This window comes from Musca autumnalis, unplaced genomic scaffold, assembly GCF_047663935.1.
Source record: "Musca autumnalis isolate F117 unplaced genomic scaffold, ASM4766393v1 scaffold_2, whole genome shotgun sequence".
Taxonomy (NCBI): domain Eukaryota; kingdom Metazoa; phylum Arthropoda; class Insecta; order Diptera; family Muscidae; genus Musca; species Musca autumnalis.
In genome coordinates, this window is record NW_027411755.1 from 199,970,856 (window position 1) to 200,083,746 (window position 112,891).

Below are 112,891 nucleotides of genomic sequence, written 5' to 3' on the forward strand. Positions count from 1 at the left end.
TGATAATATAATAACTGTTCCACAAACATTCCGGAAGGGACAAGGGATGAGTGCACCTCGATTCATATTAGCTACAGTTTATCGCCGAGTCCGAACGGCGTGTCCTAAGACACCAGTTGTATAGAAGTTTTACATGGCTGAAATACTCAGAAAATGTTACTGAGGGGTATTATGCTACCATTGCTACGTTCTTCAGCTTGCAAGTCGGGTGTACATACCATCGCACCACGGTGGCACCCAACGTTGATAGCTCATCTAATTCTCCACCAGTTTGTATCAGTTCGTGGGCCCCATTTTCCTTTGCTTTTGTGGATAAGGCCTCGCCACCGTAGCTTTGTTTGTTATGGAAAAACAGTTCTTTTGAACAGATCGAAGTTCTTATTCCTCCACTACCAGCAGACTACAGACTGAAGTATGGTTAAACTCGTCCACTGTCAGAATCCAAAAGCGAAGCGTTTCCCAATGTCTGAAAGTTTTGAAAAAAAAAACTTTACTGGCTTTTTGATCTGTGGTTTAAATTTTTTACTGCCTTTCGATTTGACACAATCGCCTTACATCCAACGTTGGATGCCGGCTTGTCATTCCACAATTGCGTTCTTTATAACCGGCTTGTAACATCTCTTAAGAAAAGGTCGAAGTGGTAATGGGGTAACCAGCAGTAGCGTTCAAATGAAGTACGATTGGTTTCAAGGCTTAGAGTAGAAGTAGATAATACATCAGATCGTCTAAGTCGTTTGCTTTATTTGTGAATCGTGGAATCCAAGTCCCAAATACTAAGAGTTTTCGGAACAAATGTGGTTTATACTTCCACTAAGTGATTATAACAGCGGATTTGGATTCGTTTCTATAGGTCCCTAACAAGTTTGACATAAGGCTTTATCTCCCGGAACTGTTAATTTCTAAGTTTTTTTTTTCAAATCTTTCCTGACTGTGTCCGTTCATGTGGTTCTTCTTTGGACACATTTATTCCGGCAACATCAACATCAATTGGGTCGAACTCTATGTAAAATGCTCCCTTTAAAACTCTAGAAACGAAGGAGCCACTACATTGTTAACTATATCCGCCCTGCACATAGTAGGCTAGTGATTCGAAGCCTGAAAAAAGCATTATTTTTTTGGCGCTGCAAAAACCGCCCAGTAAAATGCTAGCTTCCTTTTGCGGCTTTTTCCCACATGCTGTGGTTTCTTTCAATTTTGACGTTGTACGAACGCCCTATTCTGTTCTTTGCCTCACAGAGGACTATCTGGTGACTAGGTTATTTCCAATTAAAAATGATCGAATTTCTTCCTTCCATATGTATGCCGTCCATAGAACGGCTTCACTGGAGTAGGTTATTTTGGAGGTTTAAGGCTAAATCCATTTCAGACAATTAAGTCCATTTAGTCCATATCCATCCATCGGTCCTGCTGGCTGGCTGTAACCCAAGGAAACTCTTAAACAGTGTAAACGATTTAGTCCAAACTTTGTACATCGTAATATTTCTTCCATACTTAGATCGGTGATAGACTACACCTTTTTTAGATGTAATTCGAATCATTTTAGTTGTAACTCGAGAATTCCATTTGTAATTCGTAAAATTTTATTTGTAATTCGAGAATTCCTTTTGTAATTCGAAACATTTCAATTGTAATTCGAATTATTCCAGTTGTAATTCAAATTATTCTATTTGTTATTCGAATTATTCCATTTGTAATTCGAATTATTCCATTTGAAATTCGAATTATTCTATTTGTAATTCGAATGATTCTATTTGTAATTCGTATTATTTTATTTGTAATTCGAATTGTTTTAGTTGTAATTCGAATTATTCGATTTGAAATTCGAATTATTCCATTTGTAATTCGAATTATTCTATTTGTAATTTCAATTGGAATAATTCGAATTACAAGTGGAATAATTCGAATTACAAATAAAAAAATTCGAATTACAAATAAAATAATTCAAATTACAAATAGAATAATTCGAATTACAAATAGAATAATTCGAATTTCAAATGGAATAATTCTAATTACAAATGGAATAATTCGAATTTCAAGTGGAATAATTCGAATTACAAATGGAATAATTCGAATTACAAATGGAATTCTCGAATTACAAATAAAATGTTACGAATTACAAATAGAATAATCGAATTACAAATGAAATGTTACAAATTACAACTGAAATGTTTCGAATTACATGTGAAAAAGGTGTATATCGAACAATTAAAGATATTTTATTAACAGCAGATTAATGGAATCAAGAGTTGTTTTGAATTTTTTTTTTTCGAAGGTAGCCGGAGATGACTTTTCCAATACAAAAGTTTAACGGATATGACTTTTCCTATACAAAAGTTCACCGGAGATGACTTTTCCTATACAAAAGATCACCGGAGATGACTTTTCCTATACAAAAAATCAACGGAGATGATTTTTCCTATAAAAAAGTTCACCGGAGATGACTTTTCCAATACAAAAGTTTAACGGAGATAACTTTTCCTATAAAAAAGTTCACCGGAGAAGACTTTTCCTATACAAAAGATCACCGGAGATGACTTTTCCTATACAAAAAATCAACGGAGATGATTTTTCCTATACAAAAGTTCACCGGAGATGACTTTTCCAATACAAAAGTCACCGGAGATGATTTTTACTCCCCAAAGTTCACCGGAAATTACTTTTCCTATACAAAAGTTCACCGGAGATGACTTTTCCTATACAAAAGTTCACCGGAGATGACTTTTCCTATACAAAAGTTCACCGGATATGACTTTTCCTATACAAAACATCACCGGAGATGATTTTTCCAATACAAAAGTTCCCCGGAGATGGCTTTTCCTATACAAAAGTTCACCGGAGATGACTTTTCCTATACAAAAGTTCACCGTAGATGACTTTTCCTATTCAAAAGTTCACCGGATATGACTTTTCCTATACAAAACATCACCGGAGATGATTTTTCCTACACAAAAGTTCACCGGAGATGACTTTTCCAATACAAAAGTCACCGGAGATGACTTTTCCTACACAAAAGTCACCGGAGATGACTTTTCCTACACAAAAGTTCACCGGAGATGACTTTCCTACACAAAAGTTCACCGGAAATGACTTTTCCTATACAAAAGATCACCGGAGATTACTTTTCCTACACAAAAGTTCACCGGAGATGACTTTTCCTACACAAAAGTTCACCGGAAATGACTTTTCCTATACAAAAGATCACCGGAGATTACTTTTCCTACACAAAAGTTCACCGGAGATGACTTTTCCTACACAAAAGTTCACCGGAGATGACTTTTCCTATACAAAAGTTCAACGGAGATGACTTTTCCTATACAAAAGTTCACCGGAGATTACTTTTCCTATACAAAAGTTTACCGGAGATTACTTTTCCTATACAAAAGTTCACCGGAGATGACTTTTCCTATACAAAAGTTCACCGGAGATGACTTTTCCTATACAAAAGTTCACCGGAAATGACTTTTCCTATACAAAAGTTCACCGGAGATGACTTTTCCTACACAAAAGTTCACCGGAAATGACTTTTCCTATACAAAAGATCACCGGAGATGACTTTTCCTATACAAAAGTTCACCGGAGATGACTTTTCCTATACAAAATTCACCGGAGATGACTTTTTCTATACAAAAGTTCATCGGAGATGACTTTTCCTATACAAAAGTGCACCGGAGAGGACTTTTCCTATACAAAAGTTCACCGGATATGACTTTTCCTATACAAAACATCACCGGAGATGATTTTTCCAATACAAAAGTTCACCGGATATGACTTTTCCTATTCAAAAGCTCACCGGATATGACTTTTCCTATACAAAACATCACCGGAGATGATTTTTCCTACACAAAAGTTCACCGGAGATGACTTTTCCAATACAAAAGTCACCGGAGATGACTTTTCCTACACAAAAGTCACCGGAGATGACTTTTCCTACACAAAAGTTCACCGGAGATGACTTTTCCTACACAAAAGTTCACCGGAAATGACTTTTCATATACAAAAGTGCACCGGATATGACTTTTCCTATACAAAAGTTCACCGGATATGACTTTTCCTATACAAAAGTTCACCGTAGATGACTTTTCCTATACAAAAGTTCACCGGATATGACTTTTCCTATACAAAACATCACCGGAGATGATTTTTCCAATACAAAAGTTCCCCGGAGATGGCTTTTCCTATACAAAAGTTCACCGGAGATGACTTTTCCTATACAAAAGTTCACCGTAGATGACTTTTCCTATTCAAAAGTTCACCGGATATGACTTTTCCTATACAAAACATCACCGGAGATGATTTTTCCTACACAAAAGTTCACCGGAGATGACTTTTCCAATACAAAAGTCACCGGAGATGACTTTTCCTACACAAAAGTCACCGGAGATGACTTTTCCTACACAAAAGTTCACCGGAGATGACTTTCCTACACAAAAGTTCACCGGAAATGACTTTTCCTATACAAAAGATCACCGGAGATTACTTTTCCTACACAAAAGTTCACCGGAGATGACTTTTCCTACACAAAAGTTCACCGGAAATGACTTTTCCTATACAAAAGATCACCGGAGATTACTTTTCCTACACAAAAGTTCCCCGGAGATGGCTTTTCCTATACAAAAGTTCACCGGAGATGACTTTTCCTATACAAAAGTTCACCGTAGATGACTTTTCCTATTCAAAAGTTCACCGGATATGACTTTTCCTATACAAAACATCACCGGAGATGATTTTTCCTACACAAAAGTTCACCGGAGATGACTTTTCCAATACAAAAGTCACCGGAGATGACTTTTCCTACACAAAAGTCACCGGAGATGACTTTTCCTACACAAAAGTTCACCGGAGATGACTTTCCTACACAAAAGTTCACCGTAAATGACTTTTCCTATACAAAAGATCACCGGAGATTACTTTTCCTACACAAAAGTTCACCGGAGATGACTTTTCCTACACAAAAGTTCACCGGAAATGACTTTTCCTATACAAAAGATCACCGGAGATTACTTTTCCTACACAAAAGTTCACCGGAGATGACTTTTCCTACACAAAAGTTCACCGGAGATGACTTTTCCTATACAAAAGTTCAACGGAGATGACTTTTCCTATACAAAAGTTCACCGGAGATTACTTTTCCTATACAAAAGTTTACCGGAGATTACTTTTCCTATACAAAAGTTCACCGGAGATGACTTTTCCTATACAAAAGTTCACCGGAGATGACTTTTCCTATACAAAAGTTCACCGGAAATGACTTTTCCTATACAAAAGTTCACCGGAGATGACTTTTCCTACACAAAAGTTCACCGGAAATGACTTTTCCTATACAAAAGATCACCGGAGATGACTTTTCCTATACAAAAGTTCACCGGAGATGACTTTTCCTATACAAAATTCACCGGAGATGACTTTTTCTATACAAAAGTTCATCGGAGATGACTTTTCCTATACAAAAGTGCACCGGAGAGGACTTTTCCTATACAAAAGTTCACCGGATATGACTTTTCCTATACAAAACATCACCGGAGATGATTTTTCCAATACAAAAGTTCACCGGATATGACTTTTCCTATTCAAAAGCTCACCGGATATGACTTTTCCTATACAAAACATCACCGGAGATGATTTTTCCTACACAAAAGTTCACCGGAGATGACTTTTCCAATACAAAAGTCACCGGAGATGACTTTTCCTACACAAAAGTCACCGGAGATGACTTTTCCTACACAAAAGTTCACCGGAGATGACTTTTCCTACACAAAAGTTCACCGGAAATGACTTTTCATATACAAAAGTGCACCGGATATGACTTTTCCTATACAAAAGTTCACCGGATATGACTTTTCCTATACAAAAGTTCACCGTAGATGACTTTTCCTATACAAAAGTTCACCGGATATGACTTTTCCTATACAAAACATCACCGGAGATGATTTTTCCAATACAAAAGTTCCCCGGAGATGGCTTTTCCTATACAAAAGTTCACCGGAGATGACTTTTCCTATACAAAAGTTCACCGTAGATGACTTTTCCTATTCAAAAGTTCACCGGATATGACTTTTCCTATACAAAACATCACCGGAGATGATTTTTCCTACACAAAAGTTCACCGGAGATGACTTTTCCAATACAAAAGTCACCGGAGATGACTTTTCCTACACAAAAGTCACCGGAGATGACTTTTCCTACACAAAAGTTCACCGGAGATGACTTTCCTACACAAAAGTTCACCGGAAATGACTTTTCCTATACAAAAGATCACCGGAGATTACTTTTCCTACACAAAAGTTCACCGGAGATGACTTTTCCTACACAAAAGTTCACCGGAAATGACTTTTCCTATACAAAAGATCACCGGAGATTACTTTTCCTACACAAAAGTTCACCGGAGATGACTTTTCCTACACAAAAGTTCACCGGAGATGACTTTTCCTATACAAAAGTTCAACGGAGATGACTTTTCCTATACAAAAGTTCACCGGAGATTACTTTTCCTATACAAAAGTTTACCGGAGATTACTTTTCCTATACAAAAGTTCACCGGAGATGACTTTTCCTATACAAAAGTTCACCGGAGATGACTTTTCCTATACAAAAGTTCACCGGAAATGACTTTTCCTATACAAAAGTTCACCGGAGATGACTTTTCCTACACAAAAGTTCACCGGAAATGACTTTTCCTATACAAAAGATCACCGGAGATGACTTTTCCTATACAAAAGTTCACCGGAGATGACTTTTCCTATACAAAATTCACCGGAGATGACTATACAGTTCATCGGAGATGACTTTTCCTATACAAAAGTGCACCGGAGAGGACTTTTCCTATACAAAAGTTCACCGGATATGACTTTTCCTATACAAAACATCACCGGAGATGATTTTTCCAATACAAAAGTTCACCGGATATGACTTTTCCTATTCAAAAGCTCACCGGATATGACTTTTCCTATACAAAACATCACCGGAGATGATTTTTCCTACACAAAAGTTCACCGGAGATGACTTTTCCAATACAAAAGTCACCGGAGATGACTTTTCCTACACAAAAGTCACCGGAGATGACTTTTCCTACACAAAAGTTCACCGGAGATGACTTTTCCTACACAAAAGTTCACCGGAAATGACTTTTCATATACAAAAGTGCACCGGAGAGGACTTTTCCTATACAAAAGTTCACCGGATATGACTTTTCCTATACAAAACATCACCGGAGATGATTTTTCCAATACAAAAGTTCACCGGATATGACTTTTCCTATTCAAAAGTTCACCGGATATGACTTTTCCTATACAAAACATCACCGGAGATGATTTTTCCTACACAAAAGTTCACCGGAGATGACTTTTCCAATACAAAAGTTCATCGGAGATGACTTTTCCTATACACAAGTGCACCGGAGAGGACTTTTCCTATACAAAAGTTCACCGGATATGACTTTTCCTATACAAAACATCACCGGAGATGATTTTTCCAATACAAAAGTGCACCGGAGAGGACTTTTCCTATACAAAAGTTCACCGGAGATGACTTTTCCTATACAAAAGTTCATCGGAGATTACTTTTCCTATACAAAAGTTCATCGGAGATTACTTTTCCTATACAAAAGTTCACCGGAGATGACTTTTCCTACACAAAAGTTCACCGGAGATGACTTTTCCTATACAAAAGTTCACCGTAGATGACTTTTCCTATACAAAAGTTCACCGGATATGACTTTTCCTATACAAAACATCACCGGAGATGATTTTTCCAATACAAAAGTTCACCGGAGATGACTTTTCCTATACAAAAGTTCACCGGAGATGACTTTTCCTATACAAAAGTTCACCGTAGATGACTTTTCCTATTCAAAACATCACCGGAGATGATTTTTCCTACACAAAAGTTCACCGGAGATGACTTTTCCAATACAAAAGTTCACCGGAGATGACTTTTCCAATACAAAAGTCACCGGAGATGACTTTTCCTACACAAAAGTCACCGGAGATGACTTTTCCTACACAAAAGTTCACCGGAGATGATTTTTCCAATACAAAAGTTCACCGGATATGACTTTTCCTATACAAAACATCACCGTAGATGACCTTTCCAATACAAAAGATCACCGGAGATGACTTTTCCTATACAAAAGTTCACCGGAGATGACTTTTCCTATACAAAAGATCACCAGAGATGACTTTTCCTATACAAAAGATCACCAGAGATGACTTTTCCTATACAAAAAATCAACGGAGATGACTTTTCCTATACAAAAGTTCACCGGAGATGATTTTTCCAATACAAAAGTTCACCGGATATGACTTTTCCTATACAAAACATCACCGGAGATGACCTTTCCAATACAAAAGATCACCGGAGATGACTTTTTCTACACAAAAGTTCACCGGAGATGACTTTTCCTACACAAAAGTTCACCGGAGATGACTTTTCCTACACAAAAGTTCACCGGAGATGACTTTTCCTACACAAAAGTTCACCGGAGATGACTTTTCCTATACAAAAGTTCACCGGAAATGACTTTTCGTATACAAAAGATCACCGGAGATGTCTTTGCCTATACAAAAGTTCAACGGAGATGACTTTTCCTATAGAAAAGTTCACCGGAGATGACTTTTCCTATAGAAAAGTTCACCGGAGATGACTTTTCCTATACAAAAGTTCACCGGAGATGACTTTTCCTATACAAAAGTTCACCGGATATGACTTTTCCTATACAAAAGTTCGCCGGAGATGACTTTTCCTACACAAAAGTTCACCGGAGATGACTTTTCCTACACAAAAGTTCACCGGAAATTACTTTTCCTATACAAAAGATCACCGGAGATGATTTTTCCTACACAAAAGTTCACCGGAAATTACTTTTCCTATACAAAAGATCACCGGAGATGATTTTTCCTATACAAAAGTTCAACGGAGATGACTTTTCCAATACAAAAGTTTAACGGAGATAACTTTTCCTATACAAAAGTTCACCGGAGATGACTTTTTCTATACAAAAGTTCACCGGAGATAACTTTTCCTATACAAAAGTTCACCGGAGATGACTTTTCCTATACAAAAGTTCACCGGAGATGACTTTTCCTATACAAAAGATCACCGGAGATGACTTTTCCAATACAAAAGTTCACCGGAGATGACTTTTCCTATACAAAAGTTCACCGGAGATGACTTGATGGTCTTGATTAAAATTATACATTGTTTTGTCATGTACATACCTACTTCCTGAAATTGTCCAAAAGCACGATAAGTATCCCATTTGGCGGAAAATTTGGAAAAAAAATATCAAACGTACATCAAGTTCCAAAATGGTCTTCGGATACCCATCTAAGAAAAGTTTAAAATGTTGGCATGCGTGCAGATTAATGCCTGTTCTAGAATCATTTTGAAAATCTCGCCGATGATAGTCCTTGCGGTCCTGATTACAACGATATTATTTATTTCGTGTGCAACTCCACCCTAGCTGATGGAAGGATAATGGGTTTTCAGTTTAAGAACAATAATAGTGCAGTTTTTAAAATATTTTTCAAGGATTATTAGAATAATAAACGTATTTTGAAACTATATTAAAACTAAATGTCTACATATGTTTATATGTATATTCGCTATTAACTGTGGTGTTGGGTATATCAAGGTTGACTATATCCTCTTTTTATTTTATGTGTTTCCCTTATTTTTTATTATGTATGAATGAATTTGTGCCCTAAAATTATTTTTATTATTTCAGTTATGTTTGTTGTCGTGTCGTCCACAAAATGTTAATTACGTATTTTTGTTTGTTTTTGCACATCAGCACAATTGTATTTGTTTTTGTTACCCATCATTCCAGCGTGTTTCCATCATGAAACGTATTCATCTTCTTCTTCTTCTCCCAAAACAACACAAATTCCCATGAGCACAAAACCAACCAAACGCTTATTTTGTTTGTCTAATTTAATTTTCAATTTTAGTTTTTTTTCTTCCTCTCACGTCTCTCAAATGATGAACCGCCAGTTAAATGAAATGATTAGAATAATTGAATATTATCCCGATAGCTATAATTAAAAATAAACAATATTTAACATTAGAATGGTGTCAGCGGGGTATGTATAAATGTGTGTGGTGTGAATTGTCAGAGGCAATTAATTGTGATCAGCTAATTTTAACAAAAACTCTATTTTATAAAGTGTTTTTATGGGATGTTTAAATTTCGGATTTTTTGCTGCCATATCTTATTGATTTAATTGCCTTATGGTTGAGTAATTTTCATTGCATACTTTTAGGATGCGACATTAAACAAAACAGTTAATTAAAGGTTAAAATGATGTTTTCAATAACTATGTTTCTTTATTAACAATAATCTTGCAATTTTTGCTACAGAAACGTTCCTTTACAACAAAAAGCAGCATTATTTGGTCTGTTCCTTTACTTCTGAAAATGGCAAAAGTAGTAAAAGTTGAAAACTCCTGCCATATGAACTGTATGGTGTCTAAAGTAAAGGAACGCTTTTCGAGTAAAAAGTGGTAAAACTTGAAGATTCTTGAACGTAAAGGAACAGATCTATTATTATGAGGGTAGTTCAACACAAAGGAACGCACCAAACGTTAGGTTATGTTGTAACTTATTGCTCTCCTTTACATAAAGTAATCCCCAAAAGACAAAGTATAAACAGATCTTTAATCCCATAGAAAAAAATAAACTTTCAACCTGTTCCTCTTTGACGCTAGAAAATATAAATGAAAGTTAAACACGTACAACTTTGTTTTCTTTACATTATTTACATTTTTTATTTCATAACAATTGATAATTTAAAAAGGAAACAAAGGGGTTTGATTTTGCTTTTTTAGGTTTCATTTTCGAATTGTGTTGGAGGAACATTTTACATATATGCTCTGTTCCAGAACCTGCAAGAATCTACTAATTTTTACTACGATAACAATTTTCCCTTTATGTTATCGAAGAAAATAGTAAATATTAGTAGATTCTTGCAGTTCTGGAACAGACCAATAGTCTACTCAGTAATAATAATGAGGTAGTCTTTTAGATCTTCTTCCTTTTAATTGATGTCAGAATAATGTATTTATTGGCTTAAATAAAGAAGACACCTTATCATCACACAACTATTTAAAAAGCCCTCGGTTTTGAATTAAAATATACGATTTCTGAGTTATTCAATTATTTTAAATTCAATTCAAACTGCTGGTTGTTTCATCATTATAAAACATAACCTCAAATACATATGTGATTGTCCAGCGTTTTTTGTGTAATCCCCATGTAATCTATAAATATGCGTATGTATATGTAAATACAACGAAAAAAATAAATGCACACAAAATTAAAAACAAACAAAAAATTTAAATTGCACTAACCCCCAACCAAAGTAACAAAAATCACACTAACCAAAATCTAACCTCAAATTTATATAAAATTTTTAATAACATATTCTTTCTCTATATTTCTTCATCTTGAAAAACCAAACACAAATACAGGTGCTCGCAAAGCATCCGCTGGTGATGTAAGTGAACGCAGAGCTATGCGTGAACGTCTGAAGTGTAAGTCATTCCGTTGGTATTTGGAAAATATCTATCCAGAAAGTTTAATGCCTTTGGATTATTACTATTTGGGTGAGGTATGTATTCAGTTGTACTTTCTGTGTATTCCCTTATCTAATTGTTGTTTTATTTTTTTGTTTAAGATCCGCAATGCCGAATTGGAAACCTGTTTGGATACAATGGGTCGTAAATATGGTGAAAAGATTGGCATGAGCTATTGCCATGGCCTGGGTGGCAATCAAGTATTTGCCTACACCAAACGCCATCAAATTATGTCCGATGATTTGTGTTTGGATGCAGCTCAATCACTGGGTCCAGTCAATATGGTGCGCTGCCATAATATGGGCGGCAATCAGGAGTGGGTGTATGATGCAGAGGTATGTAACAGAATGAAAAAATTAATACGCCTTAAAACAAGTAAAAAAGTATCAGTCGGCTTTGCCGACAGAGATATACCCTCAGCCTGTGTATATTGAAAAAAAAAATTCCCAAAAAAATGCATGTATTTAGGGGGTTTTAAAAATTTTGGGCGTTTGAACCGACAAAAATGTTGATTAGGATTAAAGATCAAAAGTTTTGCAGAGGAGATACTAAAAAGAATGGATCTCCAGCCACTACATATGGTACCAGGGGGGGTTTTTACACCATTCGGGCAGTTTTCTCAAAAAGTATGGACTCGCCCCTGAAAAAACTTTCACCATCGCAATTGAGGCAGTGAATACAAGTTGCTTCAACAAAAATGAAAGTGATCCGATAGCAGGTCTTAAAGTAAACATATCCGAAATTTTGTGTGGGAGGTACCGGATGGAGTGGACAAATATAGTCCATATTCGAGCCTGATCTATATCTGGTAGATATATTAGGATGTGAAAAGTATGGACCAAATCGGCCACTCCCTTCAAGAGTTATCGTGCGCACAATTTTTCCCAACATTTTTGAACTTTTGTGGGGAATGCACCTGAAGGCGTGGTCCGATATGACTTATCTTCTAACTTAAACTATGTTTGGACAAAATATTACTAAGGCCAAATTTTGGACCGAATCGGCAGACCCGTTCGAGAGTTATCTTGCGCTCCAACCACCTCACACGGTGTCATAGGGGTATTTTTACAACTTTCAGGCTATTTTCTCAGGAAGTATGGACTTGCCCCCGATGAAACTTATACCGTCGTATGGGGGGCAGTGAATACAAGTTGCTAAAGCAAAAATCAAAGCGATTCGAAAGGTGGCCCTAAACTGAACTTTTCCGAAATTTTGTGTGGGAAGTACCCGAAGGAGTGGACCAATTGAGTCCATATTGTAACCTTATTTAAGTCTGGTACACATATCACGATGGGCAAAGTATGGACCAAATCGGTTACTCCCTTCAAGAGTTATCGTGCGCACAAATTTTCCGAACATTTTCGAACTTTTGTGGGGGAGGTACCGGAAGGAGTGGACCGATATAGCCCATCTTCAAACTTAAACTAAGTTTGGGCAAAATATTACGAAAGCCAAATTTTGGACCAAATAGCTTCATTCATTCGAGAGTTATCGTGCGCTCCAGCCAGACAGACAGACGGACGGACATTGCTCAATCGACTCCAAATTGTCTGAAACACATTTCGTCCAAACATACTTGGGGTCTAAACCCATTATTTCGATGAGGCACATTTTGCCCATATGAAAGTGTATATACCCACGTTAGCATAAATACTGAGGGGGTATAAAAAGAATCTAAGATGACATTTAAAAGACAAGACCATTAGTGATTCGATACCCGAAAGGAGCTATAACTATATGGCGGTGGAAAACATGTGTGGGTTCCAAAACCATTGTTTGGATAAGACACATTTTTCATGTATCCAAAAGTAAAAGAATCCTCTAGTTGGTCCAAGGCACAATTACCAAGGTAGTGGTATCACACCAGCTGTTCGAAAATGAAATGTCAAATCGCTTTATAAAAAAATTATTTTTGTTGTAATCTCCCCAACAACATAAAGAAAATGTTGACATTTCATATTCAAAATTTTACGATACCACTACATGGGTAATTGAGCCATGAGTTGGTCCTAAAAATCTTCAATGTCCTCATTTTTCTGCCTCTAAGCTTGTTGTTGTTGTAACAGTGTTTGTTATTATGTTTGTTTGTTCGTTCTTCTGTTCAATCTGGCTCTGGGTCTATCTCCAGTTCCAGGAAAGTGTCTGTTTCGATGGGATGTAACCACAGATCCACTGGAGTTAGATATGAGTAGGTTTGGCTGGGCAGTTGAAAAGGTGTTTTGTGTCGTGCGGGCCCATGCCGCATACTGGGCAGATGTCTTGCACGACACGATCGATTTCCGCCCAATAAGAATTTAGGTGATTGCAATATTCCGAGCGTAGTAGAGCCAAAACTACTCTGGTTTGTCGTGGCAGCTGACGCTCCTCAGCTGCGATAGATGGGGGATGTACTCCGAGTTCTTTATTCACACTATAATTGCTTAAGGCCTTGGTAACTGCGTCCGTGTGAATGCTATTCAAACCTCCTTGATATGCTTGTTGATCTAGGGATTCTCTCCTGTATCGTTGGACCTCTCCCTCTAGAGCATGGATATCCTTCCTGATCTGCCTGAATGTGTCAGGCCTACCCACAAGATGGTGATTTTGGGATGGCTCACACGGTAACATCCAAGCAGGTACTGCAACGAAAGCATCTCATTGTGTTGCTGGAAGAACCTTTGCCTCCTCATGTAGATGGTCCACTGAAGATTTGAGGAGGCACCCTGTTGCTGTTCTCAGGGCGGCATTCTGGCAAGTTTGAATCTTTTTCCAATTCGTATCACATAATCTCGGGGACCAGACTGGCGCCGCATAGCTTACCACAGACCGACCTATCGCGTTATATGTGGTCAACAAGGTTTCTTTATCTGCACCCCCAAGTCCTGCCGGCTAGGGACTTGAGGACCTTGTTCCTACTTTTCAGTTTGTCGCAGATAGGTGTGGCGTGCGCGCACGACGTGAATGTAGTGTCGAATGTGACCCCTAAGATTTTGGGGCAGTTTGTGGTCGGAATTCTGCTACCGTCGACCACGACATTCAATTCTCTTCCAAACTGCGCTGCCCATTTGGTGAACAGAGTGGCTGTTGATGTTGTGGAATGGAAAAAGGTGGTAAGATCGGTTAAATAGTTGTTCAGTCTCTCACAGATGTCATCAGGTTAGGTACCCGACGCCAGGATTGTGCAATCATCCGCATACGTTACGATCTCGATGACGTCTGCAGGGGGCGGAATACAGGAGAGGTAGAGGTTAAACAGTTCCGGAGATATCACACCACCTTGGGGAACTCCTTGTTTCACTCTACGTGCTTTGGACTTCTTGTTCCTGAATTCCACGTACGACTGGCGTCCACACATATAATTGGCTATCCAACGTTTCAAGCTTGGCCGGAGGGTTATCTGCTCAATGTCCTCAAACAGCGTGGAATGTCTGACTGTATCAAAGGCTTTTAATAAGTCAAGCGCCACCATCACTGTTCTATCGCATGGCCGCTCTTGGTTGAGTCCTCGACAAATATGTGTGGAGATGGCGTGCAGCGCTGTTGTCGTGTTGTGCTGCTTACGGAATCCATGCTGATGATCGGCAACTTGATAGCTTTTTCTAATACTGGGTAGGACTAAGGCCTCAAGGGTCTTTGCTACGGGCGACAAAAGCGAAATCGGCCTGTACGTTTTACTTTTGCTATCATCCTTGCCGGGCTTCCGTAGTGGGACCATCCTGGAGTGGACAGCGACAAGTTGAGAACTTTAGTGAGATACTCCACTCCCGGCTCATCCAGCTAATTGAGCATTACCATGGAGATTCCATCAGGGCCCAACGCTTTGGATGATTTAGCGTTCCTGATGGCATTGGCAACATCATCCATTGTAAATTGTGGTGGTCCCTCCTCGGCAGGAAGAGATCTGATGCTACGTAATACTCTTCTCTTCGCCCTGTCACTCTCGGGGTGCTCGACAAACTGTCGATTAAAATATCTTGCGCACCTCTTCGGGTCAATCAACGTAACGTCGCCAAACGTGACTGAGGTCCTATCTTCCCTTCTTCCAGGGTTTGAGAGTGACTTGACCGTTGCCCACAATTCACCTATACCGGCTCCAATGTAGCAACTCTTCAGATGATTTAACCACTTGTTCCGCTTGGTCGGCGAGCCAGCCTGTTAACTTCCAATGTCAGCTCCCTGACTCTGGGGTCATTGGGGTTGGTTCGGCGAAGCTCATCACGCTAATTTGCTAATCTCGTCGCCTCTGCTGGGAAGTTTGGTCTTATGATGTGATGATGTCTCGGAACGTCCTTTCCGCTACCCGAACATCAGAAGGATTGGACAGTTCTCTGAAGCGGTGATTGGTGAACTCTCTGAAACCCGGCCAATCAGCCTTATGAGTGACGAATGTGCGGCGTTCACAGGTAATGAAATCGGGTGGTCTGCTAATGAAGACAATTATGGGGAGATGGTCTTATCCAAGGGAAATGACGGGTTGCCAGGTAACGTCATTTGTCAGACCAGGTGACACGATGGTTATGTCAGGCGAACTGTGACACTCTCCTCTAATTCTGGTAGGGGCGTCCTCATTGACCGTGCAAAACGTAGAGCTGTCAATCTGCTCAGCCAGCGCTGTACCTCTCTGATCGTTTCCGAGGGCCGAATGCCACATCTCATGATGCGCATTTAAGTCCCCCAGGACCAGACGATTGTGACCTTCCATAAGCGGGCTAATGTTAGGCACGTAATCTGAGATACAGCTATTTCTCGGCGGGATGTATACGTTCAGCAACTCTATCTCGGAAGTTCCACACCTGACTGCTACCCCCATACATTCCATGTACGGGTCATTAGAGACAGGCTCAAGCGAGATAGGTCTGTATTGGACAGACTGGTGCAATAGGAAAGCTAATCTCCCACCTCCACTTCTGGTGCGATCCTTCCTTAGCACGTTGTAACCATCGCAACGTTGTAAGCTACAGTTGTTGTTGAGCTTGGTTTCTTGCACCGCAGCGGCCTTGATATTCCTACGACTCATGACTATTTCGACTATTTCCTCGATCTTACCTCGAAGTCCATTGCAATTAAATTGCAAAAAGGATGCATTTTCCGGGATTGGGACAACAACGGCTGATGTTAAAGGCTGCATGTGCGGTTGTTGTCGAGGGGACTGTGGGGAGTCTCATAATCAGATGACGAGGGAGTTTCGTAATCCGATGACGACTCACTGGGGACTGTATTCACACAGCATGCAGCAACATAGTCCCTGTCGTAGTCCCTCACGTGGACAAGTCCAGTGCAACCCCTTAGATGCACCCACTCCTGACATCTATTGCATCTCACCGAAGGCTGGATGTGGGTGAAGATGCGGGTGTGACAAACCGAGCACAAATATATTGGTCCTGGGTTTTCCTCCGTCCCGGCACGGACCAAAAGGATTCAGAGCAGGCATTTCGGGATATGCTGCTCCCAACACAGAAAAACGAAACAAATACAAACATATGTACATGGAGGTGGCAGCCGCTGGCCGGAACGCTGATGTTGTGTGGTCCCGGGTCAATCCGGTACAGAGAACACGCTGCCGTGGGAAGATGGGTTTATCGGTTCCCTCCTTCCGGTACCTCCCACACAAAAGTTCGAAAATGTTCGGAGAATTTGTGCACACGATAACTCTTGAAGGAAGTAACCGATTTGGTCCATACTTTGGACATCCTAAAATGTGTACCAGACTTAGATAAGGTTTCAATATGGACTCAATTGGTTCACTTCTTCGGGTACCTCCCACACAAAATTTCGGAAAAGTTCGGTTTAGGGCCATCTCTCGAATCGCTTTGATTTTTGTTTTAGCAACTTGTATTCACTGTCCCCAATACGACGTTACAAGTTTCATTAGGGGCAAGTCCATACTTCCTGAGAAAATAGCATGAAAGTTGCAAAAAAAAAAACCCCCCTATGACACCGTGTGAGGTGGTTGGAGCGCAAGATTACTCTCGAACGGATCTGCATATTCGGTTCAAAATTTGGCCTTCGTAATATTTTGTCCAAACATAGTTTAAATTCGAAGATAAGCCATATCGGTCCACTCCTTCAGGTACCTCCCACACAAAAGTTCGAAAATGTTCGGAAAATTTGTGCGCACGATAACTTTTGAACAGAGTTATCGATGTAATCCACACTTTGCACATCCTAATATATCTACCAGATATAGATCAGATTCGGATATGGACTATATTTGTCTACTCCTTCTGGTACCTCTCACACAAAATTTCGGATAAGTTCACTTTAAGACCTGCTCTCGAATCACTTTGATTTTTGTTGAAGCGACTTGCATTCGCTACCTCCATTACGACGGTAAAAGTTTTTTCAGGGGCAAGTCCATATTTCTTAGGAGAACAGCCCGAAAGGTGTAAAAAATCCTTTGTCACCATATGTGGCTGTCGGAGAGCACGATAACTCTCGAACTGTTTTATTACCGATTTGGTCCAACATTTGGTCTTCGTCATATTATATCCAAACATAGTTTCATGGGGCAATACCGGTCCACAACTTCTATGATGGCCCATATCGGTCCTCCCTAAAGGTACCTCCCCCACAAAGGTTCAACATTTGTGTCTTAGTGCAGTTAATTACTAATCCACATTTTTGTCGGCAAGTTCAAATGTCGAAAAAGGGCCACAAAATTCTGAGAAGACCTTAAATACATTCGATCTGTCCGTAGGTGAAAGTTTCAATTCACATTGGCTGAGGGTATATATCTGCCGACTGACTCTTTCTCACTTGTTCATGTATCCAAAAGTAAAGGAATCCTCTAGTTGGTCCATGGTACAATTACCACAGTAGTGGTATCACGCCAGCTGTTTGGATATGAAATGTCAAATCCCTTTATAAAACAAGTAAAAGAAAATCGTTAAGTTCGGTCGGGCCGAACTTTTTATACCCTCCACGACAAATTTCAGCCATTTCGGTGGATTAATATGGCCACAACCTTCAAAATACCGAAATTCGGAAAGTACCGTTCTATGGGGGCTATATGATGGCGTGGACCTATACCTACAAAATTCTGGGGGAAAGTTTTATACGCCTAAAGAAGACTAAATACCAAATTTCAGCCATCTCGGTGTGATAATGAGGCTATTGTATTATGGGGGCTATATAAACACGTGGACCTATATAAACATTTTATGGTAGAAATGTTTCTTTGCTTCTGGAAACACAAAATACAAAGTTACAACCGATTCTTTGGTCAAATGGGTCTAATACATTCAAAATATATTAAAATGACGCGTACTTTATAAGGGGCCTTATGTGGGGGCTATACCAAAACGTGGACCTATATAACCCAACTTTGGTAGGAATGTTTTCTGGCCTCTGAAGACACAAAATACCAAATTACAACCAATTCTGTGGTCAAATCGGTCTAATACATTCAAAATATATTAAAATGACGCGTACTTTATATGGGGCCTTATATGGGGGCTATACCAAAACGTGGACCTATATAACCCAACTTTGGTAGGAATATTTTTTGGCCTCTGGAGACACAAAGTACCAAATTACAACCAATTCGGTGGTAAAATGGGCCAAATATCTTAAAAATTCCTTAAAATGACGACGCGCCACGCGTCATTTTGTATGGGGGCTATACCAAAACGTGGACCTACATAGCCCGCTTTCAATACCAAAAGTCCTACGTACATATAATATATTTTCCCAAAATTTCATCAACCTACGTCAATCCGTTCGGACGCTAGAGTGATTTCCACAGACGGAAAGACGAACGGACATGGCTATATCGATGTAGAATTGCACGCTGATCAAGAATATATATACTTTCTGGGGTCTACAATGATTATTTCGAGTAGTTACAAACGTAGTGACAAACTTAATATACCCCCATCCTATGGTGGAGGGTATAACAATTATTTTTGTTGTAATATCCCCAACAGCATAAAGAAAATATTGACATTTCTTATTCAAAATTTTACTATATCACTACCTGGGTCCTAAAAATCTCCTCATTTTTCTGCCTCTAAGCTTCGGATTGGTTTGCTTTGGTTGCTCTTAAAAATCTTTAAGAAATCCATGTTTTGGCCCTTTTGCCTCCTAAGAATTGAATTGCTACCTAAAATCCATAATTATTTATTTCCCACATTTATTCTCGTTTCAGGACAAATCAATACGGCACACAAACACCGGCAATTGTCTACAACGGCCATCAAGAGAAGATCCTACGACGCCTTTACTGCGTCCCTGCAACTATTCACGGGGGCAACAGTGGCTGATGGAGTCGAAATTTAAGTGGCAAGCTCATTAGTTGTAAACTTATTTGTTGTTGGCTTATGTTTTTTTTTTATTAATTGTGTTTTAGTTAGTACATTCAATTACATACATTTATACATAATGAGAAAAAAATACTATTTTTAAATGTAACTGATAATCATTTTATTTTTAAATTTTTATTTTATTGAAATTATTATTCTTAAAAACAACAAGAATAGAAATTTTTAATTTTTAGATATTTATTTAAAAAATATAATATACATAATTATTTTGTTTATAAAAAACATTTTTTTTTAATTTTTATTTAAAATGAAATTAAAAAAGAAAATACAAACACATTCAAGAAATAAACATATCCTAATTTTTAAAACTATAAACAAGAAAGAAAAAAATCATAGATTTTGTATCATTTATTTAACAAAAAAAAACAAAAAATCATAATTATTTTAGCTTTATTTTGTAGAAGAATTTAGTTAAAACAAAACGAAAAAAAAACAGAAATCATAAAAAAACCCTCCTCCCAAAATTAAAAACAAAACAAAAAAATATCACAATTTTTTATACTTGTATTGTATTTATATAACTAAGGATAAAAACTAAACTAAACAAAAACAAATCCACGTAAATATGAAACACAAATAAGTCATTGACAGACATTCTGATTTTTAAGCATTCTCTTTTTACATTTATAAATAATTAATATAATTATAATTAAATAAATAAATAACTAACTAAATAATAGAATATACATACATAACAACATACCGAAACAACAATACTAACAACCAACATACAACTTGCATACAAACATACAACAAACAACTACATACAAAATATAAAACAAATGTGTCTTCCCTTGTATTAATTTAATTTTTAATTTTACAACAATGTGAAAAACGAAAAGAAAACAAGAACTAAGTGCAGTGAAGTTTAGCAGAAAATATAACTGAGAAAAGTGTAAGAAATCAATTCAAAAAAACGAAGAAAAAAAAACAACTAAGAAACTCATCTTTCTTTTTTAGTCTCTATACGTATACATACGATATTTTTAAATGAAATTAAAAAAAATAAATAAAAACCTTTGTATAAATCTTATTATTATGTATTATTAATTGAATAATATCAATAATTATTATGATAATTATAAAAGTACATAGAAAAAATAAATATTTTTTTCCTAAAGACAAAATAATAATAAAACAAAATAAGTATGAAGCATAAAAAATTAATTGAAATTGAAAATTGTCATTTGTAATAATCAATGGAGAGAGGGAAAGTATTTTGTTTATAAAAGGGTAAGTAAAATTTTAATATTTCAATCCATACCTCCTTATTGGTATTATACGAGGACTTTTATTACACTGTGCAACACGAAAAAAAATCAATCACATCCGCACTCCACTTGCACTTTTGCGAACCCCGAAGGTTTGAGGCCTTGATGTCAAAAGGGATCAATTTGCCAAAGTCATATCTATATATATAAAAGAGCTTAGTGAGTGAGTGACTGACATATCATCGCCCAGACGAAACCGCTGAAGCTAAAAGGCTGAAATTTTGACTGTGGGTTGTTGTCGGTGTGTAGGGGTGAGATAAGGCTGGGTTTTTGGAAATCCGACCTATAAGGGTACGAAAAGTACTAAAAGGTACTAAATATGGTACCCTTTGTATTAGGCAAACGGGAAGAGCTAGAATTCTGAAATTTGGAATGAGGGTAACTGATGGAGAGTTAGAAAGATGTACCAGAGGGTTTTGGGAAATTCGACCTGTAAGTGTACGAAAAGTACTAAATTTAGTACCAATTGTATATTTTAAACGGATTTAGCTGGAAACTTGGAATTTGGTATGGAAATGAAGGTTGGGAAGTGGTGTCTATAAAAGGAAATGGTTTGTGAAATTCGTACTCATGTGTACGAAAAGTACTAAATGGTACTAAATTTAGTACAATTTGGATTTGGGTGAAAGGATAGAGCTGGAAATCTGAAATTTGGATTTAAGATTACTGACGGAGTATAGGATTGAGATATAGGGGTAGTTTTGGAAATTCGTACTTATGTGTACGAAAAGTACTAAATTTAGTACAACTTGGTTTTGGATGAACGGATAGAGCTAAAAACCTGAAATTTGGAATTAAGGATACTGACGGAGTATAGGATTGCGATATGGGGGTAGTTTTCGAAATTTGTACTTATATGTACGACAAGTTCTAAATGGTACTAAATTTTGTACAACTTTGATTTGGGTGAACGGATAGAGCTGGAAACTTGAAATTTCGAATTAAGAAAACTGTTGAAGTGTACGATGGATAGACATATGGGGTAGTTTTAGTACTAAATTTGGTACAATTTTGATTTGGTTGAATGAAGAGAGCTGGAACCCAGCAATTTCGTAGACGGGAAGAGCTAGAATTTGAAATTTGGAACGAGGGTCACTGATGGAGAGTTATAGAGAGAACCCTTTGGTATGGTTTTTGGAAATTCCACCTATAAGTGTGCGCAAAGTACTGAATGTTACCAAATTTGGTACCAATTGTATATTTTTAACGGATATAGCTACAATCTTCAAATTTGGTATGTGAATCAAGGTCGGGAAGTGGTGTTGATATAAGGAAATGATTTTGGAAATTCATACTTATGTGTACGAAAAGTACTTAATGGTACTAAGTTTGGATTTGGATAGACCTGGAAAACTGAAATTTGGAATTAAGATTACTGATGGAGTGAAAGACTGAGGTAGTTTTGGAAATTCGTACTTATGGGTACGAAAAGTACTAAACGGTACTAAATTTGGTGCAAATTGGATTTGGGTGAACGGATAGAGCTGGAATCCTGAAATGTTGAATTTATTTACTTTTGGATTGTAGGATTGAGGTAGTTTTGGAAATTCGTACTTATGTGTACGAAAAGTTGTATACGGTACTAAATTTGGTACAATTTGGATTTGGGTGAACGGATAGATCTGGAATGCTGAAATTTGGAATTAAGAATAATGTTTTGGAAATTCGTACTTATGGGTACGGAAAGTACTAAATGGTACTAAATTTGGTAAAATTTGGATTTGGATAGACCTGGAAACCTGAAATTTGGAATTAAGAGTGAAGGACTGAGGTAGATTTGGAAATTCATACTAATGGGTACGGAAAGTGTTACATGGTACTAAATTTGGTACAATTTAGATTTGAGTGAACGGATAGAGCTGGAATCCTGAAATTTGGAATTGAGATTACTGTTGGACTGTAGGATTGGGTTAGTCTTGGAAATTCGTACCTATTGGTACGAAAAGTACTAAATTTGGTACTACATTTGGTACAATTTAAATTTAGGTGAACGGACAGAGCTGGAATCCTGAAATTTTGAATTAAGATTTCTATTGGGGTGCAGGATTGAGCAAGTTTTGGAAATTCGTACTTAGGGGGTACGAAAAGTACTAAATGGTACTCAATTTGGATTTGGATGCACGGAAAGAGCTGGAATCCTGAAATCTGCAATTAAGGTTACTGATGGAGTGAGGGATTGAGGTAGTTTTGGAAATTCATACTTATGGGTACGGAAAGTACTAAATGTACTAAATTTGGTACAATTTGGATTTGGGTGAACAGATAGAGATGGAATCCTGAAATTTATAATTAAAGTTACTTATGGGGTGTAAGATTGAAGTAGTTTTGGAAATTCGTACTTATGGGTACGGAAAGTACTAAATGGTACTAACGTTGGTATAATTAAGATTTGAGTGAGCGAATATAGCTGGAATCATGACATTTGGAAGTAAGATTACTGTTGGGCTGTAGGATTGAGTTAGTCTTGGAAATTCGTACTTATGGGTACGGAAAGTACTAAATGGTACTAAATTTGGTACAATTTAAATTTAGGTGGACCGATAGAGCTGGAATCCAGAAATTTCGAGTTAATGTTATTGTTGGGGTGTAGGGTTAAGGAAGTTTTGGAAATTCGTACTAATGGGTACGAAAAGTACTAAATTGTACTAAATTTGGTTCAATTTGGATTTGGGTGAACGGAGAGAGCTGGGATCCTGAAATTTAGATTACTGTTGGAGTTTAGGACTGAGATAGTTTTGGAAGTTCGTACTTATGGTTACGAAAAGTACTAAATGGTACTAAATTTGGTACAATTTAGTTTTGGATGGACGGATAGGGTAGAATCCTAAAAATTTGGAATTACTGTTGGAGATAGTTATTGAAATTCGTACTTTTATACGAAAAGTATTAATGGTATTATGAATAGAGATGCAATTCGGAAATTTGGTATTATGGACCCTCTTGATGTGTAGGGTTGAGATATGAATGTGGTTGTGGATATACGTACAATAAGTGTACGAAAATTACAAAATGGCACAGAATTTGGTTCAAATTTTTATTGTGTAAATTAGTAGAGCTGGAAATGTGAAATTCGGTATTATGTATACGTACTTATGTGTACGAAAAATACTAAATTGCGGTTGGGATTTAATTTTGGATAAAAGTACTGAATTTGGTACCAGTTTGGCGTTGCTTGAAGGGATAAAGGTGGAATTTCGAATTGTTGTATGAGGGATGGTGTTGGTGTTTGGATATTTTGAAATGCATACAAATCCTGAAAGTAGGCTGACGGCTGGCTGACTTATTGAGAAATACGAAATGTACTAAATGGTATTAAATTTGACGTTAGTGTAGCAATGAAGCAGGGATTATATAATTAGTGTGTGCAAAGTACAAAATTGCAATAAATTTGGTATTGGGCTAAGGAATAGAAGTGGAATTCTGGTATATTATTTATTTGTCAGGTTCATTTTTAGAAGTGGTCGTGCAATAAATGTACTAGAAGTATTAAGTAATACTTAATATTGAAGCACTGGTATTGAGTGAATCGATAAATGAAATTTGTTGTGAGGATCACTGTTGAGATTGGATCAGAATGTTTATTAAAATCCATCTTTAAATGTATGAAAGGTTTCTACATGTAATACCATTGGCATTGGGTGAACAAGTAAAGCTAAAACTGTATTAAATATTGTTTATTTGAATATTATTCCTTTTCCGCATACAAAGTAGCGGGCATTTTGCTAGTCTTCTATAAATTCATATATCGGTATCTGTTTCATGACATTTTTTCAATAAAATCACTCTAATGTGGACCGGCACAAGCCCGAGAAAAACACATAGAAAACTTTAGAGATGGACTGGATAAAAGCGCAACAGTTTTGAACTTTTGCGGAGGAGGTATCTGAAGGAATGTACCAACAGAATCTATCTTCGATTTGGATCTAATATTGGGAGTCATTTCATTGATAACTGTCGCTTTTCAAGTTTTTGGACCATAATATCAGGATTTGTGGACTTACCCACGAAGAACATTTGAATTGTTGTTGTTGTAGCAAGGGAAATAGTTCGTTTTTCCAAATGTAGATCAAGTTCGAAGATGGACTATTGTTTTCAAATTGTTACCAATTCTTCCCTGCGGTCACCAACTGAAATGCCTATTATGTTCAACTTTTCAGAACGTACACATCCTGAGTACTTCATTCCAGTATAAAGTCATTTCTAAGATTGTGTTTAGATTAATAACGCGAATAATGCTGATTGCAGTACTATTATTTTTCAAAAAAAATTAAATTATATTTTTTCACGTGGCCGCTGTTGCATATTTCAAGCAAATATTAGTTCATATCTACATTAGGCAATTTTCCTTGTCAGTTTGATGGAAAGAGAGGTTAGGTATATGATAACCCTTTGCCTTTCAACAACCTCTCTCTCTCTCTCTGGCAAACTGAGTTTTATACATATTAGCTAAGCTCCTCCTTTTTATCTCCGATTCCAAACAGAGAGGTTTAACATGGCTGAAATATTCAGAAAATGTTGCCTATATTACGCTGAGGGGTACTTGCCACCACTGAAAAATGTGTGCAAGGCGGCCGTGCTTGCACCACGAAGGCACCCACTTAGTGCCAATTGTTCCTGTCTTTCCCGCACACAAGTACCTAAATTATAGCCCTTATGTTCTATTGCGACGTAGGGGATGAAAGATACCAAGGAACGGTCCTGACCGGCTTTAACATGGCAAAGCCCAGGGGCCTAATTATGTGAGTCGATTCGATCGTGAATTTACTCGTGAATAAGTTTTCGACACGAGAAAAAAACGGCATGATAAGACTCGATCGAAATCGTTGATCGAATGTTTCGAGAGTAACCGGTAATCGAACTATGTGTTCCTCAGGGAATGTTATGAAGGTAGATGTCAAAAAAATGTGTTTATTTCAAAGCAAAAACTAAAAAACAAAATTATGGATGAAAAATGTAAATATTTGTGGAATTTTTTGAACAATACATTGAATAATAATTTCGGAATGAAGTTGTGCTAAGAAAATATGAAAATTAGTAATGTTTGCAAAATTGTTTTGACATTCTTGTTACAGTTTGCTAATACATCTACCTTAATAATTCTCTCTCAAAATAAATGAGAGAATTTGGTGGGTGTTTTGACTTAGCCTCTCTGAGAGAGTATTTCCTTTGGTAAACAACGGGGGATGAACTGTTTAAAATGCACTTTATTAAAAGTTGCTCACTTATAAAGTGAAGGCTATTAATATTAAATAATTTTTTGTTTTGCAGAAATTCATATTTTTTCAACTTGTATTTTAACGACTGCAAACACTAATTTTTGGTTAATGATAGCATGCATATGTATTTATTTTAATTCTAATTTTATCACAATTTCTCAAAACGACTGAAAAGGACTTTTCCCAATTTCTCTTGTTATTTTGTGTAAAGAATGCTCACAATTATTTACTAATATCATTTTTCCTCTATAAACCGCCAATAAACAAAATTTTTTACATTTTAAACAAAAATACAATAAGAAATCTTTCATTTCGTTTGTTTACGATAGGCCATTTGGCTGCGAGAAATTACTCGCAAATTTATGCTCAATTTCTCGATAATTTTACTCGATAACGAATGTTGTCATCCCAACTTTGAGTACTCGGGTCGAAACAACTCGATATCGAATCACGTAATTAGGCCCCAGGATTTATCTTGGTCCCTGCCTCATCTCAAGCGGACACTGACCTCCCCGTGGTGTCACCTGGGGAGCTGCCTTTAACACTCGTGCTAATATGTACCTTGCGTTCACCCATAAGAACATTAAAAACTTGGGTTTGGGCAACGGTTTAGTAACCCTCCCCTAGAAAAATGCAGCCTACTATAAAAAAACGAAAGAAAAGAAAAACAAACCCCTTTAAAATTGACGACCACCGCAAACGTTTTGAGGACCATGATCTGTGAATCTGTTCCTGGAATGTTCGCACTCTTTACAGAGAAGGTGCAGTTTACGGATTGGCTGATGTACTTGAAAAGTACAAGGCCGATATTACTGCCATACAGGAAATACGATGTATTGGGAAAGGCGTCACAACAACACCTAAAGGTGACGCACTGTATTATAGCTGCCATGACACAAAGCATGAGTGGTGGGAGACACATTTATAGAAGTTAAATGTGACAATCAGCTGTATTTTTACTTTTTTTGGTAAATTTGTTTTTCAAAATGTAACCCAACCTTTACACATGCCAGTGACAGTTCGAAGAATTCAATACATACACAATTGCTCTGTTCCAGAACCTGCAAGAATCTACTATTTTTTACTACGATAACATTTTTTCCTTTATGTTATCGGAAAAAATATTAAAAATTAGTAGATTCTTGCAGTACTGGAACAAACCAAATATTTTACTACCACAATTACATTTTTTGAATTGTCGACTCCACTGGCACTAGATTTTTCATGCCAGCAAAATTTTGAGCTGGCTGCCAGTGATATGTCGAAAATGAAAAAAGAGTTGCCGAGACTATTTTTTAATCCATGTACATTTTTGTTTCTTTCAAGAATACAAAGATTTAATGCATATTTTCAAAAAGATTAGGAAACACAAATAATACGTCTTGGAAGCTGCAATATATTAGTGGTTAGTAAAGACATAATTTTAATGTTTTTCATGCAAATATAGGTTGATAAATAATTTCCCTTCTGGGATTATACAATATTGAAAAGGCGGCAATACCAGATTCATTATGTTTATGATTGAAAACAATCTTTTTAAAACGAAATAAAATAAAAAGTAATAAAATATGTTGTGAATTGTGTTTTAAATCTGAAATATAATGCACTTTTGTGTGTTAATGCGGCTTAAAATGATTTTGAAATTGAACTTGCACTGGCATGTGTAAACACACAAGAAAACTGCATGCCAGTCGAACACTTTTTCGGCATTTTCGAGTATAATACATGTACTCAATTGGCACCAATTTACTGGCATGTGTAACTGCAGCGTAATAGGGTCTACTCATGAAAATTGTAACTTCGAAATTTGTAATAAAAATGACCTACGACACAAGGCAAATTTATATAAGGTATATGCATGAATTACAACAACTAACAAAATTACGAAAACAACAGATCTGTTCCAGAACTGCAAGAATCTACTAAATTTTGCTATTTTCTTCGATAACATAAAGGAAAAAATGTTATCGTAGTAAAAAGTAGTAGCTTCTTGCAGGTTCTGGAACAGAGCAAACATTTACTCTGTTCCAGAACCTGCAAGAAGCTACTATTTTTTACTACGATAGCATTTTTTCCTTTATGTTATCGGAAAAAATAGTAAAAATTAGTAGATTCTTGCAGTTCTGAACAGACCAATTGTTGTTATTGAAAATTAATTGTCAAAGAAAGTATTGAATAATAGGGTCGTTCCAAAATTTTTTTGGGAAAAACATAAATACATATTGAAAATCCTCTAAAATAGAACAAATATGAACCAAAATGTAAAGCATTCAGAACTATAGTAGGTAATTTTTATTACACGTTTAGGATGAAAAGCAGTATTTTATGGTAGCAAATTTCGAAGTTTCAAATTTCATTTTGAAAACTAAATTTACAAAAAAGTAAGAACACAGCTGATTGTCACTTCTACCTTGTATAAATATGCCTTGGTACCCATATTATCATTATCCGTTGGGAACATCAGGCTTCAGGGGCCCATTTCTCGATAGAATAAATCAGTGTTATATACATATATATGTGATCAGGGATAAGTGACCTAACTGTGGAAAAAAATTGGACCCTAGCCGAGCTTAATAATTAGGGATCGATTATCCATTGCCATTAAACTTGAGTTGGGTTGTCAATTGTCAGCACAACTGAGATGAAATGTTGTATTATTGATGTCAACCGAACTGGGTTGTCGATAAACGTGTTATCGAGCAGTGTTTTATCAAACTTGTGAACTCTACATTAATACAAAAGGCACAATTCGCCAAAAAATCTATTTTAAAATGATAAGTTCAGTGGAATTATTTTTTGATGATGAAGAAAATGTACAGGACATGACATCTATTAGAAGAAATATCAGGGACAAGTCGAATCCATTTGAATTGCCATTTGCACTGTAAGTTGAAGCTCATGTTGGAAAGATTTGTATAATCACTAAATTATTTTAGGTTTAAGGAGTATTTTCGACTGAAAAGGATGCCGTAGTTTACATTGTGGATACGTTAAAGGAAAACTTCAAAGTAAGTTACAGATCAACAGCAATACCCCCACTTTTAAAAGTGTGCGCTGCATTGGGATTTTTGGATTGCAATTGTAGCAATTGCATTGCTCAATCTATGTTGTCGATCGTATTGAAGGAAGTTGTCCACTTGATAGCGGACAAATTGTGCCAAAATTTCGAAATTGTCGGAGGAGGAAAAAAGACAAAATAAAAATCGTTTTTATTCAAAAACGAAATTCCCTGGTGTTGTCGGCTGTATAGATGGATTTGCACTCAATTTATCAATTAATATTTCAAACTGTTGTTTTATTTTTTTTACCATATTTTTGATACACAAAATTAATCATGTAAATAATCAACAAATGTTAAAAAATGTTTTTTTTTTTCCTTTCAATTTTACTTCTTGTTCCTTCGAAAATATTCACTGCAACTGAAAAAAACTGGTTGCTGAAAGTAGCCGATTCGTCAACTGAGATTCGCAACTTCAGTTGAAGGTTGCCATACATAAAGCAATTTTGACAGCTGACAAATCCACTCAACGATAATTGCTGTCGATAATCGACCCCTTAATTTTTGAAAACCTATTGTGGAAAAAGTTTCAAATCCAGCCACTACATTCAACTTGCTCTCTTCAAAGTTCGTAAGTATCCACGAAAACTTATTTTTTTCTTAATTTTATCGCGTACCCGGTGTTGGACTCTGCCCATAGTTCAAAGTGGCTTATTCCTAGTTTAGCTATAACTGTCGGATAAATCTGAAATTTTTACCATAGATAGATTTTGATGCCCTGATTACGAAAATATGAAATTTAACCGGCGGTCATAACCGGTTGTCTGATTGTTTGAACCGAAAGCACGGGTAAAAACCCGGATATATAACCGGGTTTTCTGAAATGGGTATCAAATGAAGGCTTAAAATAACACCTTTTTAATGATTTATTTTCTGTTGGGATGCTAAACCCGGTTAGGGAGTTAAACTGTTGTCCGAGTAGCTTAAATTTGAACCCGTCCATAGGAGAAAGCCTTAAATCCACGGCCGAAGGCCGCCTACTAAAGGAAACTTACAATTTTAACGAAACTTTTGCCCGCGTACCCAAAATTTGCTCTAAAATTGTAACCGGTTTATGTACAGCTGGAAATATTACATTTCTGGATAGGTGTTTTCCTAAGCTTTCTTTTGATACCATATCGGTCCAGAAAACCCGGTTATATATCCGGTTTTATGCCCGTAATTTCGGTTCAAATAATCGGGTGACCGGTTACGAGCGCCGGCATAATTTTATATTTTCATAATCTATCTATGGTGAAAATTTCAAATCGATCGGACGATTATAGTCAAACTAGGAATGTTCCTTCAAAGTTTTTAAATCACGACCAAATGCCGGCCACCAACACTCATAATTTTTAAAGAAATTTTATCGCGTAGCCAGTGTTGGGCTCTGTCCATAATTGAAAGGCTTTAAATTCCGGCCGAATCTCGGCCAACAAGGAAAATGCATGGTTTTTATTTTTATAAAGTCTTCACAAGCTTGAAAATGATACCTATATTTTCGCTTTCAAAAGAAAACAAAAATAAATTAGGAGTTTTTCTGGGACTGGCTTATATCTTGGGAAGTATGGACTTCAATACAAATTTCATATCGTGTATCGCTATCAGACCACAAACCTGATTTGTTCCCAAGTATATTTTGTTGTATAGTTTATCATTTTAAATTCAGGCGTCGGGTGGTACCACTATCAAACCAATGCAACGAGTACCCTTTTCCATTGACTTTTATTGAATTTGACCCCAGAAAATACCGCCGTAGAACCGAATTACTTGATATGGGTATTATATAAAAGTTTATGAAAATACCTATCGAATGGTAACGGGTTTATAACCATCATATAACCAGTTCGACAGATAAATCCAAAAAACCGGCATTTTATAAAAAAATGTCTAAACATATAAAGTTGCATAAAGTTTTTCTAGACTGCCGGCCTTTGGCCGGGGCTTAAGATTTTCACCTCTGGGGTATGTCCAAAAACCGGCTCGGCGATCCAATGTTTTTCCTATACTTTAAAGTTTTTCTAGACTGCCGGCCTTTGGCCGGGCCTTAAGATTTTCACCTCTAGGGTATGTCCAAAAACCAAAGTTTTCCTACATCCAAGTTTTTCATATACTTTAAAATTTTCTAGACTGCCAGCCTTCGGCCGAAGCTTAAGGTTTTCACCTCTGGGGTATGTCCAAAAACCGGCTACGCAATCCAAAGTTTTACTGAATTCATTTTTTTATTGCACTATTATGGCATTATATTGCAAAAATTTCAATTTTTATAGAAATGTGTAAATAGCTGAAGACCAATATCTCCGGCTCCATATGAGGTACCGCTGCGAATAGGATCGCGTTGGAAAGGTAACGGTGGTGTTTGGATGTACTTCATGATCGGTTATTTTTAATGTTTTATCGGTATGAACCCCTTGTGCCATTCGAGGGTATTTTCATATGATGCCCATGTCAATTAAATCGGTTCATAATTAACGGTTGGAGCAGGTTGAATGTTTGGGCTGGATTCAGATCGATCTTACCACAGATAGGGTTTGCAGTGCTGATCACGTCAATATATATATTATGGGCAGGAAGTCCATACTTCCCGAGATATAGACTCCGAACGTTCAAAAAATCACTTGGTTTTGACGATATGTTTAGTTTAAATCGAAATTTTTTCATATATAGCCGGTTTTCGGCCGGGGATTAAAGACTTTCTCCTATGGACAGGAACAAATCTCGGCTAACGCGAACAACATTTTCCTTCAGACCGAATTTTTTATCATCGATCCGAATTCGGTCCGTATATTCAACTTATGCCAAAAAAACATATATATTGCCGTAATCAGGAAGACAAGATCTATCTATGACAAAAATTTTAGCGTCATCCGAGACTTAAGCGTAAAGTTAAGACACTATTCATTCCAAGATTTGTTTAGGATTTTGCTAGTCTGAAATCACAATAATAACACTTCACTCAAATTTTTTTTATAAAAAAAAACTTAATTTTCTTTTTTTTTATTCACACATTTTTATTTTGTTTTGGTCCACTGACGCCAGTACGAAAACATTCGTAAAAACGCATAAACCAAAACTGCACAGATCGTGGCTACGCACACAGAAAATTAGACAAAAACTAATTTTGTTATTTTGTTTTAGTGTAAATATAACGCCTACATAACTAAGAAACACTAAACCGAGATCAACAGTTTATTGTTCCTTGGTTTCACGGAGACGACGGACAGCAGAACGTACGGAAGCAGCAGCAGTGGTAGAGTATACCCAGGCACCACCGGCAACAACACGCTTGCAGCGCTTGCAGGACCAGATGCCAACGCAGGCACGCTTCATGGAATCCTAGATGGCAAAAAGAAAACAACAGAAATTAGTTATTTTATCTTTAAAAGGTAGAAAACAAACATTTCCAAACTTACCTTGCCGCAGAACGAGCAGGTATATTTGCTGTGCTGGGTGATTTCCATTTTCTTGACCATTTTACGTAGGGAAGCACCATAACGGGTACCATATTTACCTACGATTCCAACCTTCTTGGTGCGTTTGGCCTATAAAGGTAAAGGATGAAGAGGTAATCAGTTTTAGAGCCGCACAAAACTCCACAGTATAACATATTTTCACAATTTTTAATTCTTTCAATTAATTATTTCTTTATTCAAAAATTAGCTTTCATTCTGATTTAAACATAAATTCTTTGGACCGTTCTCACATTTTTATTTTATTCTATGCCGAGATTTTCACAATTTTTTAAGATTTTTTATTTCGTACCATTTTTTAGTTGTTGATCTGTCAAAAATTCAACCGGAAAGAAAAGGTTATTGGTGTGAAGTTGGTTGTGTTTTATTACTGTTGTCAATGTTTAGTGCGTACTATTGCTCCATAGATGGCGTACACAGTATCAAGTAATTGGTAACCTTATTTTTCACATATAAATGAATTTGTAAATTGTATTATTTATTGTTATTATAACTAAATATGAGATAATTAAACAAAATATATCAAGCATTTCTCAGTTTCCATTATTTATTTCATTTTGTGCTATATAAACCTATCCCTGCGTTTACACATGACAGGACAGTTAAGTTCATGCATGGTATAAGTAAAGAGGTAGATTTAAATGAAAAAAATCTATAGAACCCTTGTTTTTCTTCAATTCCTAAAACTTCAAAATAAAAGCAAAAAGTGGGTTTGTTTACAATGTATTTTTTGAGCATTTTATAAAAAAAGCGAAAAATGAATGAAGAGTTAAGTTTTTTCCACATAATCGAGTTGTGAATATGATAAACTGATTGTTTCAATGCAAATCTCACCAATTTCTTCCATACAAATGGTCTAAAAACAATTTTAAAAATCATTGAATTCGATTGTTTTTAAAATTGTTTGGCATATTATTCAAACACCACACACACATACACAGTTTGGTTATATTGTTTTGAAGTTTTAGGCATACTCGAATGAAAAAATTTAAATTGACATAAAGCTTTGGCTAACCTTTCTTATTAAACCATGAGTTCATGTCATGGTACAAATACACAGGTAGCCGCATCGGCAATTGTTGGTAACATAAGATGTCAAAATTTGACATCAATTCAATGCAATTGACACATTATGTTACCATCAGCTGGCTTGATAATGCTACCTGTATTATTGTACCATGGTTCATGTATAATACTACAGCTCTGTTCCTTTACGTTCAAGAATCTTATACCCCGTTTATATATAACCGGATTTAACAAACCGACTGGGTTTTAAATGTCAATTCCTTTGATTATATTTCAAATAAATCTTCATGAAGAAGGTTAACCCTGCAAAAAGCTCTAATATAAACAGCACATTAAAGTTTTACCACTTTTTACTCGAAAAGCGTTCCTTTACTTCAGACACCATACAATTCATATGGGAGCAGTTTGCAACTTTTGCTACTTTTGCCGGTTTTACCATTTTCAAAAGTAAAGGAACAGACCATACGTTTATATATTACCGGATTTTACAAGCCCGCCGGGTTTCAAATGTCAATTTCTTTGCGTATACGTCAAATAAATGCTCATTAAGAAGATTAACCCTGCAAAAGGCTATAATACAAACATGGCCTTAATTGTCAAAATCCCAAAACTTGCCTGTGTGACGTAGGCGTCCAGACAACTGCAAAAACAGTTCTAAAATTATGAATAAAACTCGTCGATTTCTTTTTGTTTTCCCTTCACATATTTTGTTTTTGTTCGTGTTCCTTTGTTTTCAACACATTTGAATTACTATCCCACACATTTTTACAAAAAATGTCAAAAAGTTCTTAACCCTACTGTCTGTGAAAAACTGATGGACAGCTGGGAGACAGCCGACAAATCTTGGTATAAGTAAAGAGGTAGATTTAAATGAAAATAATCTTTAGAACCCTTGTTTTTTCCTGAATTCCTAAAACGTCAAAATAAGTAAACAAAAAAACAACAAGTGGGTTTGTTTACAATACCATTTTTGAGCATTTTTATAAAAAACGCGAAAAATGAATGTGTCAAGGTTTTGTGGATATGATAAAATGTTTGTTTCAATGCAAAGCTGACAAATTTCTTCCATGCAAATGTTCTAAAATCAATTTTAAAAATCATTGAGTTCGATTCTTTTTAAAATTGTTTGGCATATTATTCAAACAGCACACACGTACCCAGATTGTGTATATTGTTTTGACGTTTTAGGAACAGTCGAAAGAAAAAATTTAAATTGACAGAGAGCTTTAGCTAACCTTTCTTATTAAACCATGCGACAAATGTATGTATGTGTTAGTAAATCAGAGTTGTATTTGAAGGCAAATTGCTTGGTGTAAACGCCTATGAACCAAATAAAAATTCAATTTTCTTCTTTTGTCCCGGTCCACACTAGAGTGAATTCATTAAAAAAATTTAATGAAATTATGCGTCACTAGACGAGTTTCATAGAAGAGTAATATCATGATTTCAGAAAGCCTAATTTCATGAAATTTTTTCAATGAAATCACGCTAGTATGTACCGTTTTTAACTGTTTTTAATTTTGTTTTGTCTGCGTTAGATTTTTTCTTTTGTTCTTATTAATTGTTTTCTTCATTGCCAAAAAATCGTCAAACAAATGTCGAAAAATCAGTCCTACAATTTTTTGCCCGAAGAAATTTGTCTGGTATCCTGTGGTCCCGGGTCACACTAGAGCAATTTCATTGAAATTTTGACATGAAATTATGCGTCTATAAATCGAGTTCCATAGTCCCGGTCCACACTAGCGTGAATTTCATTAAAAAATTTCATGAAATTAGGTGTTCTTAAATCGAATTCCCCATGGTTTAATAAGAAAGGTTAGCCAAAGCTTTATGTCAATTTAAATTTTTTCATTCGAGTATGCCTAAAACTTCAAAACAATATAACCAAACTGTGTATGTGTGTGTGGTGTTTGAATAATATGCCAAACAATTTTAAAAACAATCGAATTCAATGATTTTTAAAATTGTTTTTAGACCATTTGTATGGAAGAAATTGGTGAGATTTGCATTGAAACAATCAGTTTATCATATTCACAACTCGATTATGTGGAGAAAACTTAACTCTTCATTCATTTTTCGCTTTTTTTATAAAATGCTCAAAAAATACATTGTAAACAAACCCACTTGTTGCTTTTATTTTGAAGTTTTAGGAATTGAAGAAAAACAAGGGTTCTATAGATTTTTTTCATTTAAATCTACCTCTTTACTTATACCATGGAATTCCCCACTACAGCAATTTTATGATTTTACTCTACTATGGACGTCGATCTAGAGACTCATAATTTCATGCAATTTTTTCAATGAAATCACTCTAGTGTGGACCGGGACATAGAAGAGTAAAATCATGAAATTGGAAAGGGCATGGTTTAATAAGAAAGGTTAGCTAAAGCTTCCAGTCAATTTAAATTTTTTCTTTCGACTGTTCCTAAAACTTCGAAACAATATACCCAATCTGTGTATGTGTCTGTGCTGTTTGAATAATATGCCAAACAATTTTAAAAACAATCGAATTCAATGTTTTTTGAAACTGTTTTTAGAACATTTGTTTGGAAGAAATTCGTGAGCTTTGCATTGAAACAAACATTTCATCATATCCACAACTCGATTATGTGGAAAAATCTTGACACTTCATTCATTTTTCGCGTTTTTATAAAATGCTCAAAAATGGTATTGAAAACAAACCCACTTGTTGCTTTTGTGTTTAAGTCAAGTAGCCGGACGAGTATTGGCCTTTAAGGGGTGAGTACATAAGCTGCCTTGCCTGCTTATGGGTACTTTACACGATATGTTTTCTAGATATCCGTTGTCACTTTGCATATACATTTTGTATGGGAGAAGTGACAACTCATATGTAAAAAACATACCGTGTAAAGTACCCATTACCTTGCTTGCTTCTGATAAAAGAATAGAAAAGAAAAGTGCAACACAGTTCGAAATTTGCTCGGCCTTCTTTATTCTTTTATTTTTATTATGTCAGAAATGAAGCAGGAAAGCAAGACAATCAGGCAAGGCAGCTTATGTACGCAGGCCTTTAGGCCATGTTTATATCATAGCCTTTTGCAGGGTTAACCTTCTTTATGAGGATTTATTTGACGTACACACAAAGGAATCGACATTTGAAACCCAGTGGATTTGTTAAATCCGGTTATATATAAACGTACTATAAGGATACTTATAAAATGCTTCCTTTAAGTTGTTAATTCCATAGAATATCTATCAAATAAATGACGTAAATACCCAAAACTCCTGTTTTAAATGAAAGTGTAAAGTGCGTTTTATACAAAATAGTGTCATTACTTATCACATTAGTTCACATTAGTTAAATTTTTCTTTGTAATATATCAACTGTGACCACAACAGTCTATATAGATAACCTCATATACAATTTGATATCATAAAGTGGTGTTGTGAACCCACCCAAAACCACAATATCCAATCTAGTGAAACCTATTTGTGAATCAGCTGTTGTCGCAAAACTTCTAATTACCACTACAAACACAAAAACATTTGTTTTGCTGTGTTTGGCATAAAGTTATTGACATTTTATATTTTTTGTTAATGGTTTTGTTTTGTTTTATCGCAGAACAGAACTAGCCACAAAAACAACGTATACGGCGACGAAAAGACAGACTTCACCACAACAGAAAAACCAAACATACCACAACAATTGTCATCATCACTGCCTTCTTCGGTCGTGTTGAGGAAAGAGAGCCACAACAAAGGAGTAACAGCCGTAATTTATGATTTAAATAATTATTTTTGGCAACTGATAACGAAAAAGCAACAACAAGTACAAAACAGTAGCAATCATTATGCTAGCGAGATTTGAAATTCTATAAAAAAGCGATTGGAAAAGGCATTTCTACAAACAAAATAGACTTACAAGGTTGCGGAGGAAGGCGTCAACAAAGCCAGGAAATTTAAAAGTGAAAAAAAAAATAAATATTAACTTGAAAGGAATTCGAAAGCAAAAGGGAAAAAATTAAAGGTCAGTATAATTTTTTTTGTCTTTGATTCTAATTAAATTAGCACTTGTGTTGTTGATAAATTTATTCGTTGCAAAAACAAAATCCAAATTTATCACATGCACAAACAAACACTAGTAAAGTACGTAAACCATATGTTTGTTTTTGTGCTATTTTTCAGAGCCAATATGTGTGAATGGCGTTGCAATATAATAGACAACTCCAAATACAATCCCGATACTTTGGATCTCAATAGCGATGAGGAAGCTGCCCGGTACTGGTTTCCATGTTTCCAGGACATGATAAAGAAGTTTTCACGCCAAGCTGAAAATTCACAAAAACAAGATGACACAGCTGTGGAGAGAGCGCAACAATTCCGTGAAACTTATTTACGCAAATTGGAAGAATATCGCAGCCATACCAAAGAAAATGCAGAAAATAATAAAACTCTTGGTATTAGGGAGTTGTTGGAGCTAATAGATAAACATTTACGTCTGTATGGGTTTCCGGACCCTTGGTTGGAACAAAAGAAGTCAGAAAACGAGGTCGCCTTAGGTTTGTTTGCTGAGCGTATACACGAAATTGATAGTATTACGGACAGCCGTAAGCGATGGATTGAATTGGTGAAAGGTGTGTTAGCTGGTAACATGTTTGACTGGGGCGCCGCGGCTGTAACGAATATCATTTCGAATGACAACACCTTTGGATTACATGCTGCCCTCGAGCGTATACAAAAGAGACCATGGCTTATGGATGATTTGGATAACTGGCTGGAGAGATTACACAATGGCGGAGAGGTTCACAAATGTGCCGCTATATTTGTTGATAATTGTGGTGTAGATGTGGTTCTTGGAATTTTACCTTTCGCCCGTGAATTGTTAAAGAGAGGTACAAAAGTAATACTCTGTGCAAATAATGAACCCTCACTAAATGATGTTACAATTTCCGAAATGTCGAGTATATTGGATTACTGCAATTGTACGTGTCCCATTATGAAAGAGGCACGAACCAATAAACGTTTAACAATACAAGGAAATGGCCAGAAAGGACCATGCCTTGATATGCGTACATTACCCCAAGAATTGTGTAATGCCTTAAATGAGACTGATCTCCTTGTCATTGAGGGTATGGGAAGGGCCCTGCACACAAATCTATATGCCCGCTTTAATTGTGAAACTCTGAAATTGGCTGTTGTTAAGAATAAGTGGTTGGCTCAGCGTCTGGGTGGTGACACATTCTCTGTTATATGTCGTTATGAACCGTTGGTGAGCTGAGATTTTAGCTCTCCGCAAAATAATAACAATATTGTCACGCAGTTATTGGTTGTCTTCTTATATATAATGGGCTTATACCCTAGACAGACGGCAGCGTTAATTTGCATTAACTGTCTTAATTCAAATTAATTCGTGCATTATCCACATTCTTAATGCACAAAATCAAAGGAAATTTAAACTGAATTTAGCAATTTCAATATGGCAATGCTGTTGAAAATCAATTGTCTTTTGTCAAATTTCCATGTTTAAGAAAATAAAAAGGGAAAGCAAATCAGCAATTTTCGCGTTTCTTCAAAATAAGTAGTGGTCTTTCGCGAGTAGAATAGCAGCTAATCGTTTTTCACGCCTTCTAACAAATCTCTTTTTCAAATTTTTATTTTCACAAAAAAATTCATTACCCACCATACCAATTCTATCGAATGTTATATCTTCCTCAAATGTTTTTTTAAAGTTTTGCAATATTTTTATAATATTAAAAAGACTCAAAAATATCGCGAATAAATTAAAGTTATTTTTGCTTCATCGTGGTGAAAAGATCAAAGGTAGAAAGTGTATTTGTTTCGCATATTTTGACGAACTTTTGTAAAGCTTCATGAAATGGTCTGCTGGGTACAAACAAACAACACAAACAGCTGTTTCATAAATGCAGATACTATCGTCTGTCAGGGTGAAAAATTAATTCAAATTAGGACATTTTTAATGCAAATTAACTCTGCCGTCTGTCTAGGGTATTAAATTGTGTTGTTCTGTAGCTTTTGTAGGGCGTTTATATTTTCATTCTTTATTATTTAAACATTTCTTTGTTAAGCTTTTTTTTATTGATCTACGATGACATTGTTATTGATTTTCTGTATTTATTTGTTTTAAAGGACAACATAATTTATGATTTGCGAACGCGAAACTACTATGAGGTATTCTCTCCAACTTTCACAAACATTAAAATTATTGTGGTATTACTTGTGTATTTGTCTTGAAATTGACTCTTTAGTTATTTTTTTTTTATCATCTAACATAATGAAAATCATGCAATAGAAACAACAACAATAAAACGAACTATTTAAATGCAAAAATGCCACAAACGACGTTTTATTTCTTAAATGCAATAAAAGACAAATTGCTATTTGTCTGAGGTGCTTTTTTTGTTTTTTATTTGAAACAAATGGTGTCTATTCATTTTGAAATTAGCTCCCCTACTGCTAGTTTAATAACCTCTTAATGTGAACTATTCAATGACAGCGACTATGCTGTTCTTTTTTGTTTTCAAGGAAACACAAACTTGTTCTATTTTTTGTCCCCTTCAAATGTAGGAAATTTTATTAAAAATGTTTTAAACTACAAACTTGTTTTGATTTGCTAATTTTATTTAAATTGAGTATCAATGACTTTCAAGATTGAAGAAATAAACCAAAATTGCATTGCACAAACTCTTGACAAAATAAATGTAAATGCGCTGGGCTTAATCTTTACAATTGCCGTAATAAAACAATATTAGGCACAGTATACATATGTATATAACTGAAGTCATATGTATTCACTTTTCTATGCGGGTTTGTATCATTATCAACCACTTCTGTTTATACTTCTCGGTGTTATATATATTCACGCTTTTCTTCTTATCAGTCATTGTCAACATTTACTTACAACAATAACTTAACTATCGTAAATTCCATTTGCATGTTTACCGCTAATTAATATGCAAGAACGTTTAAAAAAGTGTTAAACAAAAGTATGTATCTTTAATGTGAGTGTGTGTGTGTACGTTTTTGTTCGATGCGATACTGAACGTTAAAATTATACAGTTATAAAAATAATATTCACATTTGAACTAATCTATCAAAAAGATTAACAAAGCCCATTTCATTAACAACACAAACGACAACAAAGAAGGGAGTCATTCTATAAGCTATAATGGGATGAATAATATTCATTCAGTGATTTGGAAATGAAAAGAAATGAAAAGTCAATTGTTTTCTGCAACTAAAAACTCCTTACCTACACAGTTTTTAAATATACATACATACATACAATTATTATTATTTGGTAACTCCTTAGGGTCTATCTTTGCTATCTGCTATGGACAATATTGCCCTTGTCAAATCCTCCAAAGGCCAAATATGTACTGTACCAGACTGGGAGGGAGGTACGCATACACTTTTTGAACATATTGTTTTTTGGTCTAGTAGGCCCGTTATATTAATTTATGCGCACGTTAGGCCAGAGGTTATCAAAACAGTGTTCTAGCGCACAAACAATTTACTTTCAGTTTTTTTTTTTTTCAAACCAGAAATAACTGAACATTTTTAATATTTTTATTGTTTTTGTAATAGGTTATTTTGGTGAATCATCTTAGACGACATTCATGTTTTATTCATTTGAAATAAATAATGAAACATCAAATACTATTCTGATAACATCTGCACTGTGCACAACAAATCGAATCGAACAAATCAAATTTGATCGTGCCTAAAGGTATTTCATTATCTAATTTTAGGCTGGTCTCCAGAGAAGTTTAAGTTAGTGTTGTATTATGTAACTACTTATGGCCTATAGGCTTTGTTACGATGAAAGAAATAAATTAAAATGTTACTGAGTTTTTTTCGACTTAAATGGTAGTCCTTGTTATCCTAATCACAACGATATACACGGCGTTTTTGAACCAACTTTAAATGATGAGAAAAAACAAAAAAAATCGCTGAAACGCTTTTTAAAAGAATCGCGGGTTTTTAGGTTTTCACGATTTTGCTGGGAAACCGCAAGCCCTATCAAAATGGAACTAACGAAAATTTTGTAGCAGTCAAAATTCTCTACAAAATTGCCCCTTATGATATTTTCTAGGTTTTGCCATTTTTTGAGATATAAAAGTTCAAATTGGAACAATTCACTGACTGTATCGTCTCCTTATAAAACAATAGGTCTGTTCGATAACTTTGCAAGTAAAAGGTATTTGCAAGGTCTTGGAAGTACTTGCAACTAATTCTCGTTTCACTTTTACTATACAAGTTTGTTATCAACAGCATTTTGTAAAAGTTTTTACAAAGTTTTGAGTTATCGAACAGACCCAATGTGATCGCGATTTATTTAAAAAGCGATCCGCCGATACCCTCCACCATAATATGGAGGGTATAATTAAATTTGTCATTCCGTTTGTAACACATCGAAATATCCATCGGAGACCCTATAAAGTGTATATATTCTTGATCAGGGTAAAATTCTAAGTCGATATAACCATGTCCGTCCGTCTGTTGAAATCAACATACAGCTCGCAAATTTTAAGATAGAGGCTTGTAATTTGGTATAGAAGTTTATATTACTCCTTATCACCAATCCATAGATTTGAAGATTTTGAGGTCGTTATCCCTAGTAGAGATGACTGGATCCGTAGTAACCCTCCTCTGGACGGTCTGGCTTTCTATACAGACGGTTCCAAGATGGAAGAAGGTACCGGAGCTGGCGTCTACTGCGGAAAGCTTTGCCTCGAATACTCATATAGGTTGAACAGCGACTGTAGTGTTTTCCAAGCAGAAATCTTCGCGATCAAAATGGCCGCAGAGTTGATAAAAAGTCTGGATGCTGAAATCTTTGAAACGGTGACTATCTTCGTTGATAGTCAGCCGGCTCTTAAAGCCATCAAATCCTCCAATATCAAGTCTTTGGCGAACCTCACTAACGCTGTCCGACTCTGCTGGGTACCGGGACACTGTGACATTGTGGGAAACGAGAAGGCAGATGAACTGGCAAGACATGGATCTCAATCTACAAGTCAAGCTATCACTGATTCTATCAAACCACCTGTCACGTTTTTCGGAAGGTGAAGAACACGCCAAGGAACTATGGCATAATGAACCAAGGTGCAACGTGTCAAGGGCCATTTGGCCGACAGAACAACTTCACTTTTAAGTTTGAATAAGTCAGAAATCAGGGTATTGACGGGAGTCATTACCGGTCATTGCAACATCCGAGCTTTTATCGGATGGCGCCATAGACTATTGCAGGCTCTGTGAAGATGAGGAGGAAACGGAGACTATTGAGCATATTTTATGTCGTTGCCCGATGTTATGATGTTTGAATTGGCTGGGACGGCGCGACCCATAAGCGTAACTACTTCTCTGACAGTTTTTCTACCATCACCAAATAAACCACCCTCTTTTTCTTTATTATATCTTCATCTTTTAATAATCCATTTATTATTACTTTCCCAACCACACCCTCTTTTCTTTATTCTTCTCTCTTTTATCTTCTCTTGTCTTTTCAGGTAATTCTGAACCTCTTTTATGGATGATCACAATGGACCGAAAGGTCTCCGAGTGGCGTAGTCAATAAATATTGACTACACATCCCCAAACCTAACCTTCTATTACTCCTAGGATGTTTGGTACTGCAAATGGGCTATATTGGTCCACGTTTTGATATAGCCCCCATAGAACGGTACCTCCCGATTTTCGGTATTTTGAATGTTGTGGCCTTAATATTCCTCCGAAATGGCTAAAATTTGGTATTTAGTCTTCGCTGGGGTTATAAAACTTTCCCCCAGAATTTTATCGGTATGGGTCCACGCCTTCAAATAGCCCCCATAGAACGGTACCTCCCGATTTTCGGTATTTTGAAGGTTGTGGCCTCAATATTCCTCCGAAATAGCTAAATTTTGGTATCTAGTCTTCGGTTGTAACGAGGTTTTTTCGTCGGCTGGGGTAAGCTCAGTCGTGTCCAGGTTCTCCATAAGGACCTCCTAAACCTTAAGAAATGAGAACACTAGTATTCTCCCTTTCTTGAGGGTTTAATTCAGATCTTTATTGATTAAAACTAGTTTACAATCTACTCGTGATTAAATGCGATAAGTATATTTAAGCTGTGTTCCTTTACTTACCTGAGGTTACCATTTTAACCATTTGTTACCATTTTTAACCTGCAAAGCGTTCCTTAACCCCGAAAAGTGGCAAAACTGGAAGCAATTTTTAAGAGAGTGAGAGGGGAGAGAGAGCGAAAATGGCTTTCTCTTCTACCACAGGCTACCAGCAAAATTTCTGCAGGTAGAAAAGGGCAGAACTGATTTTTCGACTTTTGTTTGACGATTATCTCACAAAATGGACGAAAACCCGAAGAAAAAGTCGAACACTGACAACACTAATGCTCTGTTCCAGAACCTGCAAGAAGCTACTATTTTTTACTACGATAACATTTTTTCCTTTATGTTATCGGAAAAAATAGTAGAAATTAGTAGATTCTTGCAGTTCTGGAACAGACCATAAATTAAAAACTGTGAAATAAAAGACGAAAATTGATTTTTTTATGTTTTTTTCTGGCATTAGGTGTGTTCGTTTACGTGATAATTTGTACAAATTTGCACAAATTGTTACGAGATGTTGTTCGTTTACACAATTATCCAGCAAAAGAGAGCGAATTGAGAGAGCACTTTTGACAGTTGTGTGACTGAGAACTTACAAATTCTTGCTGGGAAAATTTGTCCAGTAAGAATTCGTAAGTTCGATCAGCTGTTGAATAATCAGTTGATTTGAGTTGTTTTGTTGTAAACAAAAAGAAACAAGAGTTGTTAAAATAAAAATTTACATTTGATTTTTTTGCCAATTGGAAAATTTATGCACGGAAAAAAGTAAGTAAAAATATGTAAATAACTTAAGACTTTCTCTGAACTTTTATTTTAGGTGGCAAAACAAAGTGGAACATCTTTGAATATGTCCAACCCGTTGTCATTTGAAGATTCTGAAGGAACAGGTATTTGTTGCAAATTAATGGTAATTGATTTGTAATGTTTACATTTTAGGACAGGCTGTGGTCGTGCTTAATGTATGTATTTATTTACCCTCAGCCCCCTGAGGCTACATCGAAATAACGGCTTTGGACCCCAAGGATTTTTGAAAGAACAGCTCTTGGAGCATTTATGTATACCTCCACATAATCTTATAAGTGCAATTAAATAACTCTCGGAACATCTTGGGGTTATCTCCCACACAAAAATTGAAAGGTGCAAGTGGGATTGGATTTAATCGAGGCACCCAAGAGTCTTCAAACATTTTTGGCTTTGTTTAGAATAGAAGGTAGCACATCCGTCTTGCACACTGAATGTCCTGGTACGATTCTTGGAGCTTTGATACTATGGAAATGTACCCCATTGAAATAATAGTTTGACCTCAAGTATATTTAAATGAAATCCCTTTCGGACTTTTTGCAGCCGATTAAACCATACCCGCCAATCTGTCTGTCCGACTGGCTGGAGCGCAGGATAACTCTTGATTTGTTCCAAATTTGATTTGATGTAATATTTTGTCCAAACTTAGACCAAGTTGAAACCAAGTTGAATCAAGTCCGTAACTTTGGAATAATAAAATTTCTTCCAAACGTACATCGAGTTCCAAGAGTGTTTTCATTGGAAACTTCTGTCCTGTTTACAGTGATGTAATGTGTTTCGTGGACAAGTCCATGCTTTCTTAATCCAAACTTTTGCGCACCGTAATATTTGTTTCACACTTAAATCAGCTTGAAATTTTTATACCCTACGCCACCTTGTGGTTAGGGGTATTATGTCCTTGTGCATTAGGAAACGAGATAGACCCATAGTTCCTTGTAGGGGTAGAATAGAATCACTTTCTGAGTCGATTTACGCATGTCCGTCTGTCCATGTATTTTTCTAAACAAAGTACAGGTCGCATTTATTGTCCGATTCGCATGAAAATTGGGGAAGATAGTTTTTTTGGCCAAAGGACGAACGCTATTTATTTTGGTAGAAATCGGTTCAGATTTGGATATAGCCCCCATATATATTTTAGCCCGATTTTAGGCATATTGTGCACGAAAAACGCTATATATGTCCTATTTCAATTAAATTTGGAATGTGCGACTGTATTTACTTCAGAAATAAGTGTGCCGAATTATATAGAAATCGGTTAAAATTTGGATATAGCAGTTTCCTTTTATTATTCATTTTTTTATTGTTCAACTCTTTTTATTATTTTTCAGCGCTCGAAATTACGATTTTATTTATTTGTGCCAATCTCTTTGTTTTTATTGATCAGCTGTTATCTTACAAATGTTTTGTAATGTGCTGTTCGTTTACTTTTTGTATTTTTTTCTCATGTGAGAGTCAAATTGCTCTTTTTTTCTCAGTCACTCCTTGCTGAGTAAATGTTACGGGAAAAGTAAACGAACACACCTATTGCTGCCGGATCTACGATTTTTCCGTTCCTTTACTTTTCTGGTAGAAATGTTCATGAGAGAGCAATTTTGACATTTTTCTCTTTTACCACTCTTACCATTAAAAAAGTAAAGGAACAAAGCTTTAATGTATGTGGGTTGGATTCGTTGGGGTTGATTATGGCCGCTTCGGCGTTACTGCGGAAGTTTTTGGCGGTTGGGGACTTCTTGGCGTGCCCTCTGCTAGATGCTATGGTTCGCTGGTGGTTAATCGGGAAACTGTCGGTTCGTATATGATCGGGAATCAGGTAAGTTGACAATGCTCGTAGTTAATCGGAATGACTGTTTGTAGATGTTCGGGACCCCGATGTATTCAGGATTCGGCTGCAGATGTTCGGGACCACGATGTACTCGGGGTTCGGCTGCAGATGTTCGGGACCACGATGTATTCGGAGTTCGGCTGCAGATGTTCGAGACGACGATGTATTCGGAGTTTGGCTGCAGATGTTCGGGACCACGATGTATTCGAGTTCGGCTGCAGATGTTCGGGACCACGAGGTATTCGGAGTTCGGCTGCAAATGTTCGGGACCACGAGGTGTTCGGCTGTCGATGTTCGGGTGGTCTAGGCTACGATCTATTGTCTAATTTACGCTACTGTGTGCTAAGTACGAAACAGCTGACCCGAAGGCCCTGTGGTACAGCTGGCACGAATGCCCTGCGGAACGGATGACCCGAAGGCCCTGTGGAACAGCCCGCACGAATGCCCTGTGGGACAGCTGGCACGAATGCCCTGTAGAACAGATGACCCGAAGGCCCTGTGGAACAGCTGGCACGAATGCCCTGTGGAACAGATGACCCGAAGGCTCTGTGGAACAGCCGGCACGAATGCCCTGTGGAACAGATGACCCGAAGGACCTGTGGAACAGCTAGCACGAATGCCCTGTGGAACAGATGACACGAAGGTCCTGTGGAACAGCTGGCACGAATGCCCTGTGGAACAGATGACTCGAAGGACCTGTGGAACAGATGACCCGAAGGTCCTGTGGAACAGCTGGCACGAATGCCCTGTGGAACAGATGGCCCGAAGGCCCTGTGGAACAGCTGGCACGAATGTCCTGTGGAACAGCTGACCCGAAGGCCCTGTGAAATGTATCAACCACCACAACTTAATGTGGTAGCTTCCAAAAATAATTTCCAACACTGTTACACCAGGTGTAAGTTGGCGGGCTTAGAGCAATCTTCTGTTCCAGCCCGTGTAGCAAACTCCCTGCAGTAGTAAGCTCACCCTTCTCAAGTAAATCTGAAATACTTTAGTGGCCTGGAGTACAGAGTGAATGAGAATTATTCGCAGGGTGCGTTAAAATTGTAACTGCGAAATTACCCTGGAATTGAATTCTCCGTTGGGTTGCATGTTAAATAGAACATGTAAACAGATGTAATGTAGTGACTGCTGCCTATTGAATGGCTGTGCAGTATGTCTGCAGTGTATTGGGTGGTAGCTGGTATTGTGTTGTTGTGCTATATGCAGAGTATTTAGTGGTAGCCAGTATTGTGTTGTTGTGTGATAACGTCACGTTACAAGGTATAAAATAATCCCCCCCCCCAGAATTTTGTCGTATATAGCGCTATAATCAGCGTACAAAGGACTATCTATGGTAAAAAATTAAACCCGACCCGAGAGGAGCCCCTAAACGATACTTGTTCTGCATCATACTGCCCAAACATATTCCCCGGCTAGACATCGTTTTCCGAGCTAAGATTGAAGTGACCATAAGTGTCCTTGTCCCACCTCACACGTTTAACTAAGGTAAACATTACAGAAATACCGTTAAACAACATAACCCATATCTACTGATGTATGGACTTCATCCAATGTACGTTTTGTTTTCTTAAGGCCTAGGTACATAAGCTGCCTTGCCTGCTTGCTTCTGATAAAAGAATAAAAAAGAAAAGGGCAACCCAGTTCGAAATTTGCTCGACCTTCTTTATTATTTTATTTTTATTATGTCAAAAATGAAGCAGGAAAGGAAGGCAATCAGGCAAAGCTGCTTATGTACCCAGGCCTTTAGGGCTTCCCAATAAATCTTAGGCCATGTTTATATTATAGCCTTTTGCAGGGTTAACCTTCTTTATGAGGATTTATTTGAAACATAAACAATATGTAATTGACATTTGAAACCCAGTGGATTTGTTAAATCCTGATATATAAACGTACTATTAGATAACGAACTTTTGTTTAAAAACAGTCGTAATTTATTAAAAAAAATAAATGTAAATGTTTTTATAAAAATCAAAGTAATTTTTTCACTTAAAAGCTAAATGTTTAAAGAAAGGCATTTTCAGTTTTCAAATTGTCACGGTGTTGCACTTAAATATCTAAAAAAAAAGTATCATTAAAAAATCTGAAAAATAAAGAGAAATAGTCAATAAAAAATATAAAAAAGTATCTATATGTTAAGACATACCTTTGTAATGGATCACATATTTCAGTTTCGGCCACTGACGATTTGCGTTAAAATAGTTGGATAGGTTTTTAATATATTAAATGTTTGTCCATGGTTAGTGAATGATGGAGGCGACGGTGAATAGTTTTCTTTATTGTTTTTCAAAAAATTGTGATTATTTGATTTCAAACATGTATATTTTTGTTTACTTTGTAGCTTCGGATCTTGTGTTTCTTTGGTCAATTGTTTTAATTGTAGAAATTTAGCAATAAAGAATGACATGATGACGTTTTTGAGAAGATTTAGTGATGATGACTGTAAGGAGTAGTTAATGCGAGCGATGATGACTGTAAGGAGTAGTTAATGCGAGTGATGATGTCTGCCAATATTACAAGTTAATTTATATACCCTTCGAATTCCTCAAACAGGTAACGACTGAAATGTCTTTACCTACAACCAATAAACATTTCCACATCTGCTTTTATGCTTAAATGCATAATATGTAGTAATTAGGGAAATTTTGAATTATAGAGTATTAATCTTACCTACAGCGAAATTATGTATAAAGGGTTTTCCATGTACATACATAACTAATCTAATAACAAACATACATACATAAATACATATATATGTATTAATAAAGTGGATTGGATTACATCTGGATTTTATGAGGTTTCCTAGAAATCCATCCTACTTTCTTTTCATTACTAGGTAGCTATTATTAAAAATTGTAGTTCCAACTTCTCCCAACTTTTCAAGAGTGTAGTGGTTAGTTGATAGTAATTGATGGTTTCAAATTGGTTTGATAGCTCCTGTTTCAGAACTGCAAGAATCTAAAAATAATTATTATTATTTTTATTCTATTATTTTTTTTTCTATGCCATAAAGGAAAAATTTTTTATCATAGTAAAATTAGTATATTGTTGCCGTTTTGGAACAGATTAACATCTATTTAACAGGTCACGTAAGTAGCACAACAACAACTCATTTTTGGCGGAAAATTATTCAATACGTCAAAATGTTTGTTTACGTTTTCATACAATTTATTTATTTATTTATTTATTTATTTATTTATTTATTTATTTATTTATTTATTTATTTATTTATTTATTTATTTATTTATTTATTTATTTATTTATTTATTTATTTATTTATTTATTTATTTATTTATTTATTTATTTATTTATTTATTTATTTATTTATTTATTTATTTATTTATTTAATCCATTTATGCAATACAAAGCCTTTAAGGCCAAAAACATTACATTTCAAATATATACATCTGAATAAACATACTTATTATATAAAGGAAAAATATGAAAAGTTTTTGAACTATACGTATTATACAATATTAATTTCAGTATGGTCCCCACCATAACAATACAAGAAGAAGAAAAAAGATATAATCAGAAATAGTCCTAGTTACAAGTAACACTAATGTTAAGATTCTAACACGATCAAAGGTCATATTATTCACAATAAAAAAAAAATTTTGACAGATTGAAACCAATCAGCTGTTCGTTTTACGCCACCTTATTATTTCATCATGGAACAGATCAATTATAGCTTTGTTCCCGTACTTTTTAATAGTAAAACTCGTAAAAAGTTTTTTTCAAAAAGTTCGGGAACGCAAAAATGGAAAAAAAACGTCAAAAAAGCTGGAACAAATGTCAAAGTCGGCGTACCAGCCAATCAGACGCCGGCATTCATGTTACTATTTTTTACGCGCTCAAATTTGTCGAGTAAAAAGTTTTTAAAGAGAGCGTCATTCAGCGCCATTTTTGTTTAAAGAGAAGTGAACATTTTACAACTTTTTTGTGTACGGGAACGGGTTTTGGTGTAAAATGTGTAAAAGTCGTAAAAAATTGTAAAAACTTTTTAGTTCTGGAACACAGCTTATGTCTAATATTTATTTTATTTTATTGATATGTTCCAAAACCTTAAAGAATCTACACATTTTTCCTTTTTGGTATCGGAAAAATATTAAAAGTTAGTAGATTCTTACCCTGCGTTTAAACATGACAGGACAGTTGACTTCATGTATTGATTGTCAAAATCCCAAAACTTGCCTATGTTTGACGTAGGCCTCCCAATTTCTTTTTGTTTTCCGTTAATGGCGAAACCTATAACTCTTGTTGTTGAGTGTGCGTTTAAAAAAACAAAATACATGTATTTCAATTTGAAATGTACATGTATTTTGTTTTTGTATTTTTGTACGCAAACGCAACACGCAGAGTTATAGGTTTCGCCCTAAATTATATTAATTATATATTCTGCATCCGGACGATAACGCATTTTGACAACTGGTATGAAAATCAGCTGTTTTTGGCGTTACATCTTATTATTCCACCATGCCATCAATTAGTATAAATCAACCCTGTGCTTATCGTCAAAATTTGTTGAGCTTCGATAACGGTGTAAGCTTCGATAACGGTGTAAGCTTCGATAACGGTGTAATAATAATCGATATTTGATTTGCCATCTCTACTACGTTGTGTTTTGTCGTTTTTGTTTTGACTCCAAATCTTTATTGTTTTCTGTATAGTTTTATCATATCATTCGTAGCGCGTCATTCTATTTTTTTTTAATTTTCCTAAATGTAAACAAACGCCATGAGTGAATTATTGAAAATATTTGAAAAATTGAGTGAATATTTTGTAAGCGGTTTAGTGTGGGAAGAGATTGAAGACATCTTTGAACAATTTCAAAGGAACAAAAACACCACAGATTCAAATGAACATCTCCAAAAACTATTAAACATTCCATTGGTTCAACGTTGTGTGGATGAACAAATCCAATCGAATTTACTTGAGTTGTGTGTGGCCATACGAACTTTGCGTAGTGATTCCGTTGGGAGCTATGATAATACTTTCGATTGTTGGGATCAAGTGGTTAAGGTTGCACCACGAGATGGCTATTTGGCTTTCATATACACTTTGGCGGGATTAATACAAATCGATCCGAATTCATCGCGTTATATTAAATTATCTCTGGTGGCTGTGAATGCATATTTTTTAACACTCACCATACCAGGAGCAAAAGGATTTCACATCTTTGAAGAGGAGCTCATCACTCATTGTCTGCAGGTGTTTGGTCTGATTGAACGTCTATCAAATCCTGATGTTATCAATCGTATGTCACGTAATGAACCGATACAGATATGGGTACAATTCTCGACATTTTGTGATGATTTAAAATTAGTTCTTCGTTATGTCCATTTTAAGGATTATCAGTCGGCACGTAATGGAATTTTGAATAAATTAATTGAAATCCAGTATGTGAATCATGAGAGAGGTTATGCGAATATGTGTAAGTATTAAATATGATATACATTTTTTTATTGAATTTTTTTTTCCTTTAGAAGGACAACAATTACAATTTGTGGTGCGAGATAGAACGTTTATTTCATAAGTCGAACTTGAAATACGCGCCAAATCCAAGCCAAATACAGTCGAAATTTTCTAAAACAAACTTATCTGTAACGAATACATCTATACTTCCATATAACGAAGTTGTTTTTAAGGCGTAAGTTCTCTAACGAATTTTCCTTATAACGTACTGATTCGTCGGTCCCCAAGTGCTACGTTATAGATAAGTTCGACTGTAGTTTCTTTATCGATCGAGAGTTGTTTAGTTTCGTGTTTTCAACGTTTACAGGAATTCATTTTCCCTGGGCCCACTGAGCAAATATGTGACCTTTGGGTGGAAAATGTGAAAAATACGTGAGGATCTGCATACATCCCATATAAAGTATATTCTTAGATCACCAAACAGTGCTGCCTGCTAGGGAGCTGAGGACCTTGTTCCTACATTTCAACTTGTCGCAGATAGCTGTGGCATGCGCGAATGAATGTTACCTCAAGAATCTTGCTGTAGTTAGTGGTCGGAAATCTGTTGCCATCGATCAGGACATTCAACTCTGTGCTCACCTCCGCAGTCCATTTTGTAAACCGAGTGGCCGTACACGTGGAAATTGGCCATACCGGTGGAAAATGTCGTGAGATCGATCAAATAGTAGGTCAGTCTTTTACAAATGCCATTAGGGAAGGTACCTGATGCCATAATCGTACAACTATCCGCATAAGTGATCACAACTCTGGAGCGTGTGGTACACAGGAAATGTGGAGGTTAAACAGTTGTGGAGATATCACTTCACCTTGGGGAACTTCCTGTTTCACTCTACGCGGCTTCAGCTTCTTATTCCTAAATTCCACGTAAGACTGGCGTATATAATAGATTTTTTAACGTTAGAGACTTGGCTGAGAGAAGTCTCCCTTGTCCCGTATGGGATGTTGTGGAACAATGTTTGTTTGTTTGAGACTTGGCTGGAGGATAGTCAGCTCGATGTCCTCAAACTGCATGGAGTGCTTGATATTATCGAAGGCTTTTGTTAAGTCGAGCGCCACTAACACTGTCCTTTCGCAAAGCTTATTCTGGTCGAGTCCCCGTCTATTATGTGCGGAGATGACATGCTGCGGTGCTGTGCTGTTGATGGTACCACATTAGGTGTTCTCTCTGGCAGCAACTAAAAATCTTTATAAAATTCACATTCCACCGTATCTTTGGTTGAACCTAAAAATCCTTATAAACCCATATTTTGTGACCTTTTGATGCTCCCAACAAAAAAGTTATATATGTATGTACAATTCATAGAGAGTTAAAAATACATTCAAAACGTTTTTTTATAAAAAATCCCATTTATTTTTTAATACCAGAACAAACATTTTCAATGTTAATAAGGATGAAATTCAGCCTTAGGCCATAATAATACAAAATTTTCGAAATTTCCACATAATCTAAACTTAACCCATAGCTCTCTTCATAAAAATATCTTTAATTTGTGGTATATTATTGGTCAATTGGAGACCCAAACTTCTTAGCAATACTACTGGGCTAAATGTTGTCGTATATAATGTGTGGAGACCATGAATACCCACAATTATGGGTACATTTTTGGTTAAAGCTCGCTGTTCGTATTTCGTTAGATATTGCATATCGCTCAATTTGGCACCGGCATATGTGCCCTCCGCCAATGATTCGACCAGAAAAGTTACATCACTAAAACCAAGATTAACACCTTGCCCCGCCAAGGGATGGACACGATGTGCAGCATCACCCATTAATGCTGCTCCAGGTGAAACATAGGATGAGGCATGTAGAAATCCCAAAGGAAATGTGGCTCTAGATTTGTCCATAACACCAGCAACACGTGGTGGATATTGTCTCAGAGTATTGGTATTGTGACCCAACAATGAATTCAATACATCCAAGGCCTTTACGGCAACATCACTTTTGGGAAATTCCTTGCAAAATGCTTCATTAAGGGCATCAATAAATTGTTCTGGTGACATGTTTAACAACTCCTTGGCATGTGGAATTGTTGTGCTCCATACAAGGGAACTTAATTTGTCCGTAAGCGGGAGTAAGGCCACCGGTCCAGTGGGTATAAAACGTTGCCATGCCACTGAATTATCACCAGCCTCAGACAACTCCAAGGTGGCCACAAGACCCATACGTTGGTAGTCCATGGAGAAAACATCAACAGCCATTTCTTTGCGTACCAGGGAATTTGCGCCATCTGCACCCACCAGAAGTTCGCATGTAAACTTCTCGCCACCTTGTAATGTAACTTCGGAATGGCCTTTTCCGGTCTTGGAGGGTAACTTAACATCAGCTATCCTCGATAGATTACGCACCAAAACATTTGGTGAATTTTCATTTAATTGATTATAAATCGAGTCCAACATTAAATCATTCTCCACAATACAGGCTACATCATCGGCAAAATGTTCATGTTGAAAATTAATTAAAGCATCACTATTGGCATCCCAAACCTGCATTTGTTTTACTGGTTTAACACGGGCATTTGTCATGCGTTCCCAAATGCCAATAGACTGGAACAGAGCAATTGTGTTTTTGTTTATTGCTGAAACACGATTACCATATGGTTTGTTGACATCGAAACCTTTAAATGGTGGAGCACCTTCCAGTAACAAAACTTTTTTCTCCGCCAAGGTTTTGTTTTGAGCAATTGACGCTGCCAAAGCTGTGCCCACTAAGCCACCTCCACCAATGATTATATCATAATGTTCTGTGGCACCACCACTTGTGGCTGATTGCTGTTCATTTAGTCTTGTGCTGACACTAAGGTTTCTGGTCACTATGAAGTGATTTTGGATTCTGTTTATATTAAAATTTCTTAAAATTCGTGAACTTTTCTGTAAAATCATCTTGCTCCCGATCTGATGTATTTGCTCGATTGTTATAAAAGTTTGACGTTTGTATATTTCACAACTGTTTTTGTTGCTCTTTGAAATTTGGCTCTCTTTGCTATACAATTTGTTAATAATGATGTTGGAGATGGTAGATTAAAAGTGTACACCTTCTTGATACAACTTTGGTAAATGATGATAGAGTACATTCAATATTGGTCTGTTCCAAACTGCAAGAATATATGTATTTTTACTATTTTTTTGGATAACATAAAGGAAAAAATGTTATCGCAGTCAAAATGAGTAAATACTTGCAGTTTCTGTAACAGAGCAATATGTTTATCTTAACTTGTCGATCAAGAAACTTTTATTCCTCCTCCCTCCTCCTCTTCCAAAACAACTGATGTTATTGAATGGAAAATTTCCTTTTACATGAAGCCTTGCTTAATTATACCAAAAATGTATTTAGTGTTGGTTAAGTTTTACAAATATCTAGCTAAAATTCAGGGCGGATTAAATAGGTGTAACGCCAAAAACAGCTGATCATCATACTAGTTGTCAAAATGTATTATTGTGAATAAAATCACATACAAAATGTAAACAAGCAATTCACACCAATGCATTATTGTGATCAAATTTGACGTTTGGTATGATTTGATCATGGTGGAATAAGAAGGTGTTACATCAAATCATGTCGCCAAATTTGCTCACAATAATGCATTACTGTGAATTGGTTGTTTACATTTTGTATGTGATTTTATTCACAATAACGCATTTTGACAACTGGTATGAAGATCAGCTGTTTTTGGCGTTACACCTTATTATTCCACCATGGATTTGATGTAACACCTTCTTATTCCACCATGCTACATACACTGGCATCTAACAGAAGTGTTTTATGATTTACTTCGTTTATTTGACCGATATTCAATTCTTCCTCTTCTTTCCAATGAGCTCACTTTAATATTGTGTATTTCAGAGAAAAGAAAAATAATAAAATCTTTGGGAACAAATTGAATACTCTACCAGCTGACGGGAAAAAATTTGAATTTTTTTTTTAAATTGTAAGTTTTTCCTAAGTAGCCGGCCTTCGACCGGGGATTTAAGACTTTCTCCTATGGACAGGAGCCAATTTAGGGCACGAAAACAACATTTTTTTTTTAATTTAAAATTTTTTCTTACTTAAACAAGGGAATTTTCGGAACTTAAGAGGCCCATATCTCTGGAAGTATGGACTTCCCCCGGAAAAGTTTATATATTTGTGATCGGGACAACAAGATCTACCTGTGGTAATTTTTCCAGATTTTTTCCGCCAGGTGGGAGAGTATTCTATTTATGCCAACCTTTGTTCTCTCTTTTAAAAATTAGTTAAGTCTAGTACACATTGACAAGCAAAACTGACAGTCATCGAGGACTATTTCGTGAATATCAAAGCCTAACTTATACATTTCTTTTGAAATCTCTAAATAATACCGTATATATTGTATTTCAACAGTTTTTAGCTAAATAAAAGTTGTTATTTTCCGGAAAATTGTCCTAAAAGTACGTTGACTGTCAGTTTTGAATGATAGTGTGTACTCCCCTTTATATATGCAGTTCTAAACATCCACGCGATGAAAATTTGATACTGAAATCCTGCATGGTGCCATAATAAGGCCGCCATCAGACCATCTGCTTTTTCACATGTATGACATCAGCTGTTCTGTATATTAGTATACCCAAAGTGACAACATACATGTGAAAAAGCAGATGGTCTGATGGCCGCCTAAATAATGTACAAAAAACGTCACTCTCCCACACTCATCTCTGATTGTACCAAACGATAACACTTGTTATCGAATCGAAGAGAAGACGACAAAATAATAAACAAAGAAACAAAATCATTTTTCTGGCAACATTGTAGCTGAAAACGACAGATTCGTAAAACAAAAGGAAAACAAAAATAATCCAAGAACGTAATTACGAAGACGACATTATTCCATTTCCACCTCCATCATTTTGTAATTAATTTGGTTAACAATGTCGGAAATTAAATCCATGGAACATGCTACCTTGAAGGTGCCCTACGAGGTTATTAACAAAAAATTTCGTGTAGCTCAAAAATCTGTCGACAGGGAGGTCGATCAAATTCAGAATTATTCCAAGGAAGTTGAAAAGGCTTTAATGCATCGTCCAGTTATCTCCGATGTCAGCAAGCTGGTGGGTAATGTTGTACAACGTCTTCAGGTGCTGAAGAGAAAATCGGATGAGGCCATTGGTGACGAATTGAATGCAAGTTTTATATGCAAACGTAAATTGGAGCATTTAAAGGAAATTGTTCAACGCGACAGCACCACCAGCGAAGAGGTGTGGCAAGCATCAATTGACCAATGGAAACGCGTACGTATGGATCGTATGGTTATAGAACATCTTCTTCGTATGGGTTATTACGAGACGGCAGAACGTTTAGCAAACTATTCTGATATTCGTCATCTTACAAATTTAGATATTTTCCACACCTCTAGGGAAGTGGAAGAAGACTTGGCAGCTCACAAAACCACAAAATGCATTTTATGGTGTCTGGATAATAAATCCAAGTTAAGGAAAATCAATTCCAATATTGAATTTGATTTACGTGTCCAAGAATTTGTAGAGCTGATACGCAAAAATCAAAGAACAGAAGCTGTTGTACATGCTCGAAAATATTTCCCAGCATTTGAAAAGACCCAAATAAAGGAAATTTGTGAATGCATGGCTTTGTTGGCCTATCAACCAGACACCACAATTGAACCTTATCGCAGTCTATTCGACATTAATCGCTGGAACAATTTGGTTCTGAAATTCCGCAATGAAAACTATCGTCTATTTCAATTGTCCTCACAATCTTTGCTCAGTATTGCCGTACAGGCTGGCCTGTCATCCCTCAAGACACCCCATTGTTATTCGTTTAATTGTAAAAATCTCAATTGTCCCGTGTGCCAAGAAGATTTCAATCGCATTGCCAAGACCTTACCCTATTCTCATTGTGTTCAGAGCCGTTTAATTTGTCGTATAACTGGACTTCCCTTGAACGAACACAACTTACCGATGATGCTGCCAAATGGACAAATATTCGGTCAATTGGCTATTCCTGAGATTACCAAAGAAAATGGAACAGTATTGTGCCCCATAACGAATACGAAATTTACTAATCCAAAAATTGAAAAGGTTTTTGTCATGTAAAGAATAGCAGAATTTATAATTACCTTTCGTTTCGTTTTTTTAATTGATAAATTGCCATCAATTTTCTTTCGAACTACCTATTATTATTATATAGTATATTACTAACACACACACACTCAAACACAATCACTTAGTATGTAATAATGGAACAAACGATATCATCATGAATTATATTACTTAAGAATTTTATTTTGAAATAAAGAGAGATAAAAACAATTATAACAAAAGGGAGACTTTTATTTGGGGATACAAGTTGTATGCAGGTGGATAATGAATTCATTTAGGAACACCAATACAGAACATTTGTGTCATCATTTAAACTAGGAATGGGCAGTTTTTCTTTTAATATCATTGGTTTCTTATCCATTCTATTGGAGTATTTGCCTTTTGGTCTTTTGATGGGTAATCTTTCAAAACTGTCTGGAGTCGTCAATATGCCGGGCGAGTTACTAATCCAACACCTAAATCCATGACTATTAAAGTTCTCATAAGTGAACGTGGTACAGGAAATTTTGATGGCAGAAATGACTCGCCCCTTCAATCCACGGAAGACAGGCAATCGGACACTCCACTCCCCGGTCCATAAGGATGTCCGTGGAAACTTATTTGATTCACGGTCACATAATGGGGTTTATCATGAGCGGCGATTCCCCGTGAATTTTTTCACTTTCTCCCTTAAGTTGCAACGCCGGAAAGACAAAACTCTCGGGGAAATTTCATTCATGATAACCCCCAATATGTCCGTCTAGTGGGCATTCCACTACCCACAACCTGTTTACGCGTACGGTAATGATACGATATTAAATTATATTAAAGAAAAAATGCTTCCCCAAAGGGCGGATGGTTTTATTTTAATCGTCGATTTTATAACATTCTTTCGGGGCCAAATAAAGTCGTGGACCTTTTAAGAATATTTTACATCAAGAGAGCCGAAACTGCATTTTTTTAATATTTTTACTTTCAGGGACCGATGAATAGCGGGTTAAAAAAGATATTTACTTTCCCCTATTAAAATTCTTCACCCATTTCCCTTTTCAGATGCCGCAAATTTACACATGAAATGTTTTGAAATCTATGAAGAAATGATAAATGCCCACAATGGTGATCCGGAACAAACCTTACTGAAACTTATGAACCTAACGGTATTTCTTCATACATATCCATCAAAACCCAAATCGAATCAATCAACAGCCAATAATATTAACACCGACTGTGAACATATTTCGGATTGGTTTATCAAATCGATTTCTAAATACCCACGACTCTTGGTTAAAGTACTAAAATTCTACATTGAATGTATTATCACAAATCCGGTTCGCAATTGGAAAACAGAACAAATACAAAAGGCTCTTGAATATGCAGCTAAATATGATGCTGCTCTCTTTACGAAGTGCAATGAATCTTGTGTAGAATTTCTTTGTGATGCGGTGTATGCTGATGAGGTGATGATAAGATCTCGTGCCATTGACCTAATGTCAAAGATACTACAAATGGAATCACACGTCGATTGGCAAATGTTTCGTCATGAAGTTTCGGACATACCAAGAGAAATTTATCTCATCAAAGAGCTAATAGATAGTTTACAAGATCAGAACAACAATATCAAATTGAAATCAGTGCAGGCTTTACACACAGCCCTAATTAAAGGTTCACCAAATGCCAGAAAAATTCTTACAGAATGTTTAAAATATACCGAGTTTTGTGATATGAGTGTGGTACTGCCAGATGAACCAAGAGTGGGGAAAAATGAGATACGTTTCGAAAAACCCAATGCCCAAGAAGCTAAATACTCATTTCAAGGTCATGCCATAATACAAATGTCCATACTCAATTTGCCATCATATGTCTATACACATCTCTATCAAAGTCCTCTCTCGTATATCAGAAGAGCTGGTATAATGCTAATGGAACAATTGGTTAAATTAAATCCATTGATAATTTTCAATACAAATTTTGTAAAGGTATGTTTACAAGCCGGTATCTTTTTTCTTAATAAACTTTAGTTTTTTGTTATAAATTCCAGGAAACTTCCCTATTGGTGGCTGAGCCCACAGCCTTGGTGCGTAAACAAACTATGCTTTCCATTGATTCTATTTTGGAATCTTATCCCAATTGCTATCCAGTAATATGGGTATGGTGTAAGATTATTTCACCCATGCTGCAAGATGGCGATACAAAAAATATCGAAGTTGCAATGGAGGTATGTAAAACAGGGTGAACTTTTTATACCCTCCACACAATAGAGAACTTAAAACTAAAACCTTTAAGATAAATGAGATCAGAAACATGGTATGACAGACAGAGAGAAAGTTATTTCAATAATTGAATCATATTTAGGAGGGTTGGCGTTTTTTTTTTGGGATGACGACTTATATTTTGTTTTTCAAAATAGTCAGGCTTAATCCCATAGTCGTTGTTTTAATATTTCATTAAAACAACTTTAGTTTATTAGTTGTTGTTGTTGTAACAGTGTTTTTATTATGTTTATATGTTCGTTCCTCTGTTCAATCTGGCTCTGGGTCTATCTCTAGTTCCAGAAAAATGGCTGCTTCGATGGGATGTAGCCACAGATCCACTGGAGTTAGATGGGTAGGTTTGGCGGGGCAGTTAAACAGGTGTTGTGTGTCGTACGGGCCCATGCCGCATACTGGGCCTATGTCTTGCACGGCGCGCTCGATTTCCGCCCAATACGAATTTAGGCGACTGCTATATCCCGAGCGTAGTTGAGCCAAAACTACTCTGGTTTGTCGTGGCAGCTGACGCTCCTCAGCAGCGATAGATGGAGGATGTACTTTATTCACACTATAATTGCTTAAGGCCTTGGCAACTGCGTCCGTGTGAATGCTATTCAATCCTGCTTGATACGCTTGTTGAACTAGGGGTTCTCTCCTGTATCGTTGGACCTCTCTGTCTAGAGCATGGATATCCTTCCTGATCTCCCTGAATGTGCCGGCCCTACCCACAAGATGGTGATTGGGATGGCTCACACGATAACATCCAAGCAGGTACTGCAACGAAAGCATCTCATTGTGTTGCTTTACAGGAAGAATTTTTGCCTCCTCATGTAGATGGTCCACTGAAGATTTGGACCTGAGATTTGCTGTTTTCAGGGCGGCATTCTGACAAGTTTGAATCTTTTTCCAGTTCGAATCACACAATCTCGGGGACCAGACTGGAGCCGCATAGCTTACCACAGACCGACCTATCGCGTTATACGTGGCCAACAAGGTTTCTTTATCTGCACCCCAAGTGCTGCCGGCCAGGGACTTGAGGACCTTGTTCCTACTTTTCAGTTTGTCGCAGATAGCTGTGGCGTGTGCGCATGACTTGAATGTAGTGTCGAATGCGACCCCTAAAATTTTGGTGCAGTTTATGGTCGGAATTCTGCTACCGTCGACCATGACATCCAACTCTCGTCCAAACTGCGCTGTCCATCTGGTGAACAAAGTGGCTGTAGACTTTGTGGCGGAAATTTGCATATTCCTCGAGTGGAAAAAGGTGCTGGTACTGAGGTGAAGGTACTTAACGCCAGGATCGTGCAATCATCCGCATACGTCACGATCTCAATGCCGTCTAGAGGGGGTGGAATACAGGAGAGGTAGAGGTTAAACAGTTCCGGAGATATTACCCCACCTTGGGGAACTCCCTGTTTCACTCTACGGGGTTTGGACTTCTTATTCCTGAATTCCACGTACGACTGGCTTCCACACATATAGTTGACTATCCAACGTTTCAAGCTTGGCCGGAGGGTTGTCTGCTCAATGTCCTCAAACAGCGTGGAGTGCCTGACTGTATCATAGGCTTTTGATAAGTCAAGCGCCACCATCACTGTTCTATCGCACGGTGATGGTGGCCGTCTCTGGTTGAGTCCTTTACAGCTATATGTGGTAATGGCGTGCAGCGCTGTTGTCGTGCTGTGCTGCTTACGGAATCCATGTTGATGATCGGCAACTTGATAGCTATTTCTGATACTGGGGAGGATCAAGGCCTCAAGTGTCTTTGCTACGGGCGACAAAAGCGAAATCGGTCTGTACGATTCACTTTTGCTGGCATCCTTGCCTGGCTTCCGTAGTGGGACCACCCTGCCCATTTTCCACGTTGAAGACTTTGGTGAGATACTCGACTCCCGGCTCATCCAGCTGCTTCAACATTACCATGGAGATTCCATCAGGGCCCAACGCTTTGGATGATTTAGCGTTCCTTATGGCATTGGCAACATCATCCATTGTAAATTGTGGTTTCTCATCCTCGGCCGGAAGTGATCTGATGCGACGTAATACTCTTCTCTTCGCCCTGTCACTCTCGGGATGCTCGACAAACTGTCGATTGAAATTACTTGCGCACCTCTTCGGGTCAGTCAACGTAACGTCGCCAAACGTGACTGAGGTCCTATCTTCCCTTCTTCCAGGGTTCGAGAGTGACTTAACCGTTGCCCACAATTCACCTATACCGGCTCCAATGTTGCAGCTCTTCAGATGATTTAACTATTTGTTCCGCTTATGCTCGCCGACCAGCCTGTTAACTTCCAGTGTCAGCTCCCTGACTCTGGAGTCATTGGGGTTGATACGACGAAGCTCATCACGCTCATTTGCTAATCCAGTCGCCTCTGCTGGGAAATTTGGTCTTACTTCGGGTATTCGACCAGCAGGGATATGGCGAGCGGCTGCAGCAGTGATGATGTCCCGGAACGTCCTTTCCGCTACCCGAACATCAGAAGGATTGGGCCAATCAGATTTTTTATGATTGACGAACGTGCGGCGTTCAGAGGTGATGAAGTCGGGTGGTCTGCTAATGGAGACAATTATGGGGAGATGGTCTGATACAAGGGAAATGACGGGTTGCCAGGTAACGTCATTTGTCAGACCAGGTGACACGATGGTTATGTCAGGCGAACTGTGACACTCTCCTCTAATTCTGGTAGGGGCGTCCTCATTGACCGTGCAAAACGTAGAGCTATTAATCTGCTCAGTCAGCGCTGTACCTCTCTGGTCGTTTCCGAGGGCCGAATGCCACATCTCATGATGCGCGTTAAAATCCCCCAGGACCAGACGATTATGACCTTGCAAGAGCGGGCTAATGTCAGGCCTATAATCAGGGATACAGCTATTTCTCGGCGGGATGTATACATTCAGCAACTCTATCTCGGCAGCTCCACACCTGACTGCTACCCCCATACATTCCATGTACGGGTCATTAGAGACAGACTCAAGCGAGATAGGTCTGTATTGGACAGACTGGTGCAATAGGAAAGCCAATCCCCCACCTTCACTTCTGGTGCGATCTTTCCTCAGAACATTGTAACCATCACAATGCTCTAAGCTGTGGTTGTTGTTCAGCTTGGTTTCCTGCACCGCCGCGGCCTTGATGTTCTTCCGACTCATAAAATCTACTATCTCCTCGATCTTACCTCGGAGTCCATTGCAATTCAATTGCCAAAAGGCTGCATTTTAGGGGATTGGGACAACAACGGCTGGTGTTAAAGGCTGTGTGTGCTCAAATAGATAAGTGTCCAAAGAAACACTCTGATCGAGAATTTCTTTGGCACTACCTAAACACGAGCAACTTCACTTGCAAACAAAACCAAATCTTTCCCACTGCTATGCGTTCGTTGATTCTCAACGAAAAAATGCATAACCAAGTTGTTGGTATTGCTTAATACAGCAAATTACTTTACAAAATATTTCAATAAATAAATAAATTAAAGTTTCCAAATTCCACAGTTGGCCCAAATAAGTTTGAAAGTACAAAGCTGATATTGCCACCGTGAAGGAAGTGAGAAATATCTCAAAAAAACACCTAAATTCATAAGTTTATATGTGGGTTTGTAGTTAATCGGAGACAAAAAGCTTTGTCTCCAGATTCAACCCGATCAATGAAAGACTAACGACGATTCGCATTGAATATATGTCCATGTCCCCACCGAAAACCATTCGAATATATTCTGAAAAATACTAAACAAATACATTTTTATTTGCAGTGTTTTCGTTCCAGAGTCTTGTCCAATTTAAAGAGTATAGAACAAACAAATAAAGCAGAACACTTTATGCCATGGGTCATTATACGAACACTACTGTCGACACAATCACGTTTCTATTTGCAGAACTGCTTTCATTTGGCTTTGCAGCAAAAAATGATAAGGTAAGAAACTGAAAATTTCATGAAAGAAAAGCCGAATTCAGTGTCCTGATGAAAGGTCAGTAAGCAAAAGTTCACCGTTTCTTTTTAAAAATCTTCTTTCTTTTATGAAACTTTCTGGACTATTTGAGAAACGTCATGTACGGCTTTAAAAACATTTTTCTATCTTAACTGTTATTTTTCAATCTCGAGTTCTTTTTTATTTTTCTATTTTCACAGTCCCCAAATGGTTGACATAGTTGAGTCCCATTTGCTTACATCAAATTCCACCGAAGCCTGGATAGTTTTAAATTTTATTGCAAGTAAAATGAAGAGTCGAGAACCAGATGCTTTGTTGCATCAGTTTATAACGCTACAATCTGTAAGTTAATTGTCTTTAAACATACTTTCGTATTAACCCTTTCTCTTCAATCCCTCCTCTTTGATTACAGTGGAATAAGGAACAAAATATGTTGATAGCTTTGGAAGTGTTAGCTAGCTGTATTAAAGATTTTTCACACACCGCCCTAAATCATGCCTTCAATCACATATTGACACTAATCAAAAGTGGTCAACTATTACCAACTATAATAGGCAAAGCATTTGATTTTCTTATACTCATCGACAATCGTTCGAATACATGTAAAAGTAGAAACGCCAAAATTGATCCTGCCTCATCAAATCAATGGCTTCTGGACTTACATCACCATCTGGAAAATGAAATACTAAATGGTATACAATATTTCCCAGATAATCGTGATACATTTATGTCTCAACTATTTGCCTATTCTGAGGTAAATCTTCAAACTCGCCTTCGACCACAACCGACAATAGTAATGTTCCTACACAAGTATATGAGTGAATGTATAAAAATGCGTGAAAATGAAATGGATTTAGACAATGCTCGAATTTTTAATTGCATCATACAAATCGCAGGACGCCTATCGTTACGAGATGGTTGTGTTGCCACAACAACATGTGCTCTATATGCCAACGTCTTGGCCATAAATGATCAACCACCAATTGTAAATACCATCATAGTTTCACTAACGGATTTGTGTAAGAAGCATACACAAATTGTTGAACGTATTGTTGATAGGGTGTTGCGTAAACTGAAGTCACCGTATGATGTTAATCGTTTGGAAACATTTAAGTGTTTTGAAAAACTAGTGCTACAGGATCAAATAAAGCTAAGAGGTTCAATATTATTGGCTCTACTGGCTGCGTTACTAGATGAATGTGAAGATTTGGCCAAACGAGCCTCGGACTTTTTTGCCGAATTTCTATCGAAGAAAAATTCAACATTGTTTCAAAAGTGCCTAATCGAATGTCCATTTGTTTTTAATGAATATAAGGTAATTATAATGGTCATATGTATGTACAACAAAAAAACAGGTGATGTTTGTTTAACAGGTGCGCAATGTGTGTATCTATATGAAAATGAAATTTATTTTTTTTATTATTTCCAGAATTTCGATGGTTTGGATAGCTTTTCAGAAACATTTATCAAATCTCCCCTAAAAGGTGAATCTCATCGTAAACACCGTCAATTGCTATACAAACATTTAATGGAAGATATGGATGATATAAATATGATATTATATTTTGGCCAATTAAAATTAATAGCGGGTAAGTTAATGCCAGTATATACAGATTTAGAAAATAGCTCCTGAGGTACACCTTCCCTTTGCCTGAATTCCTTACTAAGCCTAACCCTGTTATTAACATAAAATTTGAGAAAATAATTTATACAATACGGAAAACAACCGAAGAAAAGTACATACGGAAACCGTAGTCCCCATGGCCCATTAGACCCTTTGCAAAATATTATTCTAGCCTCTATATATTAGGATATACCGGTGAGAGTGTGTGGAAAACAAAAAGAAATGTAAGACATTATGAGATGACAATATAATTTTACTTCTAATTTCATGAAGTGGTTCACAGTCCTTGGATATCTTCAAGTGATTCTGGTATAATATCTGTTGTTACCTATCTTTGCTACCTAGGGAGAATTGCAGGGTTATGATGGTTTCCTGTATCTAATCATTTCGAATCTGCTTCAATTGATTCTCAGTACTTCCACATGCTACTTGGTGTACAAAAATACCTTGGTTATTATTATCCAAAGATCTTTGGACTTCCATCGTTCCATTGAGGAGACTTTTCCAAAATTGGGCAAAAAACCACTCTTGTTTGCCTTTGCAGCTGGCATTCTTCTGCTCACTGAGCACTCTGTATCTTTGTTGTGGCTTGCGCGGGCGACTTAAACATGTCAATCCCACGGCAGCGGGTTCTCTGTACCGGATTGACCCGGGACCACACAACTTCAGCGTTCGGGCCAGCGGCTGCCACCTCAGTGTACATGTGTTTGTATTTGTTTCGTTTTTCTGTGCTGGGAGCGGCATATCCCGGAATGTCTGCTCCGGATTCTTTTGGTCCGTGCCGGGACGGAGGAAAACCCAGGACCAATATATTTATGCTCGATTTGTCACATCCGCATCTTCACCCATATCCAATCTTCGGTGAGATGCGATAGATGTCAGAAGTGGGTGCATTTAAGGGGTTGCTCTGTACTTGCCCACGCGAGGGACTACGATAGGGACTATGTTGCTGCATGCTGCGCGAACACAGCCCCCAGTGAGTCGTCGCCGTCAGATTACGAAACTCCTTCGTCATCGGATTACGAAACTCCCTCGTCATCAGATTATGAGACTCCCCCGCAGTCCAATCGACAACAACCACACATGCAGTCTTTAACACCAGCCGTTGTTGTTCCAATCCCAGAAAATGCATCCTTTTTGCAATTTAATTGCAATGGGCTCCGAGGTAAGATCGATGAAATAGTAGACTTTATGAATCGGAAGAAGATCAAGGTCGCGGCGGTGCAGGAAACCACAGCTCAGTACGTTCTGATGGTTACAATGTAATAAGGAAGGATCGCACCAGAAGTGGAGGTGGGGGATTAGCTTTCCTCTTGCACCAGTCTGTTCAATACCTATCTCGCTTGAGCCTGCCTCTAATGACCCGTACATGGAATGTATGGGGGTAGCAGTCAGGTGTGGAACTGCCGAAATAGAGTTACATCCCGCCGAGAAATAGCTGTATCTCAGATTATAAGCCTGAAATTAGACCGCTTTTGGAAAGTCATAATAGTCTTGTCCTGGGGGACTTTAATGCGCATCATGATATGTGGAATTCGGCCCTCGGAAACGACCAGAGAGGTACAGCGCTGGCTGAGCAGATTGACAGCTCAACGTTTTGCACGGTCAATGAGGACGCCCCTACCAGAATTAGAGGAGAGTGTCACAGCTCGCCAGACATAACCATCGTGTCACCTGGTCTGACAAATGACGTTACCTGGCAACCCGTCATTTCCCTTGGATAAGACCATCTCCCCATAATTGTCTCCATTAGCAGACCACCCGATTTCATTACCTCTGAACGCCGCACATTCGTCAATCATAAGAAAGCTGATTGGCCGGGTTTCAGAGAGTTCACCAATCACCGCTTCAGAGAACTGCCCAATCCTTCTGATAATCGGGTAGCGGAAAGGACGTTCCGAGACATCATCACTGCTGCATCCGCTCGCCATATCCCTGCTGGTCAAATACCCGAAGTAAGACCAAACTTCCCAGCAGAGGCGACGGGATTAGCAAATGAGCGTGATGAGCTTCGCCGAACCAACCCCAATGACCCCAAAGTCAGGGAGCTGACATTGGAAGTTAACAGGCTGGTCGGCGAACATAAGCGGAACAAGTGGTTAAATCATCTGAAGAGTTGCAACATTGGAGCCGGTATAAGTTAATTGTGGACAACGGTTAAGTCACTCTCGAACCCCGGAAGGAGGGATGACAGGACCTCAGTCACGTTTGGCGACGTTACGTTGACTGACCCGAAGAGGTGCGCAAATTACTTCAATCGACTGTTTGTCGAGCACCCAGAGAGTGACAGAGCGAAGAGAAGAGTGTAACTTCGCATTAGATCTCTTCCCGTCGAGGATGAACCACCACAGTTTACAATGGATGATGTTGCGATTGCCATCAGGAATGCTAAATCACCCAAAGCGTTGGCCCCTGACGGAATTTCCATGGTAATGTTGAAAAAGCTGGATGAGCCGGGAGTGGACTATCTCTCTAAAGTTCTCAACCTGTCGCTAGCCACCCTTATTGTTCCCGAAGTGTGGAAAATGTGCAGGGTGGTCCCGCTACTGAAGCCAGGCAAGGATGCCAGCAATGGTGAATCGTACAGGCCGATTTCGCTTTTGTCACCCGTAGCGAAGACCCTTGAGGCCTTAATCCTCCCCAGCATTAGAAATAGCTATCAAGTTGCCGATCATCAGCATGGATTCCGTAAGCAGCACAGCACGACAGCAGCACTTGGGGTGCAGATAAAGAAACCTTGTTGACCACGTATAAAGCGATAGGTCGGTCTGTGGTAAGCTATGCGGCGCCAGTTTGGTCCCCGAGTTTATGTGATACGCGGTGGGATAAGAATCAAATTTGTCAGAACGCCGCCCTGAGAACAGCAACAGGGTGCCTCCTCAAATCTACAGTGGACCATCTACATGAGGAGGCAAAGATTCTTCCAGTACGACAACATAATGACTTGCTCGGGTGTTACGTTGAGAGCCATCCTAATCACCATCTGCTGGTCACCGATACACCCAGGCATATCAAGAAGGATATTCATGCTCTCGAGACGGAGGTCCAACAATATAGGAGAGAATCTCTAGATCAACAGGCATATCAGGCAGGTTTGGACAACATTATTGTGTGAATGCAGTCATCTATAGCAGCTGAAGCGCGTCAGCTGCCACGACAAACCATAGTAGTTTTGACTGAGTTACGCTCGGGATATTGCAGTCGCCTAAATTCCTATTGGGCGGGAATCGATCGCACCGTGCAAGACATCTGCCCAGTATGCGGCATGGGCCCGCACGATACTAAGCACCTATTCAACTGCCCCGCCAAACCTACTCATCTAACTCCAGTGGATCTGGGGTTACATACCATCGAAGTAGCCACTTTCCTGGAACTGGAGATAGACCCAGTGCCAGATTGAACAGGAGAACGAACATACAAACATAATAATAAAACACTGTTACAACAACTTCTGATCTTACCGAAAATAGCTATGGCTTGCGCGGACGACTTAAACATGCTATCTAACGTTACACACAATATTTTGCGGTAGAAATCACGATACAATTGAACAGAGGGAGCCTTATTTCAGCCGTCCAGGGTGGTGAACAGTGTGTGGTGGATTCAGTCGCGGAAATTTTATATTTCTCAGATGGAAGAACTGCACTAAGTCAGCTATGTATGTAGATATTTAATCTATCACATTCCATAGATATCACACGTCTTGGAGAACTCCTTGTTCTGTCCTACGGGTCTTAGACTTCTTATTTCGAAACAAGGGGAAGTCTTTTTAATGACCTCGAACAGCTTGGCTTGGCTGACGGTATCGAAGGCATTCGATAGTTTAAGAGCCACCGTGACTGTTCGACCGCACGGCCTGTTTTGGTTCAGTCCTCAACTGATATATGTGGATATGGCGTGTAAAGCTGTTCTGATACTTTGGATTTTGTGGAATACATGCTGATTATGTTGCCTCTAGTATATTTGATAAATTGAGAACACCATTGAGATTATTTCTTGATTATCCAACGCTTTGAATGCTTTCGCGTTTCGGATAACGTCTGCAACATCGTTCATCGCAAATTGTGGTGCTTAACTTCTGTACCAAATTATAAGACTCTATCGTAAATATTGCAAGTTCTATCTAGAACATCGAGTTTTAGGCAGATCATAGGGTCGTATATACTTTATAGGGTCTCCGACGAATATTTCGGTGTGTTACAAACGAAATGACAAAGTTAGTATACGTTGCATCTTATGGTGAAGGTGGTGGTGGTGTTGGTGTTGTGAATGTCCCCTTGTGATGCGTTCTCTCAATAATAAATAACACTCCCTTTGATTGTGTCTAAATTACCCCCCAATTTGCAGAGAAATCTAAATCTGACCCCCTAATAAAAGAACCAGAAGGCATCGCTCTTGTGAAAGATGTTCTCTATATACTGAAAAAGGTGTGTCAGTTAACCAAAGAACAAAAACAAACATCAGAAGCGGATGGAGGAGATAAAAAGGAAGAAGATGAAGTTTTGGCAGAAATTAACGAACTCAATGAAGCAAATCAAGAAGGAAAAGGCAATACAAACAATGCGGCTAATAAAAATGCTACAGCCACAGGTCCGGGCAGAGGAGGAAGAAGAAAAAAGGAGCTTACAATGCCAGAAGCAGTGAGTACAATATTTAACATACTTTGTGTCACATTAAAATACAAATTCCTTTTCCTCCCTTTTGCAGATGACGTTACTTGAAAAATCTTTGATTTTTATACCCACAATTTATAAAAACATCCATTCCCACGATAACTCTATACAAGAATCATTTGATGATTTATGTAAGGCTCTGTATAAAAGATTTCCAAACTTGGTTGATTATGCCCAGCCAGCAGAATTTTGGAACAAATATCGTAAATCAAAAGTTGTGGTAACAGGAAAGAAATCGGTGAAGCGAAAAACACCCAAAAAGAAGAAAAAGAGAAAACCACGAGACTCGGAATGTGAGGGTAGTGCAGCCGAAGAGGAAGATGATAATGATGGCGATCAAGATGATGATGCAGATGCTGAATCAAATAAGTCAAATGAAAGCGATTCAGATGATGAAATTTTAAATGTAAAAAGATCGAAAATTGTAGAAAAACAAAATTCGACTAGCATTACATATTCTCAACTCTCAATGGATTATATATTTAAACCTAATATATAATGAAAGAAGCTTTATTTTTGTAAATAAGATAAATAAGATTGTTATAAATAAATAATTTAAGTTACATTTTTGAGGGTGTTTTATTTGAAGAAACTTTTCATTTCATGTCAAGATTTTTTCCAGGAGTTATGTATGTGTCCTATAAAATATAACCCTACCAAATACATTTACATTAATTTTTTTTATATGAAATTTTATTTTTCATTTAAAATTTAATTTTACCACTAAAATAAATAAATTGCATCACTTAAACTACACGAACACATGCAAATGTATTCATATGTATGTATAATTCTCTAAACACCTTCCAATCCCTCAACACTTTGCATTAGCTGTTCCATAGCCTGCTTAGCTACCAAACCCAAAACACCTTCGTGTGATTGTTGATCTTCATGTTGTAGAGTTTCGACACATTCTTTCAACACTGCAATGGCTTCTTCTAATTGTTCTTTCAATTTTACACCACCCAGTACACCGGCAATAAAACCACTCTTAGCCAGCAGGACAATTGGTACGTGCAATTCATACAGAATTGTGGCCTTTGTTCTACTTAGACCCGGTTCGAAAACATTCAATACACGTAAAACTTGACGGCAAATTTCCTCTTTACGTTCGAGGAGGACATCAGGCAATTCTACCATTTCATAACCTTGAACACGACCATACATTTCAATGAGATTTTGTTTCAATCCAATTTGTATGTAATGTAAGGGATGTAGGACAACGCGATATTTTTTTAACAGAGCTTCCGTTTGTTGCAAACGTTCTCCAGACATGGGCAAAGCTTGAACTTCTGCCACCTCGGCTTGTATAACAGCTAGGGCTTTGTTCACAGCATCATTGGAGGTTTTAAATTCACACAGGGTGCATCGCCATTCGGTGCGAGGATCTGAAAAAATAAAAATAAATTGGGTTATTTTTCAAGGATTATTTCACAGAGGTATGGGGATAAAGACAGGGATAAGGCAACGGTCGCCAACAACTAAAACTCCAGTGTGAAAAAAACGGATGGGCAGGGACGACAACAACAGAAGTCGATGACATAAATGTCAACTTAAACATAAACCCCCTAAGTCTCCGAGAAGATACCATCCCGGGCGACATTTGCGATTATTTATCAATGACAGAAGAGGAGGACGCTATGGTCCCAACATTGATCCATGTTTCTGCCTCCAAGGTACTTCACTCCAAACCGTCGGAAAGGATTCTGACGCGATCTCTTCGATTGGACCGGACTTGCCAAAGTCGAATTGCCACCAGAACAGGACGTTCCCACAATCGCCATCAGCGTAATAGTCTCGAAAGGGGTCTCTCCTGCATATGAAGTTAGGTGAGGACGGTTTCTTTGAAACTTCAGGCGGTTACCAGTTTGCTCAGGGGACCATATTCTGGGAGGTCCGAACGAAGAATGTACGAGAACACAAAAATAAAACTATCACAAACACACGGTACACCTAAAACAAGGGAGCTTCAGGCCGTTACCAGTTTGCTCAGGGGACCATATTCAGGGAAATCCGAACGAAGAATGTACGACAACACAAACATAAAACGATGACAAACACACCGTACACCTAAAACAAAGTAGCTTGGCGGCTTTGCCCCTACACTTCGCCCGCCCAACAATGACCCTTAGACATTTTATTCGGGCCCCACGTTGGGCGCCATATTGTTACGTGCCACCTGCGTGGCTTTAAGGGGCTGTAACCAGCTTTCTCAGGGGGGTCATCTTGAGGGCGGTCCCAACCCATTCCGCCGTAGCCCTAGGGTGGACGAACAATTATAATTTAACGAAGTCTGTACGAGAACACAAAAATTAAGCGATCACAAACACACGGTACACCTAAAACCAGGGGGTTTGTTGGATTTGTCCCCACACTTCGCCCGCCCATCCTTGATCCTTAGATCCGAATACTAAAAATGTTATTCGGGCCCCACGTTGGGCGCCATATTAATGAGTGTCGTCTGTGTGTCGCTACTGGGCGATAACCAGCTTGCTCAGGGGCCATGTTCAGAGCGGTTCCAACCCATTACACCGTAGCCCTAGGGTGAACGAACAATTATAATTTAACGAAGACTGTAACAGGGGGCTTTTTGGCTTTGACCCCACACTTCGCCCTCCCATCCTTGACCCTTAGATCTGAAAACTAAAAAGTTTATTCGGGCCCACGTTGGGCGCCATATTGTTAAGTGCCACCTGCATTGGCGTTAAGGGGAACGACAAGCGGCAACGTCCTGTTCTGGTGGCAGTTAGACTTTGGCAAATCCGCTACCAGGGAATGCTGGGGAGATGTCAAGGCCGTCGGCTACCCATCCACCTCTAAGGGGATTCCAAAGCAGATAACTCAATCTCAACATGTGAAGGTTTAGCAGATGTTGAGATCTGTAGATCAAGAAGATCGTGAAGAAGCCAACAGAATACGAAGACTGCACCTAAAGGCGGTCCCGCTGAGCTCCTCAGCTGCCGTACATCCATACCAGACCACAACAAAAGCCCATGGCGAGTGTACAACACACTGTGTGAAGAAGTCGACTCTGTCACGACAGGTCCATCCGGATTCTACCATACAGTCAGTGGGCTGCTTTGCTTACGTCTCTTGTACTAGGGATCTTCAATTCACATCAAGAGTTGTGAAATCCATCCCAATTCTTGACCAGAGAAGCCAATCCGTCTGCGGCGGGTTTTTCGATACCGCATTGACTCCGAAAAATGCAACACCGTGTCCCTGCCAGCGATTACCACCTTAGTGTACATATGTTTATTTCTTTTGGTCCGTGTCAGCACGGAGAAAGCCCTAGGATGCTCTTGGTTAAACTTCCGTGAGATGTAAAAGATGCCGAGATTGGGCGCATCTCAGTTTTTGCTCTGGACTAGTCCCACCAGTCAGTCGTCATCAGAATACGAGACTTCCCGCACATAACATAACCCGTTCCTGTTCCAATCCCAAGCAATGTTCTAATCTGAGGTAAGATCGAGGAAATAGTGGATGTTATGTGTCGGAAGAACATTATGCTCGTAGCGGTGCGAGAAAGCAAGCTCACAACAACTGCAGCTTACAGCGTTCAGGAAAGGATCGCACCAAGAGTGGAGGTGGGAATTAGCATTCCTATTGCACCAGTCTGTTCAATACAGACCTCGCTAGAGCCTGGCTCTAATGACCTGTACATTGAATGTATGGGTGTAGCAGTCAAGAGTGGAACTACCTAGGATGAGTTGCTTAACGTATATATGCCGCCGATTAATAGATGTACTTCAGATTATAGGAATGTCGTAACCGACTGGTCTTAGGGGACTTGAATGCAACACGTCGTTTCTATAGGGTCAGACCAGACCATCTACCCATAATTGTCTCCATCAGCTTGCCCCTGATTTCATCACTGCTGAACGTCGCACTTACATTAAGCTAATTAGCCTAATTTCAGAGAGTTCACTAATCATCGCTTCAGAGATCTGCCCAACCCGTCTGATGTTCTGGTGCCGCGACATCACCACTGCTGCAGCCACTCACCATATACCTGCTGGTCGAATACCCGAAGCGAGTCAACTCCAGTTAATCCAGAGTCAGGGAGCTGACACTGGAAGTTAACAGGTTGGTCGGTGAGCATAAGCGGAACAAGTGGCTAGATCATCTCAAGATTTAAACAACCCCAGTAACTCCCGAGTCAGGAAGCTGACACTGGAGAGGAAATACGTTTATTGGTGAACACAAGCGGAACAAGTGGCTAAATCATCTGAAGAGTTGCCACATTGAAGCCAAAATAAATGAATCGTGGTCAACGGTTAAATCAGGCTCGGATCCTGGAAAAAAGGAATATAGGACCACAGTCACGTTTGGCGACGTTACGCTGACTGATCCGAAGATGTGCTCAAGTTATTTTAATCGACAGTTTGTCCCGCACCCCGGAAGTTACAGGCAAAGAGAAGAGTTCTTCATTGCATTAGATTCTTTCCTGCCGAGGAGAAACCACCACAATGGATGATGTTGAGAATGCTAAATCATTCAAGCGTTGGGCCCTGATGGAATATATATGATAATGCTGAAACAGCTGGATGAGCCGGGAGTCGAGTATCTCATTAAGGTGTCAACTTGTCGCTACTTCCCGAAGTTTCGAAAATGAACAGGGTGGTCCAGCTACTGAAGGCAGGTTAGAATGCCCACAAAGGTGAACCATAAAGTCCGGTTTCGCCTTTGTCGCCTGTAGCAAAGACCCTTGAGGCTTTAATCATCTCCAGCATTAGAAATAACTATCCAGGGGCTGATTATCAGCATGGGTTCCGTAAAAAGCACAGCAAAACAATAGCGCTACACGCCATCTCCACACATATGAGTCGAGGACTCAAGCAGTACAAGCGTCTGCGATAGGACAGAGTTGGTGGCGCTCGACTTGTCAAAAGCCTTTGATTCTTTTAAGCACTCCGCTATGTTTGAGGACATTGAGAGGACAACCATTCAGTCAAGTTTGAAATGTTGGATAATCAATTATATGTATGGTCGCCAGTCGTACTTGGAATTTAAAAACAAGAAGTCCAAGCCCAGTACAGTGGAAGGTGGGTTGATATCTCCGGAACTGTTTCACCTCTAGGTCTCCCGAATACCATCCCTACAGCATTGATATCGTAACGTATGCTGATGATTGTACAATCTTGGCGTTGGGTTCCTTCCCTTATATAATTTGTTAAAGGCTTAACTCCAATTTAACTGATCTTACCATCTTTATCCACGCGAGGAATATGCAAATATCCGCCACTAAATCTACGGCCACTTTATTCGCCACATGGACGGCGCAGTATAGAAGAGAGTTGAATGTCGTGGACGATGGCAGCAGAATTCCGACAACCAACTTCCCCTGAAGATTCTAGGCGTCACATTCGACAGCATTTTCACGTCGTCCACACATGCCACAGCTATCTGCGACAAGCTGAGATGTAGGAACAAGGTCATCAAGTCCCTAGATGTAGGGACAAGGTCCTTAAGTTCCTAGCTGGCAGAACTTGAGGTGCAGATAAAGAGACCTTGACGATCACATATAACACTATAGGTCGGTGTGTGGTAAGCTATACGGAGCCAGTGCTGCCCGCAAATATAAGTGCAACCCGATGGACAATATTCAAACTTGTCGGAATGCCTCATGATGTCTTCAGTAAACCATCTACATGAAAAGACAAAAATTCTTCCAGCACAGCAGTTGCAGTACTTTCAGGCATGTCTGGAGGGATCTTCATGACTAGAAAGAGAGGTCCAACGTTACACGAGAGATCTCCTAGATCAACAATCCTATTAAGCAGGTTTAAATAGCATTCACACAGATGCAGTCGCAGATGCCACAAACAACTATAGTGTGAATGTTGTCCTCACAGAACATCCCCCATCGATCGCAGCTGAAGAGCATCAGGTGCCACGATAAGCCATAGTAGTTTTGGCTCAACTACGGGATAGTGCAACCGGCTAAGTTCCTATAGGGCAAGGATTGATAACACCCCGCAAAACATCTGCCCAGAATGCGGCACAAGAGCGCACGAACGCTGCATTTTTTTCAACTGCCCTGCCAAAACTCCTTAATTAACTCCAGTAGCATTGTGGTTACAACCCATCGAAGCAGTCACATTCCTAGAACTGGCGTTACAGCCAGCATTTAAACGACTTACAATATGTAGTATGCTGTTACGACAACAACAAAAACTAAGGACGCTAGACGGTCAACCCGACATACCGTTCCAGTTAAAGGCCAGAGGGGTATAGTGCTGGTAGAGAACACTCTACGCTCCATGGAAGTAGTGGATATAGTCACAGTTCGTATGGACTAACAAATGACGTTGCCGGGAAACCCTCATTTTCGTCAATACCCTGGCCAAATTTGAAGAGTTTACCGATCAACGTTTCCGTAAAATGCCAAACCTTTTTAATGTTGGTTAGCAAAACAGATTTTTTCGCGACATCATCACTCTTGCTTCCGCTCACTATATACCTGTTGGTCGAATATCTAACGTAAGACCAAAGATATCATCGGAAGCTACGGGAGACATCCCTAATGACTCCAAAGTCAGGGAGAGAAATGGAACAATCAGCAACATTGGATCCGGAAAAAGTAAATTGTTGGCAAGGGTTAAGTCACTGTTAAACCCAGAAACAAGGATGATAGAACTTCAGTTGCATTTGGCGACGTAAGGTTGACTTATCCAACAAATTATCGAGTATCCAAAGGCAGTTTAATGTGGAGAAGAGTAGACTATCTAAAACGATTTCACGATCATCGCGTCGTGTCTCATCGTATCTGGCTTTTGTAAAACTGTTTATGTTTACCTATTCTATTGATATCGATCGTCATTGTGATTTATCATGTTTCTGTTAGTGATGTTGATAGTTATCGCAGTTTCCTCCATTCTCTCTCTTTGACAATTTCTGATTAGGGCATTTGAAAATTGCAATGCCATTATTCTTCGTATTTGTCTTTTTGCAGGCAAAGGAGAAGGTGAAAAACTACGGTAAGTATCAGCAATGATATTTGTTATTGTAATTTGTGTTAATGACTTTACATTTTTAGAAATAAACGCGATCTACTGTATAACATGTTTTATGCAGTAAATATAAACAAAATTGTTTAGCGTTCAACGCAAGCCATCCTTCTTTGACGTTTAATCCATAACAGTAAGGTTATAACTAGCTTTCTTCCTTTACTTTTTTAATGGTAAGAGTGGTAAAAGAGAAAAGTGTCAAAATTACTCAAAATTGCTCTCTCATGACCATTTTTACCAGAAAAGTAAAGGAACGGAAAAATGGTAGATCTGGCAGCAATGTCAAAAAGAAACATACAAAAATCAACTTTCGTCTTTTATTTCACAGTTTTCAATTTAGTTTTGTCAGCGTTCGACTTTTTCTTTTGTTTTTCGTCCATTTTTTCTTCATTGTGAAATAATCGTCAAACAAAAGTCGAAATATCAATTCTGCCATTTTTTACCTGCAGAAATTTGTCTGGTAGCCTGTGGTAGAAGAGAAAGCCATTTTTGCTCTCTCTCCTCTCTCACTCTCTTAAAAATTGCTTCCAGTTTTGCCACTTTTCGGGGTTAAGGAATGCTTTGCAGGTTAAAAATGGTAACAAATGGTAACCACAGGTAAGTAAGTCGATGGTCAGACTAGCAAGGTTTCTTGAAACCAATTTCGTTAAAGTTTCTTTAAGTTTCGCTAGTGTCCACACACGTTAACGTGAAATTTAAGATTTTTGTGTGTCCTCTTTATTTTACCATTCGCGTTTGTTGTGTTTCTCATACCAATAAAAACAAAACAAACATAAATAAACTAAAACCAGTAAGGAAAGGATCAAAGTCGGGCGGGCCGACTATATGATACCCTACACCACTGTGAATATGTAAAATATAAATCGGAGCTATATCCAGATCTAAACCGATTTTGATATAATTTGGCACATTTATTTCCAGACCGAATTCAGTCACACATTCCAAATTTCATCGAAATCGGAAATATATAGCGTGTTTGGTACAGAAAATACGTGAAATCGGCCGAAAATATATATGGGAGCTATATCCAAATCTGAACCGATTTCGATATAATTTGGCACATTTATTTCTAGACTGAATTCAGTCACACATTCCAAATTTCATCGAAATCGGAAATATATAGCGTGTTTGGTACAGAAAATACGTGAAATCGGCCGAAAATATATATGGGAGCTATATCCAAATCTGAACCGATTTCTATATAATTTGGCACACTTATTTCTATATTAAATTCAGTCAAACATTCCAAATTTCATTAAAATCGGACGTATATAGCGTGATTGGTACATCGCATACGTGTAATCGGGCGAACATATATATGGGAGCTATATCCAAATCTGAACCGATTTCGATATAATTTGGCACATTTATTTTTAGACCAAATTCAGTCACACATTCCAAATTTCATCGAAATCGGACATATATAGCGTGTGTGTTACAGAAAATACGTGAAATCGGCCGAAAATATATATGGGGGCTATACCAAAACTTGGACCGATATAGCCCATCTTCGAACTTGATCTTCCGACGGCTAAAAAAATGGTATTCCCCAATTTTCAGCGAAATCGGTCAACAAATGCGACCTGTATGTTGCGAACGGACGGACGGACGGACGGACATGCATAAATCGACTCAGAAAGTGATTCTATGTATATCCCTAGAAGGAACTATGGGTCTATCTCGCTTCCTTTTGTATGTTACATACAAATGCACTAACACATAATACCCCTTACCACATAGTGGTGTAGGGTATAAAAACAACACAAAATAATTAACATTAATAATTAAATTAATATTAATAGTTAAATTTTCACTATTTCATTAATTAAATGTTTTTATTATATCTTTTTATGCTTGCTTTGTTGTTAACGTTTGCTTGAGAAAATAAAAATGAAAGAAAATGGAAGAAAAAACTTGCAACGAATAACAAGATGAGGCAACACAACAAACACAGGAAACGTCGCCATGTTGAAATCGTGCTAGTCTGACCATCGACTAAAGGAACACAGCTAATGATGTATAAAGATGTAGTCTTACCTAACGGATTCTGACACAACAGCCAACCATCTTCACATTTACTGCATTTGAATGTACTAAAGTTCGTACCCAACTCTGTGGGATCTTTACAGCGTTTACAATCACAGATGAAATATTTGCCAGCTTTCAAGTGTTCTTGGCGTTGTGCAGTACCATTCAAAGTATAACTATATGAATGTTGCAACTGTTGTCCCGCTTCCAAATCGACCATGGCACGCAAACGTATTCTGTTAAAAGACAAGCCATGATATACAACACTTCCTGCCAATAGTTTCTTTTTTAATAACTTACCTATAATCTTCACTTGGATAAATACTGCGCATTGTATTTGGTACACAATTGTGTGATAGAATTCCTGTGATTGGATATAGCGCCCTAAATGTATGACCCTGTTGTGTACGGCCTTCAAAAGCATTAACTTCTAATATTCCCACCACTTGCATAATTAAATCTTCCGAAAAACGTTCAGCCAGCTTACAAGGTCCTCGAAGATAATGGGCAATATTAACTAAATCAGCATGCCATATTTCTTCATTGGCGCGTCTTTCTTTATCGTGATATTCCATTGGGGCGACTTCTTTTTCCCACCGTTCGGGGTAGGCTTCCTTTGCCAAGAGAACTCTGCAGGGGGGAGGAAAAAGGTAAAAAATATATTAATTAATAAAAATTTGATACTTTTTCAGAACTTAATAGGACATTGATATCTCACATTTTGTGACAAATTATTCACGATAATTATGATAGTAAGGGTTAGTGTAAATTTGTTGTTTCTTTATGTTGAGATGTTCTATATTCTTAGCCTTTAGACAATTTTCAAAGACATAAAGTAATAAAGACCTGACAAAATGCATGCAACAAAAAAATGTTTATGAAACAATGTATAGAAACATTACCCTTAACAGATTGCAGTTAATTCAAAATCGCAACCAAGGAGGAACATTTCATGTAATGGTATCAGAAACGAAATTTGTGAATTCAAGGATCTATTCAAGAATAATTCCATGTCAATTGGATCGGTAAATTCGGTTAAATACGTAAAAATGTATAAAAGAAAAAAATGTTATATCACCATATCATAACATAACATTTGGTCTGTTCCCGTACCGCAAGAATCTACTAATGTTTACTATTTTTTCCGATAACATAAAGGAAAAAATTGTATCGTAGTAAAAAGTAGTAGCTTCTTGCAGGTTCTGGAACAGAGCATATATGTTAAATTCAAAAGCCATTCACTGAAGAATGATAGCAAAAGAAATGTCTTATCTTGTTGTATTTATGTCTTTGCAATTTTATATTTCGTTGAGTGAGTGATTAGGCCTGTTCGATAACTTCGCAAGTAAAAAGTATTTGCAAGTTTTTGCAACTACTTGCAAGTACTCATTTCTCTTTTACTGAAGAAGTTTGTTATCGAACAGAATTTTGTAAAAGTTTGTACAAACTTTTGAGTTATCGTACAGACCTATTTTCTCATAAATCGAAAGCAACAACTCCACAATAAACGTTCAACATGCCACTCACAACATTCCATTGGTCTGTTCCAGAACTGCAATAATCTACTAATTTTTACTATTTTTTTCGATAACATAAAGGGAAAATTGTTATCGTAGTAAAAATTTGTAGATTCTTGCAGGTTCTGGAACAGAGCACATGTTAAAACTATTTGTTTTAGTTTTTAGTAGAAACCCTTGAGTTTTAGATTTTTTGATTTGTTTGTCTTGCCAAAAACACATTTCGCAAAGTCATTCAAACATACAAACATGTGTCTCTCTATGAATATTTAACTAAAATATAGTGTATAAACTATTATTAAACAAAATACTTTACTAACAAAAAATTATTTTAAAATATAATTGTATGTACGAGTGTGTATGTATGTAAATTGTGATTTGTATATTTGGGCACTAAATGCTTTTGTACTAAGAATGACAAGCACAACAGACATGCAATTAAGCAAGTGTCTGGCTCGCAAATGGTATTCTTTGAAAAAATACACAAAAACGCCACGTCAAACAACGGAAACAAAAAATCCCTTCGATCCGAAACAATCCCACGGAGACCGGTTCTATGCACTCGGAAAAAATCTTCGACCATAGGTCTCCCGGAACGACGAAACACCCGTTTTCCGCCCAGCGGCTGACACCTCAAAGTAAACATGTTCGTATTTGTATCGTTTATTCCCGGAATGCCTGCTCCGGATTCTTTGGTCTGGAACCTGTATTCCAACCTGTGCTTGAATAGCATTCACACAGATGGGATAAACAGCTATCGTGTGAATGAGGCCCTCGGAAATAAACTCATCTATCGCATCTGAGGAGCGTCAGTTGTCACGTATCGTCAGTTACTAGTTGGCTCAACTACTCTCGGGATGGTGCAGCCCCCTAAGGTCAAGATTGGTGACATGTAATGGATGTAGGATGCACTCTCTAGGCTGTTCTTATCTGCCTCCAGGACTCTGCGATTAGAGAATATTTCACAGCCTGTCTACATCTTCGTGGTCGGAATACGATACACCCCGCAGTCTCCTCAACAACAAACGCAGCATCTAACACCACATGTTGTTGTCCAGCGACACAAAAATGCATCATTTCTGTAATTCAATTGCAACGGTCTCCGCAACAAAGTCAGCGAAATTATAGATTTCATTAATTGGAGTAACATCCTCTGTCTGTCTGGCTGGTGCACATGATAACTCTCAAACGGATCAACCGATTTGTTTTAAATTTAGGGTATCGTAATATTTTTTCAAACTTTGTCCATATTTACATTAGGGAATTTTCCTTGCGGCAATTGTCAGTTTGTCGGTTAGAGAGGGTGTTGAGAGGCAAAGGATTACCATATGCCTCACCTCTCTCTCTGCATCAAAGTGACAATTGCCGCAAAGAAAATTGCCTAATGTAGATATGGACTTAGTTAATATAACTTCTATGCATAGATCAGGCTTAAATATGGACTAAATTGATATACTCTTTTGGGTACATCCCACAAAAAATTTCGGAAAGGTTCTGTTTATGCACTGCTTTTGAATACCTTTGTTTTTTGTTGTAACAACTTTTATTCACTGCTCCCATTACGACGGTATAAGGTTTTTCAGGGGCAAACCCATACTTCTTGAGAAAATTGCAACACTTTTGAGCTTTAATCCAAATATATTAGGTGTCTGTCTGGTTACCCTAAAATCTGTAACAATTTGCACCAATTGTTGCTGGAAGTCGTCTGTTAACACAAAAAGTCAGTAAAAGAGAGCGAGAGAGACATTTTGACAGTTCGTTTACTGAGAGTTTGCAAATTCTTGCTGGACAAATTTCTTCTAGCAAGCACTAGCAACTCTTCTTCTTCCTGAAAACAATCAATCAGCTGTTTTTAATTTTTCGTTCATTTATGTTTGTGAAATTAGTGAATAAAGCGTAGCTGTGTTGTTTGTTTGGAGAACAAAGTTGCAAAGTGGAAAAAATACTTTTTTGTTTTCTTTTTTTAATAATAAAATACATTTTTGCTTCCTTCTGTTCCTTCATTGGCGGACAAATTGTTCTGTTTGTCAAGTCAGCTGATTGCTTGCTGGTTTTTGGTGGGAAGGTGTCTGTTTATGGCTATATAACACCATATGCTTTTTCACATGTATGACATCAGCTGGTCTGTATATTAGTATACCCAAAGTGACAACATGTGAAAAAGCATATGGTGTGATATAGCCATTACTTTTTACAATTTTCTTGCAAAAGAGAATAAAAACTCCTTACTCTCTGAGAAAGTTCTTGCTGGACAATTTTTGCTGGGAAAGTAACCAGACAGACCTTATTGTTACGAATGTAACTGATTGGTTTAAGTTAAATTAGTTGAATTTCCTTTCATTTAAAAACTTAAATTGTAACGTAATTTTTTTGATAATTACGTCATTAGGGCTCAATTCTCTTTCTATGAAAATGTGAAATGAAATACATGTATTTTGTTTTTGTTTTTTTAAACGCACATAGTTATAGGTTTCGCCTTTAAGGGCCAAACCTATAGCTCTGCGTTTTGCGTGTGCGCCCAAAAATACAAAAACAAAATACATGTATTTCAATTTGAAGAAATAACTAAATAAATTATGGAAAACGAGATGGTAAGTAAAATAAATTATTTTGTGAAGACTATTTTCTTTATTTTAAAGGTTTCAAATCCCAGCAAAAGCTGTGCATCCGTGGAGTAGGAGGAACACCATGTAGACGTCCATGGAGAACACACTAGATCTATATTCCTTTTGATGCTAATATTTATTTAATTTTCAGTGGAAAATCAATTAATTTTCGTTAATAACCTTCAATTGTTAAATTAAATCTTTTCCGCCAAACTTCTTCTTTGTCAAATCAGCTGACTTCTTGCAAGTGATTGCAAATTGTTGTTCGATAAAGGTAGAATTAGACGTGACATAACCATAAAGCCATAAGGCCATATCAATCAGCTGATTCAACCAAACCTATGGAAATCAATGTATTCGATTAGTAGTAACATAACATAATGCCATAGCCATAAGAAACCAAATGGGTTTTGGTTTTCTATGGTTATGGCGCTATGGCTATGTCACGTCTAATTCTACCTTAACATTCTGCAAATTTTTAGCTTCGAGAGAGTAAAATTCATTGAGAGAAGCTACTGAGAACTTGCTGAGTACTTTCATGTAATTTTTACTTGCAAAGTTATCGAACAGACCTATTGTTGTGCTTTTGATCCACTTGTATTTACCGATCTTCGCCCATGTATGTATGTGTGTGTTGTAGGCTTAGTGTTGTATGCTTGTCGCACTGCTAAATTGGTGGTGTACTAGACCGCGTAGAAATATCGGAACCAGAGGCGATTGGGATAAATACAAGGGGATTCAGCAACAGGGAGTTAGGTCATGTTTATATTACAGCCTTTTGCTGGGTTTACCTTCATAATGAGGATTTATTTAACGTATACGCAAAGGACCCAAATGGACCCAAACCCAGTGGGTTTGTTAAATCCGGTTATATATAAACGTACTATTAATTGTGTTTTAGACGTCAAACTGAACAGCCGGTTAAAGAAAGCAGCATGCTTGATAGAGAAGCTGCTTGCTTAGTAATTAAAGTCGGTTGCGAATAAATGTAATAAAGTAAATAAAGCATTGTAGAACCGTAATCTGAAACGAACCCTGTTTTATTTGGTAGAAATCGTACTGGGGGAATAAACAACGTCTACACGGAAATTAGTTAAATCTAATTAGGTAACAATATATTTTTGTCGGCAAGTTTATACGTCCAAAAAGGGCCCCAAAATCGTAAAACCTAAGTACATAATTATTGGGAAAAAATATGATTGGGTGTGTGGGACTACGCTAGAATTCACTTTTTGAATACAAACTTCTTAAATCATGTTAGCTCAATTAATTAAAAAACTTTCATAAATAGTGACCCTTGTCCTAATAAGACAACAATAAATGAAAAGGATTTTAGTTGCATAGCCCGTATTCGATTCTATATTGTCCATAGTCAATTCACGCAGGCTAAGCGCATATCTCTGTCGGCAAAGCCGACTGATAATTTTTTATAATATGTATTTTTTTACTTGTTAAACATCAAACAACATCTATGTCAATACCTTGATTTGAATAGTGCTACTTTAATTATTATAGTTCAGTTAGCCTTAAGTAATTTGGTATTATAAGCAAGGGGTAATAACTTTAGTACGCTCACTAAAAGAAATGTTGGTGGAGGGTATAATATAGTCGGCCCATCTCGACATAAATTTTACTTGTTTCAATATGCACTTCTTGATTTTTAAACGCATTTTCCCATGGACTATTGTCTTTGTTTGTGCAAATACATATTTATATCTATATATTTATATTATTGTTTTCTCTTCAGGCATATGATGCCTATATTATCAATAAGTAGATAAAATTGCCTTTGTTTGATATAAAATTGCCCAAAGAAATGTATTTTTAAAGATGCATACTCGTATGTACACATTAGGGTTATGATTTTTTGACATTTTTTCTCAAAACTGATTTCCTGTAGTGGGAATGAATGAACTTTGCCTATTATTGCCTAAAATAACGTTAAATCCATTTTATTATAAAAAAGGTTCCGCACAAACCACTTTTAATTTTTATGATATATGAAATAAAGTTTTATACAATATAAATGATATGAGGATAAAATTAGTAAAAACAAACGATTATGTCATTTTGGTTATGTCGTGTGACCCTTAATTTCAGATAAATATCGGTTTACAGTGACATCAAATTTCCAAAATTCTGAAAAAATAAAAACTTTAAAAGCTTTTTGTGCGGAAGCATTTTTTGTCGAATCACTTTATTATTAAGATTTTATGTAATCTTAGATAAAAACTCATTAAAATATCATACAGGGATACGAGGTTGTAAAAAAGTCATAGCCCTAGTGCACATACATCATCTAACACACTAAGCGTATCGGCAGACCTATTGTTTATATCACACACACCTATACCAACATATATACGTAAGTTTATTAAAATTTATTTTCTCCCAAATAGCAACGTTGTTCCATAATATATAAATGAAGAAAAAATTGATTTTTTCTGATTATTACCTGCTGAAACATTCACTTGGAAACCATTTCTTCTGAGATTTATAGAAATGTTTTGTAGTCAGTTTTAAAAGTCATTGACATTTCTGTGGTTTTCAAAGCAAGGAAGCATAAGTCGATTTGTGCCATTGTTACCACGTCAGAGAGATCTTCATATCAAACATGTAGCAAAACCCTTTAAAAGAGCTCACATGGGGTGGCATCGCTGTTCTTGCCAAAACATGGAACAATATTTACAAATTTCAAACTGAGCTCTTGTATCCTCTGGCAACACACAATAGGTCTGTCTGGTTACTTTCCCAGCAAGAATTGTCCAGCAAGAACTTTCTTAGAGAGTAAGGAGTTTTTATTATCTTTTACAAGGAAAATGTAAAAAGTACACATACACCTTCCCAGCAAAAAACCTGCAAGCAATCAGCTCACTTGCCAAGACAAGCACAATTTTTTATTTTATTAAAAATAAAAAATAAAATGACCCAAAGGAAGAAAAAAACAATGCAATAAAATTGTTTTTTTTTTCACAAACATAAATCACCGAATAATTAAAAACAGATGATTGATTGTTTTCAGGAAGAAGAAGAGTTACAGCGTGTTTTTGTAAAAATGCTTGCCTGTCACACGAACCGTTCGTACTAAAACGTATACGTTCAAAATTTGGTTCTTGTAAAATTTTACGAACCATTCGTTTTTATCTGAAAGCTTTCGTCTATTTTATAAAAGCTTTTATATTTCAGGGTTTCCATGATACTTATTTTGTGCATTTTGCATAGGCATCTGCACGTAAAATGTGTTACTTGATGGCAACCCCGATAAACAGATGACAAACAAAAAATAAGAAAAAAATGTAATCAAATTTGTCCAAAAATAATTGTGATAATATGAAGAAACGGATGTACGTATACGCGTGTGCTTCTATGGAAATAAATAAAATTGCATTCCCTTCCAGTTTTCGTGTGTTTTGTGCCATTTATTACTCAAATCATTTAATTTTCATTCAAAACGATGGGTCTTTTCCATTCGTTTATTTTTGACGTATTCGTTCGTCTGATTTTGTTACGAAAACCAAAAATATTACGAAAATAAAAAGCTTTCATTTGTTTGTCACACGAATACAACGTCAACCGCTATGAAAACCAAATTGTGTCTTCGTTCATGAAATCGACGAACGAATGGGCAAAAACTTTTTACAAAAACACGCTGTTACAAGTGGTTGCTATAAGAAATTTGTCCAGCAAGAATTTTGCAAACTCTCAGTAAAAGAACTATCGAAATGTCTCTCTCGAATCGCTCTCTTTTGCTGACTTTTTGTGTTAACTGACAAAACCAGACAGACCTAATACCAAACTACATCAGTGTCGGTTTGAAAAAAAATTCTCGAATACATCCAATTGGACAATAACGGTACATTGGGGCTAGACTAAAACCGGGATTCTCAGATGTAATTCGAAATATTTTAGTTGTAATTCGTAACATTTAACATATATGGTCTGTTCCAGTACTGCAAGAATCTACTAATTTTTACTATTATTTCCGATAACATAAAGGAAAAAATGCTATCGTAGTAAAAAATAGTAGCTTCTTGCAGGTTCTGGAACAAAGCATATATTTGTAATTAGTGGGTCGATTCCGTATTGCGGGGCGAGTCGTGTCGCGTTGCCAAATGCAATATTTCGTTTCCGTACGGCAATATTCGCCTGACGCCGTCAAATTTTGTCGCCGTAATATTCATTTTTCGGCGACAACAAATTAGCTGTCGCCATACATTTTTACTAACGAATAAAAACGAAAAATTGAGACGTAGGTAACATTTTCATTTATTTTAAGTGAATTTATTTAATATTATATACGTTTTTGGTGTTTCAGTTCTTATAATGGTGAAAATTACTACAAGACAGCAATTTAAAATGCTGGTTGAAAAAATGGAAGCCCACCCAAACGTAGCTCGTGGAGTCAGACTTTTTGGCGAAACTAAAGCCACTTTTGATGAGGTGTGGAAGGATGTTGCGGGGCAATTAAATAGTTGTGATCCACCAACCCGTACACCAGATGAATGGCACAGAGTGTGGACTCATATTAAATCCAAACTAAAGAAAAAAATGTCTCAAAATAAGAACATGGAGCATCACAAAAAATATCTTTGTCGTCGATGGAGCAAGCGGTTGCAGACTTACTGCAAATTAATATGGTTTCAAATCCTGCAGGTGCGATCTGCGGAATTGAAGAGACATGGGATGATAATAACAGTGAAATCTGACAATCTGCTGAAGTGGAAAATGAAAGACCTCAAAATGAAGTAGAGATTGACAACGTATTCTCCATTGGCACACGCAAAAAAAAATCGGCCTCTCTAACATATGTCCCAAACATATTTTGCAGCAAACATATATATGTTTGCAACAGTCCCAAACATAATATATGCTTGGGTCTGCAAACAAATATATGTTTGGGTGGAAACAAATATATGTTTGGGTGCAAACATATATATGTTTGGGTGCAAACATATATATGTTTGGGTGCAAACAATTTTATGTTTGGGTGGAAACAATTTTATGTTTGGGTGCAAACATTTTATATGTTTGGGTGCAAAAAAATACAAACCCAAAAGGCACAAAAAAAACAAACACATACACCAGTGAGCGCTTACTAAGAGCAAGGGAGCGTAAAATTCAATGTAAAACACTTGAAAATGTGTGCTCACTTGCTCTCAGTAAGAACTCACTGGCTATCTCCATAGTATACACACAAATGTTGAGGTTGTTTATTGGAAGGCAAAAGAACAACAAACACATAGGTACATACAAAATTCCAAAGAAATACATAACACAATTTAATAAAAGAACAACTGATTGAAATAATTTGTAAATAGTCACACTTTTAAAAAGGAAAAATATATAGACTCTTAGTTGAACGCTTCTCCTTTGTTGTGAAATAAAACAAATTGTCCTCATAGTTGAAATCATCAGCGGGGAATCGGCATCTAGAATCAAATGATTATGTAATGTAATAAATAAATATGGATATGCCATATTTCAAATATACATAAGTATGTATGTAATTACCAATATTAAATGCGATTTCTTCCTTGTCCAATAAAATAATTCCATTCAACTTTCCGATTCAATTATAAAATGTATTGGGCATTTAATTTACTAAAAAGCACAATTTCTTTAAGAAAACACAAAACACTGATTTATTCACTCACTTTACATTCTTGACTCTACAAAGGCATCTTATAGGGCGTTTATACTATTGAAGGTTAACCCTGTGGGATTTAAAGATCCAGTGGGTTAACCTTAACCGTTTATATATGCCTTTATGAGGATATAAATGACAGCTGATTTTTGTTTGTGTATACATACAAAACAGCAAATAAACATAACATTAATAATTTATTTAAATTTTATAGAACTGGAAAATGAAAAGACATTGCCAGTTTCTTGCGTACCTGTATGCAAGATCATAAAGTGACTGAGCCGGAAATGAAAAACTGGCTGCCGCTGACTGCCCAACTGGAGAAGATCCATCACCGTTCCAACCATGGAGGAAGCTAAACAAATGGCTAGTCGGAGCATTGGCGATAGTCGAAATATTTCCAAATTGCCATAGATTACGCTATTTATCAATGTGACAAATTGGAAGAGGACAGTGAAGAAGAAAATGAGGTGGGTATAATTAATTTTGTAGGAGGAAATTTTGATCTAAATAACTCTTTCTTTTAGATTCGATTCAAGTCCCCACTGATGACGAAAGCAGCAGCGAAGAAGATGAAAAAGATGACATTGCTGCCTCAGAGTATATGGTTATGGAAACAGATGACAAGTTAGATGGACTTGATATGGACAATGTCATTAATACTCAAGAAAATGCAAGTATCACCAATTAAAAAGTATGTTGACCATAAAATTACTGAATTATTTCTTAAAGCTCTCGGTTTGGATGTCAATGACAAAACAGACAAACCAAATGCTCCATTTAAAATGAGTGATGTTAGGATCATTTCATCTCAATCCGTATGGCAATGTTAATTGGTCATACCAATTCTCGCAAGGGTGAAGATCGTGCTGTTATGCGTATTCTATCGCGTATGTCCACTTTGGTTATATTGGTAAGTCACTGTGTTATAAATTGCCGGCTTGATTATTTCGCCATAGGTATTTCTTATGGAGGATCAGCTGACCGGAGTGCCTTATATTCTAAGAGCCCATTGTTTGCACACCAATCAAACGCCCCAATAAAGAATGAAAATCATGCAGCTCATAGGTGATGGAGAAATTGATGTACTGCTTGTATCTCCAGAAGCTGTGGTGTCTGGGAACGTTCCACTGCTCTTGTGCGATTCTACGTCAACTACTACCAATAGCATTTGCCTGTATTGATGAGACAGGCCAATTGTGTTTCCCAATGGAGTCAGAATTTTCGTGCCAGCTATTTGATGATCTGTAAAGTTTTAAAGAAGAATTTGCCCACCCGTTTAAGTATTATCACTCATTTGGGCGTATTAGCGGATTAGCTGGAGGCCATTATAAGTGACTACTTCCGTAATGATTATCCCAAAGATTTGATATTGGAATATGAGGTATGTGGACGCAACAAAGACATTTTTACAATGGTAATCGTAATGATTTTTTACAGGAATCAAATGTCTCGGATGGTGAAATTGAAATAGATGTTATAGTTCTCATTAACATGTACTCCGAAATAATTTCTCTGGACTTAATATTTCATGGTATTTCAATTCCCAATTATCCAGCTACTATGTGGGCACGTTGTAAAGTTTGACCTATTTCAATCGTATTGTACGATTGGCTAATTGTTTTATTGTAAAAATGCGCATGTAATATAAAATATGTATTTTTTGAAAATCTCGTTTCGCTGCTAATTGTGACTTTACCCTCAAACCATTTATTTGTTAATAATTGGCTGACTTCCGTATCGTCAGATTCTTTGTGGTTTTAAAACTTCGTCAATTTTCAGTTGCACACTCAGGCATTGTTCTTCGAAAATGCAGATAAATGTATCAGAAATAAAAATGATACATGTTTGCTTTTTACATGAGTTAAAAATGCTCAATTTTGACGTTTTGAAATACATAGCTTGGCATTTGTTACGTATTATGGCGTTATGAAACACAATAATTCAGACAGTTGCAGTCCTTTGCCAAGTATATGACGATACGGAAGTCAGCCTTTGTTGTAGTATTGAGCTATTTTAAACGTGTGTGATTCAAAGTGTAATTTAAAAACGAAAAAATTCGTCGAACGATTTTATGTGAGTTTATTCATAATAAAATTTATAATTTATGTTTGCTTTATACCTCAGTGTTACATATCTTTTCATTTTTCAAGTCAAAATTCAAATTTGCAGTTGCTTAATTTGCTGCTCGTACCCATTAGGTAAATGTTTTACTTATCATAGCAGCAGTGTTGTTGTTGTAGTTACGCAAATATGTTCGTGTATTACACTCCACGTCAGTAGAATAGAACACCTACATTTTTGTTAATGTTAGCTTATTTATCCCAAAACGAATGAATCTGCGTTTTTAACCTTGTGGGGATTTAAAGTCTATGATGTTACGTATCAAACACAGAAAAAATTATGTTTCTAGCTCTTCGCGAAATGATTTTCTGATCAATTTTCCGATAGTACTATGAAAAATAGGCATTTATTTTTGGTCATCAGGATAGAACAGTCACCTTATTTTCGCGAATTTTTGAGATATTAACGCCGAATTTTCTATCAGTCGATAAAGCAAGGCCTTCTAATAATTTTTCACCAAAGAAACCCTATAAATTATTCCGCGGACACCGAAATAACTGCGTTAAAGGGTTTAAATTGACAGATATTTGAAACATCTCGGAATATCAATAGGAGTCGCGCAGTTATGTCATATTTCTTCACAATAAGATAGAATATGACACAGATAACCTCGACGGATACATTCGAGTGCTTCGGATGCTGATAAGATGGAACATTTTCAAAATAATTATGAAAAACGTCGAAATTTCTTATAAAACCCTTGATGTTTTGTTAAATAAAATGGTTTTTCCGCGAACAAGTCCGCCGTTTAAAGGTTTGGAAATATGCTCCAGATTTGGAGGAAGATAATCTGATACGAAAACAACCGTTATTTTAATGCACTGAGGGAAATTTTAGCTCATTTTTTTAATTGAACACACCCTTTGGACTTCGAGTTTTATATGTGTTCTTTTTTCGGTGTCCGCGACTGTTCTCAACAGTGTTATGCTCCAATATAAATGGACCAGGTTATGCTCTCTATGCCGGATTTTACGAATTAGTAGTTTTTTTAACTGAGCTCGCAAATGTAAAAGCCCAGTTTTCGCGGGAAAACACAGTCATGGAAATTAAGGTTTTAGGTTTCGTATGTTGTTTTACAAAGTACTAAAATTTCCCCCAGTGCATTAAAATAACGGTTGTTTTCGTATCAGATTATCTTCCTCCAAATCTGGAGCATATTTCCAAACGTTTAAACGGCGGACTTGTTCGCGGGAAAACCATTTTATTGAACAAAACATCAAGGTTTTTATAAAAAATTTTGACGTTTTTCATAATTATTTTCAAAATGTTCCATCTTATCAGCATCCGAAGCACTCGATTGTATCCGTCGAGGTTGTCTGTGTCATACTCTATCTTATTGTGAAGAAATATGACATAACTGCGCGACTCCTATTGATATTCCGAGATGTTTCAAATATTTGTCAATTTAAACCCTTTAACGCTGTTATTTCGGTGTCCGCGGAATAATTTATAGGGGTTCTTTGGTGAAAAATTATTAGAAGGCCTTGCTTTATCGACTGAAAGAAAATTCGGCGTTAATATCTCAAAAATTCGCGAAAATAAAGTGACTGTTCTATCCTGATGACCAAAAATAAATGCCTATTTTTCATAGTACGAACGGAAAATTGGTTGGAAAATCATTGCGCGAAGAGCTAGAAACATAATTTTTTCTGTGCTTGATACGTAACATCATAGACTTTAAATCCCCACAAGATTAAAAACGCAGATTCATTCGTTTTGGGATAAATAAGCTAACATTAACAAAAATGTAGGTGTTCTATTCTACTGACGTGGAGTGTATTTCAGTTATCAGGTTCCGGTTCAACCGTATCCAGACTGAAAAATTCTGCAACCTGTACTGGATGGGTCCATAAAGAATCAGGAGACAGGTGAGTGAGGCTTGCTGGGCAGCTAAACAAATTCAGCGTGTCTTGTGGTCTTAACCTGCCGGGCATGTTTTGGATTTCGTGGCATCAATTCGGTCCCAATACGGATCTTAACTGGGCTACGGCACTCATACTGTATCTCGGTACTGCGTGCGTGACTGAATTAGTGTGAATACCTTTGGACTTCTCTCTAGATCATGAAGATCTCTCCTGACGGTTCTGGGTGGGGAAACATGTCCATTAAATCGTGGTAAGGATGCTCACTGTGATAACACGGTACTGCATCGACACCGGTAAAACCTTCTCTACTCATGTCATGAGAAAGCTCCCTGTTGCAGTCTTCAGAGCGGCACTCTGGCAGTTTTAAATATTTTTCAACTGCGTAGCGCTTACATTTGCACATTTGCATAGCCCCCTGGCGCCGTATATCTTTTCACAGACTAGCCCAATGCTTCGTTGGAGGTCAACAAGGTTTCTAAATGCTGCCGACAAGCGTCTTAATGACCTTGTTCCTACTTCCGATCTTTTCACAAATAGTTATGGCTATGAGAACGACTTAAACATGCTGTGGAAGTTACACCCAATAACATGGGGTAATTAATGTTCGAAATCTGGGCTCCATCTATCAACACTTTCACTTATTTCACCGTCCGCATTTATTTCTTTGGCGTCTGCAGGCTGTGGAATTTTAGAGAGTAGAGGTGTACGGAGATATCACCCATCTTGTGGAACTTCCTCTTTCACTCTACGGGGTTTGGACTTCATGTTCTAAATTCCACAAACGACTTGGAATTCCGGAATTGATGTTGGGTAAATGGAAAACTGTCGGTTGGTTGTTGAATGCCGTAGCCGCTTTTAAGCTTTCCGATTTATTACCAATCTTAATGCAAACTGTTCCTGTAAAGAAATATAAGTGTTATTTAATTTTGGTATTCAAATAAATATGTATTTACTTACCTCTGCGAATTCATCTTAATATTCTCTTTCTGTTTTCATTTGTGTTGTTGCATGTTTTTGACAATAAAACAAAATGTAAACAAATGGTTTGTAAAAACGCTTGCAACTTTTCGTACATTGTGAAATGAGTTGCATTTTTTAGTACAAAAACAGTGTTGGATTACATTAGTATCCAGATTTTGTGCAGGATCTCAAACAAATCCTGTCATGAAAAGATTTAACTTTGTATGGTAAATCTTCATAAATTTGATGAGATTAGGCAAACAAATCCTGATAATGAAGGTTAACCCTGCAAAAAGCTCTAATATAAACAGCATATAAAACACTGAAGAAAGAAATAAAATATAATTCATATCATTTCTTCTTTTCTTCTTCTCCTCCTAAGTTGGTTAACAACAACAAAACAAGAAACACACGAGTTTGTCGCATACACGCCACCAAAGCCCCCTTCTTCGCTTCTACGTCTTCTATTAAACAATACACACAACTCTTCATTATAAAACAGCAATCCACAGCCGCGAGAGCACTGTTATTACTCTCGTTGACAAACATCCTCTCTCCACCCATGAAAAAAATGTTCTAACATAAAAAATATGTTGGTACCCAAACATATCAAATTGAGATATGTTACAAAATGTTGCAAACATATATTTGTTTGGACCCAAACATATTATGTTTGGATCCAAACATTAATTTGTTTGCAACCGGTCCCAAACATATATTTGTTTGGATCCAAACATATTTCTAACATAAATTTTTCTGCGTGCAGGAAACGAAATAAACCGCAAGACCAAAGGAGCAAACCGCAACTCAAAACGAACTTTTAAAGTTAAAGGTTATAGTCATTGCCATGGGATTTTTGAAAGCTTCCTTCTGCAAAAAACCTTAAAGCAGCACACACTTTAAATAGTGGCTGTATTGCTGTTGATCTGTAGGTTTTTTAAAGTAATTTTTTAATGCCTCTACTATATAAATAACAGCGTCTCTTGGAAGCCGAAAATAGGCTTTAAACCCATTGTAGAATAAGAAAAGGTAGCAGCAATACACAGCTGACTGAACTGGGTTGTAACGTTAGTGTCAAATTTCATATGACATTTTATACATTTATTTCTATTTCGATGTACATTGGGGACATATATTTTTGGAGAAAAAAAATATATCATTCGGAAAAAAACATTTCACAGAAAGACTTCTTCATATCAATGATATGTAACCTCCTCCAAGTTCGAACGATAAGCCGCGCAGTAAATCCCCGCTTGTAGAGGCGATACAACGTTTGTTAATATGTGAGGTATTTTGTTAAAATTTAAAAAAAATAAAGCCCTAATAAACCTGTGCTTCTTTGATTTCTAAAACAAAACATTGAAACAGCTTCTCCTTTTTCTATGAATTTCCAGCGACCCTAAACTTTTCTGCAAGAATTCTACTTTCTGCGAGAATTTATGCATTTAGTGGAATGATGTGGAAACATAAAAATTGAAAATGTAACGAATTTTCATTCATGTTTTCCAAAATATTTAACCAAATGTGAAAAATTATTAGTTTTTTAAATTCCAATAATTTATAGACATTTCCTTGTTTTGTTTACAAATACAACTGGCAGTAACGTTACAAACAAAAACAAATTCCTTTGTGGTTGTTGTTCGAGTTGTATTTGTTGTAGTATTAACTTTACCTTATATTTGTTCTACCATGCTTTAAACCTCAAAAATTAACAATTATTTTGATGAATGTTGGAAACCAAACAAACTCACAATACTGATGGCAATTCTAAAGGATTAGATTTATCTCTTAAGTGTCGTCTGATAGGTGCTACGTTAACTATATCTTCTTCACTATCATCAAAAAATAGTTCCACTGAGCTTATCATTTTATAAAACTATAACTTTTGTGTACAACTTGTTCTGATATTTTTTTCTAATTTATTGAAATCAAAACAAAAAACGCTCCGCTACATCACCGATAACTTGTTATGGACGATTATTTTCTATCGCTTTACGTAGTGCATTTTTTAAATTTTGTCACAGAGACGATAGACGACGCGACATGACTCGCCTCGCAATACGGAATCGACCCATAGAATTATTCTATAGGCGATAACCTTCAAAATATCGCAAGTCGGTAGGTACCGTTCTATAGGGGCTATATACATATACTGATAATTCACATATCACATTTCATCCATTTCCTCTTGATAATTACGCTGAAACCTTTAAAATACCGAAAATCGACAGGAATCGTTCTATGGGTGTTATATATAGACTTTGACCTATACCGACAAATTTCTGGTGGAAGACTAAATACCAAATTTTACCCAATTCGGGGAGATAATAAGGCCATAACCTTCAAAATACCGAAAATCGGGAGGTACCATTCTATGGGGGCTATATGAAGACGTGGACCTATACCGATAAATTTTTGGTGGAAAGTTGTATACCCTCAACGAAGACTAAATGCCAAATTTTACCCATTTCGGGGGGATAGTAAGGCCATAACCATCAAAATACCGAAAATCGGGAGTTACCCTTTCATGGGGGCTATATGAAGAAGTGGACCTATACCGATAAATTTCTGATGGAAAATTGTATACCCTCAACGAAGACTAAATACCAAATTTCACCCATTTCCGGGGTTTAATAAGGCCATAACCTACAAAATATCGAAAATCGGGAGGTACCTTTCCATGGGGGCTATATGAAGACGTGGGACCTATGCCGACATGTGTATTTCAGGTGAGAAGTTTTGTACCGCCAACGAAGAATAAATGCAAAATTTCAGCCATTTCGGGGGGATAGTAAGGCCATAACCTTCAAAATACCGGGAATCGGGAGGTACCTTTCCATGGGGGCTATATGAAGACGTGGAATATATACCGACAAATTTCAGGTGAAAAGTTTTGTACCACCAACGAAGAATAAATGCAAAATTTCAGCCATTTCGATGGGATATTGAGACCCCAACCTTCAAACCTCCATATTATGGTGGAGGGTATTTTACTCTTGTGTCAGACACTGAAAATAACACATGAGAATTTTCCAGCTTTTAGGAGAGAGCGGAGGTAAAGGCGCTCCCCTTCTCCCTTCTTACCCATAAACTCAAAATATTTTTATAGCCTGGCCATGGCAGAACTACCAGGTAGTGGTATCACATCAGCTGATCGAATATGAAAAGTCAAATCCCTTTATAAAAAAAATATTTTTGTTGTAATTTCCCCAACAACATAAATAAAGTTTTGACATAACATATTCAAAATTTTACGATGCCACTACCTGGGTAATTGTGCCATGAGCCTGGCACAAGACTTACAAAAACTAGTAAAAATTTATTGCGAGAACCAAATTTAAATGGAAGGTGCTTACACCTGGGAAGTTTTTTCGGATTCTGAAATTACAATGTTCATAGATGAGAAAAAATCAAAAAAAAAAAAAAAATCGCCGGAGCGCTTTTTTAAATAAATCGCGATTCAAGTTGACATTTTTAAAGGTTTTTTTAGGTTTTAACGATTTTGCTTGGAAACCGCAAGTCCTATCGAAATGGGACTGAAGAAAATGTTGTAGCTATGAAAATTCTTCACAAGATTGACTTTTATGATATCTTCGTAGTTTTTACCGTTATTGAGATAGAGAAGTTAAAATTAGAACAATGAATTGACTGTATCGCCTCCTTAGAAAACAATGTCATGTATGGTGCGCCCTAACTAACTTTAAATGAAAACCGCTTACACCTGGGAATTTTTTGCGGATTCTGAAACAGCAATGTTTATAGATGAGAAAAATCCAAAAGCAAGAAAAAAATCACTGGATGGATTTTTTAATAAATCGCGATCAAAATTCACATTTTCAGCCTTTTTTTTTGGTTTTCACGATTTTGCTTGGAAACCGCAAGTCCTATCGAAATGGGACTAATGAAAATGTTATAGCAAGGAAAATTCTGTACAAAATTGGCTGATTTCCTAGGTTTTACCATTTTTAGGATATAGAGTTTCAGATCAAGCTTTCAGATTTTTTTCTTAGGTTTTCAGGATTTAGCTTGAAAACGGCAAATCCTTTCGAAATAAGACTTACGAATATGTTGTAGCTGTAAAAATTCTCTACAAGATTGGCTTTCGTAATTTTTTCCTAGGTTGTACCATTTTTGAGATATATAAGTTTAAGTTGGGAAATTGCAGTCATGACATTGTTTTATAAGAAGATGATACAGTCAATCCATTGTCCTAATTTGAACTTCTATATCTCAATAACGGTAAAAACTACAAAGATATCATAAAAATCAATCTTGTAGAGAATTTTCATAGCTGCAAGATTTTCTTTAGTCCCATTTTGATAGGACTTGCGATTTCCAATGAAAATCGTGAAAACATAAAAACGCTTAGCACAGCCTTTGGAAGTTATGACTTTTGGCTCTGATTTTTATTTTTCCATAAATTCGACAATTAACGAAAATTGTTGGTAAGTTAGCAACAAAAAACGACAACTCAAATGACGCTTTGAATTACACCGCACTAGGTCTAAATGCACTTTTATGACAGCAATATATTTTTAGTATATTAAACACATAATCCGAAAAATTTCTAACAAATTGAAATATTGAAACTACCTCAAAGGTGTTATACAATCCAGTTGGGGACAGAATCCTGTGCTGTTACTCAACATATTATAGAATTTCACTTTTCCATTTTTAAATACACGGCACTCATACTGGCTGTGATATTTGATATTTTCTTTGTGTTCTTGGCATTCTGCACACAAAGGCCAGCCACAATCTGGGCAACGATTTGTTGTAGATTTTGACAATTCCTTGTTTCTGCCAGTATTATTATTATTATCTTCACCATCAACTTGAAGGGGACAAAAACATTCCAAACACAAAACCGGACCATTACACTTTGGTCCCAATGCAAATGGCAGTTCTTCAATTAGAATATCTTTTGATTTCGTTTCCACCGAACCGTTAATTAAATATCTTCCCAATACCGGATTGTGTTTTACATCGGTACGATTAATTATGACTGACGACGGTTGTTGTCCGGTTAGTGTCATTTTTAAAACTAAGCAGCACCGTTGTTGGTCAAAGGAAAAATATTGTTTCTTGGTTGGCGATCGCCAGTAATGTTGCATTTGTGTGTGTGTTTAGTGTGGGGAAAATGCTAAAGAAAAAATACTGGGCCTTTTATAAAACGGAAAAATAATGGGAAATTTAACATTATTTTTTGTTTCGATTATTTTTTATTTTTTTATAATTTTGTTGTTGGTATGTGTAGAAATTTAAAATTTGAATGTGTGTTCTTTATCATCTGTAGATTTGATGCATATCTTCTTTGTATAAATATAATTTTTGCTTACTTATTTCTCAGTGTTGTTGTTTTTTTTTTTTTTTGGCATGCGTCTGTTTGTGTTTTTATTATGTGTTTGATTTAATAGTTTCGCTCAAAACTCATCACCGCTATCTGATTGAAACAAATTACCAATCAAATTGATACATTTATGAGTGCTACGGATGAATTAGTATCGCAAAAATTTTAAATTATTGATTTGCATGCACAGATATTGGGAGAAGAAGCATTGTCGACAACATGAAGTTCCCTACATATTGCAACAAAAATTTGGACATTTTCGAAATTTTCGATGTATATTTTATTTATATTTTAAAGGGGAGTACACACTATCATTCAAAACTGACAGTCAACGTACCTTTAGGACAATTTTCCGGCAAATAACAACTTGTATTTAGCTAAAAACGTTTGAAATACAATATATACGGTATTATTTAGAGATTACCAAAGAAAATTTTCAGTTAGGCTTTGATATTCACGAAATAGACCTCGATGACTGTCAGTTTTGCTTGTCAATGTGTACTATACTTAAATGAATAACAACAGTAAGCTGTGAACCGGGTGCGTATGATTTATGTGCTGGTTATTTTTTTTATATATATACAGGGGTGCGTATGAATATTATTATACGCACAGACTTTGGGCTAACGAGGATATATACTAGGCTTATGACTTTTCGACATTTTTCTCAAAAATGATTTCTTGTAGCACGGTGAATGAACTATTAATCACTAAAATAACATTTGTTCCATTAAAATATAAAAAAAATCAAGCACAAATCGATTTAAAAAAAATATATATTTTTTTTTTTTTTTGGAAAAAATGTATGAAATTAAGCCTACTACCCAGCCAGCATTTTTTGAAATGTTTAATCAAATTCGAGTCTTTTTTTCATTTTCTGACCATAAATGACACCTTTGTCGGGAGGAAACCGTAACCTCAGGCGACTCTTATAAACAAATTACAAATGAGTCTTCCTCTGCATTAGTTTCGAGTCATTTTTGCCCATTTTCTGATGCTATATAAAGTCTTTTTTTATACCCTCAGGCTTTAGGTTAGAAAGGTTATATACACTTTCATACGGGCAAAATATGCCTCGTCGAAATAATGGTTTTAGACCCCAAGTATGTTTGGACGAAATGTGTTTCAGACAACGGATGAACCGATTCGGTTCAAATTTTGGCTTTCGTAATATTTTGCCCAAACTTAGTTTAAGTTCGAAGATGGACTATATCGGTCCACTCCTTCTGGTACCTCCCACACAAAAGTTCGAAAATGTTCGGAAAATTTGTGCGCACGATACCTCTTGAAGGGAGTAACCTATTTGATCCATACTTTGCACATCCTGAAATGTGTACCAGACTTAGATAATGTTTCAATATGGACTCAATCGGTCCACACCTTTGGGTACCTCCCACACAAAATGTCGGGAAAGTTAAGTATAAGACCTGCTCTCGAATCTCTTTGATTTTTATTGTTACATCTTGTATTCACCGCCCCATACGATGGTACAAGTTTCATTTGGGGCAAGTCCATACTTCCTGAGAAAATAGCGTGAAGTGTGAAAAAACCCCTATGACACGGAGTGTAGTGGTTGGAGCGCTCAACGGACCTGCCGATTTGGTCCAAAATTTGGCCTTCGTAATATTTTGTCCAAACATAGTTTATGTTTGAAGATAAGCCATATCAGTCCACTCCTTCAGGTACCTCCCCCACAAAAGTTCAAAATGTTGGGAAAAATTGTTCCCATGATAACTCTTGAAGGGAGTGAGCGATTTGGTTCATACTTTACACATCCTAATATGTCTACCAGATATAGATGTGGTTCGAATATGGACTATATTTGTCCACTACTTCGGGTACCTATCACACAAAATTACGGATACGTTCACTTTAAGACCTGCTCTCGAATCACTTTGATTTTTGTTGAAGCTACTTACATTCGCTGCATCAATTACGGCGGTAAATTTTTTTCAGGGGCTAGTCCATACTTCTTGAGAAAACAGCCCGAAAGATGTAAAAACCCCTATGGCACCATATGTAGTGGCTGGAGAGCACGATATATCTCGAACTGATCAACCGATTTGGTCCAACAATTTGGCCTTCGTCATATTTTGCTATTGTTTTAGTTTGAAGATAGGCAATACCGCTCCATAACTTCCGGTACTCCCCACGAATATTTAAAAAATATCACTTAAATGGTATGCACAATATCTCTTGAATAAATTTGGTACATACTTTGGATTTCCTAATATTTTGTACAAATTTAGTTTAACTTCTAAAATGGAGGTACCTTAGTGTACCTCCTCCACAAAGTTCAATTTTTGTGCGTAAGTGCAGTTTAAGGTCTGATCTCCTCTGTAACACTTTTGTACTTTTATCCTAGTCCATATTTTCGTCGGCAAGTTCAAAAAAGGCCACAAAATACTGAATAGACCATTCGATCTGTCCGTAGATGAAAGTTTCAATTCACACAGGCTGAGGGTATATATCTGCCGGCAAATGAATAAATGTAAGCCTACTTATTAATAAATAAAATAACATTTATTCCATTCAAATATTGAAAAAGGTCATTCACAAACCACTTTGAACAAATTTTGATTTTTTTTGTTAAAAACGCGTTTACGACATTTTTATGATTTCCAGAATTAAAGAAAATTAGTAAGTTTAGTTATCCCATGGAGCTCGAAAGTTTATTTTCAATTATCTATCTGCTTACAGTGACTTCAAAAAAATTGCCCAAAATTCTTATAAATTCAAATTTTAAAATTATTTTGTGCTTGAGGTAAGGAAGGAATCACCTTATAATTAAGATTTTATGTAGACTTATGTAGAAACTCATCACGCTATGATGCAGGGATATAAAGTTGTAAAAATGTCATAACTCTAGTATATACACTAGGGATATGACTTTTCGACATTTTTTCTCAAAAATGATTTTTAAAGATATATTTCTTGGAAAAATGTATGAAATTAAAACAAATTCTCAAAATTCATTTGCTGTTGCACGAATGAATAAACTTAAGGCTACTATTTTTTGAAATCTTTTATCAAATTCGAGTCTGTTTTCATTTTCTGACCATAAATGACTCCTTTTTCGTGAGGATACCGTAACCTCAGGCGACTCTTCTAAACAAATCATAAATGAGTCTTCCTCTGCATTAGTTTCGAGCCATTTTTGTCCATTTTCTGATGCTATATAAAGTCTTTTTCGAGTCATATTTTAATCATTTATTGGTGATTTGTTGACTAATTTGTGACTCTTTTGCGATTCTTTTTTTTTTTTTTTTTGAGTCATATTTATAATTCTTTTATGAGTCTTTAGTGAGTCATTTTATAAGACGAAAAAATTAAAAAAAAATATTTTTTATTCTTCTTTGTTTTTGTTTCTTTCCTTTGTTTTGTTTTCTTTTCTGCTTTGTTATGACTTTTAATTACACCTTTAGTATACAACAGTATACTTCATGCAATATGGCAATGCTGTAAAAGAGAGTCCATATTCATACAGGAGAGAGAGAGAGAGTATATTCATGCTCTGAGACACAATTTGCATTGCAACAACAACAAAACAGTTGTTTACCAGCAAACAGCTGTTTCGTAAATGCAGAAACTGTCGTCTGTCAGGTTAAAATTAAAATTAAATGCACATATTAATGCAAATTAACGTTGCCGTCTGTCTAGGGTATAAGATCTGCTCTCGAACCACTTTAAGTTTTATTAAAACAACTTGAATTCGCTGCTCCCATTACAACGCTACAATGTTTTTCAGGGGCAAGCCCATACTTCCTAAGAAAATAGCCCGATAGCTGTAAAAATCCCCATGGAACCATGTGTTGTAGCTGAAGCACACGATAACTCTCAAACGGATCAAACGATTCGGTCCAAAATTTGGCCTTCGTAATATTTTGTCCAAATTCAGTTTAAGTTCGATGTACTACATTTTTCACTAAAATGATGCAAACGATAACTCTCGAAGGCTGTAACCGATTTGGCCCATACTTTGTACATCGTAATATTTCTACGAAACGTACACCTGGTTCGAATATGTACCATATTGGTCCACTCCTTTGAGTACCAGCCACACAAAATTTCGGAAATAAAAGAAAGTTCAAGACATATTCGCTGCCTCCATTATGCCGGTACAATTTTTAAGGTGAAGGGCTCAATTCTGTTTCTATGAAAATATGAAACATGGCAAAATTACCCAGGTAGTGGCATCGTAAAATTTTGCATATGTTATGTCAAAACTTTCTTTATGTTGTTGTGGAAATTACAAAGGGATTTGACTTTTCATATTCGATCAGCTGGTGTGATACCACTACCTGGTAGTTCTGCCATGATACATAAAGGAAAAACTTGTCAAATGAAAAAATTATAAAGTGAATATTTTTTATTTCAAATGTTCATTGAACAAGAATCCAGCCCCAGTAGTGCGATTCTCTAACTCATTTTTTGAGTTAACGACAAATGTCGGTAAAATTAAAACGCAAAATTATGAATGAAAAGTTAAAATAAAAGTTGACAGCACTGTTGCTATCGATAGAACTATACGACTACTTTCTCTTGGTCGCTAACTTACCGAAAAATGTCGTTAATTACCGAATTTATAAGCATTTTAATTTTACCGGTTTTTGTCGGTAACTCAAAAAATATGTTAGAGAATTGCACTACAGGTCTATACTTCCGGAGAAAGTATAGTATACGGCCACCATATGCAGTGGCTGATGTCCACGACAACTTTCGAAAATGATACTGGGTTGTAAGATGGTACTTATCGGTCCACTCCTTCCTTAATAAAGTTCAAAAATATTATCTAACATGGTGCGTCCGATGCCTCAATGGAATAAGCAATTCGGCCCAAATTTGGATCTCGTAAATTTTTTTCCATATGTAGTTTAACTTTGAAAATGGTCCATGGTCTTATCCTTAGGGGTTCTTGCTGTCTTTATCTTCAATTTCTGGTAAAGGTCTCAAGAATACCAAATGGTCCGTGGTCTTATCCTTAGGGGTTATTGCTGTCTTTATCTTCACTTTCTGGTAAAGGTCCCAAGAGGTTTCTGTTGTACATAACAGACATCAAGTGGCCTTCTGTTGTCTATAGAAAACGTCAAGATGCCTTCTATTATATGTATAGAAGACCTCAAGAAGTTTTCTGTTGTCTATGGAAGACCGCAAGAGGGGTTCGTTTGATCTCAAGGAATCTTCTGCTGTCTATAGAAGATCTCAAGACATCACCTGTTGTCTTACTAGTTTTTCCGATAATATAAAGGAAAAAAATATCGTAGTAAAGAATAATAGCTTCTTGTAGGTTCTGAAACAGACCAATAATGAACGAGCTATCGAAAAAGTATTTATATATTTGTCTGTTCCAGTACTGCAAGAATCTACTGTTATTTACTATTTTCTTCGATAACATAAAGGAAAAAATGTTATCGTAGTAAAAAGTAGCAGGTTCTGGAACAGAACATATTTGGTCTGTTCCAGAACTGCAAGAATATACTAATTTTTACTATTTTTCCGATAACAGAAAGGAAAAAATGTTATCGTAGTAAAAAATAGTAGCTTCGTGCAGGTTCTGGAACAGAGCATATTATATATCAGTTTGTCGGTGAGAGAGGGTGTTGAGAGGCAAAGGTTTACCATATGCCTCACCTCTCTCTCCATCAAACTGACAATTGCCGCAAGGAAAATTGCCTATTATAAAAATGATGCCTGTTGCAGAACCTGCAAGAAGCTACAACTTTTTACTACGATAACAATTTTTCCTTTATGTTATTGAATAAAATAGTAAAACTTAGTAGATTTTTGCAGTACTGGAACAGAGCAATGGACTATCGACAGAAAATCAGAGACTTCAATGCCAGTTTTTTTTTTTTTAAATTTGTGGTCTGTTCCAGTACTGCAAGAATCTACAACTTTTTACTACTTTATACTATTCGATAACATAAAGGAAAAATTTGTATCGTAGTAAAAAATAGTACAAAATAGTACAAACAGGTTCTGGAACAGAGTATTGTTCTTATTTTATAGTCTACCTCATTTGATAGTCTCATCGAACCAAAACTCACTCAAGGTGATATACTAGAATTAGATCTCTCTTCGCTTTTGGGCAAAATCCAACCATTCTTATTATTTGTTTTATCGATAACTGTAGGTTCAACAAACTCTCACGGTAGAACAAAACAGGTAGAGTAAATACTACAACAAATACAACTCAACAACAACCACATAGAATTTTGTTTTTGTTTGTAAACGTTAGTGTCAACGTACATGTAAACAATATAAGGAAATGTCTATAAATTATTGGAATTTAAAAAACTAATACTTTTTCACATTTGATTGAATATTTTCAAAAACATGAATGAAAACTCGTTAGATTTTCAATTTGAATGTTTCCATATCATTTCACTAAATGCATAATTTCTCGCAGAAAGTATAATTCATGCAAAAATTTTTAAGGGGCGCTGGAAATTCATTGAAAACAGAGAAGCTGTTTCAATCGTTTGCTTTTGAAAGCAAAAAAACACATGTTTATTAGGGCTTTATTCTTTTCAAGTTTAACAAAATACCACACATAATAACAAATATTGTACCGCCTCTATAAGCGGTGTTTTAGTGTGAGGCATGTCGTTCGGACATGGAGGAGGTTACATGTCAATGATATGAAGGAGTCTTTATGGGAAATAGTTTTTTTCTGATGAATAAATTTGTTCTTCAAAAAAAATATATACCTAATATACATCGAACAAAGAAATAAATATGTATATAAAAAGTCGTATGGAATTTGACACTAACATTACACCCCAGTTCAGTCAGCTGGGTATTGCTCCTACCTTTTCTTGTTCTATCATGACAAACTCTGGTGAAATTGTTCATAAGCAATTTTTTACTTTATTGGCAAGAATGGAGAAAAGAAAGGGAGCTACTTCATCTACTCTCTCTCCCAAAACCCAAAAATGTTCATATGAAAAGCAGACCACCACTTTTAAAATTACTCATACGTTAGGGCGCACTTGATTTTAATTCCTTAAAATTTTCCTGAAATCAAAACACTGTTCCTTGTTCTGTTCATGCACTCTCTCTTCCCGCTCATTCACTTTTCTTTTCGAAATGGAAATCTCATCTCACCAATATACAAATACATTCGTATGTACAAACATTTCAATAAGAGCAACAAAATAATAAATATTCATTTTGCCGTTGTTCATTCAGAAATTTCTCAAACAAAATTTGAAAACACTTTGAATGGATGATCGACATGACATGCTAAATATTGCAACGATTTATACATATAAAAATTGCATTTAATGGAAAACTCCTGATTGTTAACTAATAAAACATGAAGAAACGAAACAATTTCACTATTTTATACTAACCTCAAAGGTGTTATGCAATCCAATTGGGCACAGATCCCATCTTCTCCAACATTACCAGCAAAACGGACATTGGCCTCGGCAAAAATTTTACATTCACCCTCATGGACCGGTGAATCGAGACATGCACTACACAGCGGCCAATCACAGGTGTCACAGCGATCTAATGAATCCCCATCTTCCCCAAAAGCCAGTGGCATATAACAACCCAAGCATACAATACCACCAGATTTTGGACCTATTGCAAATGGTAGCTCATCTACGACAATTTCACCTTTCTTCACCGGATCAGTGGTAACCAAACTACGACCATAACGTGCATCAATTTCAATGCGGGATTTAAACATTTTTCCAGTTGCTGCTGCTGTCGTCGATGCTGATTCCATGGTGTTTACATTAAGCGTTGATGGATACCGCCGTAGTGGATGATCTGCGGCTGGTGTTTTATGTTTTAATTCTTGTAATTCAATAATTTTCGTAACTTTTTCGACTACGAAACACACACGAAAATTTATTTTTTATTTTTTCAATTTAAAAATTGATTTGTTACGTTATGAGCAAACAATCGACCGACCAATGCACCGAAAGATTTTCAATTAAAATGTTGTTTTCTTTGATTAGAACAAAAATGTTTTATCTTAGTTGGGGAGCCCGTGTGTCTGTTGCAATTGACTGAATTGAATTGATTCGAATGTGGACCATTTGACATGCCGCTTTCAGCATTTTATATTTAATGTTTCCGATCTCTCTCTCTTCTCCCGTCTTCAGCGTATACTACATTTGTTTTTATTTTCAATCTATTTTTAAGAATTGTATTTCAATTATGTGCTCTGTTTTGTTTCGGTAGACGATGGATGATCCGTACAAGTTTGTTGTCTAGATTTCTCTGCTGCTTTTTAATATTGTGTACAATTTTTTGTTTTCCCTTTCAAAATTGTACCTCACGTGCATCAATCTTTTGTTTATTTGAAAGAAAGATCGAGGTGATTCTTAATGATTTTAAAATACAGGTAATCCTGTACGGAACTTAAGTCAGTCCACGTAATATTCATAAATTTCACTAATTGAAGAATTATTTCAAGTCCATCCACTTTACAGATGTTAATTTTGTTGTCTTCTGGCTTTTTTCTGTTCCAGAATCTACTGTTTTTGGTATTTTCACAACCTGTTCCTTTATAAATTTGAAAATGAAAATTGAAAATCCAATAATAGGCCAAATAATATACTCTTGTGTCAGACACTGAAAATAACACATGAAAATATTTTAGCTTTTAGGAGAGAGCGGAGGTGAAGGAGCTCCCTTTCTCCCTTCTTACCCATAAGCTCAAAACATTTTCATGAAAATTTTCATTGTCTGGCACAAGACATACTATACCCCTTGGCCATATTTTTTTTATCATTTTGGGGTAATTTGACATCAAAGTTCAATTGTTTTCGAGTATTGTTAAAATATTGCGCACAAAGATATTTATCTGCACATTTCTAGAACATCCCACGACAGTAATTGAAATATTTATGACAATGGTGTTTTGTTTGTACGAATATTGTAAATTAAAAAATGCGTGCATATGTATGTGTAAAAATATTTTAAATCATTTTCTTAAAATGTATGAACCATCTTCATTCCATCTACTCGTATTAGGTGTGTTCGTTTACTCAACAATTTGTACAAATTCAGTAACATCTTGTAATCGGCTAAGGTCTTTTGTATTGTACTGTAGAGTAAACGAACAATATTCATGAACAATTTGTACAAATTTTGAGTAAACGAACACACATATTTGTTCTGTTCCAGAACCTGCAAGAAGCTACTGCTTTTTACTACGATAACATTTTTTCCTTTATGTTATCGGAAAAAGTAGTAAAAATTAGTAGATTCTTGCAGTACTGCAACAGACCAATTATTACAGATATACATACATATGTATGTATTGCTCTGTTCCAGAACCTGCAAGAAGCTACTATTTTTTACTACGATAACAATTTTTCCTTTATGTTATCGAAAAAATAGTAAAAATTAATAGATTCTTGCAGTAGTGGAACAGACCATATATTAGGGTCATAACTTTTTTGGATTACCACACATAGCCGTGTAGATCATTGAAAAATATTAAGAAATACGTTACCAGTTTTCTCCTACCATTAAAAAAATTTCCCGCACCGATCCAATTTTCCACTACAGTTATTTATTTTTTCGTTAAAACAGAAAATCATTCTTATTTAAAATATTTATTATTGATATTGAATATAATCTTCAAAATTCTTCTTCAAGAGGTCTTCGATTTTCCATAAAATATATCAAGAGGTCTTCTGTTATCGATAAAAAAACCACACGAGGCCTTCTGTTCTTCATATAAGGTTTATAAAGATCTTCTGTTATCTACAAGAGACCTCAACAGGTTTTCTGTTATCCATAGAAGACATTAAGAGTTCTGTTGTCAATAGAAGGCATCAAGAGGTCTTCTGCTATCCATAGAAGGCCTCAAAAAGTATTCGGTTGTCTATAGAAGACTTCAAAAAGTCTTTTATTGTCCATAAAAAATCTCAAGAAGTCTTCGGGTATCCATAAAAGTCGTCGAGAGGCCTTCTGTTGTCCATAGAAGACCTTAAGAGGCCATAGAAGGCCTCAAGATGTCTTCCGTTGTCGATAGAAGACCTCAAGAGGTCTATGGAAGCACTTAAGTGATCTTCTGTGTTCTATAGAAGACCTCAAGTTGTCTTCTGTTATTAATAAAACACCTCCAGAGAGTTTCTGTTGTCCATAGAAAATCTTAAAGGAGTTTCTTTTGCACATGGGAGGCCTCAAGAGGACTATAGAAGACCTCAAGAGGTATACTCTCATCCATAAAAGAAATCAGAGTCTTCTGTTATCCAAAAAAGACCTCAACAGACCTTGTGTTGTACATAGAAGGCCTGAAAGAGGTCTTCTGTTGACTATAGAAGACTTCTGTTATCCACAAAAGACCCCAAGATGTCCTATGTTGCCCTTAAAAGACCCCAAGCTGCTGTTGTTCATAGAAGGCCCAAAGAGGTCTTCTATTGTCTATAGAAGACCTTCAGAGGTCTACTGTTATCCATAAAAGACCTGAAGAGGTCTTCTGTTATCCATAGAAAACGTTAAGAATTCTTCTGTTATATATAAAAGACCTCACGAGGGGTTCTACTATCAACAAATCTCAAGAGGTGTTCTGTTGTTCATAGAAGGCCTAAAGAGGTCTTCTGTTGCCTATTGAAGACTTCAAGTGGTCTTCTGTTATCCATAAAAGACCCAAAGATGTTTTCTGTTGTCCATAAAAGACCCCAAGGTAAGGTATTCTGTTGTTCATAGAAGCCCAATAGAGGTCTTCCCTTGTTTATAGAAGACCATCAGAGTTCTACTGTTATCCATAAAAGACTTCAAGATGTCTTCTGTTATCCATAGAAAACCTTAAGATGTATTCTGTTATCCATAAAAGACCTCAAGAGATCTTCTATTATACATAAAAGAGTCCAAGATGTCTTCTGTTGTACATAGAAGGTATCAAGAGGTCCTTTGTTATCCATAAAAGACCACAAGAGGAGAGGCCTTCTCATGATACAATTACAAGGTAGGACACAGCAAACATATGATTACAATTTTTTCCTGAGGTCCTCCTATTGTGTCAAAACAGTTTTGACAAAGTTGACAAAATAAATTAATTAAAAATCAAATTGTTTTTGTATATACATACATAAATAAAAGAAAATCAAAATAAATATGCGTAAATAAAAAATAGGTAAAAAAACTTTTTAAGTTAAACGGTTTTATGTTAAACATACATTGCAATGTTTAAGATAAATGTACTAAAAACCAAAAAATAATAAAATAGATACAGTCGTGAGAATTATAAACATATGCATATACTAGACTAAAATAAAACCGTGGGGCACGTCAATTGTCTACAATCGTTGATTAAAATATTTGTTTTGTAATGTTACACTATTGTTACGGAATTAGATTTAGCTAATCTCCGTGTAGACGTTGTTTTATTCCCCGATACGATTTGTACCAAATAAAACAGGGTTCGTTTTAGATTACGTTTCTACAATGCTTTATTTACTTTATTACACTTATTCGGAGCTGACTGTTATAGCTAAGTACACAGCTTTACTTTACTTCTTTACTAGTCGATGTTTACACTTCGGTATAAAATTCACAACTGCTCACTGTTTGGCCGGCATCTCATATTTATACCCAAAATCTCCTTGGTCTAGAATTATCTACACAATCTGGCCACATCTCGAATCTGTGCAGCGAACACACAGACGCACATTCGCACTGAGCGAACAACCATACTCACATACATACATGGGGGAATACAATTGGACGACAAGCACAGTAATGACGTAACAACAACAAACAAGTGCAAAGAAGTAACAAACTAAACAATAATTACATGATTATGGCAAAACAAAATAAAAGCACATTAATGAAAGGTAAAGTAACATCTAGAATAATGAAGAGAGTTCTACATGGTAGTTGTTGTTGCTTAAATAAAGTAACTGCGTAATAAAAACTTTACGTTACAATTCAAATTTTTAAATTAACGGAAATTAAACTAAACTAACTTAAACCTATCAGTTACATTCGTAACACTATAATTAGGCAGTTGTTCAACCGACAACGATGGACGTGTGATAAGTAGGGCTAGAATGTGAAGCTAGCAAGCTCGATTATAAGCGAGTTTTAGGGTTTCATAGTGGTGAGCGAGTAGTACTTTGTCGATTAAAGACAAACTACGAGCAGTGAAACGTTTCCTCGCCAGGCAGCAGTGTGAATGTCCAACGATAAACTAGTTGAAACATCTATTTTATTTACATGGAGTGTATAACTATTGTAATTTCCATGAGCAAGAAATAGTAAGTAATTTCCTCACCGTCTGCGGGCCAACTGCCTAACGACGAATTAAACGATTCTTCTATCGCACATTAAGTCGATAATTTGTGGACAATTGACGTGCCCCACGGTTTTATTTTAGTCTAGTCTATGCATATGTTTATAATTCTCACGACTGTATCTATTTTATTATTTTTTGGTTTTTAGTACATTTATCTTAAACATTGCAATGTATGTTTAACATAAAACCGTTTAACTTAAAAAGTTTTTTTTACCTATTTTTATTTTCTAGTTTTTAGTTTTTATTTCGCATTCTGTTTAATTCGTTTAGGGCTTCATTATTGCAAGGTTTCTTGCCCGTTAGTTTATTGCAGTCCAACTCCTCTATACGTAGCCCCTGCAAAGATCTTACTCTACTAAGAGCCACGTAGGCTTGACCTTCTTCAAACAGTTTCGCACCTAAGTATACGACTGCGTGATCCACAGTGCTGCCCTGCATTTTATGTATAGTATAAGCCCATGATAGTATTAAAGGCAACATTCTTCTTTCAGCCGTCCCGTAATTGTACTTAGCTGGCAACTGTATGGCTTTCGGGTGTATAAGATGTACTGTATAGTGCACTGTATTCTTCTTGTCAAGCCCTTTTATTTGATACCCATATTGGTGGGATTGATAAAAAATTGTTATCAGCCATTTGGTAGCGGCGGCCATCTTAGATTTCAATTTTGCATAGTAAATTGTATTGTACTTGTTGAGACCTTTGATTTGATACCCATGTTGATGGGATTGATAAAACCTACGTTATCCGCCATTTTGTAGAGGCCGCCATCTTGGATTTTAATTTTATATAGTACATTGTATTCTACTGGTTGAGCACTTTCATTTGACACCCATATTGATGGGATTGATAAAACCTACGTTATCCGCCATTTTGTAGCGGCCGCCATCTTGGATTTAAATTTTTTATAGTATATTGTATTCTGCTTGTTGAGCCCTTT

The 112,891-nt window shown here is 36.8% G+C and overlaps 8 protein-coding genes across 19 annotated transcripts in view; 5 read left to right on the top strand and 3 right to left on the bottom strand.

Annotated features, from left to right (window-relative positions):
* The window catches only part of Pgant5 (polypeptide N-acetylgalactosaminyltransferase 5), a 299,665-nt gene extending 278,765 nt beyond the window's left edge, over positions 1-20,900 (top strand). For 6 of the 7 annotated variants that reach the window (XM_073970567.1, XM_073970568.1, XM_073970569.1 and 3 more), the window contains 3 exons: positions 11,463-11,602; positions 11,669-11,902; positions 19,693-19,978. In XM_073970567.1, the coding sequence (XP_073826668.1) occupies positions 11,463-11,602; positions 11,669-11,902; positions 19,693-19,839 (521 nt within the window). In that variant the 3' untranslated portion in view covers positions 19,840-19,978. Of the gene's footprint in view, positions 1-11,462; positions 11,603-11,668; positions 11,903-19,692 lie in introns of all 7 variants that reach the window. The other variant, XM_073970570.1, reaches the window with a different exon arrangement.
* Positions 20,901-32,376: 11,476 nt separating this feature from the next.
* Positions 32,377-33,288, bottom strand: RpL37A (ribosomal protein L37A). Its single transcript, XM_073966272.1, has 3 exons — positions 33,154-33,288; positions 32,805-32,933; positions 32,377-32,727 (listed from the first exon to the last, which is right to left on the bottom strand). The coding sequence occupies exons 1-3, from the start codon at positions 33,154-33,156 to the stop codon at positions 32,581-32,583; spliced, it is 279 nt and encodes a 92-aa protein (XP_073822373.1). The 5' UTR covers positions 33,157-33,288; the 3' UTR covers positions 32,377-32,580.
* Positions 33,289-37,335: 4,047 nt separating this feature from the next.
* Positions 37,336-40,196, top strand: LOC141395120 (4'-phosphopantetheine phosphatase). Of its 2 annotated transcripts, XR_012410542.1 has the most exons (3): positions 37,336-37,875; positions 38,034-39,196; positions 39,854-40,196. XR_012410542.1 is itself a non-coding variant. In XM_073970575.1 (2 exons), exon 2 carries the CDS (start codon positions 38,041-38,043, stop codon positions 39,124-39,126), a length of 1,086 nt encoding a protein of 361 aa, XP_073826676.1. In that variant the 5' UTR covers positions 37,336-37,875; positions 38,034-38,040; the 3' UTR covers positions 39,127-40,196. The 2 variants fall into 2 exon arrangements, 1 of the variants encoding a protein (XP_073826676.1); XM_073970575.1 differs by having other exon boundaries at positions 38,034-40,196.
* A 10,974-nt stretch (positions 40,197-51,170) lies between these two features.
* Cap-D3 (Chromosome associated protein D3) lies at positions 51,171-71,146 on the top strand. 2 transcript variants are annotated; one of them, XM_073970577.1, is made up of 10 exons: positions 51,251-51,881; positions 51,942-52,026; positions 59,169-60,091; positions 60,154-60,330; positions 64,108-64,268; positions 64,485-64,626; positions 64,697-65,599; positions 65,714-65,873; positions 70,256-70,548; positions 70,616-71,146. In XM_073970577.1, the coding sequence occupies exons 1-10, from the start codon at positions 51,330-51,332 to the stop codon at positions 71,078-71,080; spliced, it is 3,861 nt and encodes a 1,286-aa protein (XP_073826678.1). In that variant the 5' UTR covers positions 51,251-51,329; the 3' UTR covers positions 71,081-71,146. The 2 variants fall into 2 exon arrangements, with proteins under 2 accessions (XP_073826677.1, XP_073826678.1); XM_073970576.1 differs by having other exon boundaries at positions 51,171-52,026.
* On the bottom strand, positions 53,395-55,021 carry Coq6 (ubiquinone biosynthesis protein COQ6, mitochondrial). Its single transcript, XM_073970582.1, has one exon. The coding sequence runs from the start codon at positions 54,945-54,947 to the stop codon at positions 53,520-53,522; it is 1,428 nt and encodes a 475-aa protein (XP_073826683.1). The 5' UTR covers positions 54,948-55,021; the 3' UTR covers positions 53,395-53,519.
* On the top strand, positions 56,304-58,357 carry Kaz (E3 ubiquitin-protein transferase Katazuke). The gene has a single exon (XM_073970583.1). The coding sequence runs from the start codon at positions 56,949-56,951 to the stop codon at positions 58,128-58,130; it is 1,182 nt and encodes a 393-aa protein (XP_073826684.1). The 5' UTR covers positions 56,304-56,948; the 3' UTR covers positions 58,131-58,357.
* Positions 71,078-108,557, bottom strand: SmydA-3 (SET and MYND domain containing, arthropod-specific, member 3). Of its 3 annotated transcripts, none has more exons than XM_073970579.1 (5): positions 108,498-108,557; positions 107,041-108,208; positions 79,920-80,249; positions 79,629-79,855; positions 71,078-71,969 (listed from the first exon to the last, which is right to left on the bottom strand). In XM_073970579.1, exons 2-5 carry the CDS (start codon positions 107,421-107,423, stop codon positions 71,377-71,379), a joined length of 1,533 nt encoding a protein of 510 aa, XP_073826680.1. In that variant the 5' UTR covers positions 107,424-108,208; positions 108,498-108,557; the 3' UTR covers positions 71,078-71,376. The 3 variants fall into 3 exon arrangements, with proteins under 3 accessions (XP_073826680.1, XP_073826682.1, XP_073826679.1); XM_073970581.1 differs by having other exon boundaries at positions 108,413-108,557; XM_073970578.1 differs by lacking the exons at positions 107,041-108,208; positions 108,498-108,557 and adding an exon at positions 98,929-99,889.
* LOC141395125 (ATP-dependent DNA helicase Q4-like) lies at positions 87,921-91,505 on the top strand. Of its 2 annotated transcripts, none has more exons than XM_073970585.1 (7): positions 87,921-87,991; positions 88,058-88,487; positions 89,601-89,856; positions 89,914-90,059; positions 90,119-90,299; positions 90,346-90,770; positions 90,827-91,505. In XM_073970585.1, exons 5-6 carry the CDS (start codon positions 90,207-90,209, stop codon positions 90,427-90,429), a joined length of 177 nt encoding a protein of 58 aa, XP_073826686.1. In that variant the 5' UTR covers positions 87,921-87,991; positions 88,058-88,487; positions 89,601-89,856; positions 89,914-90,059; positions 90,119-90,206; the 3' UTR covers positions 90,430-90,770; positions 90,827-91,505. The 2 variants fall into 2 exon arrangements, with proteins under 2 accessions (XP_073826686.1, XP_073826685.1); XM_073970584.1 differs by having other exon boundaries at positions 87,931-87,991; positions 88,058-88,985.
* Positions 108,558-112,891: the final 4,334 nt, after the last annotated feature.

Excerpts from the sequence above, each read along its gene's own strand:
- LOC141395120 (XM_073970575.1), top strand. The coding sequence starts at position 38,041 with ATGTGTGAATGGCGTTGCAATATAATAGACAACTCCAAATACAATCCC.
- SmydA-3 (XM_073970578.1), bottom strand. The coding sequence starts at position 99,449 with ATGCAACATTACTGGCGATCGCCAACCAAGAAACAATATTTTTCCTTT. Across the intron at positions 80,250-98,928 it reads GATTGTATAACACCTTTGAG|AGTTCTCTTGGCAAAGGAAG; the intron begins GTAGTTTCAATA and ends TCCCCCCTGCAG. Across the intron at positions 79,856-79,919 it reads TATCCAAGTGAAGATTATAG|AATACGTTTGCGTGCCATGG; the intron begins GTAAGTTATTAA and ends GTCTTTTAACAG.
- Coq6 (XM_073970582.1), bottom strand. The coding sequence starts at position 54,947 with ATGATTTTACAGAAAAGTTCACGAATTTTAAGAAATTTTAATATAAAC.
- LOC141395125 (XM_073970585.1), top strand. The coding sequence starts at position 90,207 with ATGGCAATGTTAATTGGTCATACCAATTCTCGCAAGGGTGAAGATCGT. Across the intron at positions 90,300-90,345 it reads TGTCCACTTTGGTTATATTG|GTATTTCTTATGGAGGATCA; the intron begins GTAAGTCACTGT and ends ATTTCGCCATAG.
- Cap-D3 (XM_073970576.1), top strand. The coding sequence starts at position 51,330 with ATGAGTGAATTATTGAAAATATTTGAAAAATTGAGTGAATATTTTGTA. Across the intron at positions 64,269-64,484 it reads TTGCAGCAAAAAATGATAAG|TCCCCAAATGGTTGACATAG; the intron begins GTAAGAAACTGA and ends CTATTTTCACAG. Across the intron at positions 65,600-65,713 it reads TTGTTTTTAATGAATATAAG|AATTTCGATGGTTTGGATAG; the intron begins GTAATTATAATG and ends TATTATTTCCAG.
- Kaz (XM_073970583.1), top strand. The coding sequence starts at position 56,949 with ATGTCGGAAATTAAATCCATGGAACATGCTACCTTGAAGGTGCCCTAC.
- RpL37A (XM_073966272.1), bottom strand. Across the intron at positions 32,728-32,804 it reads CCTGCTCGTTCTGCGGCAAG|GATTCCATGAAGCGTGCCTG; the intron begins GTAAGTTTGGAA and ends TTTGCCATCTAG.